Source organism: Molothrus aeneus, chromosome 3, assembly GCF_037042795.1.
Source record: "Molothrus aeneus isolate 106 chromosome 3, BPBGC_Maene_1.0, whole genome shotgun sequence".
NCBI classification, from domain to species: Eukaryota; Metazoa; Chordata; class Aves; order Passeriformes; family Icteridae; genus Molothrus; species Molothrus aeneus.
Genome location: NC_089648.1, coordinates 77,705,570 through 77,849,748, shown reverse-complemented (window position 1 = coordinate 77,849,748; position 144,179 = coordinate 77,705,570). Strand labels below are relative to the sequence as shown.

Sequence of the window (144,179 nt, the reverse complement as noted above, 5' to 3'; positions counted from 1 at the left end):
TACAGCATCTGATAGGATCAACTCATCAAGAATAGTCCTTTTTTAAATTTTTTTCCTACAGGCTGAGAAAAAGTGCAAGTTGTTTTCTCAGAGTGATGCAGAGCTGTCAGTGCAGCCTCAGTGGCTTGTGCTGTCCCGTTTTTCTGCTGCCAGTTTCACACTGCATTCAGAAAACACAACTGTAATGGCACATCAGGGCTCAGCTGCTGCTGCTAAATGGCTGGTGCATGATTTTTAAAGGAAAATTACTGCCCTTTTTAGAAGACTTTGAGAGGATAACTCATTAATTAGGCAGCTCAAAAAGCAAACTAAAATCCTAATCACCTTCAGTGGATTAGCACGCAGGATGAGAAACAAAGCCTGCATAAATGTGAAGAAACTTCACTGAACAGGGCAATGTCAGTTCAGACTGCATCCCAGCAAAGTCCTGATCCTCCACCGCTCCGATGGCATTCTCCTCTAGCACCTGGACTAGACAGCATAAAAACACTCAGCATGGAAATTCCCCATGCACCATCACAGGTGTCTGTGCCAAGTTTCATCACCTGCCCCATAGTTCTCATGCCTCACAGGAGCACAGGGAGGTGTCCTGAAGCATCCCAGGGGCCCTGGCCCCCAGCACCTGCAGCCACAGCCCCTCAGTGTCTCAGAGTCTTGTACCAGTCTGTCCTTACCCCACCTCTGCTGGCTGAGGGGAAGGCATTTCCAGCAGCACTCAGACACTCAGATAGGCATCTGGTCCTGGATCTTCAAAGGTGCTAAGGCTGTGCTGCACTGCAGCTGGAGCTGAAGTGCCCCTACACTTGGGGTTTTCTCCAGTTAAACTACATCACTCCAAATCCATCTAAATAAACTGATACAACTTTTCTTGTATAGACAAGACCTTAATCTTTCCATTTAATCTGTTCTTGCTATTGTTCCTCCTGGCCTGGGCCTCTCGACAGCCCAGAGCACTGAGGTGCTCAGCTTCCTGGGGGTGAGCTGGGATCTACCCTGTGAATTCATTTCCACTTGTGGCTGGCGTTGGACTTGCACTCCAACTCCCTCGGGCAATATTTGTTCTGACAACCTTTCCAGCCCATTATACATTCAAAATGCATCTCCTTAATTTATCTCCTTCCCTTGATACTATCTTTCCCATGTTCCTTGGTGATTTCTTTGTCATGACAACCACTTTTGACAAAGTTCTCCTTTATCCAGCTGCAGCAGGCACAATGAGGTTTGGTGCACCACATCACACCGCAGGTCAGTCAGATTGCATCTCCTGTCCTTGACAGGCCCTGCAAACCCATTTTTAGAGAAATGTGGGGAATCCCATCCCATCACTAGTCTGTTAGACTCATTGGTGTTTCACTGCCTGCCCAGCACTGCCTGCTTGCTGCTGAGGGCATCTGCATGGCTTCTACACAGATCTACCACACTGGGCAGCTCTGTCCCTCATGATAAACCCGCAACTGCTTGTGCACATAATACTGTGCCATTCCAAGCAAGGACTAGCTTAGTTTCCCCTTTTTCCTTACAATTGCTCACTCCACCCAGACCCTGCCTGTTCCCTGCAAACCAGTGAGCTCCCACTCCACACTCCAACCCAACCTTCACCTCTGCAGCTCCTCACTGCACTGTAGCCCCTCCAAATAAAACACAGTGCAGAGAAATAAAGAGAAAAGAATAGACCCTGCAAGAAGCAGGAGCCCAGAAACAGTGTTTTGGGAGCATTGGCCTCCTGGTGTCCCCTGCCTGACTGGGGGAAATTGCTGCAAGAAGAAATTGGTATTTAGTTGCCTTAGCTTAAGTCCTATGTTCCCAAGCCTGTTGACTGGTCACATTTGCTTGAGCAGATGACTCTGACTGTATCAGAATGGGGTCAGGTCCTGTTGGAGGTATCACTCCAGGCGACCACTTAGCTGTGCCCTGCTCTGACCTCAACATGGATAAACCAGAGGAGACAGCAAGTGGGAGTCAGCAGCTGGCTGGGGTCAGAGACTGGTCTGGTGGGAGGTAGCAGCTGTGTTTTATGGAATCTCTGTCATGCAGGCTCATGATTGGGTCTTCTAAGCCTAGGTTATTACAAAAAAGTAATAATCAGAACCATAATCTTAAAATCAGTTTGTATTTATGCAAACCCCTTGCTTTCCTAGCCTGCCTCAGTTCCTTTGGAATGTGTCCCAACAGTTCCCACAACTAAATGTGCAGATGATATCTTCTGAGAGACAAGAAGAAATGTTTTCCATTTAAACAAGATTTGGAAATCAATTTGGAAATTTTCTGCTAGGTGGTCCCCAAATCTCACAAGGCCTCCAATATAGGGCACAAATGTACATCTCTGTTGATAAAGATGGCTCTTAACATCCCATGGGGAACTTATTGCAGCACTCAGGACTGTGCAGAGACTGTTTCTCACCTGCAGTCCCCAGCAGTGATCCATTTGTGGTTGCCTAGAAAGGTAACAACAGGTGCCAGTGCCCATCCACGGCCAGGTCTGTGAGTGTGCGTGCGCTGGCTCACATCCCCCTCCTCACACTGCCTCCTGACAGTTGGTATTTCACTTATCATTATTGATACCAGCTCCTCACTCAAGTGAATGTGCTTGACAGACCGTGTAAGAGGAAAATACCAGAAGGGAAATTTGAGCAGACACATCTGCAGGATGTGCAAATCAAGCACAGAAATGAGGAATTTGGCAAGTCTCTCAGGAAATGATGATAGCAATTTTTTTTCATCTCATGCCTTTTACTTGTTCAGCGGGGACACTACTTCCTATTTCAAGACATTTCCACACTGCATATCTATTGGGAATGTAAACACAATACAGGACTCAGCTACTGCTTTTTCAGGACAAAAACATCTGCTTTCCCATGTCCCCACTGGCCAGAGCCCACACGGGGAAGCATTTGTGGGATGAGCCTGCAGCCTGACATGAGCTGGATAGACCACAGCTCTGTGTTGGGTTCATGCTGTGTGAGCAGGGCAGGCAAGCTCTCCTTCTCCTTATCTTACCTTCCCTCCTATTGTATTTGCTGGGAATGTCCTGATGAAGGCAGGAATGATGCATCTGACTCCATGTTCTCAGAAGGCTAATTTATTACTTTATGATACTGTATGATATTAAAGAATACTATACTAAACTATACAAAAGAGTACAGAAAAGACACTTACTAAATGCTAAAAAGCTAATAAGGAAAACTCGTGACTCCGGAAAGAATCTCGACACAGCTTGGCCCTGATTGGCCAATAGTCAAACAACTCACACCAGAATCCAATGAAACAATCACCTGTGGGTAAACAATCTCCAAACACATTCCACATGTGAGCACAACACAGGAAGAGCAAATGAGATAAGAATTGTTTTCCTTTTCTCTGAGGCTTCTCAGCTTCCCAGGAGAAAAATCCTGGGAGAAGGGATTTTTTCAGAGAATGTGAATACTCCAACATCTCATGTTGTTGTGGAATTAGACTTGGAATACTCCTCTGGATGACCTCTGATGTAGTCATGTTTGGTTGCTCCCTCCTGCAAGCAAGGCATTGCTGTGGCCCTGTGAAGCTCTGTGTTTGGAGAAGGGTTCACACCTTCCTGCTGTGGAAAACACAAGGCACAGGGAGGGAGGTGTGTGGGGACTGGAGGGGAGGAGTTGTGATGCAGTGGCTCTGGGACCAGCAACAGAGCCAAGGCTTGCACATGGCAAAGAGGGGAGTGCACATCCAAAGCACGGGGTAAAATAAGTGTCATGTCCTGCTCCCCACTCAGGGTGCTGGAAAACATTGTGGTTACTGATGCAATGGGCAAGGGTGTAATTTTTCCCATAGGAATTAATATAACTGAGGGTGGAATGAATGCATGCAGGGACTTTGAAGAAGTGCACAGGGACAGTATGTATGGTATGGAGGATGGAGACAATGGGGACAGAACCATCAAGTGAAGGTTTTCAAAGGCTGACTTTTAGCAACAGAAAGGTCTCGCCTGCTTTTCCCATGAGGCTGACAACTTAATGTGCATCCTCTTGCAGGAGATATCATCCTATCTCTCCTGAATGATCACTTATTCATTTTTGACACCCTTGTCCTTAGGTGAATAAATCCCAGTAGGGCAAATCAGGTGCAAAGAATGGGAAAACAGAGCAGTGATGAAAGTTAGCAGAGACTCATGGGTGTTGAGCCTCCAAAACTGCAGGCAGAGAGGAGCCAGGCAGCAGAGCATTGCTGAGCTTCCCAGCCTGCCTTCCCCTATGCAATGGACCTGTTTTTCATATAGAAAACCAGGTTTCCTAGGCCCTCAGCATCCTACACTGGGTACTCCTTCAAGGTGGCAGCAAGTGAAAAAAGGAGGGCAGAAAACCCCTTCTGCCTTCACAGGATAGTGATGAAGAGTGAAAATCCTTGCTCTTGATGCCCCCCCCAGCTTTGTACAAGGGGCACTTTGTACCCAGCACCACATTAAAACCCCCATCATACTTTAGGCAGAATACAGGTTGGGCAGGTACTCAGGTTTTTTGTTTTTGTTTACAGCTTTTGCCATTAATATCATCTCACTTGGTGCTCCCTGCACTTGCCTCACGTTGGCATGATGCTATCAAATCACTTTGCTGACCTCTTTAAAGTCTGTCTTGCACTGTAGACATTTGACCCCTTCCCTGACATTACATCTCTGCTGCATTTTCTGCTTCTGCAGAGTCATACTCTCTCCCAGAGCAAAGTTGTGCAGGGATGTGGTAACTTTGCACCCCTTGAAGGTTTGGCCCTAAAAATCCATGCAAAAGGGCAGCTGAATTTAAAAAAATTCCAAGATTGCTGTTCAAGCTGTCCTCCTTCCCCTCTGCCTGGTCCTCCTTCCTCCTCTGCTTCATGCTGCCCTCTCCAAGGCAAATTTGGTCTAATTCTGGCTCACTGGATTCTGGCACTGAGCTGGGCTAAGGAAAACATAGAATAAATTAGGCCTGGTGCTTCTATAGATAAATTCATGATGGGCTGATACAAGAAATTTCTGCCATTTACTATTACCTAGCAGATGTCACCATGCCTTGCCACCTTGGCCAAAGTACACTGACTCTGCAGCTGACAGATTTTGCAGCCAGTTACCCTAAATTTAAACGAAATTTAAACTAAAATTTAACATCAGTGCCTGTTGGATGGTGACCTCTGGCCAGTGGCCAGCTGAGTATACCACAGATCATGCCTGCACTTTCTTGCACACCACAGAAACTGGGACTTGGGGTCACTGCCCCAGGCCCTTGATGAAGTGGTCTTAAATAAGTTCTGGAGTTAAAAACTTAACACAGCATTTCACACAGAGAACCCTAATACATCCTGTTAATTACCCACACAAGAATAAAATTATGATAATTAGAAGATGAGATAATGGCGTCTGGGAAACACCAGAGCAGAAATGTTGGTTTAGTAATGAATTCATGTTAAGTACCCTTAAAAACTTTATTAACAGCTGGGATGTGATCCTAGCACCAGATTCAGTATGCTAACAGCAACAAAACACATGGAGCTCTAAGGTGAAATGGATATTTTCTGACCTTTTTTTTTTTTTGAAAATTAGTGCAATGAAATCTCACAAAAAAGGGTTTTTCACATCTTTTCTTCAGCATGAAAGAGTTAACATTTTTCAACATGATGAAATCACTGAGTGAGTTACGCTCCTCACTGTTATTTAATTTAACCTTCCCAAGAGACATGGGGAGAGCCCAAAGGGCCCTGAAAACCAGAGCAAGAAAGAGGAGAGGATGTGGCATCATTGCAGGAAATTGCCTTTAAAAAGTCATCAAATAGAAAATGCCAGAGAAGAAAGATCTTGCACTTTGGCTTTGCTCTCAGATCAGAAATCTTCTGGAGAAATAGCAGTAGGGAAATACAAAAAAGTGGGTAGGAATTAACCAAATACAGTACCTGTAGCAGGGGAAAAGGGCACGTCCTCTAACAGAGAAAAGCAGTTGCTTTTCTGAAACAACACCTGGATTCACATCTGCTGAAGTCAGTGAGCTAAACTCAGGCAATTACAAATCTGTTTTTGAAGCTTTGGCTGGACTACTGTAGGATATTCAGGCAAACAAAGTCTTTCCTGTCAAGAGGTCTGCATTGAGAAGAGCAATGTTTAGAGTAAGTAATCTGTGGCTAAACCAAAACCAAATAATGACAATAGTTGTATCACTGGTTTTAAGCCTCTGTAAATGAAATGAAAGGAAAAAAGGGGTAGGAGCAGCAATCACTGAAACAAATGGAGGGGTTATCCATCTATGGAAAAGTTACAAAAATGTTCATCACAACAGCCAAAGCCGCTCCTGCAGACAGATTTCCGTCTCCAGTTTGCCCCAGCTCCCAGCATGTCTGGCCACAGATGGGTGAGCTCCTGCTAGGAAGGACAACCTACCCTGTCTGGTTCCATTTTGCTGAATGTGATACCATTAAAACTTGTCTGTCAGAGGAGGAATTACTCTTTAAGTCATTTGCTGGCTGCTGGATAGCCCTCTCGCCAGACCTGGCACTGTGGCAGTACTGGGGAAGTGTCTGAAAAACACAGCTCAGTTTTTAACCCAAATACTCTAGAGATTACAAAGGGGTTCAGAAACCACACAAGCAGCCAAGCTGAAGAAACTTCACACAGTTCAGGACAAAATTGTAAGTCTGTCATTGAAGAGGAAGGACCTTGGCAAAGGATTTTGCAATTGTGTTCCCCAGACAAACTCCCTCTAAGGAAGGGATGCAGCCAGGTGTGCCTTTACAGCTGTACACGCATGACCATGACTAAGGTCTTTTTATTGCAGGGACTCCTACTGCTACTCCCTGGAGAAACATTTTGTCTTCCTTTCCTGTGATTAAATTACAAACCTCTTTGCAGTTGGGAAAAAGAGTTCCTTGTGACTGTTCCTCAAAGCTTGTGAAACCTAGGAAATGCTGAACAGCCCTTCTTCAGCAGCTGTAGGTACTGCCTATAGATTAAAATAGGAACATAATCTAGGGAGTCATTCAGGTTTTTTCTTAAATTACTGAAGGCTGTGAAGTTGCCAAGTGCTTGCTCTGCTCCGGACATACTTTGATAGCCAACTGGCAAAATATTAGGATTATGGCATAGGGATCAAGCTATTTAATCATTAGCACCCTGTGTCTCCAGCCCATCATTCTAAAGGTAACATCAGTCAGTGCTTAATTAAAAAGTGATACAATTTCAAACTTGTTAGCCAGTGTTTTGGGTTGGGTGAGACTGAAAAAAGGGTACTTTCCAACTAAGGATTTCTTCTGCTCAGCAGATTTCTGTCCAGAACATTTTGTCTGCTGTAACATTTTTATGAGAGGCTACTGAACTAAAAATGGGCTTTGGATAAAGCAGCAGCATTTATATATTTGTGAGGGCTACCTATAAATGGATCCAACATTCCAAGTTGTGACCTGATGATCCCTGGGATTACCCCAGGGATTTCTCCTTGCACAGCTCATGAACTCAGGCTGGTCAGATGCATCCATGACACTGCCAAGGCTCTGTCATCCATGTCTTCTAGACCAAAAATGATCTTTGCAAGTTAAACCCACCCCTTCAATTTGGACTGAAACACACCTGCGTAGTTTATCAAGTGTTTTATTTTCCTGATGAAAATTGGCAAGTAATTCCAACAAAGAATAAAGCAGCATGATTAGTTCTGCTTCTTGAAAACTGTAGTCCCCAAGGAGCTCTGGGAGATCTGAGAAGGAGACACCAGCCCCAGTGAAAGGATAATAGCAGTGGTCCAGCCACGTCACTGCACTCTCTTCAAGATGAAAGACTTCATGAGTTAAGGGGCACTGCCCTTAGCTCAGTGAATACCCAGGGGGAAACTGAACGCAGAACCACACATGGGCTTACATAGGTACACTTATATATATATATATATGTATATATATATACACACAGACACACAGACACACACAGACACATATATATACACATAGATGTGTGTGTCTGTGTCTTGTCTGCACCCGTGTCCTATGTGTGTGTGTGTTTTTGCATGATATCTCAGTATACACTGACTATCTGCCTACAGTCTTTACAATGCTTGTAATGTCTCTTTCACACATCCCTGAACACATGAAATTCAAAGCCAGGGATGGAGCTTCCACTAGCCTGAGGCAGCTGGGCCCTTTCCTAGGAAAGGGCTGCGGTAAGTAGGAAATCCAGTGTTTAATTCCAATGCTAAAGTTAGCAAAGAAAAAGATGTTCTTGCAGCTTCCTTAGAACAAGAAAAACATAAAGGTCCAGCACAGAGAATCCAAATACAAGAGCCCCAAACCCATCAACTTAAAAGAGATTTTCCAGGCCTCTATTCCATCAACACTGGGAGATGAAGTGCTAGTACCCAGTCTCAGGCAGCAGACCTTGGGTGTGCGCCCATCCTCAGGAGAGAGGTGGCAGCTCAGAAAGTCCCATGCCCAGCATTTAATTTTGGCTGGCTTTGGAAGCCTCCAGCACAGCCTTGGGGCTTTCTGCAGCTCTGTCCAGCAGAACTGACCCCTACTGACCATGTGGGGCTGGATATATGCACCAGGCTGCCTTTGCAGGGCTGTGGCAAGACTAGCAGCAAAGAGACATGAGCCAGACACCTGCCTGATCCATCCCACCCCTCTTTTGGATTTGCTACATTTTTCTGGTGCCAGGAGGAAATAGTCCAACCAAAACAAGCCTGTCAGCGAGGAGCTTACCTCAGTGAATTGTTCAGAGCCAAGGCAGGCTCTAGGCTGTGGCAACATCAAGTGCTGTACAGCAGCCCTAGGAGTCACAAAGCACAGCACAGGAAGTGATCTCTCTTGAACTTGCAAAGTGCAGAACAAATGAGCCATTCCCATTAGCTACACAGGATCAGTTCAGTGGAATCGTTTATCAGGTAAGTGCCATCCACCCGTTCTTCACTGATTTACCTCTTCTCAGGGAGCTCCATGGTTTCCAGAAGGATATGTGATCATGACACTACTTCCCACCCTGAAGTCATGTGCCTTGCCTGTTACCCCAACACTAAACCTAAGGCACAAATCTTTCAAATTCATTGCACTTCTGACAGGTGCTTGAGGTACTGCTAACAGCTGTGTGGGACTGGGCTTTGGTATTAGCATTCTTCCAGTGTTATCCTCCTCAAATGAGGCTTGCCTCTTGCTGTGTCTGAAAAAACTGGAGTACAGAGAAAGAAATAACACTGTACCTGACCAAGCCTTTGTCAGAAGTTTTGTTTTTCAAAACCTAAGGTGGCTTTCAAGCTGCTTCTGGTACAACAGAACTTGCTGCTACTGAAGCCTGATGTAGGCTACTGGGCTACAATACAAGCTGGCAAAGAAATGTAAAGCAAGAAAAAGATCAGTAGTCATAAAGCACTAAGCAGCAGAAGTAAAATGGACTAATTAAAAGTCTTTTTAAGCTGTCCCATCATGGTTGTTTTATTTGAAAGCCAAAATCAGCATTTCCTTTCTAATTTGTGCTCCTTCTCAGGGGATTATCTGTCACCAAAGGGCCCCCAGCTGGGTGATAATTAGCATTGACTCCATGCTTCTCAGAAGGCTGACCAATCACTTTATTATACTGTACTTATTAAGAAACCCATCAGCCTTACAGACAGTCATGATACAGTTTGACCCAATTAGTCCATCCAAACACCATCACCATTGGCCAATCAAGAAGCCACCCTCTGGTTAACAAATCTCCATAGCACATTCCACATGCTCACAACAACAGGTGCAGCAAGTGAGGGTAAGAATTGTTTCTCATTCTTTTCTCTGATCTTCTCACAGCCTTCCCCAGGACAATGCCTAGGAAAGTTGTGTGTTGCTCTCTGTGGCCAGAGAGCTGCTGCCACAATTATCACCTCATTGCTACAGTTTGCCCTGCTTGCCTACCCATATGATGTGGCAGAGCACAACTTTCAGGGCTACACCATCTGCACCAAAGAGGAGACTTGGAAGTTCAGAGCTGAGCTTATTGATAGTTTACATGTTTAGTCCTGCCTGGAGCCACAGCTGCTCCTTCTGGGTCACACCAGGGCCTCCACAGCCAACAGCAGCATGTGAAAGACTGCATCCTGCTCAAGAGCTGAAAGCTCTGGGAATAATGTGGCACAAGAACTAAAAGCCTGCTCTTAGTAGGTGTCCCAACACTTGTCAATGGTCTCAAATGGAAACCTTGGCAAAGGTTATGTAATCTGGCCCAGTATTTCTGGGATCTCCTGTTACGGGTGCCGCTGACCTGGTGTTACGTTGGAACATATGTGGGTATTCCCTGCAGCCTTTCACACCAGACACAAGTGACTTCTGTTCCTGCTCTGAGTGCAGCCAAAGCAGACCAGGTGCAGCAGGGGCTCTGCAGTGGCAGAAAGCTCAGGAACGCTGTGACCACCGTGACTTGGCTTCTCATTAGGCATTGGTTCAGCTGGTGACAGGAGAGCTTTTCCATGTCACATCCATCTGCAAAATACTCAATTCCCTTGGACTCAGATCCCCAGAGAGCCAGGATCATGTGCCTAGTGGAGGGTTTTCTGATCTGCCAAGCACTTTTGTTTGTGGCTGTTCAGGCCTCTGAGACAAAGGCAGACTCACTTTGTGAGTTTGCAAATTCAGAGACCTCTTTCTAAAATGGTTGTGAGGGTATTTTCTGCTGAGTGCTCTTTTGGGGTAAGCAGGGACAAGTCTGAGTCTAAGGGCCCTGCAGGAAAAATGCTCAGCTACATTTCCACATGCAGAGGGCTTCTCCAGTGGTTGTAACTGTGACAGTATAGCACACAGTAAGCAAATAATCTTGGAAGCAAGACACATAATTTTGAGGTTTAAATCAAATTCAATCTAGAAGCCTATAAGCATCAACTGTCTAGATGACAGCATTACATAAAAGAAGCCTCAACATACAGTTTTAATTATTTTGCAGTTCAGTAGCAACTGGAAACCTCAGTGGAGTCATGCTCTAGCATGCCAAGCACTATATTAATAAATGTCATGGGCTGGTCCTTACCCCAGAGAACCCAGTGTACACAGACAAGGCTTATTCTAAGAAGGAAGCAGAGATGCAGAGACAGATGACATGACTACCCCAAGGCCAAACAGTAGGTGGTTGGTGGGGCAGAGATTTCCCAGCACCACACTGCTTCCAGGCCTCAAAAGTCCTGGCTTTGTGCACCATCAATTGGCAATGGTCAACCACAAAGCCCTGCTTAGAACCTAAAAGTCAAATTATTCTTTTGTCTCACATTCCAGTACCTTTTTGGAGGAGATAGGAGATTTTTATTTTTTTTTTTCTCATAGACTTGATTTTTTGGGTGGTTTTTGGTTTGGTGGGTTTTTTTGTCTGTTTTTGGTCTTTTTGGTTTTTGTTTTTTTGGTTGTTTTGTGGGGGATTTTTTGTTTGTTTGTTTATTTGTGGTTTTGGGTTTGGTTTTTTTTGCAAAGGAGGTGTCTGTACAAAAAAAAAAGACAGGTATCTAGCATTGTCCTCTTCACACCGTTGGGTGCACATCCTCCCTGTAGTGAAAATATATGCATTCACCAAGAAGCAACATTTGTCTGTCCACTCCCAGAATGGGACACCAGGACCTCTGTCCTGTGTCTCAGTGCATAAATACACTCCAGGCTGGCTGTGTACCACTCACTGGACAGAAGCACCTGGATTTTTTAACTTCATCATAAGTGCATAAGACTTTTCAGAACAGAGTAGATATGAAGCAGACTTAAAGCCAGTCAAAAGAATTGCAAACAGCTCCATGCCCATCTTCAAAAACCTGATGGAAAACACATCAACCAGGTAGAGGTGACTTGGAGACCACCTACCTTGTCCATCACAGTGTGTCCTGAGCTTTCTGCATGCTGGTAACATTGCACCAGCCACAGACAGAACAGGAGACAGAAGGAAGCAGGGAGCCTCCTCAAGAAATGCAGGAATGCAGCAGCATCCATCCTGCAATCATTTCAGCCCATCAAATCATTTATCTTCTGGTAATTGATGTTTAAGGAAGACCGTTCTTGAAAAACAGCTGTGGTCCAGAGCCCTTTAAGTATTCTCAGTCTCTGGCCTCACATTACACCAGGCTCACTGCCAAGGCATCAACAGGGGATGAGTTAAGTGTAATTGCAAAGCACTGGCCCAGCTCTTTGTAGATTTCTATGGCTTGTACCACAGCTTGGACAGCAAGGATCATCCCGATGTGTGCAACATAAAATAGTGTTTCATAAGAGTGTGAGGATACATATTAGTGCCACTCCACAGCTCAAACACACCAAAAATTATTGGCTTTCTTTGGACATAAATACTAACTCAGTTAGCACCTCAGTAGGTGCTAATGATACACTTGGCTTTCTGGCCATGTTCTGGAATAAAAAGGAGTGTTATTAATTACCTACAATCAATGTATTCATTACATTATGTGGGACCTGGATGATCCTGTTGTTCATTTTCAATTAAATAAAAGATGTGCTTATTGCAGAATTTAGCAAGTAAAATGGGTTTCTTATGTACATTAAATGCTCTACCAAGATTCCTCTCTTCATGCAATGTCCATAAGGACAGCAAACATGAGGAATTACTTACACAAGGATGTAGATGAAAGTCATGGTCTTTAGCACTGTAGCTAACAGCCCGCAACCTAAAATAACCCAGAATCCTCATTAGACTGGACAGATTTATAGAGGTGAAGTTGCCAAAGTAGCTTGTGGAGTACCTTGCTAATACCAGGCATGACACTGGAGAAATGCCTCACGTGTTGCCTGCTGCAGCGAGCAGAAACAGCAACCTCTTTTCCAGGCTGAGGAATGATGGAGATCAATCAGAGGGTGACTTGAGTTGCCATGGTAACAACCTCAAAGGGGACAAAGGAATTAAAGTTAAATAAAAGTGGTGAAATTAATTTTTCCTCTTGTTAACTAGATGACTTGAACACAAAATTGCTGAATATGATTGCTACTACATTAGGAACCAGAGTTCTTTAGTCTGTTGGTCTAAATTCACTTCCAGCATAGGCAGAAGCACTGAAGACAGTGCCAGTGGCAACTAAAGAGGGAAAAAAGAGCCAAAATAACTGCTGTATGAATATAGCTTCTATAATAAAGAAAGGTGTTACATGTTTGTTACAGACATTTCGCAACAGAATGGAACATGATGTGTAAAGCAACAGCTGTACCGAATGCTGGACAGTTGTTGAGTAAAATTCATATTGCCTTGACTCCTGACTGCCTTAAACAGGTACACTGCCTGGGAGATGGGGACTGGGATCTCAGGTAGAACATTGCCTGGAAAAATTTGGGTTGCTCTACCCTGAATTTTTCACCCCATTCACCAGACAGCCCAGGCTCAAACATTGAGGAAAACCACTACTATCTTTTTAGCCCAGAGTTTTGAATATTCTGGGTTCAAATCTGCTGTCTCAGCACAAGACTTTAAAGTGGAGGTCTGCCATCACAAAATGAACTCTAAGGTATCCTTGTTTGGGTAACCATTAGTCATTCCTGTTTAGGAATGACATTCAGGCACAGGAACCAGTGCCTGAAATTGCTTGTTCAGGGCTAGAAGATTGGGTTTTATCCTGTGCATTAATCATTACTTTATAAAAAGCAAAAGATCTAACATGAGGGACAGAGTGCTTGCAACATCTTTCTCCAGCTCCCTCAGGAGTATTCTGCTTCATTCCTGGTGGCTGGGGCAATGTCCTTGGGAAGATTTGCACTTTCAGATTCCTCAGGCAGAGGAGTCAGTCGAGCCCCAGGACTCCCACATCCCAGCCCCAGCCATCTACCTACTCATTACAGCCAGCAGCCATGTGCTGGGCTGTAATACCTGAGCCTAATCTTGCAAAGAACCTTTAGCTCCTCAAGCAAAGCAGCTCTTTGTGGATGTCAAAGCAGCAGCTCTTCCCGAAAGGTTAAACAGGGCCTTGACTCCTTCAATTACTTGGCTTGGAGACAATGAGCTTTTGCAGGCTAAGCAAAGCCCTGCATGTGAAAAGAGCTGAGCTGACATGTATTTAGTATGTTGCTGGTTCTCCTCCCAGAGGCTTTGATCAATGTTCAGAGAGCAGGCAAAATGCACAGCCCATGCCCAGATGCCAGTGGCAGTTCTAACAAGTCACCCTGGCAAGAAAACCTCCTAAATGGATAGAAAATGGGAGGTCTGTGATGCAAATAATGAATGCCACACAAATGCTCTCATCTGCTGATCTAATGAACTGTACTGATGGATCCTCAATGAGTTTTACTCTTTGGTTTTACACCACGGGAGTAACTTATTTGCTCCATTTTCAATGCCAAGACACTAAAGCTTAGAGAAACTTGGTGAAAGCCACAAGCAAGTTCTGCCGTGCCAAAAAAAGAACTCCAAATTTTCAGCTCCTATTTGTTGTTACCCTGTGTTTTTCTCTCTTGGTCTTAGTCCTCTTGGGGCAGGGACTCCTGTGAAGTTATTAGGAAATATGACTGGAGACCACATTGCTTCAGTCCCACCTGTCTAATCAAGTCCATCTCCTGTGTCCCTTGAGAGCACTGGAATGCACAGGGTGATCTTGGGTGTGCAGAAAACGCTAAGAGATGTCTGTCTGGGTATTGAATGGTCAGTTCTATTTCAGGTCATGCCTTTGTATTACAATGCCATCTTTAGGATTTAGAAAAGCCAGGTGCAGACACTGGACATAGAGAGAGGCACAAAGGGACAGCAACACTGGCAAATAAAATGGGCCCAGGCCCATTCTCTCATCCTGAGGACAATGATCTGCCAGAACTGATCCGTTCAGTTCAGTTCACTTCAGCTTTTTGCAGCAGGGTGGCAACATCCAAACCACTTAGGGAGACTGAGTCCAAGCTAATTCCCAAGCCGAGGAATGAACATTGCCTGGAAGTCCAAGCTGACTTAGGTCCAAACCATGCTAGGCATAGCAGCAGGACAAGACACTCCACAGACACCACACAAGCTGCAGCAGCAAACCTTCATCAGTGGAGAGGGTGTCTAATCCACCTCTGAGTGCACACACAGGCTGAGAACAGGGTTGTCTCTGACAGAAAAAGGCATTTTCATTGCCAGGGTGTCTCACAACGGCACCCTCTTACTCACAGCAGCCACACCTGTGATCCCTCAGCAGAAGGAACTCTCTACACCAGGACTCCCCAGCCTGCTCTTCCCAAAGTCACACAGATTATAACATAGCAGTGCTGACTCCTCAAATCCTTGTGGCTGGAGATGATCAGAGGTTGTTTGTATGGTCTTGTCCAGCACCAGAGCTTTGGAAATGGCCAGCTGCAGAAAACCAACACTCACCTGCACCCTGAAGAGTCAGTGACACCTTCAAATGGGGTCGCTGACAGCAAAGGAAGGGTTTGCTTGTGCCTTCACTGCTGGGGCACTGATTTGTCTTTTCTAGTTAATGAAAAGCACTGAGTCAATTTTTCTGTAAAAAGAACTGTTGCAGCAACAACCCAGGAAACAACAGTACAAGGAGAAAATAGAGGCAGGACAGATGTATCCAGAGGCTCAGAGCATCTTAGTAGAGATCAGGTTGAGAGCAGGTTAAGCTCCATTGTGGTGGCAAATGGGATTGGATTGATATGAACATGAATAAATTGTATCAAACCTACTAGAAAGCTACTGAAGAGCAGTCTATTTCTATTTCATAGAGGCCTATAAATCCTATTCATAGCAAAATCAGCAACCCAGACAGTGAACTACCCATCCAGACCAGAAGCTATCTTTAAACAGAGCAGGAGCTCTGTCTTGCCTTCAGACCATCCCAGATCTCTGGGCCTGAGCGTGAGGAGGCAAGAACAAGAAGTAAGGAAATGTACCATGAAAAATATAAAGCATGTTTAGTCTTGTGGACTGGCAGTGGAAAAGAGATTATAAAAGAGCATAACCAAAGTGCACTGACAAAAAGGAAACAGTTGACCTTGAAAAGATAAATAGATTTAATGATGTTGTGAAAGTATCTGTAATTTATTGCGTCTTTCTGCTGCTTTATAGCATATGAACCAAGGTGAATAATTTTTTTATTCTGACTTCCTGTCTTTCTTAAAACCAATCTTCCCTAGTTTTATTTAGCACATTCTTAAATAGAAAGGACAAGATCTGAGATTTTACCAAATTCTTTCAAAGTGTCAAATAAGTAATTTACCCTCTGATATGAATCACAACTGTTGTTCAAGTAAAAATTGGTCACACACAGTGCAAAGGCAAAAAACATGTCTATTCTCAAATTTCTTCACCAATGCAGTAGCATGCTTTGAAGACTGCTTTGAAATCTTCTTTTTTTCTTTTGAAAAAAAGACTGCTTTTTTTTCAAAGCATGTTTTGAAGTCATTAAAAAATGACTTAAGCAAAACCATGTTCAAACTGATTTCAACAACCCAATCAACTTGACAATATCAATAAGCTTTAAACTGTGGCAGTTAATCAGCACAAAACTGCTTGTGGAAGATGCTTCAGAACTCCTACAAAAAACATCCCTGGTTTATCAACAAACTTCTGACATATGCACGTAGAAGAGCCCTTGAAAACATGGGTTTAAGCAAGCCAAAGCAGAACTCTTAACAGCTAATACAGAGCCACTCCCTAACTACCAACTGCAAAATCAGTTCCCTTTAGAAAGAGGAGGAGCATTTGCAGAAGACACTGCCTCTCCCAGCTGGCCATCTTTCTCTGAGACTGTGTTGGCAAATTTGTCCCACTTGTGTTCCTCAAAGAGCAGCAGAGGCATCTGCAGATGGGTTGCCTAGCTGGGACATCAAAGTGCCTGCTGGAGCAGCTAAGGGGAGTAACCCGAAATGCTGGATGGAGCTGATGACTGGGCAGCCAAATCACCCGAAAAGTCTCAGTCAAGATTCAGTGAAACACGCCCACCACTTCATTAAATGGGCAGGCCAAGTCCAACTCCTCAGTTAAAATGTTTGTATTTATGGAGCCTTCTTAGCTTATTTAATCAGTTCCAAGGAAGTTTCAGAAGAAACTCAAGTTTATAAGCTGATGGTTTACACTCTGCAGAACAGCTGTCTTGAAAAGAGTACCAACAGCTTTGACTGGCTGAGAATATGGCTTTGTAGAAGTCCAGTGCTGGTCCCAAGGATCCTGTGATGTCTCAGCCAAAGTTGCTTATGGACATTCCCTTCTGGCTCTTTGTTCTGAGGTCCAGCCATGTCTCTGCAGCAAAACCTTTCCCACCTCAATTTGGTCAGCACTGTTTTACTGAATAGGACAGAGGTCCCTGCTTAAAAACACCTTCCACTCATTGAAAAACATGGATGAGAAAATCCCAATCAAAACCACTAACTGTGAAATTCCAATGTCATCTGAGGCTACCAGGTAACTCTCTGAGGTATTTTTCACCTTCTCTCCACGTCCTCAGGGATGGAGCAAAGACAGTGGAGACAAACCAGCCAACTGGTCTCCAGGTTGATCGCTCAGCACTTCTGGATGCCTGTTCCTGAGAGCACTCTCACCCTAAATAGGTGTTTTTAAACCGATTACCAAGTGCTGTGCCTGTCTGTCAGTGATGGCCATGGTGCAGGACTGTACTGTCACACCAACCTTGTGCCCATCATGAGAAAGGACTTTTCTTCATGGGCAGATTCGCCTACACACAGATCATTGAAAGTTATACACAGCAGGGTAAAATCTCTCCTTGTTTTTAGGCTGAATACTTCAAAAATCACTCTAACTACAAGCTGAACTTTGTGCATCTGTAAGAGACACCTCAAGAAAAGTAAGAACCAACATTGAACTTGGAAGGCTTCTGCAACTGTGACACATTTTACCCCCATCAAACAGGACCCCCAAGTGCCACAGCCTATCAGTTTCTCATATTTGTTACTTGTTAAATTCTCACAAACATTTTCTTTACAATTAAGCCACAATACAAAACTTTTTCACTTTGGAAACAGGGAATGCTCCTATTCCTAAAATCAAACAAAATGAAGCAGATTTTAAGTGACTTTCAAAATCACACAGGAAAGTACAGGTAGAAGCTATTCAGTCCTGCTAGTCCAGTGGTCTAACTATAAGACCATCCTTCCTTCCCGACACTCTGCTTTAAGGGGAAGCTGAGATAATGAAGAGGTTTCCAGTGCTGCTGTGTCCCACCATTGTCTGCTCTGCAGGGCAGGAAGCACCACTGTTATTCTGCACTGGGCAATGCCCATGCATCCATCTCTGCAGACAGAGATGAAAACACAGTGAAAACACAGCTAGCATCAGCACCCACAGCCAAGGACACTGCAGATGAGATGCCACATTGAAAGGGATGCCCAGGATGTTGTAGGTTGTAGATCTCTGCACCTGGAACCAGTCCAATGCAGAGTTTATAGTCTTCAGCTGCCCACATCATGGTTTACTCCCATTCCTGGATTCCAGCTGCTCTGTAGTTAAGTATGGCAACATTTTTGCTTGTGTGAGGTAAAACAGAGACAGAGAAATGTCCTTTGCAACACATCACATGAAAGGTCACTCTCTGCCTCCATTCTCACCTTCCTCAATTGACTTAAATGGCATACATCCTACAGCAACTAAAAATACATGAAGGTCCTATTTACTGTCATAGCCTTAGGAGGAGGAATGCTCTGGAAACTCCAGGATGAGAAGCAAAAACACTAAAAATTTCTGTGCCTGGATGTACATTTAGACCATCTTTTAGCAGACCTTCACTGGGGTGCCAGGACTGCCCCAGCCTCCAGGACTGTCCCAGGTGGCCCTTTGCCCATTTGAGCTCGCACAAGTAGAACGCTTGCTGCCTTCCAGCGGTGTCTGCATTTTTACAGCGTGCAAAACAAGCAGATCCCCATTGGAATGAAGAGGCCTTTCTGCCAAAAGTCTCAATCACAGGAGCAGGCTCATGGGCCTTGCGGGGGCCGATACGATGAGTAAGGACTAGTCCCATGAGTAAGACCCACGGGACTGGACGCAGCTTGTCATTCATTCTTCAAGTGTGTGCAGGCCTGCTAAAGCTGACCTATAAATTGGGAAAGAACACAAACATTAATGGGTACACTGTCCTCTCTTCTAAGGCAAATCCTGGGATGCCTGAGGCACTCTTCATTCCCATCAAACTTCCTTGGTTTCTCCAGGGAGCTGCAAGCTTGGGGTTTCTGGCCCTTGACTGAAATGAGAATATAATCTGACAGTTTAGAAGAGCCCCGCCAATTTCCCAAACACCAGTTGCTCTCCTTGCTTTACCTGGAGTCCCTCCAATGCAGTAGCCAACATGCTAAAGACCTAACATGTACTTAGAAGCACTCTCCTTTAAAAAATGCATGCAAAAGTGTTAACACCAGCATGGTGTGAAGGGCCAGAGCAGGGGCTGCAGGCAAGCAACACCACTGGCTTTCCTCTGTTGATATACTCCTCTCCATTTTTTGGAGTGAGAGCTGACCTCTTGTCAGAGCACTTTGGATGAATCACTTTTCCTTTAGAAATGTTTTTACTGATTCTACAGCAACTGAATAAACTCAGAGAAGGAGAGTTTGCTGGAGGCAGATGTGTAATTCACCTTCCCTGCTCTTTCAATAACTCATTCCCACAGGTACATTTACAGTAATATATGAACATTGTGTGTGAGTAGAAACACAACTTAACTTCTGCAGTGTCAGCAGCAACAAATGTAAATGAAAAACAAACAAAAGCATATTGTAAATGCTGGTTGAGCAGGGAATGCCCTAAGATCAGAGCCACTGGAATTTCCCATGTATTAAACCACAGTGAATTTGTGTTTGCATTATTCCTACATATATTTGATTGTTATTCTTAGATTCGTTATCACCAAATAGCATATGCATGCACTATTATCATCACACTACCAGCCTATTATCAGCTCCTGGTTGTGCACACAATCATTTCATTTCCTGATCTTGCTGAAACACCTTCTGCTACATGGCTGACACAGAGCAAAACTGAAGAGGGAAAAGATCAGTGAGGACACTGACCTAGTAAAAAGTTTGCTGAAGCCAGTCTGTTTATGAGGGATTACTACAATGTGCTGATTAAAGAGATTATGATTATCTCATTCTAAGAGATTTATCTGCTGTGATTGTGTGTACATAAATGCTTCACTGCAAGCAGCTAGAGGAAAAGCTGTAGTCAGATAGTACCAGATCCACACCAAAGTACTTGGGATAAGTAATAGAAAATCTCTTAGGAAGCAAAGAATATCTAGCCAGATGCCACTGAATCTTGGCTGGGTAACATTTCATCTGACAAAGCCAGTGCTCAATCTCCATCTGGCAAGAACTGGCAGAACTCCAGTGACTGGCTGAAGAGCTGGCCTATATTCAGCAGAAATCCCACCTTTCCCTTCTACTTCTGAAATACACCAGGCAGAAAGTCAGGAAACCTAGCAAAGAGTCAGAAGTGAGCTAATGGTTCGTGTGGGTCGAGGTGGACTGTCATAAATCAGCTCTCAGATTAGGCTTTGAGAAACCCTCTGGGGCTATAATGACACAAGACGCCACACACGCAACATGGCTGTGGTAGGTCATAGCCAATCTATAATGTTGCGGATGTGAAAAAGGGGGGATATGCAGACCCACACCTTTCACAAAATTATTAGTCCATGTGTTATTTAAGCTTAAAAAGTAAATAAAAATTGTTTGAAGATTAAAGGTCAAACAGAGGTGATGTCAAACTCATGTCCAAGTAAAAATCTCAAGAGAATGATCTGCTCCATGGCCAACCCTGAAAGGGCAGAAGGGCCACCCCAACTGATGTGGATGCAGGCAGCCAGGGCAGAGTTTCTGGCAGTGGCTGGCTTGTTCCATGATGCTCTGATGAAGCACATGCAGCTCCATGACAGAAGTTCCTCCAGCAAATCTTTCCCTGTGAGCAGGATGCTTTCCCAGTTGATTGGTACTCTTGGAGTCGCTGGGAGATGGAACTGCTTAAATTGGGGTGTTGCAAAAACTTGGACTTCAGAGCAGACTCGTGACAGCCAGTTGTTTGTGATCATCTTTTCTGGCATTGCTATACGGAAAAGGTCTCTTTTAACTCCAGAACAGCCCTAACAAATTTTACCACAGTGGTTTAAGACATCCCCTTTATCTTGCAGCACATCCAGACAGATGGGGCTCACAAGAGCACCCCGGCTACCCAGCCCATGCACAAGGGATTAGCCTGTCACACACAGGCACTGAGACCAGATAAAGGCACCCACACACTCTGCCACCATGCCACCTCATCCATTGCCTGACAGTCTGGGGGGATGGCAATGGGGAGAATGGCGCTGCAAAACAATTTGGCGACAAAAATCACCCTGGCCAAGTCAAGAGCTGCAGTGCACACTGCTTGCTGATGGAGGTATGGCAACATGGCACATAGTGCCTCCAGCTCCGCGAGGGTCACACTGGGGAGGGGTTACCCACAACAGAAGTCACTGACAGCCCAAGAAGCAGAGCCACATTCATTTTGAAAGAGAAGCAGCCAGGCAGCCAGAGGAAATGTCAGTGATCATCTTCAGTGAGGCATTCCAGTTCACACCTCAGGAGAAATGGAAAGATATGTTTTCAGTTTCTAGACCTTGCTCCTATGCCTGTGTCTTTTACTTTTAATGCCTCTCTTCCCTGGGAAGCTCCATCCATCTGCCCCAGGGACAAGCTCCTCTTAGGCTGTGAATCTTGCTGGCAAGAGTGGTGCTACTCCTGCCTTGATCTGAGCACTGGGACACAAGTCAGGTAAGGTGGTTTCACACATAACCCTCTCATCATCATTGATTTTCCTGTCTGCTTGTGTTAACTGGTGGCAAGTCTCAGGCTTAGATGACCTGCACCAGAGAGGGAATCAGTGCTCACTTCTCCCTCTCCAGACCCTTTCAATAGCCCCTACTTTGGATTTCTGAGTCCCCACAGCAGAGCATCACAGTAAAATCAGCTTCTGTCTCTTTCTATGCTTGCCGAAATCTGTTCTCCAGAAGACTGAACTCTGGCACTTTCTTTTCCTCCTGCTTGCACTGGTATAGAATAAATCAACATCTGCTAGCAAGCTTGTGATAAAGTGAGACCCTTGCAATAAGAGTTTCTATCACTGGATGCAGAATTTTATTAGAATGAGAAAAAACAAATTATTGACACTCTTCTGCTTCTCTCCATGCTCCTGCTGGGGACATAACCAAATTATTCCCAACTGCTACCAAGCTTCAAATTTAAAACCAGCAGTAATCCATAGATCCTTGCAACTATGATTAATTCTATCTGAGAAGGAAGAAAACCTCAGAATTCAATGAAGAAGTTACCACATACAAAAGAGATGTTGCCTAATAGTGGCCTGCTTTTATTTTATTAGAACTATAACACTGAAATTAGTTACCAATGTTTTGAGGTCTGCCTTTGATCTTTATAATATATGTGGTGAGAATTGAACAAATTGGTAATTGTCTCCAGCTGGAAACAAAGCAGTTGGAGGAGAAGCCATTTCAGGATCCTCTGCAGTTGCTTAAGTAAATCCTAGGATTAGGAACATGCAAATTTTACTGGGGGAGGGAAGAGAGAAGGGACTTGCAGTGCTGAACAGAAAAATGAACAAAAATTATTGTAGGTGGGCTAGGAACTGAAAATGCTTGATTGTAGTTGATTTCAAGAAAATGGAAAATTCAGTTCTTCCCTTTTCTGTCCACCATGAAAGACCAAGGCAGGTTCACAGGTGCAGCTGACAAACCTATCCAAAACTTTTGTAACAGCCTGGACAGAGAGAAGGAAGAGACATGACAGAGAACTGGTTCTGAAAGTCTCCTCTGCTGTATGTATGGGTACAAGTGACTAATGCTTCACAATGGGATGTCTGAAGCAGAGGCTCTAGAACTCTTGTTTCTGTCTGCAATCCAAGCTGCAATTTTGTGTAAAGGACACCTGTCCTGCTTGCTGAGCAAGGTGAGCCCTATCCCCAAAATATCTTGTTGCCCAGATAGGCTCAGAAGGCTTCTCCAGTCAGTTTGTGCAAGAGACAACAGTTTTCTGGCCTGTTGTGAGTGGTGCCTGAAGAGAATGCCCTCAAGAGTCCTGCCTAAAAAATCTGGGGAATTCAGGTCAGAGTTTAAACACTTCAAAACTACACTTTTAAACAGAAAAAAACCCAAAAAAACCCACAAGTACTTTTTGAACAACAGAGATTATGTCCTGTCAGGCTCTACTTTCCAGGAGGATGACAGAAATACCACCTTCAAGACTACTAGCAGTAGGATTGGCATTCTTCCAACCAGATTTTATTCCACAAACAGATCCCTTATGGTCTAATTTTTTTTGCTCTATGCCTGCATTTCATAGAATTATAGAATAGTTTGGGTTGGAACCTCTGGATCATCTAGTTCCAAGAGACACCTTCCATCATACCAGGTTTAAAGCCCCATCCATTTAATAAATGAAAACTAACAAAAATAAACAAATGAAACATACTCTAATCACTTCAGATGTTATCAGCAACAGTTTAAAATAAGCCAGAAATATTTTCTTTTGTTGCTCTGGTTTCAAAAGCATTAGGGAAAGATCTTGCATAGAAAAAGGAGAGGACTTGTAGAAGCAGAAGGCATTTGTGGACTGCAGAGAGCTGTTCTCAATTTTTATTTGTAGAACATACCTTAATGAAACTACACTGAAGTGGTTTTACTTGTGGTTCACAGACTGGGTGTTACTCATATGTGGTAGACACTATGAGGCTGACTTGGGTGGGAGCCATCAAACACTTCAGACTGCTCAGCCTCATAACAGGCATGATATGGCCATGGAAAGCATCTTCAGGTTTCTTCACAGTACCTAGTCAGAGCCTGGAAGCTGTTTTGCCTCTGAGGAGGGATTTCCAGGCTTGGGTGTTTGTGGTTAGATGCATCTGCAGTCTTGGAGACTTAAGGCTGATGACCACTATTGAAAGTCAGAGGTTCAGCAACTTTCCTGGCAACAAGTTTCCTTGTCTGTTAATAACAGAAGACCTCAGAATAAGACCCTGGGAGAAAAAAAAAAGCTTATAGTTCACATAAATCTTCAGGTATTTCTAAAGAGGACATGAGGGAATATGCACTAATCTACTGTTTGCTTGTACCTTTCTTTGCATGATGTGATTTGCAAATGCTAGTTCTCGATCTGCTCTTTGAATTCCTTGTGAGCTCAATTCATCTCTGTAACTGCAAATATATAATTCTTGATTTTTTTCTTCGTGTTTTGTTCCCAGCTCTTCAAGTCCCTTGCTGTCCATTTTCAGTGGTATCTACAAGGATTGGTATCATTGGGGCAGAGAGAGCAGGAAGGAGACTCAAGTCAGTGGTAACTTCCCCAGTCCATTGTTCTTGAAGAATGTGCATTCTGAAATGCACAAGCATCAGCACCTGCACCCTGCATCTCACTACAGAGCCCTGTGGGTTGGCTTACAGTCTAAAACCACAACCTTACCAAAAGGAGAAACAAAGAACAGAGATGAGACTGGTATCCATCCTGTAAGCCTGTTCATGTTCTGCCCTTTTTCCCATGGAAAGCTCATGGGCCAGATGTGTTGTGAAACTGTTACTCAGATGTTCCATCTGGGTTGTCACCACTTCTGCCGTGATGTTATAACAGCAGCTCATTCCTACCGGCTCAGTGGTTGCAATTTGCTTCTCCCAGAGCTTGGAAGTACCTAATTTTGCCCCTTGCATTCTGCTGTGGGCAGGCTGCCAGTAACTCACCAGACTGACACAATGTTGGCTCCAGCACCCACAGACCCTGCTTCTAGCTCATCCTGGCCTTGGACCCTCATCCCAGCGTGTCTGCACTGGTGCACTTCAGAGGTGTGACTGACCCTCCACCTCCACTGTGATTCCACCAGCACTTCTGTTACTGACTCTGTCCTGGCTTCAGCTTTTCTTGCCCTTTGGCACCCAGGACCCCTTTCTGCCATGTCCTGATGACAACCCAGAGATGGGAAGTGAAGAGGTAGGCACTTTCACTGTTTCCATGAAATTGCAGGAAATGGGACAAAGTGACTTTTGGAGGACCCTGAGTGTAGCGTTGCTTCTGGAGGAGGAGAAGCTCTACCTACCCTGCATCAGTTAGGTGTTCAGCTAATCTGCTCCTACGCTCCTGTGATGGAAATCTCACAGCTTTTGGCCCCCTCACAGACAAGTACAGGCAGAGCAAAGTTCCCTGCTCCATTGCAGATAAGTAAGGAGAAGCATAAGGAACAGGATAAGCACAGAGGGAGCTTCTCAACAAATCCTTCCAGCTTCAGGCAATCACTGAAGGTTTCTTGAGCTGGAATTGGCATCCAGGTTCTGAGGTACAGTAGAGCGCTGTAGATATCTCACCCCTTCTAGGACTAATACCTTTGTTTGGTCTCCATAATAGCCTAAGGTAACTGATCTCACAATGTACATGTTTATCATACATGCAACTCTACTTGCTTGTCTTAAACCTGCTACCTGATAATTTTATTTGATAGTATGTAGATCTCACATCATGAAGAATACCCACTGTTTGATCTTTATTTGCAAGGAAGCTCCTTATATTCTTATAAATGCTGGTTCTCTTCAGCATAGTTGTACCACAACCTTTCTCATAGTGAGCTAACCAGAACTCAACATCCACAGTACAGCTCTTGAGGCTTATGTATAGGGCAGATACTAATTACTTTTTAAAATATTTCTCTCCTCTCATTTCCAATAACTTTATTGTTGAATGCTGAATCAATGGTTTCAGACAACTTTGTCCAAAATCTTTCCTGAATACCAGTAACAAGCTGAGAGCTCACTCTTGTGACCCTACAGGTGACTGGATTTTCCTGCTTCTCCCTATTACTTTGCACAGCTGATATGTCACTGCCATGTCACATCATGTCACACTTACAGCTGTCACTTTGTTTTCTTTTCAAGTTTACTGAATTGTCCTACATTCTGTGCAGCCTTCTTTATTTTTAATTTCCTGGGTGATGATTTATCTTTCTAAATCAGTTACAAATACATGGAAGTGCACAGGGGCTCTGGGAACACCCATACTCTCCTTTTCCTCTCAGAGAAACTGCCTATTGTCTGCCACCCTTTCTTTCCTGTGCATAACAATTTATGAACCCACAGGAGGACCTCTCCTCTTACCCCCTGAGAACTGACAGAAACCAAGCCTATCTTCTAAGCAAAAGGCAACATATAGTATTAAGTGCTTTTTAGAAAGCCAAGTACTTTGAATTGTTGGCATATTTACAGATATCCCAAACATGGGACACCTTCTGTACAAGGAGTTACTGAATAGTTAAGGACTTAGTCTGGAAAAAAGACAACTGAAAAGGATCATGAAAGAAGTCTGCAAAATCAACAGCACTGTCACAAAGAGGATGAGAAGCAAAAAGCTGCCTCACTGTTTCCTCAAAACCAACAGCTGGCATGGAGCTCAGGTGAAGCCATGGAGCCAGGTACAGCATTAGCAGTAGGAAGTGTCACACCACGCAGTGGCAGTAGATGATGTGGAAGTAAATATCTACAGGCTTCAAGGGGAAGCTGGAAGACTATACAGAAACCATTTCCAGCTAAGGCTGTTTCCAAGCTAAATGGTGCTGGTAGCTTGTTGAGTATTAGGTAGAAGGTGCTGCTGTAGGAACACCTCACATGTCTGAGTCAACATGGGCCACACCAAAACTATGCATTGCTCAAAGGAAAGTCTCATGAAAATAAAAACAACTCATCTGAGGTTGCAAATGCTCACAGCATTTTCTCCTCTCCCCAGGTGCTCTGTCAGTTTGCAATCCCATTGCCCTCATCTAATCCTACAACCATGGAAGAAACCTACACAGTCACCTTCAGATGCTGAAGTTGTTCTCTGGGGGAAAATATAAAGCCTTCTACATATAAAGCCCAACTAAAATTGGCATTTAAGATCTAACTTGTTCCTGACTGTGGCTCCAATCATCTTTGTGAGCAGGATCCACAGAGTTTCAAGGGCACAAAGTACACAAAAATAGACTCTGCTGATTTTCTTCAGACCAGCAGAGCTACCTCAGAAGTAAAATAGAAGGAAAAACCCCAGTGTCTTGTTCTGATTCTTTATAAATATTTTTAAAGATTCTTTTTATTCCTCACTAATTGTATCTTCCAGAGAAAATGATGTCTTTGGTTTAAAACATTAGCAACAGCAATTGGGGCAGGAATGTTCTGACACATACAGTCTCTAATTACATTGCCAATTTCAAAGCAGGGAATGCACCTTTTTTCCCTACCCTCTCTGTTTAAAGCAGAATTTATTTGCATTTAACCCCCTCCCTGGTGTATGGTGTGCCATACTGTCAGGAAATCAAAGATGTAAAGAGTCTTGTCTATCAGCGCAGACCAAAATTTCAGCTTGTTCCCACAGCAGTTAAGACAGTGCTCTGACAGAAACAGTCTATGGATTTGATAACTTTCACTTTCTAGAATCATTGAATCATGGATAGTTTGGGTTGAAAGGGTCCTTTAAAGGTCACATAGTCCAACCACCTGCCACAAGCTCTGAACATCTTCAACTAGATCAGACTGTTCAGAGCCCCATCCAACCTGACCTGAATGATTCCAGAGATGGGGCATCCACCACCTCTCTGGGCAACCTGAGCCAGTGTTTTATCACACTCATTGTAAATAACTTCCTTATATATAATCTAAATCAGCTCTCTTTCTGTTTAAAACCATTATCCCTTGTCCTATTTCCACAGGCCCTGCTCAAATGTTTGTCCCTATCTTTCTGCCTCTGTCCCACCTTGCTCTTCTGAGACATTGTCCTTGTCTCATCTATTCTGATTTTGGGACCTACCACAGCACATACATTGGGAATGCATATGAAGCTATGGAACGGCAGAAATCTTACACAGCTTTCAGTGTGTTCCTGCATCCTCATGCCACTTTGGGAAATTATTTGGTCACCAGGAAGTGGGTTTGTGAAAAGCATACAGCAGATCTGATTTCCCAAGCAGAGCACCCTGCTAGACTTTGGCCTCTGAGCAGAGCAGAAACCATGGTCTGCTCTGCCCAGCCACCATTAGGGGCCAGGGCAGCAGCTCTGAGAGCCAGGGAGTTCTAACACCTACACAGCCGCTTCCTCTTACCCCAGAATGACAGACTCCTTCCCCTCAACAGCACCCAAACCAACAGGCAACAGTAAGCCAGGTAGTGCTTTGTCATTGTCACAATAAATATACAGCCAGCATCATCTCAGCACAGGTAAAGTTCCTCCAGGGCCAGCGAGAGTGTCTTGCACCAAAGCAGCAGGGTCAACCCCGTTGTTTTGGAAGCTGTGTAGATGGAAAAGACAAGGTGGAACAAAAAGCCCGAAGACAATGAATTGAAAAAAATTATTCAGTAAGAGTTCAAAGCCTGCATGTGGGATGAAAGCTGGCTTATGCTTAATAATTCTAAGAAATGATTCAGTAATACTTCATCCTGTGCAATAGGTTCTCAATAATGAATGCAAACAGCATCCATGAGAGCCAATAAAAATTATGTACCAGTCATCAGATTAGCTTTCTCTGCCTTTGGGTAGTTATGTATCCAAGTAAGAACCTTCAACTGGGAGAAAAGTCCTTCTCAATGATCACATGCTAGTTTATTTCACCTGAGATACAGGTCTGTTGTTGAGGGATTTGGAGCATGGCACCACAGCTCACTCACATGTTACCACTGCTTCTCCAGCTAAAACACGTGAGATCCCATTGACAGATTTCCCTCTTTGAATGCTTGAAATCCATATGCGAAACAGTGTTCAAAGAAAACTGAATAGCTTTCAAATTTCTTGCTTTGAGGCATTTGCATCATCTGATTTAGAATCTGTCTGCAGTGCCCCAGAATAGTTACTGTCCCTTGTATATTTATGTCCTTCTGCCTTAGGGCTTAATACTCCTTTCTCTGAACCCAGTGCCAACTTTACTTTTATAGACCCTTAATATTTATGGAAGAAAGCTAAATCTCCTGTGTTTTGAAAGTTTTGATTCTATTGCTTTTCAGCTTGGTGGTGAGGAACACTGCCTAGGATCCACTGCCTGTGGAGCCTGTGGTACCTTGCTGAAATATTGAAGATATTTCTGGATATACCAGCTTTAAAATGCATTGACATACAGAAGGCTTTCAAAAAAGGGCAGGAAGATTGCTCAGAGAATGCACAGTAGAGGGAAGGCTGGAGGCATAGATGCTGCCAAAATCTTGGGACAGCCTTGTCCTGGGGATTTGTGAGCTGTGTTCAGAGATTCAAGCACACTTGAACTCTGAGCAAACACGCAGGCCAGTCCCAATTCTTGTCTTAGCCAAGAAGCAGAAAATTGGACCTGTGGGAGTAACACAAGCTCATAAAGTAGAACTTGGTTGACTGTACAAGCACCATACACAAAAACAGCTCCTTAAGCCCATCTAGGTCATCTGTCTGTTTTGTATCTTGAAGTTAGTTGTAGATGCCCTAAAATGCATTACTCAATACAGTGAGCTAGATGAAGTGATACATGAAGTAAGCCAGAAGTAGAGGTGTCCCAAATTCAGAAGCTCCAAGGCTTCCTGTGATTAAGAAATCATTTCCACTTTGCTCCTCTTTGTTACTTATCACCAAATTTCAACTACACTAGGGGAAAAAAGCATTGACAATAATTTTCATTCCTACTATTTCCACTTAGTGCCAAAATTGTTTGGCTGTTAAAACTTAACAGCTAAAGACAGACTGAAAAAATGAAGAGGTTGTCTATGAGTGGCTGGTTGACCCCAGGTGGACACCAGGTGCTCCAAAGCTCCTCTATCACTGCCCTCCTCAGCTGGACAGGGAAGAGAAAAAATAACTAGAGGTGTCAAAAGCATGCCTACATAGGAGAGAAGATTAAAAGGGTTCAGGCAGCCCAGCACTTTACCCCTTGTGATCAGATAGTGCCCAAATATCTAAGCCACAATAATTTCAAATGTTGCAGGGGAGGGGGAGCAGCAGAATCAGAAAAAAAGTTTTAAAGACTTTACATTACCTGACCACCTGTACCAGCCTTGCCATGCTGGCTGGAGGAATCCAGTTTTTAAAAGACCCTGAAGTGCAAGAAACCACACCAGGTCAGTACAGAACTACACCTTCTAAGAGAAAACAGCAATAAAATTAAACACTGAAAGTTTTCACTGAAAACCCTAAATCAGAGCAGATTAATTTCAGCTCTTGAAAATTTGACATTTACATTGATAAGCTCTTTTTTTAATTGGAACATGTTTTGAGAGAAACATTTGGCCAAATCTAAAATGATTTTCCATTCCAGCTGCTTTACTGACTGCCTTACTAAACAGTGACTTTTTCCAAGTTATTTCTTTCTGTGAGAAACTCCTTCAGTGTCATGGGAAGTGGCCTCTTTGAAGGAAAGATCTTTGATTCTCCAGATCTTCAGAGGCAAGGGAAAACAGTGTGTCATAACTGACAACAGAGGTCAATTATTTTCTGTGATAAAGAGGAAGCATGTAAACATCACTAAAGGCCAAGGCAGACATCCACTTTTGAGCATTACTTTCTAGAAATCATTTCAGTAGACATCATGTACACATCATTTAAGAAGTGAAAGAGATCCTCTGGAGGGAAGAAGCCACCTGCCTTGTTTGGTCATTTCATCCTGTAGCACCCTGAGGTGTTATCTCTACTTGAGAGTAAATCCTCCTTGCTTTGGTCACATTACACACCCAGCATATCCTGGCAGCCATGCCCTCACATCTATCCCAAAAGCCATCACAGAAGCAAGCTTTTGTTCCCACCACTCCAGGGATGACAAGCATTTCTTGAATACCTGACTCAAATTGTGCCTCACCTTTGCAGAAATTTCCATCTTCTTCCTGTTTTTAACTGGAACCTTTCACGGTTTGGGAGATGGAATTACAGGAATAAAGGATAGTTACCTTTGCATTCTCCTGGAGTAACTGCCTCTAAAGTTACCAATCATTCTAATGTCTTCCCTTAGTACCTAAGTTGCATATGGGTGACACCAGTCCCCAACTACAGGCACATGTGAGATGTTACACAATGTTCTTGGTTGTGTCTGTACTTGTAAACTGAACAGCGTCAGGCCTCGTCCTAACAACTGGAGAATGATCATCTACACTCCTCTTCTTCTAGTGTTACTTGAATTGCAGCAATGCAGTTACCATGGCATTGTGCAAAAGTGATTTGTTGAAACCTGCCTAAAATATCTCCGATAGAGGATATTTATTTGCTGTGGAGATCTGTTTAAAATATTGCCTCATTTTCAGTGCAACAGTGTCATAGTCCCATTGGGCAATCTACAATTTACATCTGGGAAAGGAGAAAAAGTACCTATGATGAAACTTCCCTTTTGATTCAGTTTACAAGAATATCAGCAGAACCCCAACAGACAAGATAATTACTTTTCACAACACTGTCACTTGCATAAGATGATTAAATCCTCACAGGTAGGCATGTGGTCTTTTATGACCCATGCTGTATGTACTCCACTTGTGGCATATTATAAAGGTTAAAAAACAGAAGAAAATGTGTTTACAGAAGAAATGCTGATATGTGGAAAGGATATAATATTCATGTTTGAAATCAGAAAATATATTATTCAGTTGCTTTTGAATGCTAAACGTTTTGTGTAATTGTACATAATGTACAATTGTATATATGTATATAATGTATACAATATACATGTATATACAATGTACATGTATATAATATACATTGCAATTATACTAATGCTGCAGGTAAAATTCTTTAAAAAAAATCTAAAACACACCAGTCCCAGTCAAATCACCCAGACCTTAGTGAAGGAGAGCTAGCACAGCAGTACACATACACACAGAGCAGAAGTGGATTTTGGGGGGGTTTAAAGCAACACTACTGCCTATTGCCAGTAACATGTACAGGAGTATGCACCAGCTCTCTGAGTCCCCTCTGGTGCCACAGCTCTCTGTATCTCCAAGCTGACAGAAATCCTTTCTCCTCAAGATGTACCCAAACACAGCCAGTCTACGATTACCATTCTAGTGCTCATTCTCAAATCTGTGCTGTAGCTGTACAAATTTGTACCAGAGATCCTGATATTAACAGAAAAAAGTGGTGTAGAGAGAGGCACTCCAGAAGAAAGAGCCAGATGTTCAAACAAGATAATAAGTAGGAGAGAGAGAAAGCAGCTTTGGCAGAAACTGCTGTAGGGAAGGGAAGGGTGGTTCCAGGAATTGGGAGTATAAATTCTGATTAGGGCTGGGCTGGTATTTCCCACTTCAACTGCCTAGTTTTCTCTTTAATGAGGAAATGGAATTTTAACTTTTGCCCCCACTCAATGAAGAATTAACTGGGAACAAGGACTTGCCTTCATGATTAAGCTGACCCAAATCTCTATAGGTAAGCATAACCCCACTGAATGAGAGCATTTCAACTTGTACCTGATCTTACTACAAAATTATTGTTCTTCAACTCTAATTAAATAATTTATCAAAGGAAGTGCAGTGATCAATCCTTTTCAAAGAGTAAGATAAAAATTTCTCCTTTCTGAACATGCTCAAGGTGGATCTTCTCTTCTTCTATGCTCCTTAGTCTAAAACACTAAACAAAGAACAGAAGATGGAGATCTTGAAAAACAGTCAGCAACAGGCAGACACAATTCTGAATTTACACTAATATAGATGGTTTGGTTGTTGTGGTTTTCATTCACTTGTTCAAAAACTACTTATTTTAGCTCTGCTGATACATGAATGAAAACCAGTCTGTACCAGGGGACACTCACAAGTACTTTGTATGGAAAGCCACTTACAGGACAAACACAAAGTAACATGTCACTTTATCAATAGAAACTTGCAACTACAGCCCATGTGGATCCTCCCATCAAGGATCTGTGTCAAATTAAAAAACAAAGGAGAGCCACTAATTTGATCACAGGGTTGGAACATCTCTTATGAAGCGAGGCTAAGAACTGGGGCTGTTGAGCCTGGAGACAGAAGGGTTTGGGTGATTTTAGATCCCCTTGCTCTAGCTAAAGAAGGCCTTCCAGAGAGCTGCAGAGGGACTTTGCACATGGGCATGTACTGAGTGTAGAGATAGGACAAGGGAGAATGGCCTTAAACTGAAAGGGGGTGGGTTTAGGTTAGATATTAGGAAGAAATTCTTTACTGTGAGGGTGGTGAGGCACTGGCACAAGGTTGCCCAGAGCATATGTGGACTCCCCATCCCTGGCACTGCTCAGGGCAAGGCTGGATAGGGCCCTGAGCAACTTGGTTTGGTGGAAAGTGTCTCTGCCCATGGCAGGGGGCTTGGAACAAGATCATCTTTAAGGTCCCTTCCACCCCAAATGAAACAATGATTCTATGACCTAGAGATCCTTTAAAATTCAGGAATTCCTTTTCTTCCAGTTGTGTAAACTATAAGTGGTGCTAAATCTTATTATTTTCTGCAGGTTTTACTATAAATTGTTCATTTTGGTGACAGAACTATTTCATTTTCAACACAAAGAGCCAGTTGTTGAGTAAAATGGGCTTTGAAATGCAGAGATAATGATCAAGAGGTAAAATTTATTAATAGATTTATGTGCTTTCATTCAGTTTAAAATCCCCATACTTCTCAAGATCAGACAAAATATATTAGCTATGGACACATGCCAAAAGAAGTACTTAATCTTTAAGAAAGAGATAAAAAGATAAAACTAGTGAGTGATTCAGTGGAAGGATGAGACAAAGGGGAAAAATTACTCCAGTCAATTAATGATACACGTTTCCTCCTTATGCCCTACAACATTCATAGAGTAATCAGGCTGGAGAGGTCCTCTAAAGTTCATTAAACCATTCCTCTTCCTCAGGGAAGGTTCCACTACACCTGAAGGTACACAGACATCTATACCTGCAGATGTTTAATCCAACATCACAAGTCTTTTTGTGGCCATTGCACAACCTCCCCAGGCAAGGAGCTGCACTGCTTCACTGTATTCCTGCATCTGCTTTCTTCCTCGAATTAAATTATATTTCCCATTTTCAAACCTGGAAACATGAACAACACAAATTTAAAAGGCTGCTGCAAAACAAGATGGAGTAATCTGAAAACTATTTCATTCTCTCTCACAACTCTCCCTGAAGCCTGACAATCTCAAACCTGCTTTAAACTCCACACATAAACCTCACGAGTACAAAAATGTGCATATACCTTTTACACACACTTGCTATGTATGCAGGGTAATATTTTAAAATCAAGTTTCTTTAGTTCAGATATTAAAAACAAGCAGTGTGGGGTACAGTAAATTTTTTTCAGCTTTGTTTAAATTGGTAGATGCTCTTCATTTCAGACAATATACCAGCTACAAGAACACAGAATGATTCTTGGCTTGGTAACACAATTTTGGAAAGAACATTAGATAATTAGTTTTGGTTCAATGGTTGTTGAATTAGTAATAGCCTAACTGATATAAATCATATTACCTGTGGAGTAAAAAAGTACTGAAGTACAGATGAGACATCAGACGTAGGTCATTCCTTTATCTCACCAGCATTTCATTCACATTTAACCACTATCTGTACATTTATTTACAGTGAGTTTTTAACACTGATTCTCACCACTGAGTTCTCACACATATGAAACAATCATACATGGTTTTCCATGAGGCTACAACATCTGATTACACTTTACCTTAGAGTATGAACCTTAAATGTCACAAAGGATCCCACCAGCTGCTCAGCTTCTAGGAAATTCTGGATAAAGACTGATTCCTGCAGTACGGAAAATGAAGTAACTGTGGACTGAAAAGCGTTAATGAAACCCAGGCTGACACTTAAAAAATGCCTTCTTTGGTTGCATGATGAAGTTAATTCATTTGCAATGATGTTGCATTAATGCACCAGCTTCTACTGAAACTTCCAATCTTCCCCAGAGAGCTGTTCAAGAACAACTTTAACAGGTAATCTGCTTAATCAATCTCAGCAATCTAAACATGTGTCATGCCAGGTGCCTATGTGAACAGTGATGTGGATTGAGAACTGGTTGAATGGCAGATCCCAGGGGGTCATAAGCAGTGGCACAGGGTCTAGTTGGAGGCCTGTCACTAGTGGTGTCCCCCAAGGTTTAATATTGTTTAACTTATTAATCAATGACTTGGATGAAGGGGCAGAAGCCTCCTCAGCAAGTTCCCTGCTGACACAAAGCTGGGAGGAGCAGCCAATACCCCAGAGGGCTCTGCAGCCCTTCAGAAGAACCTCAGTGGGTTTGAGAGTGGGGCAGAGAGGAACAGTTTCAAATTTAACAAAGGCAAATGCAGGGCCCTGCACCTGGGCAGGAATAACCCTGGGTACCAGCACAGGCTGGGGCTGGCCTGCTGGGAAGCAGCTCTGTGGAGAAGGACCTGGGGGACAACAAGCTGTCCATGAGCTGGCAGTGCCCTTGTGGCCAAGAAGGACAAAGGTGTCCTGGGAGTGCTTTAGGAAGATCATTGCCAGCAGGTCAAAGGAGGTGTTTAAAGTGTATCCCAACTTCCTCTGAGGTGAAATAAACAGCATGCTAAGGGCAGTTTACATATGCCTTCCATCTAATAGTACAAAGCACACTCCTTTAATCATATAGGCTTCAACCTAAATACATGATCAATACTATCACAATACTTACATTATGAATGTAAGTGCGTGAAAAGCAAAACACTGACTTAAACCAGTCCATCAGAAGAATCTCAAAACACAAGAAATAAAGTCATTTTAAGCTGAAAGTTAACCATTTCAAACTCAGTGCATTACCACCCTGCAGATCAACCACATTTAGTTTTTTACTGCTCTTGACAGCCCACAAAATCATTGTAAAATACAGATGCCTTTAACCATAAATGCAGCTCTAGATCAGTATAATGGGATTTAGACCCACCATGAGAAGGAGCAAACTCTGCCAAATTCCTGCTCTTAAAATGCCAGTTCTGTCCACTCAGTCCCCAACTCTCCCTTGTTATCAACCACGATAGAGGCCAGTTTCCACTGTTAACCTTTCCACATTCCTATACCCCTGTGTATGATGTAAGCACACCCAAATTGCACACCGATCGTTTCTAAGAGATAACATAATGCTCCAGGGGGAAGATACAAAAATAAAAAGCATGAGAAACTTATGGACAATGCAGAAATTTGACAGCTAGAGGTAAAAAACTAGGTATTGAGAGACTCATCATTTAGTTGAATGCAAGGGCAGAGGTGATGAATACAATGTAAGTTTTTAAAGATGAAAACATCAAGCGAAAAGTGCCTTTGTAAACTAAAGGCAGCAACATAATTAAAACCATGAATTAAAGCAGGTAAAATTAAGTCAGAAAGGAAAAAAAAATTATCCATGTGGCTAACTTTTCTACCATCTAACAACAAACAAACAAAAAAAAAAATCAGGCTATGAGAAACCAAGGCTTTTTACTGAAGTAATTGCAAATATTCTATAAATACCATCCAAGAAACCTGACCAGATTAATACCTCTCTGGTTTATAAAACAAAATACTTAAGAACCTATGAGTCTCTTAAAAAGATTTACAGTTACAGGGAGATTCACTGATTTTAGCTGAACCAAAGTTCAGGTTTTTTTATCTAGCAAAAAGGTAATTTATAAGGCTTTTAAAAAGCAATAAAAAGGTTCCTTTAGGATCAAAGGTAAAAACTAATTTATTTGCTAAATAATGACCTACTTAGGTTCAAGGGTTTTTTAAAGTTATTTAACTAAACTCTTTTTTTGAAGCACAGGAGACTACTGGCATGGTCTTAAAGTGCTTGTTATATGAAGATAAACCACTTGATCTATGTTGAAACATGGCTGGCTTTCCAAAACAGAAACATCAGGATCAGGTTTTGTACTTAGAAATTCTAAGTTAATAGGAGTGCCCTTCTGAGCTTCCTCTTTGTACAGTGGTGTGGCAAGAGAGGTTTCCTTACAGAATGAATCAGAGGAACCCAAATCAGGCATTCTCAATTGTCCCAACAACCATTTGTACCATTTGCTACTAAAGGCAACCCAAGAATATAAAGCCAAAGTCAGTTTTTGAAAAATACAACTGTGTGTCATCCTTCAAGAATCAGAAAAATTTGTTGTGTCCTTGTAAAGATAAGCTTTTAGACAAAACAACTTACCTTTGATCCTTTATCTAAGCAGTCACAAAGATTTCAGAAACCAAAACTCACAGCTCTTAAGTTAAATAAAAGACAGGCAGCCTTGTTGTATACACAAATTCTTATATAGAAAACATCCAGGGTTACACAATAACCAATTGCTGGTGATTTCTGAACAAATACAGTTCAAAATGGACCATATTCATAGCATCCTTTGGTCAGTACTTTAACTTACATGAACTTTTCAATAAGTAACACAAGGCTTAGGAGGTTCTGGTTTTGTGTTTACCAATGAATCAAAATACAAATCCATTGGTACTGTGTCCCAATTCAAAAAAGCCCCTTTTTCAAATGAAAATGAGGTAAAAGGTTTCTTAAGAAAGCCCAACATAAATCAATGAAATAGTCGTCCTCTTCCACGTCTGCTCTTGAGATGACTGGCAGAGCGCCGGAGGGTTTTCCTCTCCTGACGATGTCGTTTCTCAGCTTCCTGCTGTTTCCTTTGCTGCTCTGACTGGAATATTAAAACAAAAATAGACTCAGGTTCCTGTAAATCTATACATCACCCTAATTGTCCCAGTATCAATATATCAAGTCAGAATTCCATTAAGTTAATCTGGAAATGTTATAGTTAGTTGCCTCATGCTATCTTGTGTCAGATTGTAACTGTTAATTCTAGATATCCCTTAGGCATTATCATTCCAAGCTTTTCAAAGCAAATGTTTAACATAATAGATATAAAAAAACCAGTGAATCATGTATTTCAGATTAAAAAAACAATGCTTGACAATACACTCCATAATTTATGTTTAAATACCCTTAAGAACATTGATCCAAATTTGTGGTTACTTAGTATCTACTTTGGTTAACTAGTGTTTTCAAGTGTAATCACAGAATCACAAAGTAGAATAAGCTGAGTTGGAAGGGACTCACAAGTATCACTGAATCCAACCCGTGGCCCTACAGGAATCTCCCTGGCCAGAACCACACTATGTGCCCAAGAGTATTGTCCAAATGCTTCTTGAAATCTGTCAGGCTTAATACTGCACAATTTAATTTTAAAAAGACAGAACAATTAGTTAAATTTGCTGAAGCATACATGTTTCCTAAAACATGTTCTTAGGAGTTCTTGAAAGTGTTTGATAGACTGTATGCAATTCTAGAAGGACTTTCTACATAGAAGTAATTCTAAATCTCTGCTCCTGTGGCACATGATCTAGTAATGTTTCTTCCCTTAATTAAAAACATGCTGGAAAATATTCTGATGTACCATGTAGATGAAATGGTTCTTAGAGCCACGGACTATTATTTTCTTTGGAAGACTAAAGCTTGTCTTTCAACTGTGCAGAAACTGTAACTAGCAGATGAACTAGCCAAGCTCAGGAAACTGTCCATGTCAAAAAGCACTCCAGTAATTTGAGCAATTTCAAGCAGCCCAGGATTAACTGCACTGAGAGTGTGACAGAATTACCACTGTGGATGCAGCTGCATCCCCACTGCACCTCATTCTGTAACCAGCATCATTCACATCAGCTTATCTCCCCCAGTCTCCCATTCACACACCACCTAAACTGAGCTAGAGGTTTGCTTGCATGGACAGCATGTTGGCTAAGGTGAGATACAAACCAGTTTAACAAATATAGCAATCAACCCATACTGGTATCAAGGCAGAAAAAGCTACTGGTTTTTAGACTTTGATGAAATTTATGAATTTCCATTTTCACTGCAAGTAGAGCAACAAGAAACCCACTATTTGAAAATACAGGTAGTTTCTCCCTGTCTCCAGACCTCTTCTGAAAGAGTCTTGATGAATCTTGCTTAAGTTCATGTTGACAGCTACTCATAGTATACTGAAACTGAATGACCTTGATCTGCATCAGAAATTTTAAGGTTTGGGGTTTTTAAAGGTCTTCCATAGTGTCCCAGCAGTGTAAGTACTTTGGTATTTTAGAAATCACACTATTTTGTTAGATCTATTTGCTATTGATATTGAAAAATAAGCTGCCACACTGTAGGAACCATATTCCAATTCCCTGAAAACTAAACTGTGAAATATCAATGACAAATAGTTGACACTGGATGTGTCACTGGTAGCTGGGCATCAGGGGGCTGCCAACATACCACACCTGCAGAAGCCAAATTCAGCCTCAGTTCCACTGACTTAGGAGTTGAAGTGACACTGACTCCATGGAAGGACGATTCTCTCCCCTACTAAATCTTTCCACCTACTCCTAAATACACCTGCCCTTTGAGGAAAGGGCATCACAAAGCAGAAGCTGACATTTCAAGTGACATTAAAATCCCTTTTATGTCTTGTTAATTCTAACTCTTCATCCTCTGAAAAGGAGTGCCAAGACTGCACAGCGTGACTTCCTCCTAGCTCTCCCTGGCTCATTCCTTAGGACTTCAGAAGATATACACAAAGTCTGTTTATTTAAGAGAAGACTTGTTAAGTCTTACTTTGTTATTCTTTTAATAGGAGAAAATATCTTCACTGCAGATGCACTATTTTTCTTTAAATTAGATTTTTAAAAATCATTTTAATGCAGATGATGACTATGTACATATTTCAATAAAGCAGTATCGGTAAAAAGTCAGGAAAAGAAAATCCATACATGTTAGAAGCACTATAATTGAACAAAACCCTCAAAGCTGTATCTTATCTGATGGAATCAAGTAAATTTGGCATTCTGAACCACTGCTGTGTCTTCTTCCTGCAAGGTCTGTCTACTTTGCTCTCAAATCTTTGTCAGTAAAAGGTGACAGTTCAGTGTGCACCACCAACTGCAAGAAACCTTGTGGCTTTGCAATTTGTAAGTTCAAGCTACTGTAAAAAAGATCTTCTTTGAAGCCCTGCAAAGCCCATTTAATGAGCTACGAGACACCAGCAGTTACAGAGTTGGTAAAATTGCCAGAAAGGTTACCCTGCAAGGCCCTGCAGAGGAATTTGTAACTTATTCCACAGTCACCACATTTTAAATTCCAGCAATATAGGAATCAAAAATAGATGAAAAAGTTCATCTGCAAACAGATAATAATCAGTAAACTAAGTAAGGTAGAAACAGTCAATAATTCTGTGGTTTTTTTCCCTTCAGGCATATCCAACATGACAATTAAATAACTACTTAGCCATTTTTGTGTTAGCATTTGACAGTGTTTTACCACTGAGAACAGTATTTGACCAGTGGTAAAGAGAAATGTGTTATAGCAAAGATGTTTACCTGAGGAAAACAAATTTGAACACCAAAGTAAATTTTGTCAGGTTAAGTATCAATTCATATGGGTCTTCAGCTTTTAAATTAGATCCTCTCTTCAGCTCTTAAGCAATTTTCTAGTACAAAAATCCCTAAGTGTACTGCAGCAGTAGCAGATGCACAGAGGCATTTATTTAACTGTCCCCACACCATAAAGCAATCACCTGTATGCAATCTACAAAATTCTTTAGAATGGAAAATCAAAACCCTTGGGCAAGGTAAATAGGCAGCAGTCAACTACACACTCCATATGGAATTTGACAACCGGTATAGGACCAGAGCTTATTCCTGTGACCTGTGTTACATTAGGTCAATAATAAAGGTGGTTTAGAGCTCTGCTTCCATCATGCTGAGACCTTTCAACATGCTGAACCAAGAGAAAGCCTAAACTGCAGCACCCTAAGTTGAATTTGGATCTGCAGACTGAGATCTGATCGGTGCTGGCACTGAAGTCAGGCAAGGCCACAAACTTCTGGTGGTACCTCTGCAAATAAACTATTAAAAGATGCAAGCCATTATTTTCCACCAGTTATACAGGATAAACAGAGTTTAAACTACGGGAGGCTTTCATTTTCTTGGCAAGAACCTGAGGAGTTGGCAGCTTACAAAGAAATGAAGAGGGACATTTGCTTGATGGTTTCCTGTTCTCTCATGCAAAAACTAAAGTTACTTGTGCATTGTCTTAAAAATTACATATATATATACACACACACACACATACATATATATACACACACATATAGCTCACCTTCTTTAATTTGAATGTTGCCTGTTTGCTGCCTACTGTGGTATCAGACACGTTGAGTGTGCCAAGTTTTTCTTCAAGCTTTAAACGATCTTCAAGAGTTTTCCTGCAGAGAAAAACTAACATTAGTCCCTATTTTTGCTATCTTTTTACTTATCTTTTAAATAAAAGATAATGCAGTCAAAATTAATCTCAATTTCTCTGAAACCCTGAAATGTCATAACTAAAAAAATAAACATTCAGGAAACAGAAAGAAAGATAAATTCAAATCATTCTCTCCAGACACTGCTTTCAGTAGAAAAACTTTTAAAATTTATGTAAAGTTCATTGTTTTTGCTGCTAAAAATTATCATGATTCTAGTTGAGAAAGAAACCACACCCTTCTATTGCTATAGTTTTCTCTAAAATATCCAATAAAGTTGGTGATATTAAACTGCACAAATAAAAAAAGTAATGCTAGATATATTCAGTTTTCTTGAAATCTTATAATTTCTGCATTGGAAACACTTTTGAGGGAAGGAAGTAATCTTGACTATACACCCGAACGAATTAATCTCCAAACGAATCAACTATTTACTATTTAATCCAAGCACAAATGACTGTTTGGACACTGTGCCCACAACAGTCTAAGTAGTTTACTGAATAAAAGAACAATATAAACAGGAGAATGTGATAAAGACAGACCCTGGGCCCAGACAGGAGCTCCACAGAAGCATATGCCTTCAAGCCCAGTGCTTATCACTGAGTTTCTTTAAGCAACCTGGTGTAGAGTCTCTCCCTCAGGCACCAAACTCCAGCATTTCTGTGGCCAAGGGGGTAGGTGCTGTGGACAAAACTGACAATTTTCAGCTCTCCTCCACTGAAGTTAATGCCCTGCAAAAGCAAGCCACATGGATGTGCCCCAGTGGCTCCAGGTTGTGAGCTGGTATTTAGTATCATGGTTGCCAACTTCAGTTAAGGTGGGCTGTAAACTGGAACAGCTGAGGAGTAGAAAAACACCTTGTTCTCACACAGCCTCCAGCTCAGGGGGAGGCAGGCAGGAAGGGACAGTGCTGCCTTCAGCCAGCCTCCCTAAAGACACCAGGGAGTCCTAATATGGCTCATCCCTCTCCTATAATGTAGGTCCTATCATTCAAGTAGCACCCTCTGAGAATATGACATGGCTTTTACAATCACACTCTCTGCATGTGCTTAGAAAACATTCCCTTTACTGTAAACAAAATTAGTTTCTGCAATTTGAGATTCTATTAGTGCCTCATTAGCTCTCTCTGAAGAGGTCCAAGAGACCTTTTCTGTACAAATTTTAAAGCAGAAAAGAAATCATCATAAAAATAGAGACCATATATAAAAAACAGCAGCCCCCAAAGTCAACGGCTTTTACTGTGTATGAAGAACTCATGGCTGTGGCCTATGCATGAAGTCTCTGAAGTCCACTCAATTTTGGTTAATGAGCCATTTTATGCAACAAAGACTTTTCAGAATAACAATGAAAAATTACTGTCAAGAACTACTTTATTTCTCATGACTAGGTACTTTGTATTTTTTTCTGTAGTATATTTTTCATTGAGTACATGTAAAAACTTGTTCCATCTGTGCGAATCGGAAAGACAAGCTAAGCCTTAGAGCTAACTGTGGCAGAAGATCAGTCACCAACATTGTGGTGGGATTTCTACATTCAAGTGAAGCCCCATTTTCTCCCCTTTGAAAGTGAACTGGAGAAATATGGCTACTACCCAGGAATTATTTAGCATGACTGCCTAGACACTGCTTCAGTCAGGAGAAAAATTAAAATGAGTAGGTACTAGCAACATGCTGTGGGGTTGTAATCTTACTGAAAAAAAACATAGGTTCGGCTCTATTTATTTGAAAATGTGCAGACCTCAAATGATAGTGAATTGTACATACTGATAAACAAACAACAGCTGGGTTCTTTGTTTTGGTTGGGTTTTTTTACATCTTCCTGAACAAATTAATTCAAGGGATACATTCACAGCATTATGGGAAGCGAATTCCCCTGCCCTAATGTAAAAACCAAACAAAAAATTACCCATGCAATTTTTTTTTCCTCATTATAAGAGGACAGTTTTTCAGGACATCTCCTGCTGTAAAACAGGAATATCTCTTTACCAATACTAAGGAATATCAACTATGCTTTTGTTGGCTTTCTTGGCCACCTCTGAAGACACATGCATTAACTGTCATACTTTTTATAAAATATGACTACTATAGTTTTTGATTTTGAAATTTTTAAACTTTAGTAACATACTCTTTTAAGGGACATCAAGCGTATCAAAAAACATCTCAGCACACAGATAAAAATCCTTTCCTTTTATGGTTTCCTTTCAAGTTACTAGGTAGGAAACTTATGTTGTAGGGAAAGAAAGCAAGGATTTGCAGCTTTGTTGTACAAGCTTAAGAGTACAAAAGGGGAAAATTAAACATAGATGGATTTGAAACAAGGGGTTTTATAGAACCATGAGTAAATTTTGCAGCTTTCCTGGACAGAAAAATGTGTATGTAGACTGTTGGTCGAGAAAGAAATTTATAGTACGCATCACTGCTTTAAAAGTTGGGCTTGGAGCCGTGCTGAGTCAGGAATATGTCAAAAGAAACACCCAGTTTTATATAAGTCATAAACTGTTTCCTCAGGTAGAACATTATATGATTAGAGAGAAAAAGAACATCTAGCCATTAAATGCATAGTGAAGGTATTAAGGTACTTAATTATATTGGTCACAGACCATCATCCTGTAACTTGGATATATCAAATCAAAGACAAACATGCCAGCCTCACCAGATTGTACATGCCACTACAGTCTTTCCAGTTTTCAGTATCCTACTTCAATTAATTACTTTTATGCTGACTATTTATCACTGAATGAGGCCAGCACAAAACATATTTATTTTTTTCATAAAATTCTAATATGTAAAAATGCTTACTAACCAAACAAGTTAGCTCAACACAGGCTAAATCATTATGACTACAAAATGGTAACAGATATGCATTATATGAAACAGATATCAGCTGTTGATTTTTAAATTTCTTTTAAGAATTTGACGAACACCAAACTCTATACTGAGAACAATGCTTGGATGAACACAAAGGGGATCAGTGAGTATACAGCTAATTGTTTAGACAATGATAAAAAACCCCCATGTAAGTCAATTCAACGACAGCAACTCAGAAAACAAAGGAAGTGATGCTACCACATTCATTTTTTTGGTCATCCTGGTCTGTCCTCAAATTCCTCTCCTTTTTTTTTTCTTTTACATTTTACATTACAGGCTATCTGTGCATCTACCAGAGAGGATATCTCTTAGCAGCAAATCTTAAGATATTCTCCTTTCTTTACAAGGAGTTTGTTAAAAGTCTTTTGATGGTTTATGTCATCATAGATAGTCCTTCCTCTACAGCACAGGTCCGTGTTACATGCTTTTGCTTTTCCTGGGGTGAAGAAATTATTTTTCCCCCTTAAAACCAGATAAAATTTGTGCAAAAGAACAGTATATGAGTAGTCTGCAGTCATACAGCCTTTTAATGAAATATTTCACTTGCACTGAGAATACAGTGCCATTTGACCAGTGTTTCAGGCTCCTTCCAAGTTACAGCTAATATGACTATAAACCTAATCACAATGTAAAAAATTATTTTTAACCTATAATACTTTGCCAGAGTATCCAGAGTAGATTTTCTCCTGACAAAGAAGAAAAACTGACAAAATTAAAAAGTTGCTTCAGCGTCTGGAACAAAGGTAAAAAGAAAAATAATCAGAAGAAAGTTAATGGAAACATCTAAGGAAATTAAAAGTTCAGAATAAGTGGGCATATTCAATAAAAAGAAGAAAGAAAAAAGGTTGAATTTTTATCAAGTGTTTCTTTATGTGTCTCCTAAAAATTCCCATCATAAAACAACTAGATTGTAGAGTAGTCATTAGTGACGTAAAGAAACAGCCCCATTGTATTATTAACTATCTTTCCTTTGACTGTATAATTTCATTCTAAATAAAACCAAAATGTTTATTATGAGATCCATCTAGCCCAACAACCCATTTCCAACATCAGTCAAAATTCTGTTCTGCACCAGCTGTGCTGCAAGAACTTTGAAGCTACTGTCTTGAAAGGTTTAATGAGTGTCTGTGCTCCAAACAATAAAATTCTATTAAATCTCATCTTCTGAAGGGCTCAACTCACCTCTGAAAAAAACTAAATCAATGAGATTTGCAGCCACTGAGCACCTCAAAGCCAAGTCCTTTAATTAATATGCTCTTTCTTTAGTTTGAAATGCTTATCCATGTACCCATTATTTCAGATGATCACCAATTTAAGGAAATGAAAGAACCAAACTAAACAAACTACACTTAACAAACACCCTCCTAGCCTGGTATTTTGTACTGCCAAACGAAAAAGAGAAATAGTAAGTCCTGACATTATAAGGACAGTGTAGATTTTGAAAATTTCTAGATGCCATAAAAATACCTGAACAAAACAATTTTTCTTTCAGCATGTTGACCCATCTTGATCCTACTCCCAAAACAGTAACTACTCATGTAGCATTCTAAACCCTTTTAGACAGTCAGATTAAAAACATCCAGTCTGTTAACCTCATACTGACACTGGTGGAGAAATATAACCAGTCTCACAAGACATCACTGTTACCTGTGAGAACAGCACTTCACTAACACTGAGTAATGGATCCCCCAGTCTGACTCAGGAGTATCTTAATAATTTCATTTGTGTTGTGTCTCTGTCCTACTTTAAATAGTGTATTTGTTTATCTATAAAACAAAGCATACAATGACTATGTCACCTTAAGTTATACCCTTGGATCACCAAGTGTAGCTTTACTAGCAAGTACTTCCAAGCCAAAACACTGTGGGCCTGCGCTGTAGGGAAATACTTAAGAATCATCCACTCCCTCCTATTAAAATAGGAACATTAGTCTTACTTCATTAATTTTTGTTTTTTGGCAGAGTCTTTGAAGCTTCTGAATTCCTCTCCTTCTTTAATCTCAAAAAACTGAGGTTTTAGTAATGTTTGCTGATCCTCCTTGAGCCTTTCCTGCCGCTTTAGTTTTTCCTCTTGGCGTAAAAGCTTGCGCTGTTTCCTGACCTCTTCAACCCAGCCTTTTTCATCATCTGAACTCTCAGAACTTTCTGCATCACTTGCTTTTCCTTCTGGTTCTTCCTCCTCTTCCTGCAGACAAAAATAGTATAAAATAAGAAATCATCAACGAATTTTCTTTCCAAATCATTCCTGCAATTAGAGTACGTGACAGCTTTTACACAGATACAGCTGAAGAGAACTACAACTTTTGAACAAAAGCAGTAACAACAAATAAGCTGAAAATATACTACAAAGTTGTTACCACTCCATATTTTATGTTTTTCAAACCTGTATTTGTGCAAAAACAGTATTACATCTAAAAACTAAATTAAAATTATAAATGACACTTAATTATTGTAACTGATGAGACATTCTTGCATTGCCTCCATCTTTCTGGGGTGAAAAGTCTGAAAGCCTGAAACAGAGAAAAAGAAAACTCCATAGGCTTTCTTAATCCAAATGGAAAATATTTTACCTGTCCTTGTGCTTCCAGTTCTTCTAAGATCTTTAGCTTCCTCTTTCTTTTCTCACTTATTTTAGAAACAAGTGGGTTAAGTAGCCTAAATTCTTCACTCTGCTCATCCACCTGGAAATCTGGATTCTCAAACATGACCTTAAAACGATCATCTTTGAGAAGGCTGGGCAGATTCTGGAACAGGAGCAAAGCATGAGCAAGTTAGACAATTCTGCAACAGACATTAACAAAATACGTAACACTTTTTCTTAATTAAACAAAATTAATAACCAGCATATGAAATGCCAGTTGCTTTATCCTTCCAGGTCAAATAAAAATCAAGATTTATGCTTATTGTACTTTAACAAAGATTGTTTTAAGCTACCTGTAAGCAAGAGTTTTTTTAATACACAGTACAGACACTTTAAATACACAATTACTAATATTTTCAGATAAATGTTTCTCATACATTCAGCCAGCTAGTCTGGAGACATGTTGATATCTACTGACTAATCAGCAGTACCTGCAAGGCAAATATACTGCCTGATGGGGATGAGTCTACAACATGTAAAACAAATTATAAGGGTACGTATCTTTATGTAATGCTACTATTATTTTACTGTAAATACTTAAGAGGAAATGTTGTTATACATATTATAACACTTCTTCTTCACTACTTTCACACACAGAATGGCAGTTTAAATCATGTCAAAGTAAAATGAACTCAGTGTAAATTATGCTGCTGGTGAATTCAGAACAGTTCAAGCTACTAATTCATCTTAGGAGAAGACCAGTTACTGTCATTTTAAAATCATTGCATACATAGCTTTTTAATACAAAATGTTAATTTTTTAACATTGCTCAACTTATACCAGCATATTAATCCCACCACTGCACTAGGTTTTCATTGTTATTAAAGAAAAACAGGGTGGAACTAAGGATATAGAAAACAAGAATAAATTTCAAACACAAAACCAGTCCAAATGTGTAACTTTCAACCACAACAAAAATTAAATCCCAAAGCCTGAAATACGTTGCTTGTCATAGGACTCTAATACTGTTTCAAAAAAATAATGTCTATGTACATTTTTATATACACTCAATTTAGTCCACTTAATAACACAATCTCTAGGTACTTCAAGACAAATCAGTCCCCATCTACTGAACTCTCATTTAAGTTTGACCACCACCTATCTTTTTAGTAGTTCATCCTTCCTCTAACCTCAAGACATAAGATTTCATTATTTATCACATGCAGGCTAGTGTCTGCCTATCATGAATGCTATATTCCTGTAAGAATGAGGACCTATGAAGTGCTACCTATAAAAAGTTTCCCCTCCCACTAGATACTAAACATTTACCCATTTCTTCAATTAAAAACTTCTCATAGCAGAGTTATGGACTACTTTTAACATCCAGAAGAACTCCTGTTGCATAAAAGCAAACCATTTTGGCTATTCTATAAAATATATTTAACTGTATACACAAAAAAGGCAATTGTATCTTAAATTTTATAAATAACATCTATCCTGTCATGGTCACCACCAAAATACCAAAAACATATGCAACAGCAGGTCTTGTTTGAACAGCTGTGGTATTGAGGCTGCATTAACCAGCTTTTGGAGTTCTGTGAAACCCATATTACCTTCACAGTGAGTATTTAATCATTTTTAGCATCAAGTTACTAAATGGTTTTTTTTGTGCTGCAGCTACAGTCAAATACACCTTAAAGCCACCTACCAGAATTAAACAGAACCAATGGTATTTTGAATCTCTTTGCCCAAACAGCAACAACAAAAAAAATTAATCCTGTAAGCATTGCTAGTTCTGTGCTCCTTGCCAGAGAATTCACCAAAACAAGAGCTCACCTTTTGTTTTCTTTTTTTACTAAACTGTTGCTCTTCTCCTTCTTCTTCAATCAGTTTGAGTGCAAGTTCTTTATTAACTTTTGGGAGTTTCTAAAAAGAGGAAAGCAATTAATAAATTAGCCTTTTACACATGCAACCTACATGCTTTACTTACAACTGTTTCAGAAAAGCTCCTTGACTGGTTCCAAATATCTCTAGGTACTAGTAAAGCAACTGCCCCTAGAGAAGATTTAAGAACTTGTATATTATTTTTAACTTGTAATGCATCAGCCTTAGAACCTTAAAAGCAACTCTTTCTCCTTCTATGTTGAACAGATCCAATCTAGAAAGTTACTAGTTATAAAGACAATACAATTTTCATGTATCTCTTTCCAGAGTATCATGTTTCAATGGCTTAAGTAATTTAATGACAGAAGTAGAAAATGCAAAGTTTTACCAGTGAATTATTTGCTGAAGTGGCAAATGAGATGAGACCTGCTCTTTTAGTTTGGTATCAGCCTTTCAAAATCCCACACATGGGAATTTTATGTTTTTATTCAACAAGTTCTATAAATTACTTTGTGTGTGCGATGATAAATGGATTCAACTCCTAAGTCACTACATCTCTAAGATTAAGATACACTTAGGAATATATTACTCTTTATGAATAGCTTTCCCCAAAGTATACCATTTATTTCTAGGATTTACCTTCAATTGAACTCTCTGTGCACGAGTTTCTTCTATCTTCTGCCTTATTTTCTCTCTTCTATATTCTTCATAGGCAAAGGGGTTGGCCATCATTTTTGCCTTTGAACAAACAAGAGGAAGTAAAAAGAAAGTACCATTAATACAGGACACAGTCTATTATCTGGATGGAAAAAAACTCCAGCCAAAACAAAAAACCACAAAAAGACGAAGAAAACCCACAGCACATATATTTTACTGTTAAGAATAAAAATTGATAAGATTCAGCCAGTTACCTTATGATAAAGTCTTATGTCCATGAAGAAGCCATGCATATATGCTCTGAGCAATGATGATCCAATGAGATGAGCAAGGCCTAGGAAAAAAGTTCCAGAAAATTTCAAAGAACTTTCACATATAAAGAACTTCTATTCCAAGACAGCCACTTCACTTCCTTAAGACAAACAAATACTGCTAATGCAAAATATCAATCTAACAGTCACAATCATGACATCAAGACTAAGCAAAAGTGGGAATAAGAATTGTTTCGGCCAGCAAAAAAATTCAAGCTTCTTCGGAGCAACCAGATCCACTTTTCTTTTCATAATACACATTACTAAGTGCTTTTTAAAAATTCCCACATGCACTATGCTCTACAGAACTTCACAAGAATTCCAGAGGATGATTTTTGGGAAGTCCATAGGTGTTTGATAATCCCTTTTTTAGTGTGGTAGTTTCATTAAAGAATTTTGCCCTCTGTCAAACCCAACACTCACAGTCAGAGGTAAATTAAGTAAACTGGAGCAAAACATTGCAATCAAACCATGTAATGGACAGAAAAAGGACTAACTGCCTCAGGACAAGGTTGTTTACCTTCTCTGCTATATAATTTTCAGTGTTTCAATTTCTTGAAACTATTAGCCCTAAAATGATTTGCATTTTCTGAAAATTACTACATTCAAATAGGGCAGCCTTTGGCTGCAAGTTCCAAATTCTATTTCAGCATCTCAAAAATATTTTGACAACTAAACCAACTTTTCTTCCTATGCCTTCCATGTGGCATATGAAAGCACAACAGATTCCCAGATGTATTATACCAGCAAATATCAATCACCTTCTTGAGATAAAAATCTGAGAAACACAAGTGTCTTGTGTTATACTGGTTGGGAGTCAAAGAACTTAGAGCCATCAGTCTGGAATATTAATAACCAAGAAAACAAGAGAAAACTACTGTCAGTGAATTTCTAGCAGCCCTCATACATCACACTGAAATTACAAAAATCAGATGTGTAATTATTCAAAAACTGAACAAAGAAGTCAGCCAAAGAATGTATATAACTGTTTTACCTAAATTTTCAAGGTCTTTTCTGGTAACAAATTTGTAATCATCATAAACAGTGCTTTCTGGATTCTCTTCCAGTTCTTCAGTCAAGTTGTCCAAGAAGGAACACCATTTTGGGGCAGGTCCTAAAACCTGTGGATATATGGAAAGTTATAACATTGCATTTTCTTACAGAAAGCCTACAGTTAGGCTCTTGGCTACTATGCTACAAACAAATTAATCCCACAGCACTTAGGGAACACAAACCTACTGTTTGCATTACCAACAAAGAGTACTATAGATTATGTTTTATTTTAATTTAGATCATTTGAGACCAGCCAGTCTAGAGGTTTCAAGTTTAACTGTTTCAAGTGGTCCCAGTCTGATTAATTTTTTAAAAGCTTAGAGCCAAACATTATAGAAGAAATTACAAACTAATGGCACTAGATAGCAACTAATTTGTAAATTGCTGCTGGATCTTTAACTTGTTAGGTTCACTATGCAATCATGTTAAATCCTACTCTACCCTGTTTATCTTAATTATAACACCACAGATGTATTTAATGTATTTTATTCAGGGATAAACCCAGACTGTATGAACAGATAATAGGAAATATTAAGAATACTTTCATATTTCCATGATGAGGCAAAAGATTTGTTTGCACAGTATTAGGTAGCACTATCAATGTATTTTTCCATATAAGTTTCCTCCAATTTCCCGAGTTAAAAATCAGCTCCCTTTACTTTTCCCTCCTGCTGTTCTGATTGAGATTCCTTTCCATCTTGACTCATGCAGTCACACTCAGCTGTTCCAGTAGTCTTATTTTAGTAGGTGAGTTAGCTGCATGGAAAAATCTAACACTGCATTTCTCTCCCTAGTGTAAATCAGCTGACATTTTAGAATGTTAAGTGACCAGCTAAATCCCATAGTGGGACTTTTAACGAGGCTTCTGATTTGTTTGCTAAAAATTAATGTTAAAAACTCCAGTCAACCATTGGAATGCTCGTGATACAACAGCATTTTAAGATCCTATTCAATTAGAGAAACAACCAGAAGTGATTTTATTTATTTAACATATACATAGTTTGTTTTAACTTGATTGCTGATTAACTGTATGAGATAATGCTGTTCATTTAAAAAGTGTGTTTCTTCTAATTCAAAAGTCTTATTTTGAAGACAACTACACTCAAAAAACCCTGTAAAATTGTGCTCTAGACCATAACATTTTATCTAGCATATTCTTGCCTGTAACACTCTAGAGAATATTTTATTCTAGCCCACTACTGTCTCTGTATTAAATACGATTTATCTTCCTAAGATCTCAGCCCTCGCTGAAACCATTACATGCCAAATGAAAAGTGCACTTTTTTTACCATGCTGCATATTTCATTCCAATTACCAAGCATTTCCAAGGAAATACCCAAGATGTCACTAAGAAGAAACATTTTACATACTTAATTAACCAAAATCCCCATGTCTACTCCAGGAATAAATGACATATATAGCATTCAGACTGACTTCTTGCCAACATTCCAGAAGCTTTTGTCTCCATCTTGTCTCCATCCAGATTTTAATTTTTTGTTTTATTTCCCCCCAACCCACTTATTTAAATAAACTTTTGTATTATGCTTATATATTAAAAAGCTTTTATATTAAAAAGAAAGCAGTCTAGATCTATTAAATGTCTTCATGCCCCTTAAGAAGTCAGTTATCTGTGCCTCATTACCAGACCATCAAAGCATGACTGGTGTGGAAGAACCTTAAGTTTACCTACAATTTTGTTTTAGATGAAACAGTTTGTCCTTCTTAGTAAAAAAAAAAAAAAAAACCAAACAAACTCCCAAGCTGCTCACTAACTAAACAAAACTTCTCTTGTAATAAAATTTAAGGACAACATTCTCTTCTATATGCAAAGCCTGATACTGAGAGAAAAACCTTTCATGGGGCATAATCTGTGCCATGAAACACATGAAGCAAAAAACCTGATTATTCACAATCATCTGTGGACTGAATTGGATGATCAGATCATAGAAAACCAAGTGGGGGAAATGAGATAGTTAATGGGAAAAAGTGGTGGCAGAATACCAGGAAAAAATAGAAAGTTCAACCATTATTAAAATTTTGCATGTTAACTGACAGAAAGGAAAACCCTACAGAGATGTCTGTATATGTTTATTACCTTATTTCCCCTTCTCCCACCCTGCTGAAACCACTTTCCTACCTATTCTAGGACACCTTAGGAGCTCTGCTTCATGCATTAAAATGAAACATTTTTTAAAACTTGGGAAGAAATTAAAAAATAGAAACAGCAAACAGTATCAGCCACAATGGCAAGAACAAAAACAAGAATTTTTTTGCCCTTCTTTTGCGATAGTAATTCTTCACATAATTTAACTGCTACTGCATTTTTAACTGCAGGATTTAATGGTCCACTGTCAAACAACATCTGTCCCATGATGGTGCTGAAAGCACTCCAGAATGTGAGGCTCCAGGGCTCCACCATTCCTGTGCCCAGATACAAAAGCAACAACTGACAGGGTTGGTGTGCACTGGGCCTCCATGGACAAGGTGGGAGAAGTGAAACTGGCTTGTCTTTCCCAGTTCATGACTTTCCATACAGTGGCCACATTGCAACACAAGTGGGACCCCTTGGAGCTGCTGTCATCCAGCACTGGCACCACCTCAGCCTGGCCTGCAGTCCTTGTTAAAGCCACCAGAACAAAGCAAAGATGTGGAGTTTGTGTAGGTCAAGTAATATAATGGCAATTTGGAGTGAAAAGGTACAAATCTACTACAACTCACAGAGAAAAATGCACTGAAATTCACAGCACAAATAAGAAAATGCTATGAGGTAGGTAATTGCATGCAACTTAAGTGACAGATATAATTTTTACAATATTCATGATATAACAAATAGGTTTCTCTGCAAGTTTTAGAAAAGTTGCACTCAGGCAATGGGAAAATCATTATTAAATGAGTGCACATCTATGCTCACCCTTTATCCAAATACTTTTTAGCACAGGAAAACCAGACATAAACACCAACAGTGATCAAATTAATATTTTTTTCTGTTTTCATTATTATTTTGCTTTCTGTAGGATAACCACTTCTAGAGACAATTTCTGCCAATTGCTACTGGAAGTCACTAAGATTGCTTTGAAAATGTTTTTGCCCATCAAGAGAGGAGCTTCACCCACCAGCAGGGCCCAGCTGGCAGTGAGTGGTGGGTGCTCTGCTCCCCTCCCAGCACCTTCCTCCTGCACTGGAAACAGCACCCAGGAGGTGACCAAAGCACAGCTGTCCCTCAGTGTCCTACCACCACACTGCAAGGCAGAGTGACAGATGGGTCACACCAGTGCCTCCTCCCCATAGCAAAACTTACCACTACCATGGTAATGCAGACACCTCACCACTGCCTTTCATCTTATTCTAACCCATAGGAAGTAAAAATGCGGACTTAATAATTGTTAGTATTGTGCCACCTAATATCAGATTTTTCTTACGCACATTAGAATATTTGTCTACTTTACACATAGAAAACACAAAATATGAGGAGTCATCTAGCATGCAGACCAAACTGTCCTAGAAGAGAAAAATGTTCACAGAAAAATATTTTTTAAATATTGTAAAAAAACTTCAAAAATCACAGTTCTTTGTATTCTATTCTACAAGATGTTTGACTTCATAATCTTGTGGCACCACAAGTCTTACATGGTACAGAATGTTCTTCTGGCCATGCCTAATTCCTGAGCACTTCTGTAGAAATATCACCCTGTCACTGGTCTGTAATTCTCCTAAATGTAATGAACTCTAGAACAGCATAGGTATCATGCCCAGCCCACAACAGACATTACTTATCTTCATTTGAAACACCAGACAGCACTTGTACACTTTTAAACACCACTCAACAGTTTGACAGCCAGCTCTGCAAAGCTCTTAGAGCCACAAAAACCTGCCCTAATCCTAACTAGTATTAAACATGTTCAACTACTTAAGAGAAGCCCAGGATGTGTAGAAGCTTCCATAGTCAGATGACAAGAGATTTAAATTAAACTACTATGAATGCACATCCAGACAAGCTTTGTAAAGTATCTGTTTGAAGGTTTCTGAGACCAATTCTACAGGAGTGACTGAACAGTCACTCTTTTCTTCTCAGGGAGTAAAAACAGGTTCCAATCTGTTTTTCTGGATGTTAAACAGCAAGTTCCTGGAAGATTTCAAACAAGGCAGTGATGAACTCTTCAGCAACAAACAAGATGTCAAATATAGTAAGACTCAACCCTCCCAATCTTCACTGGTTTATTTTAGCAATCTGAAATACGCAAAATACTCACAGACAGCATTTATCGGATTTGAAAATTACTCAGTAGAATTTGGAAAGTTCAGACTGTCCAAATTTTCTCTAGAAGACTAACTTAATGTATGTGGACAGCATTTAACCACACAGTTCCAGAGGCTTTGGAAAGCAGAGGCATTGTTTGCTGTGGCTGCATGAAATTCAGAAAAATTTCAGTTTCACAAAAATTAACTCTGTAAGGCTGTATCATGCCAGACCATAGTGATAGAGCTAGTAACAAAAAAGCATGAAAACACATCCTATCACTGTTCTTTTGTATTTAAGAAGTAAAACCTCCTCAAAAAAAAAAAAAAATCAAAAATCTATGTGTTGTGGTACCTTCCACACATTTTGACTAAGACCATTACTAAATAGCAAAAATGTACTAACTAAATAATTCACTGCCATATTATTTGAATAATGGTGATTACAACAAAAATAGCATATATTTAAGGTCTTCAACAGATCTCTAGGTACAGTATATTGTGAAAAATTATTAATGAGTTGGTGGAGACATTTTGAACAAGTCCAGTACATGTGAATGCTAACTGTAGCAAGGACTGTGAAAAGCAGCAAGGAGAATTTCTGAAACAGTAATGCTTGCAAAAGAATAAATACATCACAGAGACACTATAAACTAGAGCTGAGTTAGGCATCAGAAGAGTGTGACTCTTAACAGCTTTTTAAGTGGCAATAATGGGGAACAACAAACAACAAATTTCAGATGAAGTCTGAAATACTCAAGAAAAACATTATATAATCTGAGTGCTTGTGATAAGATGGGACTTGACTTCACAATCCAAGGTGGCTCATCCATTCCTCCATTCCCAATTAAAAACAAAACCAAAAAATAAAATTTAAAGCACTTCAACAAGGAGAGATTATTTTCTAGACTATAATTTCTTGAAACTAAATATATTCTATATATCCAACTCAAAGACTTCACATACATATTTATCTATAGGACAAGGACAAAAAAGAATTCTTTGGAGAAGACAAATAGTAACAATAAAATCTTAATTTTGTTTGTTTGTTAATGAAATGGCACAATATAAAGCATTTAAAACCTTTTACAGGATATAATTGCTGGAGAAAGCAAATGCATATGTATGCATGCATATTCTCAGTTTCAATCACACCATTTAACAGGAGAAAGATTACAGAAGGTCTAATGAGGGAGGTAAAAAAAAAAATTATGATCCCCAGGGTGTGAGCAGTGATAGAAATGTGCAATTGCATTTTAAACATAATTAGCTCCCTAATTGCATAGCCAAGTTTAATTAATGCAATTACATGAAATATTAATTACTATTCATTTAAAGAATATTGTTTTCAATGTTTTGTTCTCTAATTTTAAGAATTAGACAGATCTCAATATGTAGCAACTTTGAAAAGTTTCCATCTAGATGCATTGAGAAGACAAGAGAAGAAAGAACACCTTGTTGCACCTTGTTAACAGTTAACATTAAATCAGTTGCAATGGTAACTCAAAAAACCCAATGGATCTTTTCTAGCTTGTAGATGAGAAAAGCTGCAACTCTCTGTTCTTGTTACTATGCTTTTGGCCTTCAACCACAGCCAGCCCAAGAGATCAGCTCCTGTTAGGAAGGAGCCTTGGGATCACATTATCTTGTTATGTTTCTGTCCACATTTCCATACACAGAAATTCCCATAGCAACCAATGTGCTCCAAACAATTTGTAATTTTGAGTTCTCCATTCTTTTGTAATCTTCATTCTTCCTATGAATGCTCTACAATCAACTCCAATTATGCTCTGTTAATCTTGTAATTCTATTTAATGGACTGAAGAAAATTCTTTGATTCTCTAAATTAAATTGGCTTGGGCAATAAACTCCAAACAAATTTCCCATATATTCTTCATAATTTCATGCTTTCATTCACCCTGCATCATATGGTGTAAATTTGGTGCTTTTAAAGACATCAAGTAGCTCAGTGGAGTACAGACATGACCAAGAGAGACTAAATAGCACACTCTCCCCTTTTGGCATACTACTGACAGCAGCACTGCAGTTGGTTTTAAGCCCACACACTCATAAATTTCACTGAACTATACAATGAATTGGCTCCTTCTCTCATCCTATCTCCAGCACATCCAGACGTTTTTGGCACATTCATTAATCAGTGAGGTTGAATACTTTTCACTATGCTATGGAAGCTGCCAAATCAACTTTTTGGAGGTTTTACTCCTTAGAGAGCATGTTAAAGGAAACGTTGCTTTTAAGATCTTCCCAGTGTTAAACAAGAACTCCTGCAGGAACTTGCATGCTTCTAGAAATGAGATTCTAAATCTTTCCACCCTTGTAGTTATCAGATAGTAAGTACTTCTTTTTCTAATTCTAAGCAGTTTGGCTTTATAGTGGTGGTTTGGGGTTTTGTTTTTTTTTTTTAATCTCATACTCTCTGGTCTGATAAGCACTACAGTTAGTTAACCAGTCGCAGGTCTGCTCTCACTGTGAATGCTCCTTCTATCTTTTGAAGGAGATGATGGTCCAGTTGCTCATAATGTTGGGAAAAAACCACCCTCAAGCAAACAAAGTTACTCCTTAAAACTGTAAATAAGGTTACCAGATTAGCTCTTTTCCTCACAAGACAGAACTAAAAAGGGACACTTCTTAAGTCACCTGGGAGTTACCAGCCATGGCATGAAGAGTAGAATCTGATGCCTCCACCAATGTCCCTATCATGTTCTGACATACATAAAACAAACATTTCATCAGTATTGCTATAGATCTGTTATTTATCAGACTCCCTACAGGTTTTAAATATTGAGATAATATGAAGTCAGAAAGATACACTGAAATTTGAAGCACAAGAAGACACTACTTTCACACAAAGTCAACTAATCAAATGAAGCTCAAAAGGTAAGGGGAGAGTGGCTTCTCAAAGCATCTGTTACAACCATGACCCGCTTCAAGCACCTTCCCAAAAATACCAGTTGGAAATAATTCAAGAGTTACCAAAAGTCTGTCCTTATTCTACACAGCAGGTTCTATGGCATACCAGCTGTAAAAAGAGAGGCAACTAGGAGAATTGCCTTAATTCTGTGCAGTAAGTTCAGCTGGGACTCTCTATGCTGGTTTTATTTACCTATGGACATGTGTTGATTGTCTTTCTTTATCCATGAAAAAAAAAAGTGCAGATGAGGTATGATCAGCTGATCTAATGCCTTGCTGACAGTAAGTCAGGAACCACATTTTACTCTGGCCATCCACACCTTCCATTCCCTACCACATTTCACTAAGTGCTCTTACCAATTCCTTTGCATGGGTTCTGGTACTCATCAGAACCTTCATGAAGTCAATTTACTGTTCAGTGACTCTGTGTCACTGAACCAGCACAATCTCCCTGACAACAATACCACCTTCATGGTTTACACAGTCTAACAAAAACCTCCATCCCATCATGACACATTAGAAAGAATAAATTCCTTGCAAAGTTCTTCCCTTGCCTTTACAACTGGGATTACAGTAGAGGCAGACAAGGAAATGGTAAGTAGGAAATTTCATAATGTCTTGGCCTTCCTTTTAAACAAGGAAAGAACTTCTACACAGCTTCCAACTGTTCTAATATGTTCAGAAATCTGTTTCTCAAAACATAATGTCACATATGCCATTCTTCTTACCATACAAAGGGCACAGGCCATCAACAGACAAAACTTCCACTACTAACATAGATGAGAGTAACACATGCATTGGTTTTAGTAAGTATGCAACAGCCCCTGATGGCAATTTAAATTAACAAGTAAGAACCACCAAAAATAAGCTAGAAATGCCAAGTCCCAACAAGTGCCCTTATCAATTTCCTTTGATGGGACAGGAAAATTCCTCAACTGTCTCACTGTGTAGGATCTTGCCTCTTGTGCTTTTAAGTGGCTGGGAACAGAGTTCTTACAGTACACACCAGATGCCAAGAAATGTTACAGCACAAATATCTTTAGTCATTAAAACAACACATACTTGAGGATGATCTGTATTTTAGGGAAATTTGAGGAATGCTACAGATATAAAGGTAATGGCAAATCCAGCTCTTTGTCTACCTTACATCACTGACAAACTACCAGAAATCTAGGAATGTGTGAGTTTCTAATAACTCCCTACTATTGCAGCTTAACTGCTTTTTGCAAAACTGGGAGGAAGACTTCTGAGTTTATGCAAGTACTGCCAGACAACACAAAGGGAAGGAAAAGCAACTACCTGTTGGGAATATGCAGCTCCTCCAGATAATGAAGATAAGCTCAGCATAAACCAACTTCACTGAAGAGCATAATGCTAAAGAAATTTTGCATAATTCAGGAAATAATTTTAAAGAGAAAGCAGCTTTCAAATAAATACTCGAAAGCTTTCACATACATGATAGTTTTATTTACTTCTAAGGTCTTCTCTGACAAAAATCTTAGATCTTTGTAAATTTCACTATTTCTGCATAAAATAGTCATAACTCACAAGACATTTTAATTCTGAGTGTAACATAGAAGATGACAGTTACCCTGTTGTACTTTCAAATGCAATGAAATAAAGACTGAGTTGAAATTATTACATGGAGAAAATTCTCACATGCTTTGTCTTTTCTGATTCAAAAGCTAAAACACTCCAGTTCTTATTACATGCTGATAGACATGTAGTACATGTACAAGTATAAAACTTCCATTCAGCAATTACACATATTCATTATCTGCCTCTCTCTTCATTGACTGAAGCTAGGCAACTGCATCTCTAGATTTTGAGAAATCAAGTGAAGAACAGATGGACCAAAGGAAAGAACAAGTGCAAGTTAAGAAATAAAAAAATATCTTTCAGATACTCAAGGCTTAAAACAAGGGGAGCACACTCCCCCCTCAAAACACGTTTCTTAAAATAAGAACTCAAGAACAGAATTGCTTGAGAAACAGTCACAACACTAAAAAGCACATGATTCTTTTCTCAGTGGTAAGAGCAATCACCTGGTATAATTCCATACAACTTCTGCTTTTAAGAGTTTTCTCCTGTGCTCTATGAAGGGTTTGACATAAACTATACGTATTACTTTACAGTCAGTGTGCTGCTGTCTGGTCAAAAAATACTGAAGAAGTGCTGCCTAGTACACTAACAGCCACAACAGCACTAAGCAGGGTTCATACACATTTATAATCTAGACTAGTACATCATCAGCACCAGAAACATCTAAAACAAGTTTTACAGGAAGATCAGAAATTGTTTCCTGATCATCACACACTGGTGTTTTCCTTCTATATATATGTGATAAGTGGTACTGTGTCTCTCAGCCAGCACATGGGAAATGGAGGATATCCTTTGTTGGGAATAAGCCCAGTGTGTTATTTTTAAGTTTGAAAGTGTTTAGGTTAAAAGTAGGAAGCTCACATTTCTGCTTGTGAAGATAAACAACTTTTTTCCTATGCTTGTAAATACTGTGAGATAGGTAATGTATCATTCACCACATTTTTTTTTGTGTAAAGGATTAGACTGTTCTGGATGGAAAACACAATTTTGCAAGATTGATATATCAAAACTCAAAATTAGTTTAAAGGCCAAAGATGCACTCAAGTATCTTTTTATCAATGGAAACTTTCTTCTTTTGACACTTGGCAGCCCTAAAGCTCAACCTAATACATTACTTCATAACAACCCTTCTTTCCAGTCATTTCACAGTTTTCAAAATGAACAAACTAAGATTAAGACCAACATTTTCCATTTTACGTCACAACTACCATTTTATTTTACTATACTTTTTTCCCAGACTATGAAATGCTTTTCTACATTATCTATTATTTCAGGATAGAAAAAAATCTCTTAGCACAAGCCAGTTTCATGGTTGCTTTCTACTTTACCAAAAACATGTTAGGGAAGGGCTGTATTGAACAGGATGAACAACTGTCTTCTGGTCTTCTAAAAAACACAGCCTCATCATTTGATCTTCAAGACAACACTTGAGGCAGCACCTATACTGAATGACCTAATACTGCCAATCAGAAGACATGAAAACATTCTAAAAGAAATCAAAATCTTGCACTCTACTGGAAATCTGTTATATTAGTGTCAAAATGCCAAACACAAATATAATAAGAATTGCACCATTTGATTCATTGCTTTTACCACACTAGCCAAAAATCTGTACAGAAGGTCTCACTGTAACTGCATCCACAAACTATTTGAATGACAGCTGACTATACAGAACACTGTCCCTAAAGGTATGAAATACAAGATGTAGACAGGTAGGTTTGTTTTCCTATCATATAAAGACCCAAAAGAGAAAAAAAGACAATCAGCAGATCCCAAATGGATAAAATCTAAGTCTCAGATTGATAAAATTGTTCTGAAAGTCTGTGATCATAGAGCTAAGTGTGGAGAGTATAAACCAGGGGAAACCTCCCACTGTTTCACTTTTTAAAGTGAAAAATGACAGACTGTAAAGACAGGTATCTGATGCTCATAACACCTTGTATAGAACTAGTGAGAGCACCCTGTCACAGACTGACAGAAAATACCTACCCTATTTCAGAGAAATGCTTTTTCTGTCTGTGAGTGAACTGAACACAATTTTGACCAATTCAGCCATTTAGAAGCAGCTCATCTGGGCACCTATGATCAAGGCATGTTCGTCCCTAATTTACATTCTAGAACTACTCCAAATAAATATCCAGAAAGAAATAAAGAGGATAAACTAAGGTATTAAAAAACTGCTTTGACTTGTATTTCCTTCAGTACAAGCTCCCTCTACAGATTTGTTTCACCAAATAACCAGAGCATTAAATGAAAACATGTAAACTAATAGTATTTGTTGCCTTGATCAGTGATTATGTTGTTTCAGGGTTAACCACTTAGGAAAAACTAGTTTTTCTCAGGTCTTGTAAAACTATTTTTTTTCTAAATCCAAGGAAAAAAAATTTTAAGGATAAGCATTTTTGATGCATATTCAAAACAAAAAGATGCTGATAAACAGTAATTAAACTAGACTAGAGGAGTGTCAAAAAAAAAGGGAAAACAAAATCAATTAAAGAAATTAAAGAATCTATGAAAGGCAAGCAATGGCTGGTTTAGCTGAAAAGCCACATGATTTTAAGAGGACAAAATTCATATTTCTAACAATAGGGACAGCCACATATCCAAAGTAGGTATTGTATGAGAAACCAGAACCCTTATACTCTTGGAGAAACTGAATCATTGAGTAGGCAAGAAATACTTGCTCTTGAAACATTTCCAGTTTATAACTCCAACAGTCCTGAACTAGAGGAGTGCTAGGATATCAAATTATTTTCCAAAACCACCTGAAAAGAAGCCAGAGATGCTCCAGGATTTATTTTTCCTTTAAGAGCTTAATATCTTCACTACACCAAAAGTACATTGCTTCTAGCCTCAACAGGGAGTGTTCTGCCAAGACTGCAGGAAAATAAAAAAAATCCAGAACACAGAATATTACACTCAATTAATTACATGCTTAATTGCTCTCTTCTTTTAACAGCCTAATGAATAGAGCAAGTTTCAGTTTCAGTATGTTCATGTAGCCGAAAGTTTCAAGTCCAATAAATGAGACAGGACTGATTTGCAACATCTGTGCTAAGATCAGACATGTTTGTGTAACCAGAAGTAAACACTAAGAGTAAAACCTATGCCCTCTGCTCTCCACCCAGAGCACCTTCTGCACAACCTTCAAACAGAACCTTGTATGTTATGGAACATGACAGCCTCAATTAAGCTTAAAGAGAATCTGACTCATCTTAGATCCCAGGTCAGGGACCACCATGTGTCAATGGAAATTCTGCTCTCTTCACTTCTTTGGCCAGGACCTGCTTGCACTATTGAATCAACTTATGTTTCTGAGTCAGTAGTCTAAAAACTATCCCAAGGCACACACAACTTTCATTTCAACCTTCTCGAGGCACACATCAAAGTGATGAACCAGGAAGCCAGCTGGCAAGAAGCGGGTTCCAAATGTTTGCATAAACTGCAAGTTAGCTATTAAACTAATGGCAAACAGCCCAATTCCAGTCAGGAATTCAGAGGCACTTGCCCTCATTAAATCCAGCAAAATAAAACAAAAACAAAGTCTCTAAGCTAAGCCACTAATGTTACCTGTGTAACACAAACATTTCATTTCAAGGGTCAGATTCAATTTGCTTTTTGGTCACTCTGTACTGTGTACCTATATGAGGTATCTTGCCATTGAAAATCAAACCTGCCTGTCTTTTCTAGAAAACAAAAAAATCACCTTGTACTTCCTCTGCTTACAGCTTTGCACACAAAAGAAAAAACTGCAGTGATTTTTTACTTCTTTATAAGAAACGCGATGTTCTCAGACATTCCTAGTCTCAACTGTCATACCCACCCTGATGAAACTTCTGCAGGAAAAGCTGATGCATGCCATTTCTTTTACAAGTAATATTATGATACTGACTGTCAAAACTCTTATAATCCTGAAGTTCAAGAGTAATTTTTTGGGTTTGAAATGGAAATTTAGCTTTGGCGTTAACAGTGGAGAGAACGGGCACACGTACACAGATAATTCAGTCAGACATGAGCTCAGCCAGAGCACATTCCAAGCTGGCCGGACATGAGCCAGCTCCAGTTCACCAGTCATGAGCTGTGTTAGCACAGCACTGTGCCCACACCAATAAAACCTGCTGAGAGGCTGGGCATGCTGGGCTGGGCACAGTCCTGCACTGTCTGGCCAACTCCAATCATGGACAGTGGATGCTGGGTCTGTCTGCACCCATCTATGCACACACTGCTCTGCAAGACTCCTACTGCTGTGAATTCTTTTCTCCTTACATAGAGCACAGGACCATACATTTGGGATTTGAAGTATCCTCCTTGATCATAGCCATGGCAATTCCTTATAGCTGTTCCAAGGAGCATTTAAAACAAGAGAATAATTATTAGCACTACAGGCCAATGACGGGCACAGGCAATTGAATGGATTTTATTTACATAACTGTCCTTTGCACTTAGTAGCATTTCTCCCAGGCATCTATTCTGTTGCAGAAATCAACAAGACTTGTAACTCAGTTCCTGTCAACATCTCAAAGACAAAAGACACATTTTTAGTACTATTCAAGTCTATCTTAAAGAAACAAAGAGAAAATTAAGCTACTCATTAAAAAAATTGTGAATCCTAGTTCTTAGGAAAAGATAGAAAATGACACCATGAAAATAGATCAAGAAATACAGTTCTTCAAATTTTTGCTCCAAAGATCCACGTAACTAAACTTAACTTTGCCTGTGCAAAGAAATTAATAAGTCTTCCAAGGATGGAAAAAACACGTGTATTAATCATCTACTGACAGAGAAACCAAAGGACAGGTGTGCTACTCTGAGCTCAAATAACAAGTCTGGAAGATCAAGGAATAAAACTGTAACATGAACATATTAATAACATTAAGTTTTCCTTAATAAAAAAAGCCCTGGAGCAGTTGAAGGCTGACACAAGTCGTCCATTTCATATTTTCGTCATTTAAAAGGTAGATTAAAAAGTAAACAAAACAGCCAACAAACACAGATTTAGTGAGGGATTTTTAGGAAATGTAGTAAAACACCCTTCAATTATGCAACACTGGCTGTGCCAGCCCCTTCTGTCTTGCTTGTAAAAAGGCACAGGGTAAAAAAATCAGACCAGAGTGTGAGATTTCTGTCTCTATTTCAAAGTAACTTCTTCTCACTGCTATTTAACTTTTCTATTGTTTAAAGTAAGTATTACATGTTTTGAAATGAACTACAGATTGTCAACTAAAAAAGTAACAACAGTATTTCAGGTATTTTCAACAGCCTTCAAACTCAAAGCCATTGACACAAACTGGAGAAGTTTAGCTTATTTGAAAAGCCAATTTAAGCTGGGCAGTAGCCTTTAAAATAAATTTTAAATTTTCTTGTATACAACAATATTTCAAATATAGAACTCATATTTGGATTTATGCTTTTTATTCATCATTTGGGTCCATCTGTATACTCATGTCACTGTGAGTGTAAAACCCATAAAAAGGGACCATCCAAACAAGTTTTGGCAGACTCAGGTAACAAAAATCAGGGGATGGTCACACAGGAAGATGGTTTAGGGCAAGGCTTATGTTAATTTTCACTGGAATAACCTACATGCTGCAAAAATACTAGATAGTATTAGTCAGTATTTAAGTTTGCAATATTGTCTCTAGGTATGATCTAAGATCTAATACAGAGTGCTTATAATTCTTAACTAAAAATTACTTGTCTGACTTCAGAAACACAAATTCAGTACTCACAGAAGATTCTATGAGAGATTTTTGAGAGAGCAAAAAGTAAGTATTTTTTCATTTTGATTTACAATTTGTGCAAGAATACTCAAAATAATGCTAGCTTGAACAAGTTCTAACAAACATTCATCACTGGTGACAATCAAGACAATGAAATACATTTTTGGCTAAGTTGGATGTGAACTGCTCATGTGCTATAGCTGTCAGGTTCATCTATCACGCACACCTGCATAAAACATAATCTCAATGCACAATTTTCAGAGAGAAGCTGAACCTTACCTTTGGTGACAGAAGGAATGCTTTTTGCATCTGGATTATTTAAATTGACTAACTAGTCCATTCCAGTTTTAAAAACTCTCATCAGATTTCAAAAATACGTGAGTTTGTGTTCCCTAATCCATTAATTAAAAGAGACGATAGAGGAAAAAAAATGCTTGGAGAGCTACTCTCTCAACCTTACAAAGGACAAGGTAAATGGAAAGAAAGTGTTCATCTTCTAAATACAGCTAATATTTTGTCATAGATAAAAAAATATTTGTTGTCTCCCTTTCTCACTCAAAGCATGGAACACTGCAGTTAACAAAAGGTGAGCTGGGTAGAGCTGAATTACAGAAACAGGCATTTCACAACCAAAGAACAACCTGACATAACTCATGTATAAAATGCCACATCTCTTTAAATGCAAAAACCTAATAATGTAAGTAAATATACCAGACTACAGAATTGTTTAGAGGGGTATACTATTGTGTTAAGACACACAAATACAACATGTATATATATTCTATTTCACTAAGAGAAATGTAAACTCATAAATATCTATCCTGAAAATAATCAAGATCATATACAGTGGATATGGGAGTGGGGGATGACCAGAAATGAACTGAAAAAGATTAAATTTAAATTAATTTAAAATTGATTAGCTAAATGAAGACTTTTTGGCTCACTTAAAAATAGTAAAATATATATTTCAATATTAATAAACTTTATAGCTTGTCCAAAACGTGAATAAAATTAAGAAGTTATGTATTTTTAGAATCTGGTCAGCCATTCTGCATGTAAAATTTACATAGGTATCCTACTATTTATCTTCTATCAGAACAAGAAAACCTCTAGAGAACACACTGTAGAAACTAAACCAAGAGAGAAATTCAGGTGTAATTTTCTGTACAATTCCCTGACACCAGAAGGCTTGCTGCTAAGTCTCCCTAAAACCAATCTGCAGAGATAAAACATGTAGTTAAACCTACAGTTAAGCCTTTCAAGTGGAAAGCTTATACTGTGAAAAACTGCATTTGAAGGGCATTGAGCAGAAGCTACAGTCAAGAGTTGTACCTGAAGTCACACAGCATCACTTTGTCAGAACAAAGAATATTTACTGCTATGACTATGTCACTGTACACCACATATTAAAGACACTAATAAAATATTTCACAACAAAGCAAAATTATTATCTTGAAAAACATAGATCCTATTTTTCATCAGCTATCAAAAAAAGCTCTACCTGAATTTTCTGCAGCCACTAACCAGTTTTGAAACTGGTAGCAAAAAGCAAATTACAGGTTTTTTAAGTAATTCAACGTGTTAAATTAATAAATTATGGTTACCCTAAATGTACTTTATTGTGACAACTCAGACAATGTAGATATGAATTTCAACTGAAATACCTGAATGGCACCAAACAATTGTGTCTTTAGGAGCAGTATCAGTAACAACTTGTATTACTTACTGGTATATAATAGATATTCATTTTAGGGGCTTCATTGGCAGTCATTAGCATTCCTAAAAAGAGATTTCCACATTTAAAAATATTGATCAGAAGAGGATAATACTATTTTTTAAAAAAGCTCATAAAGTACATATTCTTGGCTTGCAATGCACATTAATCAAGATCTGTAATAAATTGTTGCATCAAATACCACAGAAAGAAAGTTGTAGTATCAGCCTAATTAACAAAGCTTAATTTTCTATATATTCATTCCCTTTTGTCATCTATCTTAATTGTTCAGCACCACTTTGTACACCACTAAGCTCTGACAAGTGCAGGCTGCCAACTTTAATAACAAATATGAACAGTTCATCCCTTAATACTGTTTAGAACAAGTCCACTTAGTATTGCAGTTAAAAACTACATGGGACATAAAATTGCATTATTAACACATTGGTATTGCAGTTCAAAACCACATTGGACATAAAACTGCATTATTAATACATTGGTATTAGAACATGTGGTTATTTGGTTTTTTTTTAACACACCTCAACAGAGCTATAAATTGTAACATGGTTTACACCTTCATTCATATTTCATCTGGGGAAATAAATACAACAGCAGCTTCTCAACCCAAAATGAGATATAGGATACTGTGGCTTCAAAATGAGTAATACTAGTCCTATAACCAAGCAGGGCAAATGTAGAACTTGAAGTATCTATGAATATACCCAAGAAACACCACGAATAAGGGGTTTACATACTCTGAATATAAAAAAAAATACTGTGGGAATACTAAAATCTGTGGAAAATCTCCTACTGCCACAAGACTTCTTGTAAGTTCAAAATGAAGAACACTCAATTTCCTTCTACATAAAAGAGTAATAAGAACATTTGCCATATACTTTTGTTTATCTCAATTCAGTCGTTCCAAAGTAGCCGATCAACAGGGAATACAAAAGATTGCTTATGAAGAAGAAAAGTGCCGTCAAATTAGATAACATTCTGATCTGAAAGAATTGTAACATATGCCACTGAGACTATGAATAATTGGGTCAATTACTACACACCCAGAGGGCAGAAATTTAATTTACACCCAAGTAGAGGAATGCAATTACCATGGGTGGAGTAATCCTTCCTACCTAATCCTTTTATTATAAATACACAATGCAGCTGGACTTATAATGTCAGAAAAAAGGGGGCTTGCTTTCCCAGCAAAGCAAAATATTTGTGAAAGCTTAGTCAGCAAACAGACTAAAAAACTGTGCCTGGAAAGGTTTGCAGACAATTTAAGGAAAAAGCAAGAATTTACAGCATATGCTTGAATACACACATAGAGTACTCCAGTATAGTGTACAAGATACATGCTCCCCTAACAGCACACTCACTACTATTTTATAAGACAAAGCATCTTTCCATTGACCGAATAGGAATCATTAGGAATAAAGACAGAAATTAATTCTGCAGATGCTTCAAAGCTGACAGTGAAGTAAAACCTCCTCTTTGAGAGTCTTCCACCAATAATCAAAGGAGGACAAAAACAGACTTCTGAACAGTATTTGAGTGTATACTACAAGGGAAATAAAAGAATGAAAGTTAATGACTCTTAAAGGAGAAGTCTATTCCATGCATTTTTATTGCTTTAGCTTGTTACTTTTAATCAATTTTTATGGGAAGAGAAACCACACCCTAACAAACTACATAACAGCCTAGTTTGATTACTGTAGAAGAGAAATAAAGGAGAGGCTGTTTTCAGAAGTTTTACTAAGACCGTCTCTGGAAACTGGTCTGCAATAAAGTATCATGAATGTAAAAGAATAAAAATGGGAGTATGAAGTGAGAATATGTAGGAGCAGCAGTTTTAGAAAATGCAGATTTTTACCTTTTAATTTTTCTTACAGTAACTGGACACAGATTTCTATCACTGGAGATACTGTCAAGTTTCATTTATATTCTACAACTTAAATTGACTAAAGGCTAAATGGACTCAGTAAGTAAATCTTTTTCCCCTACCCCCATTTTGCTCATTTGTGATCAGAGGGAGATATTCAACTATTAAGAGATCCACTGAAATTTGTCATCATGTAGTTTGGTCAAAGATATACAAGGATTTGCTTCCCAGGAAAGGTACTAATACTGAAGCTGGTTGGTAAAATAATTTAATTAAAAATGCCTAGCTATGGCAAAATACCACCAAAAAACCCAGTTCACAGTATACTGATCTTGAGTTTACAGTAACTGATAGAATTATAGAACCATAGAACAGTTTGGTTTGGATGAGATTCCCATGGGCTCAATTCTCAAGCTTGTCCAAGTATGCCTGGATGGCATCACATCCTTCAGCTTGGTGTCATCTGCCATTTGCTGAGACAGCTCAATCCCACTGTCTGTGTCATTGATGAAGATACTAAGTAAAGCTTGTCCCAATACAGAACCCCAAGGGACACCACTTGTCACTGATTTCCACTTGGACATGGAACTGTTAACCACTACACCTTCTGGATGAGACTATCCAACCAATTCCTCATCCCCTGACTAGTCCATCCATCAAATCCTTATCTCTCCAATAGTAGTGAAAATGGGGTATTTTGCCTTTCTGAGCAGCAGTGACACATGAAGTGTTAAAACACAAGCTAGGCGAAGATCTCCTGGCTTTCCTGTGCCATGCATCTAGAGAGGCTCTGAGAATGCTGGGGCACCAGTAAGGGCACTGAGCCAAACCATACTGATACTGAAATCATGTTATATTTCCACCTTTCCACAACTGCAAGCCCATTTTACTGAAAGCATTTCCTTATTTTCAGATCTTCAGTCATGATTATTTCTTAAACTCTGAACAAGCATGAGGTGGTTCTAAGGCATCTTAAGTGCTGGTCCAACAGTATCTATGATGAGCATGTAATGCACCACCTCTTACCCTTGATCTCTCCATTGCAACATGCTCTTGTTTTTACCCCACTGTCTCCATGTGACTATAAAGTACAACCCGGTTTTCTTCCCAAAACAGTTCTTACCAAAACCATCAACCTGTCCCCCTACAGGCAATAGGAAAAGCAGCACTAAAATAAGCAGATGTAGGACACAGAACTGAACTGCACAATCTAGATCTCAGTAACAGACTCGTGAAAAGCAATGTCCGATAGCAACATCAGGGACATGTGTGCATTCAATTCTTTGTGCTACAAGATTTGTTGTGCAAAGTCTCATGAAAATCATTTCTGCAAAAGCACACGAGTCATGCCCACGTACCACAAAGGCTACAGATTATCCACATCTGAGTAATGCCCATCCTTGACATATTCAAACTTGGCTTGACCTGAGCAATCTGATCAGACTTCAAAGCTGGTTTTAACTTCAAGTTGGCACTGCTTTGAGTAGGAAATATACAACTCCCAGGGGTACCTACCAACCTAAATTACACTATGATTCTACATTGACAAATAAATTTTTTCTGTTCCATTCCCTGTGGTGAGCTCTTCATTGATGCTGTGTGGATGTTAATTTGCTGCTGGGCTCTCTTTTAGATGCAACCAATTAAGCTCACAGGTAAAACCTCGGTGAAAGGCTGAAAATCAGTCACTCCAACAATCTCTCCCTGCAGCCACTATGGATGAGGGTTTATCTATCTCCAGGGTGCACAGTCCACCCTGTCACCATGCAAGAATTCTCAATGCACCCACATGAACTCCTACATTCAACCAGTGCACATGGCATGTATTCTGCTCATAAGGTCGAAAATGCCCACCATCTTATCAGGGAAGTGTATTTAATTGCTCATCTTACCCCAAAAAGAAAAAAAAAAAAAGGAAAAAAAAGAAAAACCTCCAACCCATTCTTAACTGAAGTTGGCAGAAAAGACAGATAAGTTTTAACTTGCCAGAAATCTCACACTCACTTATCTACAATCTTAAATTTGAGCTGCTAGTATGAATCAAAGTCCAAGTTGCTCTGTCTTTACTGCTACCTCTCTCTAAAATTAAGATAATAGCAGTTTGCAACTCAGGCATTGTCTGTTTCCAGACTTTTGCTCTGTGCCATCCTAGCGGCCCTCACTTATTTCATCCTTTTCAGTACTGCTTTCTAAATAGGAAGTAGGCATCACACCATACTTAAGAACTAAAGCAACTCATATTAAGCAAGAAAATTAAGTCCAGTTGCAATCTGAAGTACAACCAAAGCATATATGCACATACAACCATCACTCTGTGTTGCAGTGTGATGCAATATCTTGTTTTAGCTATACCAGTTCCTCCCTCAGGTGTGCCAGTACCTTCTCCCTTCCCCTCCCCTTGTCTCCTGCTGAGAGCTGTCCATCAATCTCAGTAGGCCAGCAAGGACATTGTATTGGTGAAGCTCAAAAGATGCCCCTCAGCCCTGGGGACAATTGGGCCATCCAAGTGTCATTTGTCCCCTGAGACTTCCCCCCTCCTACCTGGTTGGTGGCACACCTACCCCTTCCCTCCCCCTCTCCCCGGGCTTAAAAGACACGGGGACCATGCAGTTTGCATTCTGTTGGAGTTGTTACCAAGATTCAGATGTCTGTGATCCTGGAATAAAACTCTGGATTAAACCCTCTGGCAGAATCCGTCTCCTTTTTCCCTTCACCATCGCCTGAAGCCTTTCCACCAGAGGTAAAACTGAGTTCCTGCATGCCTGGGCCTGTTCCAAGTGCCAGCTGTAACATCCAGCCAGCCAAAGGTGTCTCTGAGGTGAAAACTATCTCAGTTGCCGCCTCTGGTCAAGCAGCAAGTGCCAGACGAGCCCAGGCACGTTCCACCCGGTAATATTGGGATCTTATCTCAATAACTCTGTAAAATATTTTTACTCATAAATTAAAGTCCCAGAAACCTTGGTTAAAAGTGATCCTTAGTTTTGATCTCTGAACATTATGAGATGCAACAAATCTGAAAAAAAATCACAAAAACCATGCAAATTTGTGCACTTAGGAATCTACACTTAAAACCAAAGTAATAAACCTAAGGGATGGCACAATTTAAGTGCTGTATTTAAATCAAGGAAAGATCAAATTCTTGAAACACTTGAAAAAAAAGTGTAAATCTGCTGTAAAGAGGTTTTTCCTACCTCTAGGAAGCAAGCTCTAACTCATCTGGGACTTAGTCAAGACAATAGGCCAAAACTTCTTATTATAAAATGAGTCACTTCAGATATTTGAAGGAGTAAAAGAGGCCAATCACTCAATTAACAGCACAGCAGCTTCTAACTGCAAAGAGGCTCCTATATAATACAGATGCAAAGGAAACAAGGACACTAACTGACAAATAACCCTTTATTCTAAGTTCTCCCATAAGGAGGAAAGTAGACCTAAATTGTATCACCTAAACAAAGACCACACCTTGGGTTAACAAGCTTTTCCTTTTGAATTTAGCAAGACATTAATATACTTAACATACCTGAATTTGGATAAAGGCAGACATCATTTATATCATGTTCTGGCTCCATTGAAGTAAATATCTTTCCCTGAAATTGTAGGAAGAAAATAAATCATAAAAAACTCAAACAATATAATTAAATTCAGTAAATCTAAACATTAATAATAGCTACTATAGAAGCTAAGAAACATGATGGAATAAAGATGGAACAATAAAATGTTATTCATATCTGAACATAACACAAGGAAGACAGTATTGTCTTTTATCTCTGATTCATTCTCTTACAAGGAAGTGCAGCCTACTGGTAATTGAAGACACATCAAAGTACAGTGGCACCTCTAATTTCTCAGCTTACACTTCTGTATTGAAAATATATGTCAGATTTACTTTATTTTATGCAAAAGTAAGGCTGAGGTCCACAAATTCTGGGCACACTGTCAGTGTAACCCTCACTTTATTCAACTATGAATGTGGAAGTTTTAAATAATTTTACTTTGCTAAGTATGATTAGCTGAGAAAATGGATTAGGAGTAGAATTTGAATCTGGAGCTTGATTCTTCCACTTGTACTAATGTCTACATGAAATGAAATATAGCTCAGCACTTTATTTATGATTTACAAACTCATTATTAAAGAGGTCTTGATATAAAATAAAAGCACTAAGAGCATACAGTGGTATCTAGCTTAGATCAGAATTGAAGTTATAAAGGTTACTTAAGAAAGAGGTAAAAGCAGGAAACAATGTTCTCAAAATAATAATTGGAACACAGTCTGAAAAACCCAGACAAAATACAGGTGCTCTTATAAGCCAACACACAAAACAGCCAGTAAAGGAACAGTCTCTAACAACTGGACCACATAATCTGAAGCATGAGACTACATGCCTACACAATTCTAAATGAGGGACAGGAACAAGGTAAATTTTGATCCTGTTCCTCTTTTTTTTTTCTTTCCCTGCAGCAATCCCACCTACCTTTCTGGGCCCTTCCTTTCCCTCCCAGTTACATGCTGTTACCCCACCCACCTCTGGTCTCTCCCTGATGATTAAGAGGAGTCCTCCTCCACCCTGGCCTCAGCAGACAAAAGCCTGGTGCTCCCCACCCCAAGGCACGTCTCAGCATGGGGCTATTCTGGTATCAAAGCCATATGCTCTCCACCCGCAGTCTGCCTCTGCACTTGGTTCCTGGCCAGAGGTAGTCAGGAACCAGCATCTGGGACAGATGGAGCCAGCTGGAACATACTCTAGGAAAGAGTCCAAAGCTATCTTTGCTTTCCAGCGGTGAGAAGCCCTCCCTTTTCCCACCAGAGGCCACCTGACAAACCTTACAGAGCTTCATTCTCAAGGAGGGAAATATACATACCTAGGAAAAATGGAGAGAGGCCACAGCAGATGTTTTAAATAATAACCAATAATTTATTTGCTCTTTCAAACAGTAACAATTAACTGCAGAGGAGCTTACAAAAAACTACTTGCGATCACAGAAAAAATAAATGAGGCTGTTGAAAGTTCATGAGGCAGCACAACAATACTGAAGTGACTGCCTGAAATAATTAGGAAAAAAAGCCTCTACTACAACTCTCCTTATGTTTCACTATAAAGTTAGAAAAGCATAAATGGAGCATGTTTTTTAGAAGGAACACAATGACTACAGACATCCCCTCAAAGCAAAACAAGTTACAATAGTGTTACTATGAATCTCTGGGGTAACAAAATATGCTGCCCCACAGAGTCATAGTAAGGTTCATTGACAGAAAGATAAGAAAGAGGACAGCATGATATAATGAAAAGAGTGAAAGAGTGAAAATTAGAGCTTACAATTTCACTTAGAGGTGCAAAGGGCAAGGATAAAGACATTGCCCATTGCAATATAATCCCCTAATACAGTGTTATTAAGACACACTGTTATTTGGCTCCCTGCATAGTATCTGCTTCAGTAGCCAAATAGGATCCTGTGAAAATAAGCAGTACCTGATTTTAGTAGGTCTTTAACTAACTGATTTACCATTGAAATAAACCCTACTTTGAGCAGGGAATTGGAATGAACATGTTTTCTCTGGTGGAAAAACCTAACTGGATGTATTCAAGAAAATAGTGAGAAATATACAAACCAAGGCAATGGATAAGATACTACATTTTATGTTTAAATCCTTCTCCTGAAAGAAGCCTCTTGGCCAGACATGTACAAACAGCTAAAAACCCCCTGAGACTACATCTTTATACCTGACAGGCTATTGAATAACTTCCCAGATGCTGATTTACTCAGACAGGACAAAACGCTATGTAAATTAAGAGACATTAAAACCTCAACTTCTTACACTGAATTTCAGCTTAATTAATTAAGCTGCACAAAAACCACTCAAAAACAACAAGCCAAAATAAAATCCCCCGAAACTCCCAACCCAAATAAAGTAAAAATTTAAAAATCTGAATGCAGTAACATAAAACTACTTACTGTATCTTTGTTCCACATTTTTATGATTCGAGAATCCGCAGAGATAATTAAATCCAACTGATGCTGAAACTGAATGGATTTAATAGGCAGGCCATAGTGGTGATCTTTGACTATTAATGGATTACTAGACCGAAGATCATATAATAGGACCTTAAGGAATAAGAGACAAATTAAATTTATAACATTGTAAGACCATGAGGAAGTCATGTCCATCAGATCTTCACTAAACATTTAGCTAAACTTGAAATTTTACTTACATAGGCAGGATTTACATAAAATAACTAATTTTGAATTCTGAAAACAACTTACTAAGTGAGCCTAGTTTATTCTCACCTGGTATTTTAACATCAGCATGCTTCCATCAAGAAAAATTAATGAATTTAAGACCTAATAATCTTTCTAAAGACTTTTTAATTTCTATTGAAAAAAAAACCTTTTTTTTTGTTTTAAATACTCTTAGTGTTTCATAATTAGTAATATTTCACTTTCAGATTCTTGTGTTGTTGTTACATGATTTAAATTTTCAGACTCCCTTCCAGATTCAGTGAATATAACTTTCCCTCAGTGAAACACCAGAGAACGTAATTTTTTTATGTCAAGGAAAGTAGTACAGACCCTGTCTTCCAGAAACTTGTATTTTATCTCCAAAATTTCCTATGGAACTTGAGAAAATTAAATCTTTTATATGTAAAGTGTGAATAACAATAATCTTTGGGAAAAATAATATTATCAGTTTATTTAATCAGAAACACCATCTGCAATAAAATTTGTCTGACTTGTACACTAACATAGCAAATACAATTCTCACACACATATCTGTTCTTGAAGAAGCTACAGTTTTCTAAACCCATGAAAATACTGATGATGGCAGGAAACAATCCCCACACTTCTCTTTACAAATATGATGGCAACAACAAATGAATTTAAATTAGTCTTCATGTCAAGATAAGACACTAAAAATAAAAGTTGAAAGACAATAATTTCTGGTTTTCTAGACTTTAAGACGAAGGAGATCACATATGTTGCATTGAGATGGTACTCATAGCCCCAAAAAGCAGCAACTTCCCCACACACTTGACTCAAGTCATAAGTCAACTGCAAATTTGCAGTTGTAGAGTATGTAGGTTACGATGATTTAAAGTGGTACCTACAAAATTCTGAAGAGTACAAGCATTTGATAAAATTACATTGCAGTTTGACTATTACTACTCTATACCTGTAACTTGTGGACTAATAAATACTTGCAGTAATAGATATATACTGCACTCAATGTATTGATAGACATGGATTGGGAATTTCAAGAGCAGGATCTCCTAAGAACTGTGGTACATGAAGTCAAATCTACCTGCCCAGTAGATGTTCCAACAGCCATATTCAAAGCCCCATCAAATTTCAGTGCTGAAATGGATGGCAAACCTTCTATCCTGCAAAGCACAATGCTTACAGTTAGGCATACTTTCAATGAAGCCTGTAAATAATTTTTGAATGTTAAAAAATAGCTAAGCTAATTCTTAGCTAAGTAAAATAATTCACAGGTCTCACTCAGAAATAGTACTTCAAAAAGCTGCACTGTTTACATTCACAACGTGTATTTGTATACAAAAATAGCCACTACTACTTAGATCAGTGTCTAAGAGAACACCTTTGTGACTAAGAAAATCTTTTATTCACACTAACAATGACAAGAGAACAGGCAGGTCATTTTAAAGCAAAGTGGGATTTATTTCTAAAACAACAAAAACTTCAGAAAAATCCAGTGAAAAGGAAGCCTTTACTTACTCTGTGTCTGCTGTCACACTGCTTAATGCACAGTCCAACAGCCCAACTCGATTTCTAGTTCTAGGATCCCAGCATTCCACTTTTCCCTAAACAGTTTAGAAAATATGGTTCAAGCTTATGCAGCAGATACCTGGTAGTCTGAAAACATTTAAATAAAATTATGAATTATCTAATCTAAGGAATAATTAACAAAATTTCTTAGGTTGACATGAGTTGTTCTAATAATGACATACAGGGTGCACACATTTCGTTTGTAGTTTTTTCAATGTAATCTAAATGAAAATCACTAACACTAATTTTCTCAAGATTAATAGGGTACACATGCCAGCTAGCTTCTACAGATGGCTACACTGCAAAATGAGAGAACATTATTTTTGTTCCTGTCTGCAAAATCTCAAGTGCTCAGCAACCAAGTAACTCCAATATTTTATCTGCACTATGCTCTGAAAAGAGATCTTTAACATTATCTATATCTACCATAGCAAATGAGACCAATTAAATTAATTAGGTTCATGATTTCTTCTTTACCTCCTGCAAATTAATTACAAAATGCAACAAACACTACTGCCCTTTTCATAAAAGGAATGCAAACATTTACCTCAGCCGTCCCCATAGCAAACAAGAACTGGACAGGATTTATGTCACAGACATTACTCTCTCTACAACAGAAAAAGGAGCAAGTTTAATGACCTCAGAACAATTTAACACATTAACAACTAATAAGATTTCTGCAATCATGTACACTATTGTTCAGCCTGGATAAGCAAAAATTGGAGGGATGGAGGGAGGGACAAATGGCAACAGCTTCCCATACTTAAGGGGAGCTTACTAAAAATCTGGAGGCAGAGACAGTGCTGATGACTTCAAACAGGTAAAGTTCCAACTGGATGGAACTAAGGATAATATTTTTATGCTGTAAGGATAATTAAGCACTGGAATGTGTTAATCATAGAGACTGAGAAATTTCCATCTTTGGAATTTCCAAGACCCCCCTGAGAAAATTCACCTGAATTCATGAGACTGTGCCCTGAACAGCAGCCTGGGCTCTGAGTCTCTCTGCACTTCTCTGCCCATATCCAACACCTACCACCAAGCCCTGCCACATCACTCTGCTCCACTGTATTCTTAAACAACTCAACAGGACTTGGAAGAAATCGCCTCAAGGTGTGCCAGGCTCAGATTGGATACCAGGAAAAATTTCTTCCCTGAAAGGGGCTGCCAAGCACTGGAACAGGCTGCCCAGGGTAAGTGGTTCAATCACCATCCCTGAGGATAATTAAAAGACATGTAGATGAGGCATTTGGGGACATGGTCTAGTGGTGGACTTGGCGGTGTTGGGTTAATGGTTGGGCTTGATGATCTTAGATGTCTTTTCCAACCTAAATGAATCTCTGATTCTAATTATGTCAAAAGATCCTTATGATTACTTATGTTCTAAAGCTTACATCTCCAACATGTTCTGTCTGACCAATGGTCTCCTTTCTCTCACCCAAGTATTCTGTTTCTCAGCAGGGCACTCAAGAGCCCTGTATTGCGACAACAATTCTTCCAAAGTACAAATATTTCTTCCTTTCTACACTACTTATCCCAGCACTTTCCAACTTCTTCCATTCAAAGCTCTCTACCTCTAATTCTGTAACTCATCCAACTTCCTCAACTCAAAACCTTCCCACAACTTCAGTCTCATCTCTCTAATCCAGATTTTACTTTACACCCTTACCTCTCCCATTCCAGGATTTTCCCTTTTTTAAACTCCTGTTGCTCAGTTTTTTATTGTGCCTTCCCAAATACTTCTTCATCCATTAAGCTATTCTGCCCACCAGCTGCTGCCCACCAACAAGCCACTCTATCTAGTGAAGTCTGTCTGCCTCTCCCCACATGAAAAAAGCTCAGTTCCTACTCTGGTAGGGTTTTCAAAAGAATCAGACACATGCTGGAGATATAAAAATTCTCTTTGGGCTACTTCAAGAGCAGAAGGACAAAGACATGTCTGGGAAAGTACATACCCTGTGGGTAGATCTCTATATGATGGCTAAATTGAGTAATAATGGCAAAGTTTTAATGAAATGCTCTTAAGATCAAGTTATATAATACCTATTAAGTCCATATTAAGCAATTTTAAAACATCCACAAAAGAAAATTCAATTAAACATAAAAACTAGAACAAAAAAATTACAGAACATAAAATGAAATGAGACTCAGACTCAGCATATGTTCACTTTCAACCGTGCAATGCATTTGGGCAGCTTTCAGTACTGGTGGTGAGCATGCTAGAAGTCTGCTTCCACCTGGTGGAAAGAAGACAGAGGTCATGCATTACACAGGACTTACGAAGCTTCGGTTTGCAGGGAGTTCAGAAATCTTCCTTGCTCCAGATTTAGCCTGTACACTTCAGAACTACAAAAGAAAAACCCAAAATTACTCTTGTGTCTAGCAAATACTGAAAAACATTGCTGTAAATTTGGAGGCATTGTAAAGATTCTTATTCACAGTCTAATTTCAAATATACAATTTTCAGAATTCACAATTTGCAACAATACAAATATATATTTTGGTGTTCAAAATACAGAGAAAAATGTGCATGCTCACCATTTATTTATTATACTTCAATATCCTACCAATTACTATTTTTCCAGGCAAAAGATACATTAACTCATTTCTCAAGACCTTTTAATTTCCTGTGATTTAAGTTACATCTTCAATTTCTACTTACTTTGCTTGAAACCTTAAGAATCTAATTTTATTTTTACCATATCTTTTCAGAAACCCAATTATGTGATTTAACTCACACTTCACAGCAATAAAAGACCAACAAGGATAGGAATTTATTTAATTTTCCTTAAATGCTAAACACTTTTTAAAACAATACACTGACCTGCAGTTTTTAATACAAATTTGCAAATACATGATATACATGGTTTAAGAATAAAATAAAAAAAAGCTTAAAAATAGCATGGGAAACTGAATTAATTTTAATCTTCCCACATTTTCCACCCTTCACCATTTCCCTTATTGTTTTGGAAGGAATTGGCACTTTTTCCACTTTTTAGCTTCTCTAATATTTTAATGTTCATTTTATTATTGGAAAACACTGCTAACAAAACTGAAACAAAATAGTCCACTTAATACCTTGCTCCTACGAAATACAGGTCACATGATGGGTAGTGGTAAGAGAAATCTCTACCAAATTTTGGTATTCTTGTCTTGTAGTAATGGCCATGTTGTGAATGAAACTCCACAAATCTGCCACACTGCAAGAAGACAATCTGAAAATAAAATAGAAAGCACTGAAATATACAGAAACAGACAAGTATCTCCCCAACTTGTCTTTTAGCACAAACTTCAGTGATTTTTTTTCAAACTTATAAAGGCTTATCACACTTATTCAAACAATTTCTACTAAAATGACAGAATCAACTAGTGCTTCATCATTCTCACTAGCCACAGCAGAGTTTTGTTAATATACATTATATGAATATTCACAGGAGTAAATGAGACACCCTGAAAGTGACTCTGCAGTCAGAAGCAGCACAGTTATTTCACACTCTGCTGCACCAAAATTAACATTTCTATTTCCTTCAAGACACTGCAGTTAGTGATTTCTTCCAGGTACAAAGCTGTGCAAACACCAGTACATTCACATGGATTAGGCACATGAGCTACACATCCTGATGCACAGCAGCATTCCAGTAAATGACACCAGCAATCTTTCTACATTTTTGTTCTTTGCCAACTGAATAAGAACATTGTTTCTTTCTGAAACTTAGACAAACATCTCACTCCTGGAAAAACCTACAGGGAGGCATTACTAGAGAGCTCAATCTACCCCAGTAAATAAAATAGGCCAGGTTCTGCTGTTACCCTCCTTATGGCAGATTAACATGGCACATATCCATAGGAAGGGATTCTTCCCCCCCCGCCCCAGAGACAGGATCACCCCCATCACGTGCTGCACCTCAAACTATGGCCAGGCACTGAGCAATGGAGGAACAGCTGGCCTAGCCCAAACTCATGCCATGCATGATAACCACAGCCAAACCTTTGTCTCTGAGCCTCATCCCTATTTAGCTTGGATTAGAGAAGTGATAGTTTAGTTTAGCCTGTGTAGTACATGCATCTTCTAAAAACAGTACATAGTAAATATCTAAAATTTTCTACTGCTGAATTACATAGCTAGGAATGCAAATAAGGATAAGAAACTCAGGGAAGTGAGGTGACTTTTAAGTTTAAAGTTAAGTTTAAAGTTTAAGTTAAGTTTCATTTAAAGTTACTTTAAATCTGTCATTTTTATTTATAAATCTGTATAATTGTCTTACCGCTAATAATTTTCTATTTAAACACAAATTTCTATAATATTGGACTTGAATATATTAATGTTCTCTTTCATTAGTAGTGAATACAGCTCACTGTAAGTTGTGTTTGTCTTTTCTTCTTACTAAATTAATTTTGGTCACCATCAGAAAACTATAACTAACGGTAGCAAATGCATTGGCACTGGTGTGTGGCAAAAATATTATGTGGAAATACAGGTCTCCTGGCAAAAGGCTGTGGGAAAAAACATACTACACTCTCTCCCAAGTCTAAAACTTAGTCCAAGTCTAAGACTTTTAGACCTAAAACTTAGAAAGGCACAGAAATGTAACTGGCCTTTTCTTTCATACAGATTCATACTAATCTGTATGAAAGAAAAAAGGTGCTCTCATTATGAAAATGCAAATAAGCCTCAAAGCAGCCTTCAAGAGATGGCAGGAACAGATTTGGAGAGACACTATTTTCCCTGGCTATGAAAGGATGCTGAGAGCACCAAGAGGGCTACTAAGACTAAGAAGAGACAGAATCCAGGACAAAAAAAAAAAATCCCTCTTTCCAATAGCAACAGTAAAAACTCAAGGTTTTCCTGGGCAGGAACTAAAAATTCTTTATGACAAGATAGAGCAGAATTGCAACAATTTATTCAGTAAATCTTTGGAACCACCATGCCTGTAGATTTTGACAGAACTGTTCAAGCATTAAAATGATATTTTAAAGACCCATTCCAATCGATACTTCTATGATTCTAAAAATTTCAAGTGTAATTTCTCGAATATCGTTTCCTCTTTCTAACATGTCCACAACACTATGACAGCCACTTGAAGTTTATTTTTCTTTCTGATGATTTCTTAAGTTTTAGTAAAATAAAATTGAAAACATAAAGATTGCATGAAGTTGAAAAAGTAGGGCTTCAGCCTGAAATATAGCACCCATTTCGGCTGAAAACACACCCCTTTCTGTTCATAATCAGTCAGAAAAATTTGGGAAGACAGCATGTTCCTCAGTCTCCCAAATGACTGTTTGGTATGTAGAGCCAGAAACATTTTCCACCAGACAGACAAGTGGGAAGCTACTGTGAAGTATCAGCCATTACCTTCTGCTACTTGAATTCATGCACTTCCTTGGAAATCTCACAGGAAAAATGCAAAAAAGCTACAAGGCTAGATGATCATGTCTCTGATCAAAGAGCAGTATTTATTAAAACAAACCTATACCTGAAATGGTAAGATCTTTTCACAGAAAAAAAAAGCGTAAAATAAACACTTGGGTGATTCCTTCAGGTACAGCACTTCATTTAAAAATAAAACTAAAGAAAAAAGATATTACTTCTCTCCGCAATTTTTGCTTCACATGCTCATCATCATGTCTATAACAACACTGACAAATCAGGTTGTTAACTCACTATAGCTATCTCACTTTTGAAAAACAATGTATGTGTGCATCACTTGGCACAAAGGATTGTGACTAAATGTTAGCTCAGAAAGAATAATTAATTCCATTTTTCACATTATTTTGCTTGTAGGATTGATCACTATTTGAGGTTTTTCTCTCCAACAGACAAAAGACTTTAAAAGTTGTAAAGTAAATTATAGTACAAAGACACAAAGAAAACAAACAAAATTTTAAAGGCGCAAAAATGTTTACCCTGTTTGCTGTTTTTAAAAAATCATTTTTCTTCCAAAAGCTGTGTTGATTGACTGCCTTTACTATATATGAAAATGCATTTTAATATACATACTAAACAATTTTTTTATTTATACACTGAAAACTATTAAACATACCTTTGAGTAATCATCTGATAAAATCTCAAACGTAACCACTAGAGGAGAGAGCAAGAGAATTTTGAGTCAACAAAGCAAGCAGTTATTTGCAAGCATTGGCATAATCCTGAAAACATTTAAACTCATGCTAATCTTTAGTCATGTAAGTATTCCCCACAGGTGTCAATGCATAATGCAGGCATTAATCTTTAGCAAGATCTCCAATTATGTAACTTGATTTGCAAAACAATAAGTAGTTTTCTAAAACTTTAGAAACATATGATGCATCCTGTAATCTTTTTATTGTTCTTGTATACTTGACACGTTCCTCAACACAATGCTCAACCACGTAGTTTATCAGTGTGGGAAATGTCTAATCAAATCGTTTTCAGTAAGTGTGTGGTCCATGGAGCTCGGTAATCCATCAAAGATGATAAAAAATTAGGAGTTTGGACATATATGCATAAACTTGCACATCCAGTCCTTCCAAGTGTAAGCACTTTCACAAAAGAAGTTAAGGCTCAAAAAAAAAAATCACAAATGTGAAAGCTACTACATACGTTGAACACTACCATATTGAACGTTGCCTAGTTTTAATTGAGCTGAGTTGGGAACATTAGGGAGTAGCTGCTTCACCTAAATTAGTTCTATTTAAATGAGATAACTCATTTAAAGTTACCTGAAGTGACTCTATGCTTGACTTCAAATTAAACATATTTCTGTAGTCTACCAAGATGCCAGTTCAAAAAAATTTACTTTAATTAGCAGCAAGCATTTATAATTACAATGACTTCTACTCTTTTAAAGAGGGTTTCACTCTTGCCATACCTTCCTCTCCCCAGCCTCTGAAACCCTGCCTAACATTGTTCCTTCACCCTACATGACTTCTTGTAGTCCTGAGGCAGAGAGCACAAAAACACCCCTATGCTCTTATTACGATTTTTATTTCTTGCATCACTTCCGCACACATCAAAGTTCGACCAGTTCAATTCTTCTGTAATGAATGTGCTCATCTCCTCATTGTTGTGGTCACCCCTACATCCCAGCTTTCAGTTATCAGTCTTCCAAACAGAAAAACCTGAAATAACAACACTCCCAGCCCCCCCCCCCCCAAAAAAAACCCAAAAAACCCAAAACCCAACTAAACAAACAAAATAACCTTATAATTACTGAAATTTAAGCACCCTAAAAGCTCAGAGCTGTAGCAGCTCCTGCCCTGGTCTAACTGCCAGATGATTCTCCCTTTCTCATTGTCTAGATAGCTCCTTATTTTCCTCACCATAGTTGTTCTCCCACCAAACTAGTAGCAAATAAGGTGCAATTAGGGCCTTGGCCATGCTATCATCTACCCTAAGTATTTGTTTCCAGAAAACAAACAGAAAACCAAACCAGCAAACAAACAAACCAACACCCCCCCTGCTCTGGAAATTCTCTTTAACTCTGTAACTCACCTACTGAGCTGGGCTCCAGAGAGAAAACAGAGCAATCCCACAGTGTGTTCTCCTACCTTACTGCTTTACATAACAAGTAAGAAGGGAGATCTTGCCACCAGCCAGCCATTGAACCTTTGTCACATTCACCAAATAGAACACAGACTTCAGCCACATTCACCCTCAGAGCCCCAGACTTTCTGGCTCAAGGTAAATTTTACATCCCTCACACCCTCTTTTCCAGGCAAGGAAAGAACTTTGAAATCAGAATAAAGGGGAAAATTCAGAGATGAAGACTAGATGGTTTTACTCTAGATTCCTGTGTTCCCCTGAAGTTCATTCTGTCTCCTCACAGGGAGAGCAGAATTTCTGCTGGAGTCCAACCTGAATTATGTATGACAGACATGTACTAACATGTACTATTATGTACCAACAGCCATGGCTCATACTAACCTTCAGAATCTAAGCATCTTTCAAATTTCTGGGATAACTGATAGGTATCAAAACAGCGGACCCTGGGCTTGTAAGTTCCTGAAAGAGTAATTTGATGTTTGATTAAATAAAAAGTTAAACAAAAAGATAACACAAAAGCATTTTTTTCAAGTATAATGTCTTAGATATACAGGCTTTACTGTGTTTCTACTATAAGTCTTCTGACCTTCCCAAAGCCTCTGTGACTGGAAGAACATACCTCTTTTAGTGACACAACCTTACAGCCTGGTTTCTGTAAGCACCCTACTAGTATGCAGGTTCTCCTAGCTACCAGATACATGGTACAGAATCTAGTAAAACCTTCCAGTAAATCTAAAAGACCAAGGCTCTTTATGTTATTAACATCTACTAAAGTATCCCATTTTGACAGTCACAAAATGCAGATTATCCTCCTCCTATAAAACAATACTCAAACAATGATGTTCAGAAGTTATTTAACATACATACACTAAAAGTAATTCAGAACTTAGCATATAACTGTATTATAGATGGATTTGTTTTATTAATTTTTATTTGTATTATAAACTCTAGCAGCAGGGGAGTTGGATTAGATGATCTTCATGAGTGCCTTCCAACCCAAACCATTCTATGATTCTAAGAATGTACATATTCTAAAGAGAAGAATGTTCCACAGCACCACTCTCAAGACAACTGTTCTATCACATGTTAAGAGTTTGCTTCCAGCAGAATGTCCAGTTCCACACTTCAAAATGAACTCTTAACAATTCTACCTGAAACACTCAGTCACTCTGCACCCAAGATTACCTAGGACTTTTGGCCTCTGTTAGAGAGACTGTTAACTCACCAACTGCCATAATATACTGTCCATCTCTTGATACCTTAATCTTTGTGCTAATAGTGGGCATTTCAAAGTCTTGAATAAGTTCAATTCTTCTACGGATATCTGTAAAGAAAAAAAATTGTACAATTAGCACAATTCTATCAGTCTAAGAAACTGTAACAGTTTCCTAAAGAAGCACGTTGAGTTAATTGAGTATAGGGAATATCCTTTACAGATACTATAACTACCACATTATAAGCAGTTTTACACAGTCTGCTAACCCTGAGAAGCAGACTACCCCTGTGGAAAAATAAATTAGAACTGCAAGGTAACTGCGTAACAAATCATTATACAACATAGTAGCAAATACTCATTGCACACTTTCACAATTAAGGCCTTGTATATAAGGTATTCCATACCCCATTACCTCTATGCATTTTTTTCTTGGTTAAGTTTCTTGGATAACACTTTCTGTGAATCTAAATAGCCCTTTTTATTTTGTCTAAGAAGCTTAGGCTAAAATGATGTAGTCCTGCTCTCTAAGATTAGCACAGCATCACAAAGAAGTTTATGGTCTGATTTTAATGAAAGGGACAACATGGAATCCATCCATCATGTTTCTGTTACAATCCACAACCCAAGTATTTAATATGTAAAATTTAAAACACCACTGGTTATATAGAGTTCACATGAAGCTCTACGAGAAGTCAAAATAACTATCTGTAGTTTAATTCTGTAGTTTTTATATTATGACTTAGGGATAACTTCTGTGTATCAGTCAGTGAGGAGTCTCCTCTGGGCCTGCACGTTATGTATGTGGAGTAGTCGAGTGCGAGGGGAAAACTCACCCACATCTTTCTTCTGTAAAGCTCTTTTCTTCCTGTCAGAGAGCCACTGCAAGCAAAGGTATACATCAGTCTTGAGCTCATTATTCATACAGGAACCCGAGAATCAAAGTTTATCCAACCATTTGAAACATAAGACATTTAGGCCGCTGATTATTTTCTTGATTATCATCTAATTTCCCTTCCACTGATAAGTTTAACCATTCCACAAGAATGGTACAAGGTCGTGCTGCTTACGGGTCTGTGGACCAGCACCGCCACAGCCAGAGGTTCACTCATTTAAACTGCATATCAAATGTAAGAAACACTCAGAGCTGTTTCCCGGTAACGATCCCAACACAAGCGCACATGGACCGGGCAGCTCAGCCAGGCCGGGCCGGGGCTCGGCCCCCGCGCCGGCACCGCGCGGGTCCGGCTCCCACCGCGGGACCCGGGCCGGGCCGGGCCCGTTCCCCACGCCGCCCTCACCTCCGGGAGGCTCCTGCCGGCGCTCAGGCTGTAGATCTTCACCTCGTTGAGGCTGGAGACCTGCATGGCCGCAGCCGCGCCCGCCTCTTCCCGGGCAGAGAGGAAGCGGAAGGCGAGGCGCTTCCGCCGGCTCGGCCTCACCCGGCGGCGTACGGGGCTGGTGGGGTGGGCAGCTCGCCACTGCGGCTCTGCCCCGCCTCACACCGGCGATGACGGGGGAAGCAGAGCAAACCCGCGGGACAGCGACTCCCCTGGCTCCGCAGCTCACAGCGAAGCACCTCCGCTGCCGCCTCGTCCGTGGGCGCTGCCCACGGTCCGGCGCTGCCGAGATTCGGGATGGGGGGAGAGGGCCGGAGCCGGGGCGGCCGTGAGCCCTCTCCGCAGGGCCCGGCCTGTGTCCGGACACAGAGAGCCCTGTCTGTCCGACAGGAGTGTCCATCAGGCAGCTGTGGCGTCATTCCCCATGGCCTTCATGTGAACTCAGAAAGGCAGGAGTTCTTCCTGCAGCCTTGCTGGAGGAGGTTAATTTTCTCACCCTGTGGCAGACCGTGTCCCTTAGCCATGGAAAACAGTGAGTGCGGGATTTGCTGATCAGAACCTTGACAGCAACCATAGAAAGACACATTCTTATTGGTTTGTAGCATCGCTATTGAAAAAAGAAAAAAAGAAAACCAGTATGCAGAATTCCAACCATTCTTCTTCCAATTTACAGGATCAAAACCAAGGACTGAAATAATGTATATCCAGTCCATATGCATGTTGAAGAAACAATGAAAATCGCAACTAAATTTTTAACAATGCATAACTCTGGCACTGAAGCAGTTTCAAATAAGTCTATGCATGGTGTTCCCTGAATGGTGTATCACAACAAAGATGATACCGATATCATGACTAAAAAGAGCTCTCTATTCGGTGTTGTATTAAAGGGTGTTAGAGCTGAGATTCCTGGGAGATGAGCACACCTAAATACAGGTACCTGTAAGTTTAAGCTAGGTGTTTAAGCTCCCATTTCAGAAAGCTAAGGCTGTACTTGCTTACATGTAGGTTGTCTAGTGACATCTGAGATGCCATATTGTATCCAGGGCACCTGGACAGGGCTGACACAAGACCAATGGAAAATCCAAACCCTTCTGTAGTGTAATCTGCAGGAAGGATGTGCAGGGACATCTCTGGTGGCACTAGAAGCTCAGGCAGCTGAATCTCATCCCTGGTAAATGCGGTTAATTAAGCGTGAGGAGTGTGATGCAGCAGCCACTGAATGTCTTCTGTGGGGTGAGTTTGATCAGGTGCCACAGTCTGATTAGAGCACCATGAGCTGTTAATAGACATTTAAAACTGAAATGCTGAATTCACTTGTCCGCAATTCTGGGTATTGTAGGGAATCCCAGACATCCACGGGGGGTTGGTTAATGTGACTTGGAATGTGCAGAAGACCTGTGTTATCCTAGAACAGCAGCTTCAGGACCCAACAGGATATTCAAAAGGCATTCAGCAGCATCTGATGTCTGCACCTACAAAGAATTCCTAGAGGTGTAGAATGCTGAAGATAGCAGCTTTCCTTCTAATGTCAGTGTCATAATAACCTAGGCAATTAATTCTGGTTATCTGTTGGAGAAAGTTGTCTTGGGAGATACTTCAAGTGGGATATTTCAATACCCTTAATCATTGTCTGCAGGCAGAGTTTTGCTCCCTTGCTGTGGCAGCTGAAGAAGTACTCACAATTACTGAGAGAGGCAAAGTCATAGAAAAGTTCATTGCTTTGGTGGATGAGAGGGAGCAGAAAGACATGTGATGATCATGAGGGAATTAGACAGCCCTGAGATCACATGGCACCACATGTGGGGCCGGCCAGGGAAATGAGCTGGCAGAGCTGTGTTACCACCAGACTGCAGCACAATCCTAGTCCCACAGCATGTCTGCCTGCTCCTTCCCCTCCACCTTCACTGCTGCTTTATCCAGCCTAAAAATATGTAATGGGGTAAAAAGAAAAAAGTTTGAAAAGTCACAGTAAACTGAGAAAATACAATAATGGAAAACATTCAACAGGACATTGCTTAGACATTAACATAATTCTTGTCTCATTTCTTGTTAGTTTTCTTTTAAAACAATAAGTAGCATAAAATATTTCACTTTAAAAATAGTAAAAAAAGCTATATAAAGGGGGGAAAATGGCATTCCTGCTATAAAAATGTTAAGGAATTAAGTAGTGTATATTGTAGAATCCAGAAATCCAACAAACCTACAGCTTGGATTTTACCTTATTTGTTATAACAAGCATGTGTACAGAAAAACATTCCTAAAATCTAGCACCACTGCAGCAAGAAACGTTTCTCATCTGTTAGCACTAGTTTCAACTTATGTGATTCTAAATTTAAGGAGATTATGAGAATGTAACATTTCTAAAATCAATTATGCAAAGCATTTCCACAGCTTGAGACTGCAACAAGGATCCAGTTAAAACTGTTCTTGGTTTGTGATGGGAAAGAACTGCCTTATCTAGGTGATCAGGTCTACTGTACCTTTCAGACCTGTAAGCTTTGGGTAAAGATATGTATGATGTAGATACTTAAACACCAGTTAAGTATGTTTTCATTATTAAAATGTATAGTCTAAAGAAACAAACAAAAAAGAAGGATTAGACAATAATTACTTCTTATGTGAGTGCCATCTCACAGATCAATATGTTCATTTTTTCCCATAATTTCTGGAAGACCCTTTGTCATACCCAATGATTGAAAAGAATTAGAATCATAGCAGTTATGAGAAGTGAACATTTAATTAACCCAGAAATGAAAAAAAACCCCAATAAGCAAACAAAAAAATCCCTACAAAATGGTTATTTCAGCTACAAATCTTCTCAGTGTGTTTTTCTGGACTGCTTTCAGTAGAGACTTGCTTCCTCCACACATGAATTGCTTTTTATATATCACTAAAAATGTTAAAAGAGAAGTAAAGGAAGAATCTTTGGCTAACCTAAAGAATCTATACATTTAGGGTCTAAGACCTTGACCTACATGTTAGCTACCTAAAGCATTATTTACATGGCATCATTCAGGATGCCTTACATCATCTGCTTCTTCCTAGTCCTGAAGACACTTAAATCTTTCAGGGGTCTTCATTTAAGGTTCTTGGAAGTGTCAAGAGCTCTGCTTCTGTGCATGACCAGACCTGCCTGCCCACAGCATCTCAAACCCTCTCAGTTTATGACAGGTCATGTGGAAAACCAAGAGCATCCTTCTGTTTAATTTCTTGTAGGGGCTTCATTTACAGAGAAACATGAGTTAAACTTACACCATTTTTGGAAGAAAATAAGCCCCCAGTAATAGCGGAATTTGCCTAAGTATGACAAATAGTCCTAAGTATTAGACAGCTCAGCTGGAAGATGAGAACTGGATAACCCCCAGTGAGGAGGCTCGACTCTTTCTTGCAGAGATGCCTCTCAGAGGCAGGTACCCAGTGTTTAGACACTTGTTACCTTCAGAGCATACCTGGATTAGAAATGCCTGGAGAACATCATCCCACACAACCTGTGAAATACTCCCAATGTCTTAACCAAGCTTAAGGCAATGTAAGACAAGCTCAAAGGTTGCTAATGACTTAAAGCCACAGCTACACATGAAAGAAGCAGCATCACCAGGAACGTAACCATCGTTATTTTGCAGACTCCTGCACCACATATTTGTTAAGTGAAGCACTTAGGGAAGTGCCGGAAACAAGAGTTTCTTAGAAGTCTTTAATTATTCCAAAAGATTCAGACTTGCTGAAGGTAGTCAGTGTTTAATAAAAACAAATGGCTTCTGCATTATTTGTGCCAGTTTAAAAGACAGCAAGGAGATGCAAAGCTGCCCTAGTCAGAGGTGTGACAGAGCTTTTAGGGCACCAGGCGCAGCAGCTCCCTGTGCTCCGGGAGGGAGCCCCGGCCCCCTTGCACCCACCCGTGGATGCGGCGGCCGCCTCGCTGCGCTCCGCCCCGACCCTGCCCGGCCGCCGCTCCGGGCACGGCCGCGCCGGGAGCCGCCGGGAGCGGCGCGGGCACGGGGAGCGCCGGGGCAGGAGAGGCAGCGGGCAGGTAAAGCAGCGGGCTGGTCAGGCAGCGGGCAGGAGAGGCAGCGGGCAGGTAAAGCAGCGGGCAGGTAAAGCAGCGGGCAGGTAAAGCAGCGGGCAGGTAAAGCAGCGGGCAGGTAAAGCAGCGGGCAGGTGAGGCAGCGGGCAGGTAAAGCAGCGGGCAGGTAAAGCAGCGGGCTGGTAAAGCAGCGGGCTGGTAAAGCAGCGGGCAGGTAAAGCAGCGGGCAGTGCCCCGCGGAGCCCCTCACAGCCGAGCTAGCAGCGCTCGGGCGCGGCGGGGCCCGGCGCGGGTGCCGAGGGGCGAGTGCCGCACCCGCCCTGTCCCGCACACCTGAGAGCAGGACGTGTGGCGGGGATACTCCGCGGGAGCTCGGGAAGGAACGGAGGATTGCGGTGTGGTGCCAGCTGCTCGCTCTCCTGCCCTCATCTCTTTGCTTCGTACCACAGCAGTTGTCCCTCTGTTCTCGCTACTGTTCCATCTGTGTGGCTCTGCCGATACCGTCCCTGTACGCCAGGGCTTGCCTTCCTCCAGCTCCTTACTATCGAGCCTGGGAGGAAAAAACACAGAGGAGAGCAATATTCTGTCCTGCCAGTGGCACCTTTTGCAGCCTCTATGTTTAGCAGAGGTCTTGCTTTCATTTTTCCTTGCAAATGTCCAACAATTTGAGAGAGAATATTTATCAAGCAGAAATTCTTTATTACTTTTGGGTGGTTTGGTGAAACCTCCAAGCTCCCCAACAGGCACTGAACTTAAAGCACAAGGCAAATGGAACAGGCTGGGAGGGAAAAGGGGAGGAGGAAGCTTAATTTCTTCATGCAGAAACTGGATGGAACAATCCTGAGAAGGAAGGAACAGCCACACTCTTTCCGTGACATTCTGGAGAAGGTCATGTTCCATTTCAGCCTGAGACGCACAACTGACTCAATTCTCCTGGTGTTTCTGAAGAAAATAAATCAGTGATCTGTTCTAACTCTTTCTGTTCTTAGGGAAGGACACATTTTGTGTGGTGCTCTTTTAGCCACTTACCTGCTTTGAGTTTCTACAGTGACCAGCAGTGAAGGGAAAATATTAGATCATGTCGGAGTTCTGGCTAATTTCTGCCCCAGGAGACAAAACAAATCTGCAGGCATGGGAGAGAATGAACACTGTGACATCTAAATCCAACCTGTCCAGCAACAGTAAATTCCATATTCCAGACTTAAAGGTAAGTGAGGAAGGGGTTTGTGTGTGGGCAAAACAGCAGCATTAGCCAGGACTTTTGGGATAAATATGGGATTTATCATTTGGGATAATATGCAGAGCGTAGAAGGAGCCTGTGGTTGGGGGATGAGTTGTGTTCAGTCAACTGAAAGTTGATCAGAGAGAAATAAGTCATTGTTCTTGAAGCTGCTCTTCACAGTGGAAGGGTAGATGTATAAGGAGTAAACATGAGTGAGATGTTAAATAGCTGATCTATTGCATTCCACGTACAATGTGCTCCTAGTCATCAAAGTCATACAGCATGGTATGTCTTGGATTGCTAATGCAAAGGGAGCAGCTGACTATCCACAGCCATTGCAGCAAGACTACTGACAGAGAAGAGTGTTGCTTTTTTGTGTGCACAAAAAAGAGAGTGATAAGATTTTTATCATCCATGGACCTTATTTTTATCTTCTGTGGACCTTACCCCATTGGTGGTGGTGAGAGTCTGCTTATGTTGAAGGAAGTAAAGCATTTGGAGTATCTGAAGATGCCCATTTCCATTCTATTTGTTCCACGTAAAATTTATTTCTTCTCCCTTAGATTGACCCTACATAATGTTGAGCTGGCAACATTACAAGAAAAGGTTTGGCAATATGCTGCAATACCATAAATATGGGGTTATGACTGACAGTGATTCAAAAAGCAGATGTTGGTCAGAAATGACTTTGTGAGAGACTTGCTTTGGTAATGACAGAAACACAGACAGATACCCCCTTTTGAATAAGTGCTGCTTCCCTTTGTTCTCCTAGTACATCTGACTTGTTTGTATCTGTGCATTATTTGTGTGCATTTCCAGTCACTATTTTGTCTGGTTAAAGACTATTCTATGGAGCTTGATGATAGAGGACAAAGTGAAAACAGGAAGAAAGACACTGATGTGCAATCTTGAGATTACACATACTTTTTTCCTATATTGGAAAAGGCTTTTTATGCCCTAGCTCTTGGGGAAAGGAATTGCTACTATTTTCCACCAAGTAAATAAGGTTCTGCCAAACGGTTAAATTCATGTGTACTGAGGACAAGTCAGTCCCCTTAAGGCTCTGCCAACAAAAACCTTAGACAGAGTTGTGCATCTTACTCCTAATTCTCATCTTTTGCACAGGTGGGGACACTGGATGCTCTTGTTGGTCTGTCAGATGAGTTGGGAAAACTTGATACCTTTGCTGAAAGGTAAAATAGATCTTATATACCACCTACAAATGAGAAACAGACGTTTTTATGGGATGGTATGTCCTTGTGTTCACCTTGGTCTGACTCAGTTCAGCCTGGACTACAACTGGTCTAAAATGGATAGGCTTTGTTTAACCCTTGTGTTGATTGTCATGGAGTTATCACAAAAAAAGACTCATTCCTTAAAGTTTAGATGAATTATATCCATGGTTGCTTTGTCAGCACAGCAATGCATTCGAGTGGCAGTGCTAGGGAAGCTGTGTCTCATAAGGAAACTTTTAAATGATGGGTTGTGGGGTTATTTTGTTTTGTGCTTTTGTTTTTATTTTAAAGAACGTCCTCCCACCTCATCCAGAAACTTGAAAAAACAACATTTAGAGAATGTGAAGTCCTCCCTGATCTTGTTTTGACAGAATATTTCTATTGAACCTTCTATCCCTTTTCAACCAGATAGAGGACCTCTAATGATTATATTCATTTGAATGAAGTCCAGACTGCTCCCTCTCAGGCTTTTAAACTCCTTAAAAACCAGAATATTGACTCATATTGCATCAAACCTACTTCAGCAAAGACTCACATGATCTCCCTGCTGACAATTACCAAGTTTGCCTTTTGGGACAAAGTGACCTGGGCATACAAAAGAATAATGTAGTACAGCAAGCTAAGAAAATGACAGGTTTTAGGATACTTCATGGCACAAGGTAGACTTTGAGGCAATGAAGGTATAAGCTGCTGGGTTTTTCTGCTTTGTTCTACTTTTTGCTTTGGCAGCTTACCTAGTTTTGGTCACAGACACATGCATTAGCTCTGGGTCTTTTTGCCTTTTTTCTCCCAGTCTAGACTGATAAGCATTTTCTTGTCTAAATATGCTCAATCCTTACATAGATCTTTGTGTGGCAGTTGCAAAAATCTACAGAAACCCTGATATAAACTGTTTGCATCTATGCTAGGCAGTTTAGGTGAATGTTGGTCTGCTAGAATACATTTCTCCATAGGATTTTTTTTTCTGATTTCCCTAGTGCTACACAAGGGTTGTATTAGAATGATTGCATATGATAATTCTGGGTTGCACACAAGATTGATCTTTTAGAATCATAGATGCGATTCGTATCTCGAGTTGAAACGGACCCATCACCATCATTGAGTCCAACACCCTGCTCCTCACAGAACTACCTAAAACTAAACCATACTGATTCTTCAGGACTTTAAGCAAGGCAAAGCAACTTAATTTGTCAACAAAACCATCTCCATTGTGACCCTGCCAAAGATACTACCCCATATTCTTTGATACATGTTCCATCTTCTTCAATTATAGAGATCCTTGAGGAAGTGGAAAGGGGGGCAAATTTGGGGACAGATAGTGCCCATACCTGCTATCTGTTCTAATGGAAAGTGTTGGATGATCCTTGTTGATCCTTGTGGATCTCTTCAAACTCAGAATATTCTGTGATTCTGTGTTTCTAATCAGGGTAGCAGATAGGAAGCAGCTGGTTACTCTGGGTTTGAGGGCTACCAGAAATTATCAGAATTGATTTTTCAGAAAGGCATAACTAATTCCCAGCTTTGTGAAGCATTAGGAGTTCTGAAAAGCTGAGTTCAGAATCCATGTAAGATCGTGGAGGGCAGTTAGAAGTGAAATGTCAGTAGGAGCTCCTTAGGCTCACTGGCTCCTGTTATTTTTGTCTTTACTTGCCAGCACCATACAGCTGCTTGTTCAAGCTGAACACCACTTTACTCCACTAATTGTCCCTTTAATGCCAGTAATGACTCTTTCCCTCTGATGGGCTCTAGGGACACGGAGCAAAGGGGTCAGTGAGGCCCATCCACTGTAAGCTGCTGAGGCAAGGACTCTTCCTGTTTGTCTCATTTGCCTGTCAAGATAGGTAATCAGGAAAAAATCAAGATTTAACAATAAGAAATATGTTTGGAAAATTAAGAAAAATACATTAGTGTAGTATCAGAGAATAACAGAAGAATCAGATGTATTAGCAGACTGAGTCCCACAAGGGCATACAAAAGCATTTTGCATTAAATAAATGCCTCAGGTTTTATGTCTAAATTGTGATTCAAGGGTTAAAATGCCAGGCACTCTCACTTGGTTGAAGTAAATGGCATCCAGAGGGTTACAAGCCTGTTCAGATGACCTGAGCATTTATGTTCCTGGTTCTGTGAAAGAGCTGCCTGCTGAACTGTTGCTGGATAAACACGGCTGCCAGTAAAGCCAGGCAGTGCAAACCTGTCAGCGCTGCCTCCTGCCAGGACAGCAGAGAAGGGGCAAGAGTTTGCAGGAGCTATTGTTTCCACATACTTTTATTATTTATTTACACAGGGAGGAGGAGTGTTTTTCCATGTCATCCTGTGGTAGCATGGAGCTCTCTCAAAAGCTGACAGTTTCCTCAGTCACTCTTACCCAGGAGTTCTCTCTGGTGCTAGGTCAGTGGCATACCTGGGAGTGGCCTCAGATTGCAGGACTTCTGCTCCCTGCAGTGTTTTGGAGGCTTGGTGGGTAGCACCCTTTCTTTCTCAGTATCATTTAAAGAGTGTTAGACTTTTTTTCTTTTTTTTTGGAAGCTAAAGACATTGCAGCCATTGCAGAAGCAAAACATTAGTCTCAAGACATAATGGTAGGTTAAATGGAGTTACTCCCTTTACAGATTTTTATTATTACTTCTTGAAGCAGTTTTGCTGAAACTCTCTTTTTATAATGCATCATTTGATCATGATATTTGCTCAAGATGGGATTCATCTTATCTAAAGGCAGAGATCTGATACTTGGCTGTGAAAACTGTCTATTGTTGGATGTCAGTGGGGCTCCTCCAGGGGTCTGATTCCTGTCATTTGCTCCAGACATCAGTGGTGTGGAGGCAATAGGTTCTGTCTTTGCATGGGAAATATACTGGGTGAGTGAATCCCACTTGCTTTCACAGGATGCAATGCAAGGCAGAGACGCTAAGGCAGGACTGAAGAACATTCCTCTGGCACAGTGTATTACACACAGAGTGGCTGTATCCTGCTGCAGGGACCATGGGATGTGTGGGTGGGAAGGGAGCCAAGCCTTGCCTGGGCAGGTAGGACTGTCAGGTGCATGAGAGCACACACCTGTCCGTCCCCCCCCCCCATATCCATGGAGAGAGGCCAGAGCTGTCTCCCACCTGTCTGTCAGCCACCAGATGCACTCAAGAGTCATGAAAGCAGCTCAGACCCTTTGGAGAAGCTCCTGGTTTATACACGTCCCTGTGAACTGCTTTCTCCATAATGTCTTTAACCTCTGCTATGCTGTTGGTTTCACCAACTGCTGTCTTGTTACATGTTCTTTGGGCTCTTTGAGCATCTTGAAGGAGACAAAACCCAGCTCTATCTACAAGCTGAAATTTGCAGAAGTGCTTGGTAAGGTTGCAATTGTCAGGGAAGCTTGGCCTGGATCCCTCAACCCCCCCACAGCCTGAGTGTGGGAAATATGTGCTGTACCCTAACAAGCCTCAGCTGGGTCTCTATGGGGCTGCAGCCAGGTGGTGAAACAATACAGCAGCTCTGAGAAAGGGAGGTGAACTGGAGCACAGTGGTATAGATTCCTCCTACAGGCACTCTGAACTGCCTCTGTCCAGGGTCATGGGAAGAATTATTTGGGTTGAAAGGCTACTTTAAAGATCCTCTGGTTCCAACCCCCTGCCATAGGCAGGAAAACCTTTCATTAAACTAGGTTACTCAAACCCCTATCCAACCTGGCCTTAAATGCTTCCAGGGGCTGGGCATCCACAGCTTCCCTGGGCAACCTGTGCCAATGCCTCATCACCCTCATAGTAAAGAATTTCTTGATGTCCAGTCTAAATCTTCTCTTAGTTTAAAATTGTTGCCTCTTGTCCTGTCACTATAGGCACTGGTAAAAAGCCTCTGTCCAACTTTCTTATAGGAGCCCTTTATATAGTGAAGCCATTTTTCTTTCATGTTCTGCAAAGCAGTTGCATCTTTTTTGATGCTTTCCTGGTATGCATACCTTGCCCAAAGTCCCTTTTCTGCTCTTGAAAACCACAGGACTGGTCACAACACCACATTGTCCATCTACATAAAAGTGTCCAAACACTGTAGATGCCTTTTCAGTCTCCAGTTCATCTGCAGCTGTAGTAGTCTCCTCTTAGTAAGGAAAGAAAGAGAAATGAAGCAGAAATGAAGCCTGCTGTTACACTCCCTATCACAAGGCCAAGGATTATGTCCACTTTGTGTCTCCACCAATTTAATGGTCAGGCAGTAACCTTGTAGCTTCTAGGTTCTTTACAAGGTGCAGTCAACCTAGGACAGTTAGGGAACTACGTACCAAATTCTATGAATATTTTTGAGTACAGAAGGATACCTAAACAACCAGAAAGTTTTGCAGCCTGTATGAGACAGGTACTTTGACTAGAGACAGGGGGAACTACTCCTAGAGGGACTTGATTAATCCATTCCTTAAAATGAGTAAAGAATAAATAGCATAGTTGTCATTATAGTGCAAGAGTTCTATTATCATTACATTGCAAGGGTTCCATATTGCCAGAGTTTCATACCTCCTTGATGTCTCTTGTAGGCAGCTCCTCCAGGCACTGACTCTTCCTTGTCCTCACAGCAGCCAACTGACTCCAGCTCCCACCAATCCACTCTTTTATAACACTCTTCTAATTGGCTACAGGTGTGGCCTGTTAACATCAGGCCTACTTCTAATCCTTAATAATTGGCTCAGCAGCAACTCTTTAGGGGGTAAAGCTACTTTCTATGCTCCCTTTATTTACTTGTGTTCTATCCCCCTACAATTCCCCCTTTTTCTTTTAATTACAGAGTGGCAGCATTTCTAGAAGGACATATTCAAATAAATTAACATTATGACACATTCATATATTTCATTTAGAACTAAGAGCTATACAAATGTTCAGATAACATATTATAGTACAAATATATACATATTTTTCTGAGTCTTGGTTCAGTTTTGCAGCTTTTCTCAGTTTACAAAGTACTTATCATCAAAATCTTTTATACTCATATTTAACAAATACTAATAGCTACAATTAATATATCTTACCAATAATTTAGTATTCAAGTCCTTTCCCCAAATCCATGGGGTTATATAGTTGAATCCTGTTTCCCCCAATCCACAGGATTATATAGTTTAGTCCTAAATCCACAGAGCCATATAGTTTAGTATTTGAGTCCTTTTTCTCAAATCATGTCAGGATCACCATTTGTTGTCATTATAGTGCAAGAGCTCTATTATCATTACATTGCAAGGGTTCCATATTGCCAGAGTTCCATACCTCCTTGGTGTTTCTTGTAGGCAGCTCCTCCAGGTACTAACTCATCCTTATCCTCACAGCTGCCAGCAGACTCCAGTTCCCCTCAGCCACCCAATCCACTCTTTTATAACACTCTTCTGATTGGCTACAGCTGTGGCCTGTTAACATCAGGCCTGCTCCCAATCTCTAATAATTGGGGCTCAGCTGCAACTCTTTAGGGGGTAAGATTACTTTCTATACTACCTTTATTTACTTATGTTCTAGCCTCCTACATGGCACCGTGGAGACTATGTTCTCGGTGGGGGGGAGGGGGTCGTCTCTCGTGTCTCATCTCTCGTCTCTCGTGTCTCGTGTCTCGTCTCTGCACAAATCACTATTCTGGACTGGGTGGAAGGATTTGAATCTAGCTCTCCTACACCTTAAAGGAGTGTCTTGTCCACCATGCTGAAAGAGAAGAGAGAAGGAGTCCTGCAAAGAAAAGGAGTAAGAAAAAAATTCCCCATCAAGCAAGATAACACTGCTATTTTCCCCTGAGTATTTTCTGAGAACCTTTTCTCAGGGAGCTCTAAGGATTTCTTCAGCATCCTATGGAACAGATCTTTAGTGTCTATACATAGCCTCCTTTGCCTTCATTGCCTTGGGGGTTTTAAACATGAGTTTCTTGTCATTCTTGCCTTCTGGTTTCTGCTATGCATAAAATGAGTGTACAGAAGACTGAATCTTGATATTCTCTAAGTCCAGAACACAGGCAAAATGACATTACCTATGTTTTTGCAGAGATCAGTGTATTTAGAGGTAAGACGTTTAGTTCTGCATTGTGTCCTAGATTTTTTATTATAATTTGAATTGCAAATTAACCTGCCTTTCTTCAGAAATGTTTTGTTTGGGCATTTCTGTGTTTATTAGATCACTGTGAAACTGTTTTTTAATAATTTTGTTTCTTCGCTAACAAAGCTTCTTTTGTTACACTTAAGTGTAATAAAGAAAATAGCCCAGTACATAGGAGAAGTTATGGAGGACTCAAAAGACAAAGTCCAGGAAAATCTTCTGGCCAATGGAGGTAGGTGCTGTAAATGTGGGGTTTAAATGCATTGATGCTGCTTTTGCTTGCTTCAGAATATGAATATGTGGAATTGAAACCCTCACACTTCAGAAAGGACAACCATCAGCAACATTTTATAAGAAATGTGTCTAGCCTGCTCCTATTTTTCTCAGCAGAAGCTAACTTTGGAGTGAAGATAAAAGTAAGAGACATCCTTGCTCACTCCTAACATGACTTAGCACACTCCTGTGCCCTGCCTGGGCTTGATTTCTTAAGGGCACCTAAATCACATTCTGTATGGTTGTGTGACAACTGTCAGTGATCTGTCAGTAATTTGCATTCCCCAGCTATTCTGGAAAAATACAACAAAATTTGATGTGGTATGCATACTGATTACAGACTTACAGCATGATGCTTTTGGATAAAGTAAGAGTGTACACTCCATCTCCCTTTATCTGCAATGTTGTACTTCAGACCCGTATTAGTAAAGGATGGGGAGGAAGTTCTTTTAGAAATGTCCTTGAATGATATAAAACTGATGCTTGATGGCTGCAAATGTTCAAGAAATGCAATAATCCCATTTACTGTGTTTCAGGGCTAAAGGATAAAATGAAATGTCTCCAAAGTATGTTGAGGACTGATGGTTGTGGTGTTGTTACATGCATGCATTTGTGTATATTAGTGCTAGACACAAGTCTTGGTCTGGTTGTAGAGATACAGTGATCAGGTTACGATGGATTTCTCAAGTAACAACCTCATAGCTTGATCACGATATCCCTATGACTTGAGAAACAACAGGTTTCGTTTATTTCCTTTGTTTCCCCTTTTTACACCAATTTTTTCCCTATCAGCTCTGCATGTGTTCTATTAGAAGGATATGGAAATTACTTGCATGTCTTACTAATTTCTCTGTCTGGGTTCGGTCATCCAAACAAATCATATTGAATTAGGGTATTAACCTTTTTAAGATTACTGACGGCATCTTAAAAAATGAAGTTAGCTTTAGTATATGAGGATTCCCCTAATATATTCCAGTGTCAGTCTTCATAAGCATCAGCAACTTTACTGATGTAAAGTTCTTCCTTTAATTCTTCTTCAACCAATTCTTCCTCCTTCCCTTTCTGATTAGTAAAAGAACTATGAAGTTGAACACTTTCTTGCAGCTGTGAAATCAGAAACAAAATTATAAGACATGATTTCTTGTTGCACAGTCCTATTTCATACTATTTGACCATCCCAAGATTGTTTTAAGTAACGCTGGCTTTAGCTCACGTGTATGTAACCCCAATAGCAGTTGGTAGTGTCTATGTGTCTAAAAAGTTTTTTTGCTAGATTTTTAGGAACAAAAATGCGAAATAGTAAAAAATACAGCACTTTTAGTTACATGAACTTGCACGCACACACACACACACACTCAACTTTCCAGTGGATAACAGTTGAAAGCAGCCACATGCAAATTTTCCTCTTATAGAGGGAAATGTGTGCTTGTGTAATATAGAAACTTTTAATATATCATAACAGCATAAACAACCTTTCTTGAAATGTAAGTAAAGCTTTCCTTCAAAGATTTGCACCAAATTCTCTTCCATTTATGGAAATGTTAAACCTAAATGAATTAAAAAATTTGGTAAGTGGTGGAGCCATTCCTTATAGTGAACCCAAAACAAAGCAAAATGAGAAGCATAACAATTTTGAAGAACTGAGTGTTTTGGAGAGGAAGTATTTAACATTGTGTTTTAGAGCTGGTATGTAAGTTAGATTGTGAGACATGCAGGCTGTGGGTTCCCTGGGCAGCTGTGAGCTGGTAGGAATAATCTCTCCTGGGTGGGCAGCTGTGTGAAGCCTTTTAGAAGTGACTCAACAGGTTCCATAAATGAGGGATGCCATTCCAGGAGCATCAGGGTGCTGGGGCTGCTTGGCATTTTAAACACAGCTGTGCTAGTTCACAGTAGTTTGTTCCATCCCCAGGATCAGGCTGCTTAACTAACCTGCACCAGTGCCAGCTACCACTGGCAGGCTCACTCAGGAGTGAGCTTGAAAAACTGGGCTGAGAACTCATGCAGTGCTCAACTGCCCAACATTTGGATGCTGCTGAGATTCAAGGAATGTGAGGATAGAAAGGACATGTGAGGTTCTTCAGGGAACTTTTATATCTCATCAGCTATAAATCGGTCAGTGTCTGTCTTTAAAGAGCCTGTGTCTGCAAAGCCCGAGCACACAAGCTTAGAAGAAAGGCAGCAGGGTGAAATCCTTGTGTTGTGTACCCTGTGCTGAAAATGCTGTGTGAACTTTGTTGCTGAAGTATTTTTGACCTGTCTGCCTTCCCCACAGAGATCACGAGCAAGCATCAACAGAGAACTGTGCATACAGCAGCTGTGTCATAGCTCTCCCAGTCTTCTGCTGTTTTGCCCCTTTTCTACACCCTCCCTGTGCAGGAAAATTTGCTCATTCCTGATGGGGTATTAGCAGGAAGGGTTGGATCTTTGCCCTATGACTCTTGACCATTGAATGTGGGGGACATTGACACAGCTGTGGTTTTGCAAGAGGGGGAGAACACTGCCATGGCAAGTGCTCTCTGCCTTCCAGGCAGTTTATCTCTTGCTAAGAAGCCTATTTCTCCTAACATAAGATTTTCCATGCTTTGGAAATCTAATAGGGTAAACTGACTCTGTTGTGGGGTGAGAGAAGCCCATGGAAAGGATAGTGCTCTCCTGCTAAGGGTATTCAGTATCACATGAGACTGCAGAGTACCCTCAGCCTGGTAGTATGGAAATTACACAGTTTTTCACATTCCTTCTCATGCATCTTGGTTCAAAAAGTTTTCCCATAAACCCCAAAGTCTAGCCCATAAGAAATTGTGCTCAGACCTTAGTGTGGGACTGAATTTACTCTCTGAACAAGGCAGCAAAGAACACTGAAGTGCCCCAGCATGCATGTCCTTTTACTTGGCACCTTGACCTTGTTTTGCTCCCTATCACCTTAGAGCAACTTCCCAGACATTCTCCATATCTACTCTCCTGGTCTGGAAGGAAGCCCACCCTTTAGGTGACATGCTTCTGGCCTCCTTGTCTAGACCTTGAGACCCTGCCTGCTGCCTTCCCCTTGTCTCCCTAACTTTCTGGGGGGGCAGTTCCAGCCCTTCTCATTGTGGCAGGATGCATGACTTTACCCCATCCTAGAAAGGTCTGCAAGAACACTCTGTAGTGGTGAGTTCAGCATCCAAAGGTTCTCGGACTCAGACAAAGAGCTGTTTGATTTCATGAGCTGCTGGAGGAGAATTTTTTATTTGGTACCATAATGTAAGCCTTAATGTTTCCTAACATTAAGAGCCCTTGATCTTCAAACAGTGAAACAGGAAAACCTTGTTCTAGGAGCTGGGTGTTGTATGTGTTCATTTCCCCTTCATTCTGGGAAGATGCTGTGGGTCCCTGTGGTCCAAGGGTGCTTTGTTTTGGGGGTTGCATGCACAGGTCCTTGCTGTGAATTTTTGTTCTTGGATGCTGTGACTGGATTTATCCATTATATAAATAGCCTCTAGCTTTGTGTGAAATGGGGACCTCTGTGTGCGAAGTCAATGAGGAATTCCTCATCACACCTGCATTTGTTTGATTTCTAGGGAGCACTTGACTGAATCACAGAGAAGTGACATCTGCTATGGTCTTAGTACCTTTGATCAGGCTCTCAGCAACCCTGAGTATTACTGCTGATCCTGGACACAAAGTATTTTTTTGATAGCTGTTGCTGGGATTAAATTCAGGCATATTGCAGAAATCTAGATTGAGATTACACAGAACTGTTTTTACTGTGAAGAAGAGTAGCTGTACACTGCTGTGTCCCACTGATGCAGATAATTTTACACTTTCTCTGTACTGTTAGGTGTAATGCAAAAAAGATTTTTGGTTTAACTTTTAACTTTTGGAGATGTTTAGGAAGTTGATTAGATTGGGCATAGGATCTGTGCATATTTGATCTAGATCAAATCTCTATAAGAATTGAGAAATGGGCTTCTGGTTAATGCTCTAAAGTTAATCAGAGCTATGCCTAAGCTATATCTGGGGACTACTCCCCAAAGCTTGACCTGCCATCTGGTACACTATCTGCTTTCATGCATCTCTTTTTCAGTTGACCTCATTAGCTACCTGACACGGTTTGAGTGGGACATGGCCAAATACCCCATAAAGCAGCCACTGAAGAATATATCAGAAGCATTAGCAAAGGTAAGTTGTACTCCAGATTTTAAGATGTCAGCATGGGGAAGTGTGTCTTTTGACTGGTTGTGATCCCTCCCCTCATGGTGGGAGAGGAGCCTTTGCCTTTGGTTTAGGCAGGAACAAGCTCAGAAGCACACACTTTGTACTAAAGCAGTTGATATTACTATTGCAGTATAAATTAAAATAATGATACATATATTGAAATCTATCCAGTCTGTAAGTATATGGTCCTTTATCAGATTCACTAGAATACATTGATATGTTTTGTGCACTTTAATCCCCTCCATTGTAATTTTCTTTTTTTTTTTTTCATATACTGCCATATTCTCCACTTCAGAGGTGTTTTTCATGAAATTGTTAGTCTGACATTAAATCAAAAGCCTTCAGGCTGAATGAATTATTTACACTGTCAGTTCATTCAGAAAGGCATGATGTGTTGTTGTTCAATGTAGGTAACAAATAAAACCCCTTAGGTACAGCTCTAGCACACCAACAGCAACAGCTGACTGAACCCTACTTTCTGCAGAGGCCTTTGTCCCAGGGGAGCTCTGACCCTGGCTCTCTTGGCCACAGGCCGGTGGTTTTAGGAGAACTGGCAGCTGTGTCTCTGTGTTAAGGTGGTAGTTGTGGGACAGAGGTGAGAACAAGGCCTCAAGCACTGCATTGACTCCCTTTTTTCACTTTGTTTTAGCAAGTGACTCAAATAGAAGCAGACCTGAAGACCCGATCGGCTGCGTACAATAACATTAAAGGAAATTTGCAAAACCTGGAGAAGAAAACGATGTAAGTATTTTGCATTGGGGATGCTGTTGTGTGGCTGAAATGCAGGCAGTGTGTGCTCACACCCATTGCTGTGTTTTGGTGGGAACAACTTTTCCAGCTTCAGAACATGCTCAGCATTTAGAGATCCAGTGAGAACAGGTGGTAGCTGATGTGGTCAGCATATCTCAAAATCAGCTCAGGGAGACTGAAGTTCCTAATAGGATTTTATTGACACTGTGAGCAGGCAGTCTTGGAAAAAGTCAACTGTTTTGCTCTGATGGGACTTCAGGGAGTCAGAGATTAGATGAGCTGTGTCAACTGGTGGGTTCCTTTGCCACATGGAGCTGTGCCCTATGTTCTGAACAGCATTTGCAAAGCTCCCAAAGGAAACAGCTCCGTTTTCTTGATCCTGCACCTCATTAGCATCCCACTTATATTTTTGTTTTCTTTTTTTTCTTCTGTTGGTTCAGGTAATGCACTGTTCAGGCTTCCCAAATGTTCTCTCTCCTGTCTTCATCTGCTTATGGTCTTTGCCTGTGTCAGTGGTGACACCTGGGTTTTTTTCTAGGATATTACTAGGGAGAATGGTAAAATCCAGTAAGTAGTAAATTTAAAACAACTTAGATGATGCTGTGCAAGCCCCCACCCAACACATGCTCGTATATACTATTGTTCCTACTCAGGATTGGGCACAGGGCACAGGTGGCTGCCTGCTGGCCAGGGCTCCAGCAATTTACGGAGGGAGAAGAATGGAGACCTCATGGCCAGGGACAATCCTCCTTGTCATCATTCCATCCATCTTTAAATGCTCTCAACTCTGGTGTCCACCAGTGCCAAATAGCTTGGGTTGAACAAACATTGAATAAGTTACCAGCCAGTTAGTTAATATTTACACTGGCCCAGGGAACCTCAAACCCAAACCTATTAGTTTAGGTCCTTCTTCACTCCTGCCCAGTGACAGGGAGCACAGCTCCTTTTCACACCTGGTGCTTTCCAGCCACATACACTCAGCCCTGGCTATCTACATGTCCTAGGAATTAATGTGATCAGGTGGGCTCAGTGTGTGGAGACCTCCTGCAGGTCCCACCTGTGCATGAGACTGCTGCTCTCGCTGCTGTTCAGCAGGAGTGTCTCAGCGTGCTGGTCTGCAGCAGTCCAGGAATGCCAGGTTGCTGTGATGGCTTAGGTCTGTACATACATGGCTCACTCTGCCTGCAGCACAGTCACACAAGCAGCTCAACAGGCTTCCTGAGAGAGCAGGTGCTTCCCACAAGATGTGGTGATGACTGGGAGCAGATGTGCACTTCCCAAGTATTTACACCCTTACTGTAAAAACAATAGCAGCAGAATGGTGTGTTTTACTTAAAGGGCATAAACTGGCTTCCTGCTAGTCACCAATATTGTGTCCTTTAGTATTAGTTACTTTTTGAGTCTTTTAGTTGCAGTAAAAATAACAAAACAGCTATTTAAGAAGTGTAGCTGTGTCCTTTAGCCACCTCTTTCTGGGCCTTCTTCTACCCCAGTATAGATTAGCATCTGCACCCACAGCACAATGCCCCCAATGTTCCACTGCTGAGTTCCTGCTACTGTTATTTTTACTTTGTCTTCTTCACTGTAGGGGAAATCTGCTGACCCGGACCCTGGCAGATATTGTGCACAAAGAAGACTTTGTTCTCAATTCTGAGTATCTTATCACGCTGCTCGTCGTGGTGCCAAAGTAAGGCAGCAGTGGGTGGCACTGAGTCCCAGGCCTAAACACCACAACCACACCTGGTCAGGTTGGGGCAGCTCATGAGTGCCCTGCTGGGACACAGGTGGAGCCCTTAGCAAAGAAGAAAGAACAATTTCTGCCAAGAGTGGTGCTAGCACAAAAGAGGGAGATAAAGACTGTGCCAAAGCTGGAGCAGGAAAATTGGCCTGAGGGTTCTTGATGGTTACGAGTGGGTTCTCAGTCTCCTGATAGGAATAGTATGAGCTAAAAGAAAACCAGATTTTGACTGCAGCCTAGCCAGTCTCTAAAAGGAATTAGACCTGTTCAACTCACAACCTCTCTCTGCTGGCTGCACCCTTGTAAGTGGCCATACATAGGATGACTGCTAACAGTGGGGAAGTTACACCATGTTCTCCTCAGAGCCCTACACAAAACTTTTCCTCTCCATATAGCCCTGTCCCAACACACACATACAGCACCATCACTCTTCTGTCTCTGAGAAACAGGTTACAAAAAGCTATCTGACGTACGTTTATTGACTTCATTATGTGAGTTTATTCACACTAAAAAGAGATTTCTCTCTTTGTAAACTCCTACCATACCCTTGTTCCCTTTCTCACTGGGCTGGCATTCACCATGAGTGCAGTCTAGCACCAGATCAGCTCTGGGATTATACATAGCAGATGTAGCATAGCTACCCATGGACCAGAGCAGCTTGTGCAGGGGTCCTGGAGCATGGGACACTGTGTGGCAGCCTGGAAGTATATGCCACATTCTTCCCACCATCAGTTTCCTGATACTGACCGTTCCTCAAGCCAAGATCCAAAGTGAAGACTGAGGCAATAGTATTAAGGGAAGCATCTCCTCAGCTGGTGACTAGGAGAGGAAAGGATAAGGAGAGGCTTAATGCATTTTAATGACATAACCAAGCACAAAGAGTTCAACCCTTCTACCCTAAGTTATTAGCATAATTAACTACATATATCAACATTTGCTTTCCAGTATATGGTATTTATTTACTGTGCTTTGTTTTGTGTTGCTCAAAGGTCAAGCTATGTACAGTGGCAGAAGACCTATGAATCACTCTCAGATATGGTAGTACCTCGTTCCACCAAGTAAGTGAAATTCCATATTAAGCTCTGTGTTTGTTTCAGAGATCCCTGTCTTGTTTCAGCCCCTCAAACTGGTGGATCCTAGAGGAAATCACTAGTCTAAATGCATAGGCTCCACATTAATGTATTTGCAATTCAAATAGAAATTAGTTTGTTGAAGGAAAGTACAGATGAAAGAAAGGTCAGTTTTTTTTACAATTAGCTTTTCTTTTCCAGTAATCTATTTGTTTTTACTTTCAACCAGACTGTTGCTTGTTTTTGTGTAAAACAGGCAATTGATTACATTAATTGAGGTATAGTTCAGATATATGCAGTCATATAGAGCTTTATGGAAAGTATTTTATAAAGATGAAACACTAAATCTGCATTTTTAATTGCTTCCTATTGTAGCATAGAATAATTCAGCATACTGTCATTTGAACTAGCAAAACCATATTAACTCATCCTTTCACCTTGGGTAAAAAAATCTTTCCTAGGACTTAAATATTCCATTACTCAGCTCATGCAGACTATGAAATCCAGTTCAGGGCACAAAAGCTGACCATGGTATTACCTGAAATGCAGAAGGTGGAAAGCATAGAGAAAGAAACAAGCTGTCTTATCTACTGCCTGTGATATAAACACAAGTGCATGTAAAGGTTGGGGGAATGTTACCAGGAAACACAGAAAAATCAGACAGGCAGAATGTGTGTGTATTCAGTGGGCTCAGGAACTAAACCAATTGAGTTTTACATTGAGATAGAGTAGCCAGTGCAAGTAAAGTCGTTGTTCACTATTTCTGTCACAGAGGTTTTGAAAAAGCAGAGTGTTGTTCAGTATCATAAATGAAAATAGAAAGAATTGCAAAAGGGAAAGATGAGGTAGGTAAAAAAGGCATGAGGGATTTGCCATGTCAAATCACAGCAGTGGATTTCCCTCCCACAGAATGATTGCTGAGGATGCAGAGGGAGGACTCTTCACTGTGACCCTATTTAGAAAAGTGATGGATGACTTTAAGGCTAAAGCCAGGGAGAACAGGTAAGAAGCCCTGACTACTGGGCAGGGCAGGCTAGCAAGAGATGAGGATCAGGTGAGGCTTGTTGTGTGTGCAGGATGCTGAATCCATCACTGGTTTTAGGATTTCTTGACTGCTTGTGTTTCTGTTGGTCCTAAAGCCATTGAGAAAGCAGGGTGGGAAGGAGCTGTGGTAGCAGAATGAGTGATCCTGTTCTTTAAGCTCCAAGTTACAGATCCTGGAATTGCCCTTTCTGCTCTCATTCTGCTGGCTTTCTGGGGGTGATTTCAACTCCTACCCTCCCCATACTTTAACTTGTTAAATGGCTTAAATGGCTAGGAACTTCCCATACTTGCTTCTCCTCGGAAAAAAGAAAGGAGTTTCACATTGCCTGGACTAAGGCTTGTGAGAGCAAAATGTCATTCAATTGTAGGTTCATGGTTCGAGAATTTTATTATGATGAGAAGGAACTGAAATGTGAAAAGGAAGAGCTGATGAAATTAGCTTCTGACAAGAAGCAACAATATGTAAGTACCACCTTGTGAGTTGGTGGCCCACATAGTGGCAGCCTTTGTTACCAGGATGCCTAAACACCTCTCTCAGAAATGGCTTTATGGTTCCAACTGTCTCTGGTGAGCTCCATTTAGCCCATAAAACCGAGGCATATATAATGATAATAATAAAATTATTATAATTAAAAATAATAATGATTTGGCCAAGGTCACTTGAGTTTCTGATAGACTGGGAGCTACTATCAGGCTGCCTGGGAAGTATCCCAGCAGTCCATGATGGCCTCAGTGGCAGTGCTGGCTATGGAGCTGCTTCACTCAGCGAGGGGATCACAGCACTGTTCTGGTCTCACAGGGCCCCTTACTGCGCTGGCTGAAGGTGAACTTCAGTGAAGCATTTGTGGCTTGGATTCATGTGAAAGCCTTGAGAGTTTTTGTTGAATCTGTCCTGAGGTGAGTACACACAGAGTGCAGGCAGAGATTCCTGGGGAAGTCAAAATGTACAGCTCTCTTCCTGGTGCAGTTCCTTTGTGGGAAGAACCCTTACACACCTTGTTTTGTCTTGCTCGAGGTGTATGCCTTACACACTCCATTCCAGAAGCTCACAGCAGACAATATAGACGTCCACAAAAAAGGTGACATAAAAATCTGGTGAAAAACGATTTTTTGGGGGTACTTACAGGGAAGGGGAAAACAGAAAGACACTGTTTAGTTGACTTTTGACTTCAAAAAGAAAAGGCTTTCCAATAAGGAGGCAGTGTTGTTTCTGCAACACACAACCAGTGGGCATGTCTGGAGGCTGAGGGGGAGAAGGGCACGAGCAGACAGCTGTGGCCCTTCCCAGCAGATGATCAGGTATGTTGTGTTCCAAGGTATGGCCTCCCTGTGAATTTCCAAGCAATGCTGCTGCAGCCAAACAGGAAGTCTGTGAAGCGCCTGAGAGACGTCTTGAACGTGGTCTTCAAACACCTGGATGAAGTTGCAGCAGCAAGTATAATGGATGTATGTATTTGGACCACAAGTGCACATGCTGTAGCTTCTCAGCTTAGCTGAATGAACACTTCCACTGTCCTGGGGTTAGAGCATGCATCTGCTCCCTTCTTGCAATGATAGGAGTCCTGGATGCAGCTCTAATGCCAGCTGGTTACAGACTGGATTAGGTGGGTAGGCTCAGATTATGATGCAGATGCAGAGAGATGGCTTATATTTTCTGTTGAAGCATCTGATGTTTACAGCTACCAGCACAAAACAGGTCTGCTCAATTATGGCTGTTCGCCTACATAAAAAGCTTAAAATCTATTATAAACATTCAGATCAACAAAAGCAAGAAAAATTAATTTGGAACTAAGACCTAGGACTGTCACACCTCTGTCCTCTGTAAAAGGCTGTCATTTATAATTAACTAGGCCTTCAACAAGCAGCAGTACTTGCTTTCTCCTTCCCCATATCTTGAATGACAATTCAAAACAATTTAGGCTAAAGCAATAAATGAGGTAGCAGGCCTTCAAAACAGCCTAAAACCAGCAAGCATGGGTCCCATTGCACAAAGGGAAGACAGAGATGAGTTGCTGGGGAGCTGAAGCACACAAAAATGCTACAAGTTCCTAACAGCACAGGCATGAATTCTCAGTGCTAATTACATTAGGCAACCTGAAACAAGAAGCAGAGCAGATTCTCAGTGGTGAATTCCCCACCTTAAGCATGGCACATACAAAGCTCCACTGCACCTGTGGGAAAGGAGCACAAAAGCAATCCCCTGGAGCTTGGAACTGCACAGGTTTACTGGGAACTAAAGTGGTTACTTCCTTTTGCAGCCTGGCATGGACATCCCTGGGTTACAACTAAGCAATCAAGAATACTATCCTTATGTCTATTTCAAGATTGACCTCAGTCTTCTTGACTGCAGTTAAAGAAGAATTGCTCAAGCTTCATCTATTAAGTTTCAAGACTGTCATGTTACTGTAAAACAATCTTTAGCTGCTGAAAGTCAAATTAAAATGCAAATACTGTAGCAGGATGATCTTCCTACCACTTCTAGTAATTTTTACAGTGACTACAGTAAAAGTTATCTCTTATTCATAGTTTTACAAAAACATATTTCAGAGGCAGAGGTACTATGGTAGTATTTATTTTTTTTGGTAAATTACAAAGATGGAATATCTACTGGACTTGAATAAAACAAATTAAAAAGTATGGTGGCTAATGGATCTACTAGGTGTGTACAGTCCTCTTTTTCTAACAAAGCAAACTTAAAAAAATCTAAACAGAAAAAGTAGAAAGCATTAGAGCAAAGCCCAAAGTTCCTTTAATTTAACAAAAAACCCAAAAGCCCAAGAGGAAAGTGCTGTGGAACTTATCATAATATGACGTACAGTCCCAAGTACTCATGAGTTTAGTTTTTGCAAAGATATTTCAGTTAGAACAGTTCCATTACAGCTCATCTGCTGGGATGATTTAAGAGTTGGAGCACATCTCCTGCACAGAATCAGCAGTTACTGCTGTCTGCCCATGGTTCTGACACTGCCTTTCACAAGGATGAACTATGGGCAATCTCTTACAGACACCAGATGACAAATATCCACATTATGTTATTTCCTTGAAAGAAGGGGAATCTTTCAGCTCTTTCATTCCTTATTTATAAACAAGCTGATCACATCAGGGTCACTTCACTAGACACCAATACACAAGACATGGAGAGCAATAAAATAATGGTATTTCTATTAAAAAAGCAGCAGTAAACATCCCTATTCACAGTCCTGATTCCCCTTCCAAAGGAAATAGCAATTTCAGATCAAAACAATGCCAGATGGGAAGTGAAGAAATATTACTTTATTTGCTGGAGACAGCACCAGGATGGTTGTCTGTTAGCACCTGGAAATCCTTATCCTTACGCCCTAAAACACAGATTAGCTTTATCACTAATCCAGGGGAAAGACTGACAGCTCCCAGCATCTCTCATTGCAGCAGCAACCCCACTTCCATTGTTATAATGATCTTATGAAGCCTGGCACAAAGAAAGAGAAAGCCCCTGAGAAGAACAGGAAAAGGAAGACTGAAGAGCATTTAAACTAAGATTGTCCATCTTATCAAGCTTTTTAGCCAAACTGTCAAGATCTCACAGCAAGGAGGTGGTTTAGGACTCCCCTCTGCACAAACCTCTATTCTAAAGTTCACTTTGAAGAGTCATCCAAAATGGGACTACTTGTACTATGTGCACCTTTCTTACTCTATACAAGACTAACACTGTGTGTCAAAAAATATTTTATTCTTTAATTGAAACAGAAGCTGAGCAGGTTCCACCTCCATGAAAAAAATTACAGTTAAAATTGGTTACACTAACAGCCTCCAGTAACACTCAAACAGCACATTATCAACAAAATAAAACCCAAGATGTTCCAAAGAAATATCCATGTTGTCCTCAAAATATTTGTTACACAATACAATCAAGTTTACTGGTTATGATAATTCATAGAATTTCTGCAATGTTTTCTTGAGATGCGTACAGTCCACTGCTGCAGTGTATCCAATAGCACAGTGTGTCATGTGCTACTTCTCCAGAAAAAGGCCACTGAAATATCTGCCTGATTGTGATCCAGGCTGCAAACTGCTGCACAGGCTCTCCCAAGAAAAGAAGTTTCCTGAAGATCTCACAGCTCATCTTTACCCAAGTCATCCAGATCCACATCACTGAGATCAATGTCATCTTCAACTGGAAGCTGTTAAAAAGGGAAGGTTTTAAGTACATATTTAGAAGTGCTTAATGCCAGGAGACCCCTGAGTTGGAACGATTCTCACTTCATCCTGAGAGTAAAGCTCTCTGCTGTCATTTCTTTCATTCACAGAACTCCAAGTGCACTAAGCACAGGACAAGTGATCAGAGTTTAGACTAGGAGGTTGGTTTTTTACTAATCAAAATACTCCAGATGAAGGCTATACAAATAAACAATGTAACAAAACTACTACCTGATTCTGTGTTTTCATCTACCTGAAGTAGATCAAAGGACTGCAGTAACTTTGGCTTTTACACCAATGTTGAACCTTAAGAAGGCAGACTTGGTTACCATGTTATTTATTACACAGGCTTTACCTAACAAGCTTTCTGGCATTAAAACCTTGATGGCAAGGTCAGCATATTCAGAACTCCACAACACTGGGGGTCTTGAATGCATGAACTACCACCTCCCTTAGTCAGCACTGGTAATACATTTCTGCCTCAAGTGATCCAGCTTTCAGATCACATCCTAACAGCAGGAGGAACATCTGGGCTGCAATGTCAGATGATCAATGTACCATTTGGTCTGCTGGCAGGATTAAGATAAGAGGAAACCATCAACACAACTTGCCACAATCTTGTTAGAACAGGAACTTTCACACTGACAGCTGTTGGTTACTCTATCCTGTCACTCCTGAACACCATTGCTGAGCACTTTCAGAAATGGAGTATCTCTTACCTCACCATCTTTGCCATCCCAAGGTTCAACTGAATGAATTTTGGGGAAAGCTCCACCACCGACTGGTGCTGTAGAACCACGACCAACAGAGAGTTCCCTGAGAAAAAACAAACAGAAGTTAAATTTAAGGAATTCCTCCAACCTCCAGCCACCTGGAACAGAGCCTGTTTCAGATAAGAGGAATACAAGTTCAAGATTTCGTCTCTTTAAGTAGATCTAAACTGTCTGGATGCAAAAACTTCAAGAAGCAGAAAATTACAGAGTCCTTAAAGCAGCACTGAAAATTCACAAGTGGATTCGAAGACATCTGTGAGAAACACTTTTTCATAGTTCAGCAGTGTGAAAATCAGATCAATGCAGCCTCTTTAATAGTTTATCACTTAAAGCAACTCCAAGGGGAGCCTGTAATTCCAGTTTTGGAAGTCACCTGCAAATGTTAGTGAAAATCACCAGTGATTTTCTTTACTGGAGACAGCCTCCATAGATTCCACAGGGTTCAAGGTAACCAGCTTTGTCGGAGACACTCCATCCTGAGCTTGCTAGTTAGGCTTGCTCAAAAAGCCCAGCATTAAAATCCTGAGGAGCTAATCCCTTTGCATCTTTCAGAGGCTGAATTAGCACTTCTCCCCAAACAGAGTTCACAGTTTTTCTGCTCTTCATAGTGCCAATTTCCTTACTTGTAGTCAACACTACTGAGACTGCTTATTAGATTGCAGAAGCTGCCTACATCAGCTGAGGGAATGGCCAGCCACACCGGCTGTGATTATACTGCTTTCTGTAGGCAGCATACCTGAGCTGAACTGGCAGTAAGAGATTATTCTAGCAAGCAGTGCTGCATGATAAGACAATACCAAACCAATTACCTAATGCAATATAAGCTGTTAAATTGGCTGTTGTGTCCTTGAAGCACCATCCAGCCTCACCCAGGAGAGGCCTCACTAAGATGGACTTTACAGACTAAGAAAATTTGCCATGTTTCACAAAGGCAGACACTTTCATGTGCATTAGTACAAACCACCTGGTACTTCTCTTCTTGCATCTGTATCCTGACTTTAACCTGATGCCCTAAGACTGTTCCTTTTTTTGGCATTAAGAAGAAAGTCTGATCACTCTCACAGGTAAGACTGATTCCATTAATCCAGTAGGAACTGCATTCAATTAATGTGCTTCTTATGGCAAGGTGGGGAGAGGCTGTTGTATTTGCTTTTGCAATTCTTGCTGTTTCTCGGCCATTCTCCAAGGACAAACATGGAAACAACACTTCTAATGTAAGATCTCAAGGGCTCGTGCATAATTTATGGCAGCTGGTCCTTTATGTGTGTCCTGAGGTGACTTCATAATGCTTCTATCCCCATTTGTCTGTTTAGGCCAGAAATAAGTTTTGCACCTTTAAAAGTGGTTCCAAGAGCAAAGGGAGAGAGAGAAGAAGCACACAGTTTGTTATCAGAAACTGCACTTACTCCCCCACATCCTTCTCCTGAACAGTGTTGTCTGCAGAACAGACAGACAGTGGGAGAGCACTTTCCTTTGCTTTTAGCTAGCTAAGGCAGAGAAGTTCCCTGGACTGTAGTTTTTCATTTTTTTTGGAACTGTTTAAACCTGCTCTGGACTGAAAGCCCAGAAGAGCACCAGCAGCTCACATCTGTGGCCCACCAGGCTGGGCCTGGGCCACGGCATTTCCAGCACTGGAGGGATGATAACACACTGAGTGAGCCAAACTGCATCCCAGGGAAGGGACTTGGAGTTAGTCATCTCTTCAGAGCAGCAAGAGCTTTTATTGTTAAATATGGTTCATTTTTTTTTCGTGCTGGTAAATGCTTTGCCTGTTAATAAACAGGTTTTTTCCACTTCTCTCCAAGGAAATCTTTTCCCAAACCAGTTGGGGGAGGGGCTGCTTAAATTTACTTTCTAAAAGAACCCCTTTAGGATTTTTCTCCCAAATCTGCCATAAACCAGGACAATGTGGAAGCAGAGTTCCCACTTTGACCACACTAAAGTAACAGTTGAAGTTTAGTTGCTCTGTTTCAGTGCTGCTGCCACCTTCTGTCATCCTCTTAATTTCCTTTCCCTATTCCATTCTTCTCAGCTCTGGCTCTTGACCAGCTACATAAGAGGCAGTTTCACAGGACATGTGCTGAGCAGTGAGTTACTGACTTTTTGGATGGATTGTTTCAACTCTCCCAATCAATTTATCAAGTGCCAGGAGAATGGAAAGTTGGGAGGGGGAACACAAGACCAAACTGAATCAGAAAGATGAACAGCAACATATACAACCTCAAGAACTTCAACAGCACCCACTGTGATTCCCAAACTGGGGACTTTCCAATTACTAATGACTAGTCAGAATGCACTATCTGAATTAAATGGAATTCATTACTAAGTTATTTCTTAAGAGAAACAGAATTTTTCAACATCAAAGTCTACTTCTGTTTTCAAATATTGTACTAAAACTACCTATCTAAGTCTAAATGGCCAACTTAATTCTGCACACCACAAAAAGGTAATGACTGCTTTATTGCAATTGCCATTGAAACCATTCCCTGACTCCACAGAATTCTCATCTTAATTCCCTTAACCATGCAAGTCCTGTGTGGTGCAGGAGAGTCTGCTTGTAGTCTAAAGAGTCATAGCCCTAGATAGAGAAAGATTTAAGTCACTTAAAGATTTCATACCTGAGAAACTCATTAATCCCTTGCTCACTGAATGATCCTTTCAGAAGGGCAAATTTCATCTTCCGAGCATTAACAGCTGCCATTGCTGGATACCCAAAGCCTCCAATCCCCAGAGAGCTCTCAAGATCTGACTGAGCACCTGCTTCTGTCCACAGCCACCTTGAGGAAAAGATGAAATAGAAAATTAATAATGAGGATAGGCACCACAATAATTTTCAAGCAGGTTTTGTATTGCCCTTGACACTTTCAAAGTCAGCAGGGAAAAGGAAAGTCCTGATCCTGAACCTTACAACAGAAGAAAGCCCCCTCTCAGCAGCACCTCTAGGCCAGTCCCCCTCACACACCCACCAAAAGCTGGATAAGAACAGCCACTAAACACAGTGCAGGGGAAGAACTATGTTAGCAATGTGAACACACAGCTACACTTTACCTGGTATTAAGGGGAAGGTTTAAAAGGACTTTCTAACCTGCACCTAAGAGAAGGAAGAGTAGAGGTACAGCCTGCTGGCTGTTTCTATGAGAGCATGAAACATGTTAATAAACTGCAATTTACTTGTATCTTTGACAATCCAATAGTCACACTGGCACACTCACCAACCAGCAAAAGATGGTAAAAGAAACCTCCCTAAAATACTTGACTATTCAGGACAAGAGTAAAAGATGCTTAATCTCATTAATGCTTAGATATCACTTGTAAATTCAGAATTTAAGAGGTGGATAAAATTTTTTAAAAAGGGCTATTTTAAAGTCACAGCATTCCCTTCTCCAGTAATTAGTGAAATACCAAGATATGCTACCCTGAACAAGGAACAACCCCTTCTGTAGCCTAAACAAGTATCATACAAATTTTATCCCATTTACCCCCAGAAATGATCACATCTTTTCCAAGATGACCAGTGGACAATAACACTTACCCCCACATTTTCTTTTTGTATTTTTCAGCCATTTTTAACATGACATCCAGGTAAGAATTTCTTCCTGAAGCTCCTGTTTGTAAACAGAATTGGACAAGTTAAAATACACAACTACATGCTTTAAGTGACAAATTCATACAGAAGTCTGCTTGCTTGTATGTGTACCTGTGTCAAGAATATGAGGCAGGACAGAAATAATGCAGAGCTGATGAGCATCACAGGTACTCTTCAGAACATCCTCACTAATTATCTAGAAGAAAGCAGCACAAAGTCAATGACAGTAAGATCTGGTTCTTCAGTTGTGACTGTACTTCTCTCCAACAACCTAATAACTACATCCTGCAAGGCAGTAAGCAGTGAAACAACTTGACACAAAAGCTTACAAGTTTCTTCTACTTCACTAGTCCCCCAGCACAAGAGTAATTTACAAAAAGTTCAAAGTCTTCTGTTGAGACTTGCTGCAACAAGAAACTGCAGTACCAAAAAAGGCTTACAGTCAGATGTCACTTTTTGCTCAAAATCACTCTTTTTGCCCAAGGCTGGAAAGAGCACCCCCAGGCCCATGTGAATGCTCTGAGCACAAGGAGAGCCAGCAGAGGCAGCCTTTGCTGTGGATGAGGATGTTCAAGCAACAGTAACAGCAACACTGGTTTTGTGGGATCTGCCTCAAAAAGGAATTGATCCAGTGACCTACAACGGTGGTCTCCAACCTTTGTGCATCCTACCAGTAAATAAATTTCTAAGCATGCAGCCTCTGATATATATAAATCAATTGTATGCATATACACATACATCAACATATATTGATGTATTAATATTAGAATGCATACAAAATAAAAAATTAAGAAGGATAAGAAAGATGAAATAAGCACCATATAAAAATATCTTTACTAATAGTACAGATATTTTTTTGTTTTTTCCTTCCTGCATCCCAACTGTCTTTGTGTGCACCTCACTTTGCACACTGGAGACTTTGCACCTCACTTGCTTGCACACTGGAGACGAGTGATCACCATTTCAAATCTACCAACAGCAAGCTGAAAAAAGAAGTCGCTTGACAAAGGGTGGAGTTTTTTGGACAACAAGCAAAACTACCCATCATGCATCTCCTAATGGACAGCTTGCACATGGCAAGGCCCTACCCTTTTATTGTAAGAAAAGAGATGGGGAACAGAACTCAACTTTTTCACTCATTCCTCAAGAGCAGATTCAGACACCCTGGCACCATCCTGTCAATGCCTTCACTGTATCAATTCTGATCATCTTCTAGACAACAACAAATTGATGGTAGAAATGAGCATTCAGCTTTTTGTTAGTCAAAGCTTGTCATCCTTTGCTTTCTGGGGCAAAACAGTGCAGAAGCACCACACTTGGGCAGTTTTCTTTAGAGCTCATATAGACCAGTAAAAACTGCTGCCAAGAGTATGATGGGAAAGAAATTTGAGAAAATGATGTATAGGTACCTCCAGGAGCTCAGGTGGTGGTGCATTATCAGAAAACAGATCCAGAGCACGAGCAATGATATCAGATCTAGTTCTCCCACCATCATAATCAACAGGGTCTTCTCCTTTCTGGAAGATTTTAATGGTGGGAAATCCACGAATCTGCAAGACAAGTTTAAACCATCAGCTCAAATACACCTGAATATTTATGGTAGAAATTATCTGCTTGTCTGATGTCCTCTAAACTAAGAGCAAGGGAGGAGATTCAACATCTTCGTGTATTGAGTCGCACATGTTCTGACTCAACTTGAATTTTGTAGCTTCCTACCTTTGCAACAATTCAAAACAAGGTGAATGTACAATAAAATGCTGTTTGGGGTTTTGGCCTGATGACCCAGCAATGGTTTAACCCCAATTTAGATGCACCAAGCACTGCAGGTTTAAGCACCATGAGGACTATCTTTACCTTGATATTTATTAAACAATAATTTCCTGATTTATCTGGGGGTGGACAACACTGGGCCTACAAGGCAGTGAGTGGACCTGAAGCTCCTTCTGCTACACTTCCAGTAAATCTTGCTCAGTGCTCCCTCTATGTTGTCAGCCATGTGCACTTAGAGGGAAACTATGCAGCACACTGTAAGCTCCATGGACTGTACTAAAAATTCAAAAGTATCCACTCTCTTTTGGTGGGCAACACACCTGATCTGGGCAGCTGATATTGTCAGAGTGATCCCTGATAACTGGCTTCAAGGGTTCCAGAGATGCCCAACCAGCCTACAGTCTCAAGAAAGAGATCTCTCACTCCAGATGATAAAGCTATACAAGATGTTATGGAAATAAATAGCCTTTCTCCTCAGCAACATCCAGAATAATTCTTTTCCTCTTTCTCCATTTATTTATCATTCATTAATTATTTGTGGGAAACAAACTGAATTTGTCACTTATTTTTGGCACAAACATTTAAGTAGCACCAGACTAAGGAACAGTTCAGTAAGGATTGAAGAGAAATCTGATTTGGTAGAGATGGAAAGGAAATTGTAACCACTGCAGAGCACACTCACCCCATATCGGCCTGCCAGCATCTGATTGACTGTTGCATCTACTGCAGCCAGCTTTACTTTTCCTTTAGTTTGTTCCTTCACTTCAGTGGCAGCAGCTGCCCATTCTGGCTCCAGGCTGAAAAACAGAGAGTACAAGTGCCCTAAGCTCTCTCAGAGCTAGCAAAAGTATACCACACTTCAACATTATGCAGGATGTTTTACCGAAGAAAAAAGTCTCTTGCTGCAAATGACAACTGAGAAGGTTATCCAAACAAGACTGATGTCTTCATCTGAAGGAATTAAAAGTTTAATATAACTTCCAGATCTTATTTCTACTGATAACTGGGAATTTTAGTGCTAAGGAGGAGGGCAGCCAGAGCAGCACGAAGGGGCCCTAATCAGAAGCCCACAAATTTTTTTTAGATCACCTTACAAAAAAACTCACTTCTGGTATACCTGAGATACAAGGTCTCTTTTAGGGGATATTAAGGGTATTACACAAAATTCAGGAACTGAATTGTTAAAGTAAAACCTCATTTACTTTTTGCAGTGCCCACACCATGGGGCATAAAACTCCACCATCCATACATCGTCGCTATTTATGACATTCTTATCAAAGCTGTCATCAGTCAGCTCAATCACATCCTTCTTATCTCCACCTCCGCTCTCCCGGCTCTGTAAGAAACAAACAGACCCTCACATAAGAAGTAACCAAAACTGGTCTCCCACACAGGCCAACTCCTGTGTGTGTGTCACATTGAACCAAACGATCTTTATTTGAGCAAGATACAAAACAGGCAGTGTTAGGTCATACAACTTTCCTTTTTTAGAACTGACAGTACACACAGCCTACTCCCCACAGCATTTTCAAGACACAGCAAATGAACCTTCTCTTGAAAAAAGAGAAATCAGGTCAAGCAGACTACCAAGAAGATGGGGGAACACTTTTTCAGTTCTTCATGCACTGATCTGTCCATGAATAAAGTGCTCTCCAACGCCCAACGCCATCTGGAACCAAGTCCTGGTTTCCAGGCAAAACAAACAAGTGGGAGTGTGATACACACTACAGGGCACAGTCCACCCAGGTCTTCTGTGCGGCCACCCTGAGGATGTGAGAATGTATTTGCACCACAACTCAGAAATAGCAGTAGGAGCCAGAAGCTTTTCAATTTACCTTCAGGAAGAAATCCAGCAAGCCAACTTCAGAAAAACACTACCAAGTTAAAAAACTTAATCTGTCTAATTTAGATTAGGATTAGCCAAATGGTACCTGAACCACCTGGAGAATGGGGCTAACAGGAACCCCGAAGTTCAAAGGGAGATGCACCCAGAGAGTAACAGGCCCCTATACCAGTATGCACTGAGAACTGACTAGCTGGAAAGCAACTTTTTAAAGAGGAACCTGAGTGCCCTGGTGGGCCAGCTGAACATGAGCCAGCATTGCAATCCTGTGGCAAAGGTGGTCAACAGCCTCCAGAGCTGCACTAGGCAGAGAGTTGCCAGAAGGTCTGAGGAGGTAATCTTCTGCTCAGCACAATGTGAAACACCTGGAGTGCTGTGTCTAGTTCTAGGCTCCCTCACAGAACAGGCAGGCACACACTGGAGCAAGTCCAGCCAATGTCAGAGCTGATTAAAGGCTTTGAGCATCTGATGTGTAGATGAGAGTGCACAGGAGAGTAAAGAAAACAAAGGCAGGCTCTTTGCTGCAACAGGAAACAAAGCTGAAATATAAGAAATATCATTCTATGATTCTGTAACCTAAAACAAAAGAGGAAAGATTTCTACTGTGAACATGGTCAAACACTGGAAAAGGTAGCCCAGAGAACGCAGTCCATTTGGGGTCTCAGCTCTTGGAGATACAACTTTAGGAGACAGGAACTGAGCGATCTGCTCTAGCTAGCCCTGCACTGAGCAGGGCATCTGGACTAAATTAAACTCCAGACATCTCTTCCAATTCTGTGACTGAGGTAGTAGGAGCACTGATGTCCTGTACTAGACAGCTCCAGCTGAAAAACAAACAACATTCCCTCGAATACCTGTCTTCCAGAACTGTATCCTCCACTTCTGCCACTAAGACGTTCTTTCACCAGGGACCGAAGAGCACTTAGAGCAGCATCAACGATAGCGTCGCTTGTCCTGCCACCTGCAGTGCAGCAAAATAAATGATCAAACCATCAAAAGGCCAGTTTAAGGTATGCTCCTAACTTAATTACAAATGTAATCCTCCCTCACCCTAATGGTCTTTCAGGAAAAGCAGGACTAGGCTATGAGTGATACAGTACTAGTGGTGGGACATCTGACTTAAACACAAGCAGCAAGACAGACTTCACTACACCTTTTCATTACCTGGCTTTTCTTATGAGGAGTGACTCTATGGCAAGCTCCAAATAAACAGGAAGAAAGGAATAATTCCTTGAAACTCCCTGTCAAGATCCAACAACTATGAACTGCGGGGGGACTATTAGACAATGATAAGACACACACAGTTTGGTCAAACCTCTCCCACCCATCTGTCTCTCCATTACTACAAGCACTAGACAGGAAGGAAAAACCACTCAACACAGCATTAACAGCTACCATGATTACTGCATTCAGGGAAGGTTTTAGGCATGCAACATCTAAAAATTCATCACATTTACCCTGATAATCCTCTGCTTTGTTTTTGTTGGCTCCAAATATCTTGATAGTTGGAAACCCTCTGACTCCATACTGTCCACCCAAGGACTGATGTTTATCTGCATCTACTGCACCCACTTTCACTACACCCTGCAGAAAAAAACCAAAAAATGACACCCAAGACTTCTACAGCAATTCAACACCTTTCCCCTGCTGGGGGCACAAGGGAAGGGAAGAGAGAGGGGCAGTTACTAGGACTGCAACAGAAGAGAGGTATTTTACCCCATGAGCATTAAACTACAGAACACTATAAATGTCCACTTCTTTCTTCAGCGTGACAAAATAAATTTTAAATTGTTCGGGCCATTATTTAGTTGGGGTTTTTTGTTTGGTTTTCTATGAAGGAGAATATACATATTTCACATAGGCAAGGGTTCAGCTAATCACAACATGACTAATTTTTCTGTAATTAAAAAAGACAGTTTTCAGTCTGTTTTCAGTCCTGACTGTTTTCAGTCCTCAAGAATAGTAATGAGAATTCACAGGGACAGAACTTTCTTCCTCAACAATTCAATACCTTTTTTTAAAAAGGATACAACAAACAAAACAAAAATTCTGAGTTTTCTGAATAACACTTTTCTGGCTAGACAAGTATGATTAAAGTGATAATGGCTGTAAGGACCAAACCCCTCCACATTCCCAATCCAGATGTCAAACAGCCAAATTCTCTTCAATACACTTCCACAAGCACATCTGAAAGGTTAAACTTACTTTTAAAGCTGTTGCTGCTTTCTTCCACTCAGGAGTTAGCCTTTGACAGTGACCACACCTTTTAGAAAGAACAAACAAACAAACAAAAAATGGTAAATGTCATTCAGATTTGACAGCTATTTCACAGTCACAGCAAACTGTAGGAGACTGAGGATTTACTCATGAAGAGGAAAAGAGCCTGTGCCACAAGATCATATCATCACTCAGGCTTCTGAAGAAAAACCTCCACATTATGTAGACTGCAGCAACACTACAAGAGGCACAGCAAGGCTTTCCCTAAGCCTCTTGGTCCAGAGTCAAGCTGTCCCAACAAAAGGCCATTTTCCCCAGAATGTGGAGCTTTGGAGGGCAGTATCACAGAGGATTTGTACAAAGATGGAATATATGTATCACCAGAATTTAAATGGAATAGAGACGCTATACTCTGGACCTGAGCAGAAAGAAGACAAAGAGGGATGCTAAATGAAGATGTACAAAGCCAGTATTTTTAAATGGAAATTGGAAATTTGAAGTGTGAATTCAGATCTGTGCTTTCACATCAGAATTAGGATCAGAAACACAGAAGTGAGGGACTTTCTCACTTACCTACTGCACTTTAATCAGTCATTTTTAATACTAATTTAACCAGAATGAATCAGGTAGAAAAATGGCATAGGTTTTGCTACTAGGTTTTATTTGCAAACTTGAAATGCCAATTCCTGCCTTTTTCCCACATGAATATAATTCAAAGGAGGAATCCCAAGTACAGCTATTTTGCTAGTCGTGAGGCCATCAAACTGACACTGTGCTGCCAACAATTGAATGAAACCTTGAGCTATCAGCAGCAGATTCCTGTGCTGCTTCTCTGTACCAGCAAGCAAGTACACAGCTGCAGTTCTTACCATGGGGCATAGAACTCCACAAGCCACAGGCTCTCGCTCTGAATGACCTCCTTGTTGAAGTTAGCTGGTGTGAGCTCTATCACATCATCACTGGCTGAATATAAACTGTTAACTGCCAGGAACAAAGTGCAGCTCACCGTGCCTACAACGAAAAGCAAAGACATCAGCAGTCCTGTTGAACGTTTACGACTCCCCTGTTGCCATGGCTAAATCATCTCCCCATCTTTGCAAATCAGCAGTGGTGGGAAGGGATTCCAGTTAGACCAGATAAAAAAGGAAGTTAAGGCAAGATAGATGCTCTCCCTCCTTGCTTAAAACATGATTCCACAGGATCATGTAAAATAGGGTCTGTGCCTAAAGCTAGCTGGAGTTACACCCTCCTGCTATGGCTCTCCAGAGAGACTTGTGTCAAAGCTCCTACCCTAACTCCTGCTGGCACCAGACCACCAGAACTTCTGCAGGGATCCCCACCATCAGCTATGTTTTCCTTCAGTTCTTATACAGACTCCTAGGGCAATTGTTCAAACCTCTTGCACAGCAGGTACTCAAACACATCTTTTATAGGACCACATCATGCAGGACTGTCCCAGCTAGGCTTGGCACAGTTACGGTGATTTTAGGACCAGCACTTGATGCACTGGTAGTGCATCATTCTTGCTCGTGAGGATCTTAGTCTACCACTGATTTATGTCTTCAGGAAGACTGGAGAATAACAGCTAAATCTCTCTGGTTAACAACTCAAGCATCCTGAGAATACTAAAAAAACCCAAAACATTAAAAGACAGAAGGAAATTGCTTTCTCTTATGGCTTCGTACTTCTGATAATTTCTGGAACTTACTATTGCTTGAGACTTTGTACATAAAACCTCATAATCCCTAGTCAGGGAGACTGAGAGATGAGAAGCGTTTCTGTAACAAAATCCACCCAGCAAAAAACTTTTCTTAATTCACGAAAGACTGTACAGAGTGAGAGCTCAGACACTCAAGTTAGAACCGGACATAAAAAAGCTTTGCTGCAAGTGGTTAACAACTTGAATGGGAAGCTGCAGATTCTCTCTCAAGACTCAACATGAGAGAAAAACAGGTCAATGATGCAGAAACTCTACAGCATGTTATACAGACTGCACAGCATCACCTACACTTTAACAGTCCCACCCAACAAAAGCCAGTGTCATTAGCCCTATTTTGCAGGAGAGTGAAGCTGGCAGAAGTAACATCTTCCAGGTTACTCAAGCAGAGATCAGGACTGAATTTCCACTATAAACCAGTCCCCTCTCCACTGCACCACTACCCCATCCTAATGGTTTCTTCTAGCATGAGGACCCAACCCTTTTCTTTTGGGGTGATCAAAATCGGTTTCCACCACCAGATGTGTGTGTTAGATTGGCTATGTCCCTTCAGTACACCCATACATAAGCAGCACTTCATCAGCTTTGAAAAACTGACTTCCAAGGCAATCTGTAGCTGTCACAGCATGTTACCATGACGTACAGCAGCAGCTCCTGCTGGGGTAGAGTAAGAAAAAAAGGATGGATAAAGCTTCTTGAATGTTACAGTCACTCTCAAGAGAAAAAACCTCCTCGAGACAGAATACCATTAAACTGAAATCAGCATATTCTTGCTTCACCTTTTGGGTGATCTCTGGAAGAATACATCCAAAAGACACAATTTACTCAGCTGTTCCTCGAAAGAGAGAAAATTCTGGCTTATGTAAATGTACCTGCTAAAGAGAACTCACAAAAGAAAGTACATGGTGGAATTCACCTAGTCCCCTGTCACTGCATCGTTTTTTAAACTATGAGTCATGAACTGATGGCATAACTTTCCTTTCTATAGTGAAACATTCAAGGTTTAATTCAACTTCAGCAAAGAAAAAGATCATTTTCCTATAAGAATCAAGCCAGATAAATGCAAATCTGTCCTTGTTATTAAGGAAAAAATAAATAGATACTCTGACTACAAAAGTTGTTTTCTAATGTAAGCAAATAACACAGACAAAAGCATCAATAAACCAGCTAAGGCAGCTCCATGCTGGTGTTACTAGTCCTAACTGAACAGTTAAGTTGCAAGTCAGGAGATATATTATAAAAAAAATCTTCTGTCACGGGATGATGATGAAGATTCTGCGAAGTTCCTCCTACAATTCCCCCCTCCTGCAGCAGTGCTCGGTGTGCCGAGGCCCCACATTCCCGCACACGTGCGCTCGGCGAGCAGAGTTCCCGGCACCTTCGGTGTTTCCTTCGAAGGGCCCGAGTGGGTATCGTTTACCGATCCCTCCGGCACACAAGAGGCGGCAGCAGGGCCAGGGGACGGGGAACACCAGCCCTCATCGACTCCTCCGTTTGACCTCGGTCACTGCTCTCTTGTTACCCTCAAAGCAGCAGATCGCAAGGCAGGGCAGCCAGGCACGCACGACACCGCCGCTTACTCAAATCACTCAAATCAAAGAAAATCTTTGATTAGGGTGAGAGATAACCATCGTTTTCTTTTCTTGGATTTTGTTTGGGTTTTTATTTTTTTTTCTGCTGGTATCTTTAGGCTCTCTCTACATGTGCTTCTCTAACGCACCGAGCAATCCCCCCGCCCCCGCGGCACAGACCGGCCACAGCCGGACCGCGACGGCGAGCGCTGCCCCCACAGAATCAGTGGGGCTGGGAAAGCACTCTGAGATCAGGTCCAGCTCATGACCGATCACCCCCATGCCAAGCAGACCAGGGCACTGAGCGTCGCGTCCAGTCTTCCCTTAAACACGGGGACAGTGACTCCACCAGCACCCCGGGCAGCCCGTTCTAACAGCTAATCACCCTACGGGTGAGGAAATTCGTAATTCGTCCTAATGTCCAATCTAAACCTCCCCTGGCGCACCTTAAGACTATATCCTCCAGTCCTACTGCAAGCTGCCTGGGAGAAACGGCCGATCCCCACCTGGCTTACAACCTCCTTTCAGGAGGCTCTCCGCTCCGCCCGCTGCCCCGCGGAGCGGCCGCACAGCCTCGGGCCCTGCTCCCTCCCGCTGCGACGGGGCCCACGAAGACGAGGAAAGGGAAGCCGCATCCCGCCGTGTCCCGCCACCCCCTCAGACCGCCCCCCAGGCCCTCGCGGCTCCTACCCCACCACAGCCGGCCCGCGCCGTGCACCCCCATGGCTGCCCTGCTCTCTCGGCCGCCGCCGCCGCCACGGCCTGCGTGCTCCGCCCCGCCCGCGCCACGCGCCCCGCCGTGGCCGCCGCGCATTGGCCGCGCCGGCGCCCGGGCAGGGCCGCAGCCAATGGGGAACGGCCGCGCCAGCTGCCGCGGCGCGCGGGGGGGCTGGGGCGGCGCTGAGGGGCGGAGGGGGAGGAGGGCGGCGGCGGCAGCTGGGCAGGGGCTGGAGGCTCAAAGCTGCTGGCGGCGTGGCTGTGGTCAGCTCTGGTGCTCGGGACGAGCCCCCCTCAGTGTGGCTCCAGCAGTTTCCGAGGGTCTTGCCCTGTTCAGAGCGCCCCCAGCCGCTCTCGCCTCAGCGCTGGCGGGTGCCCGGGCCTGGGCCAGAACCCGCGCAGGCCTTCAGGGAGAAGGAAGGCATGCCAGGGGTTTGTCCTGTTAGGTGGCCGAGCTGCTTTGCTACAGCCTCTGTGAAAACCAAGGCAGGGATCTAGATCTGAAAAAAAAAGATTCTGAAGTCGCAAGCTCTCCTGCAGAAATTAGCCCGGCTGAGTCTGCTGCAGTCTGGGGAAATACAAGCAGGGGGAGGGGACTGGTGCATGCTGATGAAGGGGCTGTTAAAGCCCGGGTAACCTGCCTGCATCCGACAGACGCTGGGAGGGCTTGAGTCCAGCAGCACAGCATGTAGGTGGCTCTTCAGTATGAAATATCAGCATCCCAGTTCAAAAATACTGGAAACAACTGATTTGAAAGGCTGCTATTCCACCCCCCTCTTCCCCCAAAGACTGCAGGTGGGCCCTAGGGTTTGGGGCTTTATATTGGGCACAGATCCAGACGAAGACTTTTGTAGAGCTAGGTTACACGATTAAGTGAGCTGTGAATTTTGTAGTGTAGTAATAGTAGCTGAACTTAACATACAATTGAAATAGATTTATTCAGCAGCTGGATCTGAAGTTGTCTAAATTTTATTCCCATCCACACCCCCAGTGCTTCATGCTCACAAATAGCACTTTTCAGTAGGGTTCAGTCCTGTTTTTTGAGAGAATGAAATTGTTAGCACGGTAAGAACAGACAGCCGTTTTCACCCTCAAGTTTTTCCAGAAATGGGGACACAGAAATACACGGAATAAACGTTTTAATCAGAATGGCTACAAAGTACTGGTGTCTTGGCATTTCCATCCGTAAAAGAGGCAGGCTGCTGAGCAGGCAGGTTCAGGTTTGTGGCACTTTATAGATCTTAAAACAAAACCTGTCTGTTATTTTACTGATTCCTAAAGCAAACAGGAGCTACTTTGCAGACCATCAATGAGTATTTCTCGAAAGTGTCTCGTACATTCCACTGGTATGGTGAAAAAACTAAACATGAGATTTTATGGCACTATTAAGCAATTAGCATGACGTTAGCTCCAGGTAAAATTCTCAAACCCAGAAATCATAAAGGAATCATTTCATGGTGTGTAAATCAACAGAGAAAATTGAGAATTGGTGGTGAGGGGAGAGAATGGCTAATAGAAGGATTTGCAGAAGGAAAAGAGTGATTTCTTTTCCACGGGTGTCTGTTACAGTAAGTTGAATGGTTTTATTTAACATTTCTATAGCACCTAGAAGCATGTATTAAAGTACTTATTGCCAAATAAGAACCTTTAAGATAGATTTTTACTGCCCCATCAAATTCCTGGCGAGTTTCTACAGGAAACGGTTCTATAGGAAGAGTTTGACTTTTTTTTATGCGTGTTCTGAAAATACGCATAGGATAGTGCTAATAAAACCTGCACCAGTATTAGTCGAGTGATAAATAACAATGGAAACAAGGAAATGGTATGTGTTAGGAAACGGCTATGTGATGAATGAGTTGCCTTCAGACAGAAAAAGGCATTAAGGGTGGTAATGAACTTGCATGGGGCTTTACTGTCACACTGATGACAGTGCTTGAATGGAGTCTCAACAGAGAATTGGATGCTGTTTCTCTACTGCAGCATGAACTTTGACGTATTAGTGCCCAAAGTCTCATGTGACTCATGGTGCATACAAAGGGGAATAGAGGGAAGATACTTTGTCTGCAGAGGTTAATGAGACAGGTTGTTGAGTCTACATTTAAAGATCCCTAGGTATTTGCAAGGACAGGATTAGAAGGGGCTTGGCAGATTTTCCAGGCTGATGAGGATACATTTATGAGCCTGGGACACCTCATGGAGTTGTGCAGGGGAGCCAGCTGATACCAAACCTGAAATTGGTTACCAGACAAAGGAAATGCTGTGTTTGAAGAACATAGGACACCAAGATAATCAATATTATAAATGTAAGAAATAATCTTGTATTCCAGGGGTCTTGCCTGGTTCCTGCCTTGGCAGATGAGTTTAAAGAGTATAACACAGAGGCATTCTGAGTTTACAAGTTCTGGTTGCTTTCTGACTTCCAAATTGAGATGGGGCTGAGTATTTCTGTAGTGCAGTTCACAGTAAAACATGCTTTGTCTGAAGGAACAGGCAAATTCACAGAATTTTCTTCTGTGTTATTAACATATGTTTAATTTTAGTCACTTGGAGTTAGCAAAGGGCTAGAATCAGCCATCTGTCCTCTTCTGTTGCTTAAATGGAGCATTCACCTATTCAAATCCATGCCTTTCTCTCCCAATTCTTTACTATCATGGTCATTCAGGTTCCCAGGGGGACCTGTCATTCCACTTCTTTGTATCATAATTTATTTGGGATTAGCCTCTTTCACAGCCATTCTGTCATCACTTCTGTACTCTCAAAATGGCATTGAAAACCCAGTAGTTTTAGAGGCACCCAGTCTGACCTGATCATGCAACCACAGCTCAGACTGCTGCAGTATGAGGTTTATTCTTTATGCCTGATAACAGAAGGTACCACGTTTGCCAGATGCTTCTCTCTTAGGTTATATCCTGATAGTAAGTGAGATGGGAACAGTGACACACCCTGACATGGAAAGTCACCTGTCATTCGTCTGGGCCTGATGGGACAGCAAGATTGCAAGATGCATCAGAAGGATTTCTAGTGGCATTTTCTAGAGTATTGTTTGATGTAGGATACCTGTCAGAGGTCCCTCCCTTGAGCTGTGAAGCCTCTGTTCTCCTGGGATCTGATGCACCCACTCCTTCAAAATAGCAGCAAATAATATTTTTTTAGTACTTCTAACATTAATAGCTGCCAGACCAATTTTTACTGTTGCCCATGAAGAAGTTTGGGAGGACTGGCCATTCTTGATGAAGGTGTTACTAGTGTTGACACCATTTCATTCTGGTGCTGCTGGAAGCAGTGACAGTAGAAATGTGGGGAGACCCAGCTCACAGCTCATGGCTTTGTATTCAGCAGTTAAATTTAATTGATCTAAATTCCCTGAAACATCTGCACAAGGGAAGGGGAGGGTTCAGAAGCAAGAGTCTGGCAGGACCCCAATAGTTCTGACTTCTATGCTTAAGTTAGCATAGACTGAGCCCTCAGATTTCAGTGGCAAAAGGAAAATAGTCAATAACGTGTTGGTTTATTGAGGATGCCTCTGTGCTGAGGATGCTGCTGAACTTGTGAGAAACAAAAGAATGCATGATGTAAGAGGAGAAGTCTCAGATACCAGAATATTAGAGAGGGTGCAAGCATGATAATTCAGTTTAGAAGCATGAAAAGCTTTCAAATTCATTTAGTTACATGAGAGAGGACTTCCCAAAATTTGTCCCAAAGAGTACATAATGACAATTCTTCCTGTGCCCACATTTCCAAAGTGGGAATAGGAACAGAATGGAAAAATAAATTCTTGTTTTGCTAAAAAAAGGGAAGGAGTTGCTTCTGGGTCCATTTCCCTGTTTTCTTCAACTTGATCAAGCAACTTGCAAGCACAGCAAGTTTCTAGCCTTCTAGCTTGAAGTATCCAACAAGGCTTGACAGCACAGAAACAGTGTTTTCAGCAGCTAAATAAAATCCTTTGCCTCTTCTGGCAGATCTACCAGAATATTCTGCATTAAAAGAAAAAAATTACACAGAATCATTTCAACTAAACCAATAAGATTTTCAGGAAGTAACATGATGCTTGGTGCAGAGGACTGTGTTGCAGTTCAGAAGATCCTTAGGAGCATCTCCAGTTGAGCTAAACATAGAATGTACTCAACATAGAATTACAGTCTCTTCATGAATCTCAGGGCTGACTAGGTCATGTGTAGTTGTATGGCAGGCCACACTGTCTGTCACTTTGGAAGTCACCCTGGGATGGAGCGGTGAGGCCGGTGGAGAGAAAACGCCCAGGCTAGGAAATGTCCAGCCCACCTCCAGCCAGTGGGGCACTTCCCCAACACGAAGTTGAGTCTCGTGCCTAAGGCAGTAATCTGCCTTTCAGACGTTGGCTGCAGGGATACTCCAAGACCGCAGGATAGAAGAGGCGACTCCCGGTTTCTTCAGGGTAGCAGGGTTTATTGGGTCACGGGGAAGCAGGAAGCAGGGAAGGAGAAGCCAAGGGCAGGGGAGAAGAGACCGAGAGCCCCGAGGTGAGGACAGACCTCGGGTTATAAAGGGGATGGGAGGGGAAAAGGATGACAAATCAGAAGTAGGGAAGGGAAGATACATTTGATATTGACAGGATAAGCGAACCAACAGGGTGCAACTGCGGGAGGGGCCCTGGTCCCTGAGCCAATCACCCGACACCCTAACCAGAAGCTTCTGGAAAAAGAGGCAGGGGTGCCGAGTGACAGGCAGGCAGCCAGGGGAGGAGAACAAGAACGATACATTTGGTAACCAAGGTAACTGGGGAGGGGTTTAGGGATTGACAGAAACTGGGCAACAGGGCAGGACCTTCAACATGAACAATGGGGAAAACAGAACAAACATAAAACGAACTACAACATCTCCCCCTTTTTTGTTTAAAAAGAAAAAGAATGGCAGGGGCATAACATAATTTAAACTGAAGTTGACGCCCGCTCTACGTCGCTGGAATCTGGGCAGGAGTCTTCAGAGCTGGAGTGTTCTGACGAGGTGGAATCCCATTCTCTACTTTCCTCTTTGGAGACTTCTACCCTGTTGATGTCCGGGACGGTGGTGACCTTTGATATGAGTCTCTTGACAAGTCCCCAGACGACAGAGCAGGCAATTAAAACGATGAACAAAACCAAAAGGGTCGAAAGAATTGTTTTTAGAATGGACCCCGCCCAACTTGACAGTCCCCATCCTTGAAAAAGGTCCCCCAGCCAGTCCGATGTTTGTTGTTTAATCTCGTGAACCAGGCCTTGCATTTTGTCAATGGCTACCCTCGCGTTCTCAGCCCTTGATGATAAGTTCTTGCAGCAGAGTCCCTCGAACTCCTCGCAGCGATGGTGATGGAGTAGAAGCAGGAAATCAATTGCTGCGCGGTTCTGAAGGGTCGCCTTCCTTGTAATTTCCTTGTCTGCGAGGAGGTCGGAAACCATCGCTGACGTTAAATTTGCTTGCTTAGCCACCCAACACTCTAGGCGGGCCAATTCGCCCAGAGATTTAGCTATAGACACCCAAGGTAAAAACAGGGTGAGGGCTACAGCTTTTGGTTTCGACCAATGTTCAATTTATGAGTCACAATCCGGGTCGAGATCTTTGAGATCTCTTTTGGAACGGGCCGAATTCGGATGGACTCTTCTTGTTTTCCAATCGCGAATTTGGGTCATGTTGGGGGTAAGCAGCAACAGCCGCCCAAGAGTACACGGACCTCTGGACAGGCGAGCGGGGATGCCTGCCCAAGCTCGGTTACTGCAAATGAAAAAGATCCCTCGGGGTAAGGACAGTGGCTTGCTGCCCAGGGTGGAAGCGAGTGGTATCTTTACGGCCGTTTGACACCACTGGGCAGCCTGATATTCAGGCTTCGATGGTTTGAGCCACGTGTATCTACTGTCCCAAGGGCGAGGGACAAAATAAAACAGGAAGCAAAGGGGAGCGTTGGCGGAGCCGAGCAAATCAGGTTCTGGAGGTTCGGAACTCAAAGGGGCCAGCCCTTTGATTCCGTCCCTCCAGACATTTTGAACATTGATTGATGGGGGAGGGGTTCCGGAAACGACTGGGGCTAGGGTAACATTGAAAGGGGAGGGAAGTTCATTAAGGGAGAGAGGGATCCCCACAAGGCAAGACGACATTGGGTCCTCTGCTGAGCCCATATCTAGACAAATATGTTCTTGGCCGAGGGCGCTTGCGAGGGTACGCCAGACATTGGCCTTGGGCTGGGGGACGATCCATGGGCTTGCCGATGGCATAAGCGTCCCGATGAGGATGGCTGCCAAGAGGGTTGAGATTCGGGTGAGGTCCATCGGGGAGAAACTAAAAGCAAACAAAGAGATACATGTGAGAAATAAATCTGAATAAGGTCTTGTCCATAGCAGGGAGAGAGATAAGGTGAGGGTGGCTCCGCCCCAGGGAGCTTCCGCCGCCGCCGCCAACAAGCCTCCTGAACCTGCTTCACGTTTTCTGTTCCCAGTGTCCTCCCAGGGCGGAAGGGTTTGACCCACTTGGCCGGTATCCATCCCGGCCCTGAGGGGGTGGACACGCAAGCGTATCCTCTCCCCCAGGTGACGAGATCAAAAGGCCCTTCCATTTTCCAGGTCTCTGGATCTTTAATTAGGACCGGAGGCCTGGCCCTGGGCTGCAGCTGCTCGTGCCTCCCAAAATGTTGCACAATAGGCGGGTTAAGATTTTCAAAAGAACAATTCAAGAAATTGATTGTAAACAACGCCTTGGCGAGACGGATATGGGGGGACTCCACCTTCACAGCCGTACGTTGTTGTTCCAGAACTCTTTTTAGGCTCTGGTGGGTCCTCTCCACCATGGCTTGGCCTGTCGGGGAATAGGGGATGCCGGTCTTATGGTCTATTCCCCATTGTTGCAGGAAGCTACGCAGTTCCCTGGATTTATACACTGGGCCATTATCTGTTTTTATGACCTTGGGGATGCCCAGAACAGCGAACACTTGGAGTAGATGTTTCTCGCAGTCCGCTGCCCTTTCCCCTGTGTGGGCAGAGGCATAGACTGCGCTGGAGAAAGTGTCTACAGAGACGTGTACATACTGTAGACGGCCAAACAAAGAGATGTGGGTAACATCCATTTGCTACACTTCGCAGCTAGATAAACCTCTGGGGTTAGCTCCTAAAGGTATTGATGGGAGCTGGTGGGACTGGCATTGAGGACATGTAGCCACAATCGCCTTAGCCTGTTCACGCGTGAGATGGAATTGTCGAACAAGGCCAGGGGCGTTTTGATGGAACTGCTGGTGGCTGATCTTTGCTTGACCGAACAGATCAGGGAGTGGGGCAGCCTGAACTGGAGCGGCAAGGGCGTCAGCGCGCCTGTTGCCCTCCGCGATGAACCCCGGCAAATCGGTATGTGACCTGACATGCATCACATAAAAGGGTTGCTCTCGGTGGGAGACTAAATTTACAAGCTTGGAGAGCAAGTTAAACAAAGGGATGTTTGATACCTCCTGTAAGACTGCGTTTTCAGCTCTGGAAACTACACCCGCGACATATGCTGAATCGGTAACTAAATTAAATGGTCCAGAGAACCTCTCAAAAGCTCTGACGACTGCGTCTAACTCAGCTACTTGAGGCAAACCTTCCACCTCAGTGACATCTGCCTCCCACCGCTGAGTCTGAGGATCCTTCCAAGTCATGACTGACTTGTGGGATGCTCCAGACGCGTCCGTGAAAACTGTCAAGGCCTTTAGAGGGGTTCTACTCTGAATCGATTTTACAGATAATGTAAATTGGACATCCTGATTGAACAGTTTGTGGGCCGGCCGATCTACTGCAATTTGGCTGGTGTAGCTGTCCAAAGCTAGTTGAAGCATTTCGTTAGTTTCCAGAAGGTTCTCAAACATTTTTCTTTTAAGATGGCCTGACTCAAATTTTAAAGGAATGTGAATGCATTCAAGATCACACCTTGCCAACTCTCTGATCCGTGATCTTGCCTTTCTGAACAGTTCTGCCACCAACTCAGCTGGCTGTGTCATCCTTTTGGACCTATGATGGCTGAGGAAAACCCACTCTATGATTAAGAGGGGATCCCCCGAGCCCCGGTCCTTGCCTTTGGTGGAATTGTCCCAGTGAAAAATCACCCCATGGAGGTGTGGCAGCTTACCCAAAACGATGAATTTAAATGGCAAGCCCGGTTGGTATCTGTGGGCCTGCCTGGCCGAAATGGAATTTTGGATTTTCTCCAGCGCTGTCTGTGCCTCTGGGGTAAGGGACCTCGGAGAACTAAGCTCCTCTCCCCCTTTCAATAAATTGAAAAGGGGGGCTAGGTCTTCAGTTGGAATACCTAGCCAAGGTCTTACCCAATTCAAGGACCGACACAGCTGGTGGACATCTGCCAGGTTTTTGATGTTAGTTCTAATGGCCAATTTTTGCAGCACAATGGTCCGCTTTGTTATCTCCAGGCCCAGGTATTTCCAGGGTGGCATCCGTTGAATTTTGTCCTGCTGAAGCTCGAACCCTGCAACAATCAATGCATCGATTGTCAGGTCAAGCGCATGGGTAAGTAGGTCGTTAGTCGGAGCACAAACTAAAATATCGTCTATATAGTGATAAATGCTAGCATTCTTTGCGGCTGCACGTACTGGGGACAGCAAGGAAGCGACATACCATTGGCAGATCACTGGGCTGTTCTTCATGCCTTGTGGAAGGACCCCCCAATGGTAGCGCTTACTTGGGGCTTCACAGTTGATGGCAGGAACCGTGAAGGCAAAACGTGGAGCATCGTCCGGGTGTAGGGGAATTTGAAAGAAACAATCTTTGATGTCAATAACAGCCAAATTCCAATTTTGGGGGAGCATCGTTGGGGACGGCATCCCTGGTTGGAGAGGACCCATATCTACAATGATGTTATTAATTTGGCGGAGGTCATGAAGGAGCCGCCACTTATCTTTGTTGGGTTTTTTTATGACAAACACTGGGGAGTTCCACTCTGACATGGTCTCCACCAGGTTGCCTTTCAGTAGCTGCTCCTTGATGAGCTCGTTGAGCGCCGCTAATTTTTGTTTGTTGAGCGGCCACTGCACTACCTGTACTGGCTTATCTGATTTCCAATTCAGTTTCCAGGTAGGGCGCTCATCAGTGACCGCTGCCCGAAAAACCTGGGGAGCCAACGGGAGGTCAATTCGGGCTCCCCACTGGGCAAGGAGGTCTCTCCCCCACAGGGGTTCCGTATAATCTAAAACAAATGGGCGTACTGAAGCCAATTGCCCATCCGGCCCCATAATTTGTACGATGCTCTTCGATTGTCTGGCCAATTGTAAACCCCCAACACCTCGAACGTGACCCGACGCGTCCTGCAATTCCCAATGTGACGGCCATTCCCGGGAAGGAATGATCGTCACATCTGCCACTGTGTCCAGCAAGCCTCGAAGAGGCTTCTGCTTTCCCCCTTTTAAAAGCTGGCAGGTAAGGTGTGGCCTTTCCCGCCCCAGGACTTGGGCCCAGGCCACTGTTGGGCTCTGGTTGTTAGATGGGGGAAACCCCAGGGCCCAAGTCATTTCGGGAACAGGGATTGCTTGCGCAATCACCTGTCCTTTGGGCAGGAAAGAAGGGGGGTGGACACAGTGCAGTCCGATGGCGAACTGTCCCGAGTCAGATGGAAGGAGACCCGGGATGATGTTCACCTCTAAAGGGGTGTACTTTGTGTCTCCGACGACGACGTACTTACACCTTATCCGTCCCCAGTTTCCTGGGCACTCCGGGCTGACTGACACGAGGTGGAAGTCGGAGTTTCTAAGATGTAAAGGCTCCGTGAACTGCAGCTGGAAGGGACTGAAAACAGAAAAGGTGGTTAGCACAGGTTCAGGTTGGAGATATGATATAAGTGTCAAGTCCGGTGATTTGGAGTCAATGTTGGCAAGCGGCGGTCCCTTAGTTCTCCCCTCCCTGCGAGATGTTTGCTGGCCTGCCTCATTTTTGTCTGCGCGCAGGGGGGAGCTGCGCTCAGTTTTTAGTTTTTTGGCGGGGTTCTCCCCTGAAGTCCTTGCCCCTTTTTAAACTCATAAAACTCCCGCCGCAGCGGGCAGTCGGGCATCCAATGCCTGAGCTTCCCGCACAGATGGCAAGGGGAAGACTTGGCGGCAGGAGGGCCGGGAGCAGGCGAGCGGCACGGTGCCTCGAAGAAGGCGTCGTCGGGTGGTTCTTCAGCGGCGTTGACTCGGGGCGGTGGCTTGTTCTTCCTCTCGCTTTCCTTGGATGGAAGAAGCAGGACCTTCCGGGCACAAACCTCCAACATGTCGTGCAGCGTGGGGGGCGGGTGTACCGGTAGACTGAGGATGGCGTCCCTGCACGCGGTATTAGCGTTGGTGGACGCCACCTCCTTTAGGACATGCTCCCGGCCGACTTCACTCCCCACCTGCTGCTCGACAGCTTTGCGGAGCTGCTCGACGAAGTCGATGAACGACTCTTCGGTGCCCTGGAAGATCCTGGAGTAGGAAAGAAGAGGAGCCGCCCCCGGCAACGCCAGGAACGCCTTCTCGGCTGCCCGCGCTGACTCCCAGAGGGCCTCTTGGGGGATGGCACTTACCTGCGAGTGTCCATCAGCCCAGTTCCCAGTCCCGAGGAGCTGATCAATGGCCAGGACGTTGCCTGTGAGGTCCAGCCCCGTATGGGGCTGTTCCCACAGGCTAGGGAGAGCCTCAGTCACTCCCCTCCTCCAGGCTGCCTCCCACATGGCCCGCTCGGTGGGATTGAGCAGGCATGTGAAGAGGCGCCTGATGTCAAAGGGGGTGACATCGGCTTCGGTGAGTGTTGCCTGCAACACTCCCCGAAAGTACTCACTCTCCCGGCCATAATCTTTTTGAGCTTTGCACAGCTCCTTTATTTGAGAGTGGTGCAGCGGGATCCACTGCCGACGGACTCCACCCTCCCCCTCTGGGTGGTAAACAACATGGGCTGCGGAAGCTATTGCAGCAGGCCCCGGTTCTCGGTTCCCGACCCCCCCCCCCCGCCCCGGAACGCGAAGCGTGGGAAACGGAAGGGGGAGTGTGGGAACCGGAAGAGGAGGGGGTGGAGGCGTGGCTGGAACTTGGGCGGGGTGGTCCGATATCCAGAGACCCACCCAGGAGGCGGAGTTAGGGGACAGAACTTCTGAAAACGCAGGGGGTGGAGAAATGGGAGGTAAAATGGGAGGAACTATGGGAGGAGCCATGGGCGGAACTGTGGGAAGAGAACTGGGAGGGACAAACGAAGGGGTGGACTCAGGAAAGGAGGAGGGATTAGAAGGGAGGAGAGGCGAGGGGGTGGAACTTTGAGAGTGGCCAAGAGGCAGGAAGGGGTTGGAACTTGGGATGAAAGGATTCTGGGACGAAGAAAGGGATTTTCCCGCCTTGGCCATGTGGCTGCCTCCATCTTGAGCTCCATAGGAGCCATTTTGAGGAGACGGAGGCAACCGGGGATAAACCAGGGATTTTACAACTGAGGATTTTGCAATGGGGGATTTTAAAACTGGGGACTCTGGGACCGGGACAGGGGAGGTAGGAGAAGAAGAGGAGGCCCTACGAGTCTGGCCAGGACTCTTAGGGCGAGGGGGCCAAGGATTCTGAAGGGGGCCAGGGGATTGATGGACACCCTGCGCTGGGCTGGAGCGAGCTGCTCCCTTCAGAATCCCGGTTTTACGCTTGGAAGGACGGGACGGAGGGTTCGGGGTAGAAGTGGGGGTAGACGAACTGGGGCGCGAACTAAAACTAACTGATGGCCTTTCAGAGCTCCCTCTCACTTTCAAAATAGACCGAATTTGCTGAATCCAGAACGAAAATGGGGAAAGCGAGGTGTCCCCTGACTTAATCAAATGTGACAACCTGGCATTCGCCTTTTGCCAAAAGGCAGGATCTTTGACTAAGTCGGGGGAGACTTCAGGGAACTCCGAAAATAGCCACCGAATTAACCTTTTAACTTCAGATTTATTAACAGAACAACCCCCCCCAACAAGGATTCCCGCAACTTGGTAATAAAGCCCCTTCTGGGCTGCTGAAAGCTTTGCACCCATTGCTTAAGTTCTTAAAATCGGCAACCGCGGTGAAGCCCCCCCCATTCCAGCAAACGCAAAAGAAAAAAGAATAAGGGCGCCACCCACCGGCCCCTGTCTTGAGAAAGGAGAAAAATGGTGGCGAAACACCAGAAGGGGAAAAGCGACAGGGAGAGTAAAAGAGAGTAAAAACTCACGAAGTCCGGGGGCGACGAACGAAAAGCCGGAACGTTGAGGGTCCTGCGGTGGGACGACTCCTTGGTGCCAGGAGCTGCCGTCCGGGGTCCCCGGGGAGCGCTACCCCTAGAATGGGGTCTGCTGCTACCACAGGGTAGTTCCGCGGCCAGTGGGATTTGTGGGCAGAGGCATAGACTGCGCCGGAGAAAGTGTCTACAGAGACGTGTACATACTGTAGACGGCCAAACAAAGAGATGTGGGTAACATCCATTTGCTACACTTCGCAGCTAGATAAACCTCTGGGGTTAGCTCCTAAAGGTATTGATGGGAGCTGGTGGGACTGGCATTGAGGACATGTAGCCACAATCGCCTTAGCCTGTTCACGCGTGAGATGGAATTGTCGAACAAGGCCAGGGGCGTTTTGATGGAACTGCTGGTGGCTGATCTTTGCTTGACCGAACAGATCAGGGAGTGGGGCAGCCTGAACTGGAGCGGCAAGGGCGTCAGCGCGCCTGTTGCCCTCCGCGATGAACCCCGGCAAATCGGTATGTGACCTGACATGCATCACATAAAAGGGTTGCTCTCGGTGGGAGACTAAATTTACAAGCTTGGAGAGCAAGTTAAACAAAGGGATGTTTGATACCTCCTGTAAGACTGCGTTTTCAGCTCTGGAAACTACACCCGCGACATATGCTGAATCGGTAACTAAATTAAATGGTCCAGAGAACCTCTCAAAAGCTCTGACGACTGCGTCTAACTCAGCTACTTGAGGCAAACCTTCCACCTCAGTGACATCTGCCTCCCACCGCTGAGTCTGAGGATCCTTCCAAGTCATGACTGACTTGTGGGATGCTCCAGACGCGTCCGTGAAAACTGTCAAGGCCTTTAGAGGGGTTCTACTCTGAATCGATTTTACAGATAATGTAAATTGGACATCCTGATTGAACAGTTTGTGGGCCGGCCGATCTACTGCAATTTGGCTGGTGTAACTGTCCAGAGCAAACTGTAACATTTCATTAGTTTCAAGCAGTTCATCAAACGTTCTCTTTTTGAATTGGCCCGATTCCAATTTGATAGGGATGTGAATGCAGTTGAAGTCACAACCAGCCAGCTCCCTGATCTGTGATCTTGCCTTTCGGATCAGTTCTGCCACCAGCTCTGATGGCTGTGTCATTCTTTTGGGCCTATGATGGTTCAGGAAGACCCACTCTATAATCAAGAGAGGGTCCCCCGAGCCTTGGCCCTTGCCCTTGATACAATCGTCCCATTGAAAAATCACCCCATGGAGGTGTGGCAACTTTCCCAGAATTACAAACCTGAATGGCAAGCCCGGTTGGTATCTGTGGGCCTGCCTGGCCGAAATGGACTCTTGGATTTTCTCCAGTGCTGTCTGTGCCTCTGGGGTAAGTGATCTAGGAGAACTGAGCTCCTCTCCCCCTTTCAATAAATTGAAAAGGGGGGCTAGGTCATCAGTTGGTATCCCTAGCGAAGGTCTTACCCACTTCAAAGACCCACACAGCTGGTGGACATCCGCCAAGTTCTTAATGTTGGTTCTGATAGCCAATTTTTGCGGAACAATGGTCCGCCTAGTTATCTCCAGACCCAGGTACTTCCAAGGTGGCATCCGTTGAATTTTGTCCTGTTGAAGCTCAAACCCTGCAGCAACCAATGCATTGATTGTCAGGTCAAGGGCGTGGGTAAGTATGTTGTTGGTTGGAGCACAAACGAGGATGTATCCATGTAATGGTAAATTATGGCATCCCTGGCAGCTGTACGTATTGGGGACAGCAAGGAAGCGACATGCCATTGGCAAATCACAGGGCTGTTCTTCATTCCCTGCGGAAGAACACGCCAATGGTAGCGCTTACTTGGGGCTCCACAGTTGATGGCGGGAACCGTGAAGGCAAAACATGGAGCATCATCCGGGTGAAGAGGAATTTGGAAAAAACAATCTTTTATATCAATAACGGCCAAATTCCAATCTCGGGGGAGCATCGTTGGGGACGGCATCCCTGGTTGGAGAGGACCCATATCTACAATGATGTTATTAATTTGGCGGAGGTCGTGAAGGAGCCGCCACTTATCTTTATTTGATTTCTTGATGATGAACACTGGGGAGTTCCACTCTGACATGGTCTCCACCAGGTTGCCTTTGAGTAACTGCTCCTTGATGAGCTCGTTGAGCGCCTTTAATTTTTGCTTGTTGAGCGGCCACTGTGCTACCTGTACTGGTTTATCCGATTTCCAATTCAGTTTCCAGGTAGGGCGCCCCTCAGTGACCGCTGCCCAAAAAACCTGGGGAACCACTGGAAGGTCAATTCGGGCTCCCCACTGGGCAAGGAGGTCTTTCCCCCACAGGGGTTCCATGTAGTCCAAAACGAATGGGCGTACTGAAGCCAATTGCCCATCCGGCCCCTTAATTTGCACGGTGCCCTTTGATTGTCTCACCAACTGTAAACCCCCAACACCTTGGATGTGACCCAACACGTCCTGCAATTCCCAATGTGACGGCCATTTGTGGGAAGGAATGATCGTCACATCTGCCGCTGTGTCCAATAGACCCTTAAGAGGTTTCTGGTCTTCCCCCCTCGAGAGCTGACACATTATTCTAGGCTTCTTCTGCCCTAGAACGTGAGCCCAGGCTACCGTAGGATGTGTATATTGAGATGGTGTGGAAGGCAGCCCTGGGACCCAGGTCAACTCAGGCACAGGAATAACTTGTGCAATAATCTGGCCCTTGGGCAGGAAGGGGGGGGCGGGGCGGACACAGTACAGCCCCATAAAGAACTGCCCCAGGTCCGATGTTAAGAGACCCGGGACAATGTTTACCTCAAGTGAGGTAAACTTTGTGTCTCCGACAACTACATACTTACAGCTGATCCGTCCCCAGTTACCTGGGCACTCCGGGCACACGGTCACCAGATGGAAATTGGAGTCCTTTAGGTGGAGAGGCTCCGTCAGCTGCAGCCTGAAAGGTACAGTTTTGGACGAGGCAGTTAGTATAGGTGTAGGTCAGAGGCATAGTAGACATGACAAGTCCGGTCTGTAACAGTCTAAGGCAGTTGTGGCAACAGGCGGTTCTCCTGTTTTCCCCTCCCTGCTAGATGGAACTAAACTCGCCTTATTTTTGTCATAGCGCAGGGGGGGACTGCACTTGGATCTTAGTTTTTTGGCGGAGGATTCCTCCAAAGCCCTTGCCCCTTTTTATATTCATAGAACTCCCTTTTCAAGGGGCAGTCGGGCATCCAGTGCCCCAGCTTCCCACATAGGTGGCATGGGGAAGTCCTTTTCTGGGCCGGTCCTGGAGTGTTAGGATGATGCGAGCGGTCTAATGAGGGAGTGCGCCATTCCGCAGATGTGATGTCCATGGCTGCGGAACCAGCAACAGCAACATGGCGAGATGGTGGCTTGCCCCTCCGATCGGAGTCCCTTGATGGCAATGAGACCTTTCGAGCACAGACTGCAAGCATTAGACACAGAGTGGGAGGAGGGTCCATTGGTAGGCTGAGGATGGCATCCCTGCAGGCGGAGTTGGCATTTGCAGATGCCACCTCTTTTAGAATTTCCATTCTGGCATCCTCACTCATCACCTGCACCTAGACTGATCTGTGAAGTCACTCCACAAACTCAATAAATGGTTCCTCTGCACCTTGAAAAATCTTAGAATATGTAATTTGAGGGGCAGCCTTCCGCAGCCCCAAGAAAGCCCTTTCTGCTGCCTTTGCGTTTTCTCTTAACACTTCAGGAGGGATGGCTCTGGCCTGGGAGGGACCGTCTGCCCAGTTCCCCGTCCTGCACAGGTGGTCAATGGAGATGACCTCGCCATTTGTATCGTGTCCTGTGCAGGGGTCGTCCCACAGGGATGGAAGGATCCCCACCGCCTCCTTCCTCCATGCCACCTCCCATATCACAAATTCTGTGGGGTTGAGGAGGCATGAAAAAAGGCACTGGAGATCGAAAGGGGTGACCTCCGATTCCGACAATGTGGCCCTCAGGATCCCCCAGAAGTACTCACTCTTCCAGGAGAAGTCCTTTTGGGCCTTGCGTAACTCTTTGATCTGGTGGTGGGGAAAGGGGACCTACTGGGCCTGAGCTCTCCCCTCCCTCTCTGGATGGTATGGGACCGGGGCCGCAGATGGAATAGAAACTGGCCCCGGTTCCCGGGTCCCTACCCCCTGCCCCCCCCCCCCCCCCCCCCAGACACCAAAGCATGGGAACTGGAAGGGGGAGCGTGGGAACCAGAAGGGAGGGAGGAAGGGGAGTAGCTGGAGGACTGGGCGGAGACGTCAGATGTTAAAGTCTCCGCCCCTAGGGAGGAGACAGGGGGCTGAGCTTCATGAGAAGGTGGGGGAGGAGAAATGGGAGGTGCCATGGGAGGGGCTGACAAGGAAGGAGGAGCAGAGGGAAATTGGGAGGAGTCCAGGGACAGGAAGGGGTTGTTCCTAGACCAAAAGGGATTGTGGGGAGAAGAAGGGATTTTTCCCATCTTAGCCATGTGGCTCCCTCCATCTTGGGCTCCATGGGAGCCATCTTGTGGAGGGAGACAGAAATGAACTGAGGGTTTCCTAACTAGGGGCTTGCGAACTGGGAAAGAGGGGGAGGGAAAGGAATCCCTAAGAGTCTGGCCAGGACTCTTAGGGCAGGGTGATTGGGAGCTTTGAGGGGAGCCAGGCGAATGGAGCCTGTGCCTGGCTGGAGCGAGCTGCCCCCCCTCAAAATCCCAGCTTTCAGACAGACAGGGGAGGGAAAAGGGCTAGGAGCAGGGGTAGAGGTAGAACTGGGGCACAAACTAGAGAACAAAGGCTGTCTTCCCAATTTTGAACTTGATTTTAGTATGGATCTAATTTGAGAAGCCCAATAGATTATTTTTGTTAACGAGGAGTCCCGACTTAACCGAATTTTGTTGTTTAACATTTACACCATGCCAAAAATCAGGGTCATGAATTTGATCAGGGGAAACTTCAGAAAATTGAGAAGACAGCCATTTAATCAACTTATGTAACTCCTTTTTTTGAACCTTGAAACCCCCACCCCCCACAAGGATTCTGCAACCTGGGTATAAGGTCTCTTTTGGGTTGCAGAAAGTCTAACACCCATGATGAAAGATCTTAAATGCTGCAACCCAAACCGCCCCCTTTACCAGAAGAATTAAAAAGAAAATAAGGAAGAGCCCCACACCGGCCCCTGTCAGAAGTATAACAATGCACAGCAAAAGAGAGAGAGAGGAAAGAAACCTTTGACACCACCTGCAGTACAAAAGGATAAAAAGGACTAAAAGGACAGGGCAGAAAGGAAGAAGCACTTGCAGATCCAATGGGGGCGAAAAGAAATCTGGAACAAGGGGTCCTGCGGTGGGAACGACTCCCTGGGCATGAGGAGCTGCCATTCCTGGTCCCCCAGGAGCGCCACCCACTAGAACTGGGTCTGCTCCCACTGGGGGTAGTTTGGCGGCCAGTGGGACTTCCGTGAGTCGTGTCCGTAGGGTCTGTAGACACCCTCAGGCGATGCGCTCAGGTGAGGCAATGCCAGGAGCTGCTCTCAGGCCCCACGTTGGGCGCCAGAACTGAAGCAGCGTTGGCTAGAGACGTCCTGGCAAGCGGGCCAGCACGGCTTGCAGCCAGGGGGGCACTATCCCGACTTTGATGCCAGGCACAGCGCCTAAGGTCAGCACCCTACGTTATAGTAGCAGTGCTGCCTTGAGTGAGGACGTGG

The 144,179-nt window shown here is 41.8% G+C and overlaps 3 protein-coding genes across 4 annotated transcripts; 1 reads left to right on the top strand and 2 right to left on the bottom strand.

Annotated features, from left to right (window-relative positions):
- Positions 1-33,366: 33,366 nt before the first annotated feature.
- Positions 33,367-86,410, bottom strand: NOL10 (nucleolar protein 10). 2 transcript variants are annotated; one of them, XR_010783391.1, is made up of 22 exons: positions 86,324-86,410; positions 85,859-85,904; positions 85,035-85,133; positions 84,191-84,268; positions 82,329-82,366; positions 79,366-79,502; positions 78,568-78,633; positions 76,835-76,895; positions 76,237-76,322; positions 75,803-75,881; positions 74,458-74,607; positions 72,026-72,092; positions 66,636-66,688; positions 50,362-50,488; positions 49,311-49,390; positions 49,039-49,137; positions 48,352-48,441; positions 46,505-46,678; positions 45,872-46,119; positions 40,930-41,032; positions 34,492-37,441; positions 33,367-33,848 (listed from the first exon to the last, which is right to left on the bottom strand). XR_010783391.1 is itself a non-coding variant. In XM_066547216.1 (21 exons), the coding sequence occupies exons 1-21, from the start codon at positions 86,387-86,389 to the stop codon at positions 37,322-37,324; spliced, it is 2,067 nt and encodes a 688-aa protein (XP_066403313.1). In that variant the 5' UTR covers positions 86,390-86,410; the 3' UTR covers positions 33,367-37,321. The 2 variants fall into 2 exon arrangements, 1 of the variants encoding a protein (XP_066403313.1); XM_066547216.1 differs by having other exon boundaries at positions 33,367-37,441.
- Positions 86,411-91,379: 4,969 nt separating this feature from the next.
- Positions 91,380-110,610, top strand: ATP6V1C2 (ATPase H+ transporting V1 subunit C2). The gene is made up of 12 exons (XM_066547215.1): positions 91,380-91,593; positions 92,734-92,801; positions 99,037-99,122; positions 103,227-103,321; positions 104,007-104,098; positions 105,696-105,794; positions 106,835-106,903; positions 107,825-107,917; positions 108,328-108,421; positions 108,759-108,856; positions 109,276-109,405; positions 110,218-110,610. The coding sequence occupies exons 1-12, from the start codon at positions 91,465-91,467 to the stop codon at positions 110,311-110,313; spliced, it is 1,149 nt and encodes a 382-aa protein (XP_066403312.1). The 5' UTR covers positions 91,380-91,464; the 3' UTR covers positions 110,314-110,610.
- PDIA6 (protein disulfide isomerase family A member 6) lies at positions 110,516-126,382 on the bottom strand. Its single transcript, XM_066547214.1, has 13 exons — positions 126,303-126,382; positions 123,194-123,335; positions 122,313-122,370; positions 121,565-121,691; positions 120,962-121,068; positions 119,467-119,600; positions 118,947-119,061; positions 117,904-118,044; positions 116,606-116,690; positions 116,441-116,513; positions 115,527-115,685; positions 112,855-112,951; positions 110,516-112,119 (listed from the first exon to the last, which is right to left on the bottom strand). The coding sequence occupies exons 1-13, from the start codon at positions 126,334-126,336 to the stop codon at positions 112,051-112,053; spliced, it is 1,341 nt and encodes a 446-aa protein (XP_066403311.1). The 5' UTR covers positions 126,337-126,382; the 3' UTR covers positions 110,516-112,050.
- Positions 126,383-144,179: the final 17,797 nt, after the last annotated feature.

Excerpts from the sequence above, each read along its gene's own strand:
- ATP6V1C2 (XM_066547215.1), top strand. The coding sequence starts at position 91,465 with ATGTCGGAGTTCTGGCTAATTTCTGCCCCAGGAGACAAAACAAATCTG. Across the intron at positions 99,123-103,226 it reads AAATCTTCTGGCCAATGGAG|TTGACCTCATTAGCTACCTG; the intron begins GTAGGTGCTGTA and ends TCTCTTTTTCAG. Across the intron at positions 108,857-109,275 it reads TTTGTTGAATCTGTCCTGAG|GTATGGCCTCCCTGTGAATT; the intron begins GTGAGTACACAC and ends TTGTGTTCCAAG.
- NOL10 (XM_066547216.1), bottom strand. The coding sequence starts at position 86,389 with ATGCAGGTCTCCAGCCTCAACGAGGTGAAGATCTACAGCCTGAGCGCC. Across the intron at positions 72,093-74,457 it reads AAATGTGGAACAAAGATACA|GGAAAGATATTTACTTCAAT; the intron begins GTAAGTAGTTTT and ends CTACAATTTCAG. Across the intron at positions 48,442-49,038 it reads CACAGAGAGTTCAATTGAAG|AAACTCCCAAAAGTTAATAA; the intron begins GTAAATCCTAGA and ends TCCTCTTTTTAG.
- PDIA6 (XM_066547214.1), bottom strand. The coding sequence starts at position 126,336 with ATGGGGGTGCACGGCGCGGGCCGGCTGTGGTGGG. Across the intron at positions 123,336-126,302 it reads CGCGGGCCGGCTGTGGTGGG|GCACGGTGAGCTGCACTTTG; the intron begins GTAGGAGCCGCG and ends TTTTCGTTGTAG. Across the intron at positions 112,952-115,526 it reads GGGATTAATGAGTTTCTCAG|GGAACTCTCTGTTGGTCGTG; the intron begins GTATGAAATCTT and ends GTTTTTTCTCAG.